General features: G+C 39.4%; 2 protein-coding genes and 1 long non-coding RNA gene across 5 annotated transcripts; 1 reads left to right on the top strand and 2 right to left on the bottom strand.

Annotated features, from left to right (window-relative positions):
• Window positions 1-10367: 10367 nt before the first annotated feature.
• On the bottom strand, window positions 10368-50740 carry LOC128124474 (gastrula zinc finger protein XlCGF17.1-like). Its single transcript, XM_052760789.1, is given in 6 exon segments — window positions 10368-19252; window positions 19255-21822; window positions 24441-24496; window positions 34030-34098; window positions 48710-48875; window positions 50160-50740. Coding segments are annotated over 2 exon segments (840 nt in total). The 5' UTR covers window positions 19822-21822; window positions 24441-24496; window positions 34030-34098; window positions 48710-48875; window positions 50160-50740; the 3' UTR covers window positions 10368-18979.
• A 13854-nt stretch (window positions 50741-64594) lies between these two features.
• On the top strand, window positions 64595-115166 carry LOC128124472 (zinc finger protein 420-like). 3 transcript variants are annotated; one of them, XM_052760786.1, is made up of 6 exons: window positions 64595-64792; window positions 66482-66649; window positions 88350-88435; window positions 90013-90139; window positions 95727-95826; window positions 113778-115166. In XM_052760786.1, coding segments are annotated over exons 2-6 (351 nt in total). In that variant the 5' UTR covers window positions 64595-64792; window positions 66482-66612; the 3' UTR covers window positions 113779-115166. The 3 variants fall into 3 exon arrangements, with proteins under 3 accessions (XP_052616746.1, XP_052616744.1, XP_052616745.1); XM_052760784.1 differs by lacking the exons at window positions 95727-95826; window positions 113778-115166 and adding an exon at window positions 91199-94267; XM_052760785.1 differs by lacking the exons at window positions 64595-64792; window positions 95727-95826; window positions 113778-115166 and adding exons at window positions 64809-64911; window positions 91199-94267.
• Window positions 103281-130875, bottom strand: LOC128124476 (uncharacterized). Its single transcript, XR_008222885.1, has 2 exons — window positions 125188-130875; window positions 103281-114861 (listed from the first exon to the last, which is right to left on the bottom strand). It is a non-coding gene; the product is annotated as an uncharacterized LOC128124476 (long non-coding RNA).
• Between the last annotated feature and the right edge of the window lie 13304 nt (window positions 130876-144179).

The following is a 144179-nucleotide window of genomic DNA, read 5'->3' as shown; positions in this document are numbered from 1 at the left end:
AACCTACTATCTGAGCTTTATTAGGGGAAGAGAGGGACAGAAGAGACCATGACCAGACCAGTGGAATACACATGCAGAAAGAGAAGGCAGGGAACAAAAACAGAAGAAGGGGGAGGTGTCTGTGTCTTGCTTATTATGGATTCCCCTGCACATGGGCTTATGGAGCTACACCACACATGCACATAGATTGCATGATCATGCAATTTATGCAATCATGCAGCACACAGATTACATAGGATGCAAGGCCCCTTGCTTGGCTACTGAACTGCACATGTGCAGTCATGTAGCTGGGGGAGTGGCCAGGAATTCCAACATTCCAGACTCTTTGTTTATTAAAAAACAGGTGAGTGAACAGGAATAGGGGTGCTGTGTCTCCTGAGAACTGCTTTTAGCTGACTTAGTGGGCATCAGTTAACTCTTTGGGAGTAGGGAAGGGGGCTTCTGAGGTAGCCAGGTGTCCTGGGATGTGGGCTGTTGTCTGCTGCCTTGAAGCTGTCCATTATCCCTCTCAGCCTGGGACTCTGGATGCCTGTGTCTGAGAGGGTGCTGGTGAGACAGAGAAAAGCTTAGAAAAAAGAATTATATATTTTTTCCTTTGGGTGGTCCCGCGGTGAGGGAGGGGGTCCCGGGACCAGGAAAGTTTGGCTTACACTTATCTGAAGCAGATCCAACCTGGCCAGGTGGATTCAAGCTAGTTTCTGGAGTTTGGAAGGATTTTTGAACATATTAAGAAGCAGCCATGGGAAATTTAAAGTCTTGGACTGGTGACCATGATATTGTAGTCTTTTAGTACTCTGTTGTATTGGTTAATGTGTGTGTGTGTGTGTGTGTGTGTGTGTGTGTGTGTGTGTGTGTGTATGTGTGTGTGTGTGAGAGAGAGAGAGGTGTGTGTATGTGTGTGTGTGTGTGTGTGTGTGTGTGAGAGAGAGAGAGAGAGAGAGAGAGAGAGAGAGAGAGAGAGAGAGATTTAGAACATGCTTTTAATTTTTACCTGAGATAAGCTTTATCTGAGACAGATTATTTTAAGGCACCTATTTGCTTTAGTAGTTTAGCATCCAGGAGACACAGGTGATCAATTGCTGAGGGCATTTAACAGTAACAGACTGCTATATTAAAGTCTGGTTTTTGCAGAGCCCAGACCCTTTTGGGTCTGGGGCTATAAATACCACTGAACTGTTACTATTCCTCACTGCCTGGGTATACTTCATGGTTCTTGGACTCCAGCTCTATGGTGGTCCTGTAACAATGAGCTGAGTAGTTAATTAGGAGAGGGAATCAGGAAGAGAAAAGCTTGTGGGGTGAGATCTCATTTTTCTGGAATTGGTGACAAGGTAGTGGATCCTGGTGTCTTCTGGAACTTGAGAGAGAGCAGGGTGTAGTTGAATTTCTAAACAGTCTTATTAAATAAGAAACATAGAGCCAAATACAGAGGTAATAGCTAAAGAGATCAGAGAACTAGCAAAGAGTCACGACTGCCTTATCTTACCACCTGCCGCTGTCGCTTCCACAGAGAGAGCTTCTTCCTGTCTTACTTTTTTTTATTGCCTTTCTGCTCTGCCTTCTCATTGGCTCTAAGCCCAGCCACATGACTTCCTTGTCACTGCCTGTCTATACAGACCTCCAGGTTTCTATGGTTGGTACTGGGGTTAAAGGCTCGTGTCACCACGCTTGGTGGTGTCCTTGACTACACAGAGACTCTGACTGCCATGTGACTGGATTAAGGGGCATGTGCTACCACCGCTTAACTTCTGTTTAAGGCTCGCTATGTAACTTCTGGTCCCCAGGCAATCTTTATTTATTAACATACAAATAAAATCACATTTCAGTACAAATAAAATATCACCACAGCAGGGCCTTGTCTGTGTCACTGTGTAGGAGAAGAAGAAGTACTGCTGATGGGCCTGGAGTGAGGCACATGGAGGGAGCAAATGAAATGAAAGCTCCTACTTTAGCTGGAAAACCTCTTCCCATTAGGAACCCCTGAAAGTACAATTAAGTGGTGGGGTCTGGTGAGGTGGGTAAGGCTGTCCCCCTACCCTGACAATAAGGAAACTAGGAGAGGTGGGATCCCAAAACTCCTTCAAGACTGAGGAAGTGGCTTGGTTTCCAAAAGGAAGGAAATGGATTGCCTCATGCTGCATCCTGGGCTCCCTGTGAACCCATGGCCAAGCCTAGGAGGTCTGCTGGAGGTCTTTGTTTGATGTCCCCATGCCACGAGGGGCACAAGGCCAGTCAGCTGACCATTATCCTTCTCGGTGGCAATTCAAACAAGCCTCAGTTGGTGGCCAGAGTGGGGCAGGACATGCACTAGGCCACGTGGCATTTTTTACCACACATTTGAAACAGGGACCGGGAAGCCTCTGTGCAGCCACCTGGATATCGTGTGCCAGCATTTGCCAATTCTGATGACGGGCTTTCTCAGCTCTCCCCTGGTACCTTAAATGCCACAGCTGAGACTTCTGCCTGTGGGATCAGGCACCCTCTCTCCAGATGCTTAAGTTAGGCCTGATGCCGGGAAGCTCTGGGAGACATGAGATGGATCTTGAATTACATTTTTAGGTTATAGTTTACTGGTTTTAGGGCAGCCTTACAGAGGCCCATCAGGAAGCAGGTTATAAACTGATATCTGACTAGAGAGTCATCCAGATTATTATAATTCCAATGTGGGTCCTGACCGTAAACTCATTTGCATGCGTCCTAGCCTGCTTCCAAACCTGTCTGTGTTTCCTAAGTCAGTGTAAGGAGTGAGGGGAGTGAGTGTGGGAGCCTGAGTTGGGCAGTAGTGGCCCGCCTGGTACCAGAGAGCAGAACCGAGGTCAGACAGGCAGAGGTTCTTTGAAATCTCTGGTTCAGATTTCATGTGGGCAGGAAAGAAAGAACCAGAAAGGGAGGGTTCAGAGCTTAGGTAAAAAGCTTGGGGATAAGGTAACTCTTTTCATTTGCCTGTTCACTGGCAGTAGTTAGATAATTCCCGTGAAATATCAGGGTCCAAGGAGCCATTATGCATTCATATTTACTGGTACCTAGAGATATTTAAGGCTTTTCTCAGAGGAGGAGTGGGACCAAGAGAAGGAAGCCTTTATGTCCCATGGCGGCAGCTGAGAGAAGAGAAAAAAATTCAAATAACTAACAGGATACAAGACTCCCATCTCTGGCATCCCCAAGAATAGGGAAAGATCTGTGGACCTGTACAAGTTACCCAACCCTTTGTCAAGAGAGGGGCAAGGGCTGGAGGTGGGAGGGGGGGGAGTGGGGGAGGGCGTGTGTACATGGAGGACCACCCGAGGGTCTGACAGCATTCAATGCTTCATCAAGAGAGAATCAGTCATGGCAAGTGCAACCTGAGTACCACTCAAGGGTCTGACGTGAGAAATATAAATCAAGCTACAGTCATGGGAAATGGTGAGGGATTGGAAAGGGAAAACTCACCAATCTGGGCAGCTGGTGTGCTGTGTGGAGCAGTCCAGAGGCTGGGAAAATGAAAAAGTGGGCAGTCGTAGGTTGAAGAAACCTTGGTACAGGGTTCCAGATGAAGATCACTGGAGAGCCCGGTTTGTATAGCACCAATTTTTTTTTTTTAATCCAGCGCTTTTATTCTGAAAGGAAAGGTCATGAGGCATGACAAAATCCACTATAAGAGCTTTATTAGAAGAAGAGAGGGAAAGAAGGATCATGACCAGGCCTGTGAAGGACACGTGCAGAAAGAGAAGGCAAGGAGAAGAAGGGGGAGGAGTCTGTGTCCCATTTCTTATGGATTTCCCTGCACATGAGCATATGGGCTTACAGAGCTATGCCATGCATGTGTGTATATTGCATGATCATGTTGCACGCAAACTACTCGATCATGCAGTGCACGGATTATATAGGACATGAGGCCCCTTGATTGACGACTGAACTGTGCATAGCAGTCATGTAGCTGGGGGAGTGGCCAGGAATTCCAATAATCATAACCTTGTGTTAGAGGGCTTGGAAGACTCATATAGGATTGGATGTGAGTTATACATAAGGGATGATTCCTATTACTGATTATTTCTTATAACTGAATAAATACTGAAGTTAATTCTACACATCAGGCATAAATTCAGCAGTTTCAATATGTAAGACCACTCTTTCACATACTGAGAGTCAGTAACTATGTTGAAAGCTTCCAAATAACCCATTAATGGAATCAGAATGGCATATAAATCCAATTTTTGGACAGAAATATAAAGACTTTGAACCATGTCACTTAAATTTTCTGATCTGTAACCTGCCTTTCCTTTTTGGTTTGTATCTGTATAAAATGTAGAGGCTCCACATTATGGACTCTTAATGACTTTCAAGGATTATTAGGAGACATTTTCAATTTACAGACCACTATTGGGGTAAAAAATGATGAACTGAGTATTGGTGTTTCACATACAATGTGAGGCAGGATGCACTTAGTTCTCTTTATAAGTTTAATTCCATCATTTTTGGGATATTTGTTGTTAATCTTTCACAAAAAAAAATTACTGTAAGCTCTTTGCCAAGGTTCACTTTCTGCCCATAATTTGTCAATTTCGTCATTAGTTAAAGATACTATAATTTGTTCTGGGTTTATTCCTACTAATTGATGAAGTCTCAATTTTCCTTTTAAAATCAAGTCAGAGATCATTTTGAAATAAGTTTTTAATTTTGTACTCAGTTTATTTGGTAGAAATATCCATTCCTATACACTATCTTCCGTCTACATTAAAATTCCTGTAGGAGAATGCTTAGTGGTTAAAATAACCAAAATGCAATCAAGCTTTGGATCAAAATGATCCATATGTGCATCCTGTATTTTCTTTCCCACCAAAGCCACAAGGACAGAGAGGAAAATTAAAGCTGTATGTGGCTAATATAGCTATGAACTTATGGGGATATGATTTATTACAACAATGAAATACCTAGATTTACATTCCTCCAATATCAGAAAAATAATAAACTAACATGTTTCTGAGAAAAGTATTAGAAGGTATTATAAAGAACAGTCACTGACCATCTAGATTGTAAAAGAACAGGGCACAACAACTGCTGATCAGCATACTGAAGAATCAACCAGCCCTTGCAATGCTCCTGTACTTGTTATTAAAAAGAAATCTGGTAAAAGGAGAATGGTAATAGACCTAAGAGCAATTAACAAAGTAATTCAGCCAATGGGCTCTCTACAATCCAGAATTCCTTTGTCTACTTTATTACCTAAGGGATGGCCTCTTAAAGTTATCGATTTAAAAGACTGTTTCTTCTCAATACTCTCACAAGAAAAAGACAGAGAAAGATTTGCCTTCATGGTGCCTACTTATAATAATTCTCAGCCGGTTAGGAGATATCAATGGAGAGTCCTCCCACAGGGAATGTTAAATAACCCTGTGACAATATTTTGTATGATGGCCATTGGAAGTAATACATAAACAATTTCCTAAGTCTATAATTTATCATTACATGGATGATATTTTACTAGCTGATTCAAATGCAGATAACTTAGAAAGAATGTTTGAAGAAGTAAAGAAAATTTTGTCTTGTTTGGGATTATAAATTGCTCCTGAAAAGATACAAAGAGGAGATTCTATTAATTATTTAGGATATAAAATAGGTCTACAAAAAATTAGACCCCAAAAGGTGCAAATTAGGAGTGACTGATTACAGACTCTTCATGACTTTCAAAGATTATTCAAAGACATCTCCCATTTACAGACTGTTGTTGGGGTAAAAAATGATGAACTAAGTAATTTGGTCAAAACCTTAGAAAGTGACAAGGACTTAAATAATTCAAGAGAATTATCAGCTGAAGTTGAGAGAGAATTGGCCTTGGTGGAAAAGAAAGTACAGGAAAGACATGTGGATCATATGGATACAAAGCTTGATGATTACATTTTAGTTATTTTACCCTAAAATTCTCCTACAGGAATTTTAATGCAGAGGAAAAATATTATATTGGAATGGATATTTCTACCAAATGATCTTATGCAGTTCAATTAAAAAAATAAAGCTGGCTTTGAAATTGGAGAATGGCTCTCTCCTTCTCTAAACCTAAGCATGTTTGTGAAAAGAAAATACAAAATCTCTGTATCATGTCAGAAGCGCCATCTGATATGGGAAGGAGAAAACCAAAATTAAGGGAATATTCTTTTGCCACTTATCTCAATTCTTTGGTTCTATTTTGATTCTTTAAACCTTTTTAAGGTATGAATTTTATATCAAAATTTATAAGATTAATATGTGTATTTTAAAAAAAAAAAAGCTTGATTTAGCTGCCTATACATGTTTTTGTGTTGGAGACTCTATCAGTTTTCTGCAAGGAATCATAACCAGACCTAACAGTGAATTTGAAGTCTCCAGAAAGATGATGGGGCCCCATAACGATGATTCCACATGGACAATAATAATACCACTAAGCTGACAAACATCACCCAAAGATCAGCTTTAGACTACAAACTGCTCAGGACAATTTCAATATGGCTAGCTGAGATGATCCAGCTTCACAGACTATTCGAGCAAGAACTTCAGATAAACCCTTCACTTTCACATTACGCAAAGACTGGACAACAAATGATATAGTGACCTCTCCCAGAACTTGACAATTAACCAAAAATTTTTCTTTTCAGGATTCCCTAAAGATGCCTTTGCCCACAAACAGCAGGAAGCAATTATAAAACACATGATGCCCATATTCCCAAGAGATGGGGCGGGTGGTTTTTGGTTTTTGGTTTTTCTATGGATTTTGTGTTTGGATAATTGTCATTGTTTAGGATGGTTGGTTACAAGTTGTTATTGTTAATAGTCAGGAAAGAGGTTAAACAAAGGAGATTAGATTTAAGGTTCTTGTTTGAAAAAAAAGAAAAAGAAAAAAGAGTATATAGATAAAAGGTAGACTATTGAATCTACTCTGAAAAAAAAAGATATAGAAATGATAGAATAAAGGGTAGATTATTGAATCTACTCTGAAAAGAAAAAAAGAGGATATAGATATAGATTACTGAATCTACTTGTAAAAGGCAACTACTAGTTTAAAATATTTTACATTGGATTAGATTTTTGTATATTGTATACAAATTATTAGCCGGGTGGTGGTGGCGCACACTTTTAATCCCAGCACTCGGGAGGCAGAGGCAGGCGGATCTTTGTGAGTTCGAGGCCAGCCTGGTCTCCAAAGCGAGTTCCAGGAAAGGCGCAAAGCTATACAGAGAAACCCTGTCTCGAAAAAAAAAAAAAAAAAAATATATATATATATATATATATATATATTGATACAAATTTGAGATTAATTTTGTTACTAAATACTATACATATATTTCTAATCTTGTTCAGGATATTGTACCTATACAGTTTATTTAACAATGAAATGCAATTGGCTAATCCTTGAAAGTTATTATTAGCAACTACTTAGGATATAAAGAAATGAAAGTTAGTAGTTATACATTACAATCGAACTTGTAGTCATATTAGTTATGTTTTCAAGGTCATGCAGATATATTTTAGATAGATAGGTCATCTTCAAATCTTTCAGAGACCTACAGACTATGGCATTTAAAATGTTTTAATAACATAGATTTTTTTCTTTCTTTTTTTTTTAATTTTAATCTTTTTTTTATGAGACATGTCTGCTCCTGGCAGCACCAATCTACTTCAGATAAGATATGAGCATTGAAGAACCTCCACATGGAGTTAACTTTCACTGTGGCAAAAATGAGCCACTGGGCAAGAAAATGCCCTCGCATTGACTGCTGACAGTATGCTGTCCAAAATGGACAAGCAGGACAAAAAAAAAAAAAAAAAAAAGAATGCCGATCCTTGCCAAGAAAAGTGTGGTTGCAGCTTTGGCAACAGATGTCCTCTGAGGCCAGGACAACATGACACCATCGATGAAGTGGCTTTGCAATACGGAAAAGGTACAGTACCCTTTCCTTCAAAGGCAGCTGAACAAGCAGTGGGCTGATGGCTCCTGGTGTGCAGTGAAACAGTAGCTGGAACAGTTATTCTTGGAGGAGTAACTAGGCTGATGGAGTCTGGCCTCTCAATGGTACACTGGCATTTAATAAAGGAGATGAAGCCACCCACAAGCCAAGAAGAATGGGAAGCTGAATTCCAAAAACACCAGCAATTGACAGAATGTAAAATTCTGAGTCATGGCAGGACACTGGTGGAATTCAAGTTTTCTGGTAAATAGAATACCTGCACCAAATGTGAGGTTGAGCTGTAGGCCTTGCTGTATATCATGCTTCACAAATGAGTCTGTCAGATATGCTAAGTCTGTAGGTCGATGATGCCCCAACATTGTAGAGAAACCTCAGGTGACTGTCCAGGAACCTGGCTGTTACTGTCATAACTCACATTTTTTGGAAGTCACTTGTATGTACTTCCTGTTTTACTAGGTAATATTATTTCCTTCTCAGGTTTCTGAGGGAGTTGAAGATTAGATAGTCGTAGTTACAGTTTTCCTTGTTAAGAAATTCAGATAAGAAACTCACTAAGAGGTGTTGAGTGTATAAGTTTGAAAAACATCGTAAGATAGTTTTCTGTTGGTGATACAAAATAAGATTGAAAGTGAATTAGGTACATTTTGGACTCACCAAAATAGGATAGATAATGGAATATTTTCTCTGAATTTGTCAAATGCAAATGGATTAGACATTGTTGATGTATTTATTGCATGTATATATTATATATATTTATTGTACTTATTGTATATATTTTTCTTATATTACTTATAACTTTTTTAAATTTTTTTTATTTTTTAGTAGACAAAAAGGGGAAATGTGGTGATATGTTATTTGTGCTGAAATGTCGTGATATTTTATTTGTGCTTTAATAAATAAAGCTTGCCTGGAAATCATAGGAAAAAGCCAGCCACAACACAGAAGTCACGCAATGTTAGCAGATGCCTTTAATCCTATCACTTGGCAGGAAGCATGTCTGTGTATTCAAGGCCACATTGGAAACAGAGCCAGGTGTGGTGGCACATACCTTAAATTCCAAAATTAGTTAACCATGGAGGTATGGAGGTCTGTATAGATAGACAGGAAGTGACAGAGCTGTTGAGAAAGAGGAAGTGATGTAGCTGAACTGAGAGAGCAAATCAGAGGCAGAACAGCAAGGTATATAGACATGGGTAGACAAGAAGTAACACATTTGGAAGCAGCAGAGTTGGTGAGGTAAGGTTGGCTGGTGGCTTTTCCTATTTCCCTGATCTCTGTAAGGCTTTCACCCCTCTATTTGGCTCTGTGTTTTTTATTTTATAAGACCATTTAGAAATTTGTCTACAGCAAACTTGGTAATCTGAGTGGCTTCAGAAACTCCAGAAGCTGCCAACAATCGCAGATGCCAGAACCAGGCATTGACAGTTGAGACCCCCTGTCCTAAAATGCTGAAGCGAGTGAAGTTTCAGCAATGCTTGTTTGAACTAGAGTGTTAACTGCAAAAATATTTTGGCTGTGAAAAATATTTATTCATATTTGGAAGACAGGTACCAAAATTTTTTTTGAACTTTTTTGACTTAAGAAATGGGATGGACAGGAGTGATTTCATTGCAATGGGACAATTTTGAATCTATTTATGCATGCAAATTCTATCAATGGTGATGACTTATGAACTGTTTTATGGAACTGTTTGTGTTAAAAATGGAAATGGTTAAATGGAGAAATTTTTTTTTTTCTACCTAGGCTCAAGATACACTTTTGTCTATGCATGTATGCTTTATTAACTGTGGTGATTTATGGGCCATTTTGTGTTAAAAAATGGAAATGTTTAAATGGAGAAGTTTGAGTTTATTTCTAACTACACTAAAGATTTAGTTTAAAAAATTATAAAGAAATGGAAGGGTTAATATTCCTCTATTTAATTTAGAAAATATTTTCTTGTTACTTGAGTGCATTAATGTTATGTTTTGTATAGTTCTACTAAGAAATTGCTTTTAGCCAGGTGGCGGTGGTGTATGCTTTTAATCCCAGCACTCGGGAGGGAGAGCCAGGTGGATCTCTATGAGTTTGAGACCAGCCTGGTCTACAGAGTGAGTTCCAGGACAGGCACCAAAGCTACACAGAGGAACCCGATCTCGACAAAAGAAAGAGAAAGAAAGGATGGAAGGAAGGAAGGAAGGAAGGAAGGAAGGAAGGAAGGAAGGAAAGAAAAAGAAAGAAAGAAAGAAAGAAAGAAAGAAAGAAAGAAAGAAAGAAAGAAAGAAAGAAAGAAAGAAAGAAAGAAAGAAAGAAAGAAAGAAAGAAATTACTTTTGGGTTTTTGCTAAAGTTTTTAAAGTGGATTTTGACTAAAGTTTTTTTTTTTCCCAAGTACAGATGGTGATTTATTGTGCATACAACTTCTACAGAATGCCTTCATTTGAACATTGATGTATATACAATTACTCACCAGAATGCTGCAGTTTTACAATTCAGCCAGAAATCTGTGGAGAGAGATCATGTTCACCAAGAAATTCACAAATATAGTTTCTACCTTTTCAGCATTTCTAAAAACACTCAGTCGTTTTCTATATAAAGAAGAGATTTCAAAAACCACTCCTTCAGTTTTACCATATTTATCATTATTCTTGGACTTCCACAATTATCATTTGCTAATAAATTCAGACGTATTAAGCCATATTCCTCTCCCAACATGTAAGTAGAAGGAGTTGCTGGAGGCAAAGTGTTTACGGTGGCTTTTGTGAAACCTAAATGTGCAGTGGTGATCCATGCACATCAGAGGCTTGCTCAGTGGAAAAATCACTTTATGCATTGTTTCTATGATAGGTAAACAACCAGTTGAATGGTAAACAGTTTAAATCAGCCAAATACTTCACATTGTATAGACAGAAAAAATAGTGAGGAGACTTCTAAATTCCTTTCTTACTGAAAATTATTTGATCATCTTGTCCTTATAATTTGAATGGCAATTGAAATGATGAGGAAACTTCCACCTTTAGCAGAATAACTTTAAAAAGTACACTATTTATCTCTTGCCACATATCACTTGGTTGCTATGCTATTACGGGAATGACAGCATGACCAGGAATATATAGGTTTATATTTTAGTTCTATTTTCTGTTATTGATAATGTGTTGTTCTGCTTTTTTTTTTTATTTTATAATTTGATTTAGTTTTACATATCAGCCACGGATTCCCCTGTCCTCCCTCCTCCCCAGGGGATTCAGCTCAACCTGGTAGATTCAGTCCAGGCAAGTCCAGTCCCCTCCTCCCAGGATGAGCATAGTGTCCCTGCATAAGCCCCAGGTTCCAAACAGCCAGCTCATGCACTGAAGACAGGTCCTGGTCCCACTGCCTGGGTGCCTCCCAAACAGTTAAAGTTAATCAACTGTCTCACTTATCCAGAGGGCCTGATCCAGTTGGGGGCTCCTCAGCTATTGGTTCCATTTTCTGACATCTTCTTCAATTTCTTTTTTCAGGGACTTAAAGTTCTTGTCATATAGGTCCTTCACTTGCTTAGTTAGAGTTATCCCAAGGTATTTTATATCACTTGTGGCTATTGTAAAGGCTATTGATGTATCTCTGATTTCCTTCTCAGCCTGTTTGTCAATTGTATATAGGAGGACTACTGATTGTTTTTGAGTTGATCTTGTATCTTGCTATGTTGCTGAAGGTGTTTATAAGCTGTATCAGTTCCTTGGTTGACAACAGAAGGAACATTACCAAACTCCTTCTATGAGGCTACAATTACCCTGATTCCTAAACCAAACAAAGATGCAACAAAGAAAGAGAACTTGACTAAAGTTTTTAAGGTATTAGTGGTTATATTGAGAGTATTGCTTTTTAACCTACTGATATCGATGCACCATGGTTTGGTGAAGTTAAGGGAGTAATTCACTTTGATGTGAATACATCAGAAGTTATCATATGTTTTGTTAGCAAGATATTCAAGTGGTCCTATTAAGGGATTGCTTTAAAGTGTAGTTTTGCTAAAGTTATTAAAATGTTAATGGTTCTATTACGAGATTGCTTTTGGATGTAAGTTTGAGAGAATTGTAATTATGTATAGCAATATTTATGTTAGAATTATGTTAACCTGTTGATTTTAATGATGAAGCTAAGGGAGTCTTTAAGTTTCATGCAGTTGCATCTGGAGCTTGACTTTTTTGGTGCAGTTACATCAAGAGTTTATTGATTTAAATAAGGGCTTTGTGCACCTAAGACTTCTATAGACATCTGAGACCCATTCAAAATGGAAATTTCCATCATTATTATCCTCTACTCCTTTACTAGGAGGTCTGACAGCTATGGAGATTGCTGTGAGCTCTTAATGGGGAGCCCTTTAAAACATTAAGAAGGGGAACCTGCTGGAGCCCGCCAAGGTTTCGTAGTAGCTTATCCCAGCAGGACTGCATGAGAAGATGATTGGACCATGAGCTTTGGTACCAGGTGTTTGAAATGGTATACACTTGATTGTATCTAGCAGGGGACAGTCTTTTTGACTCACCTCTTGACATTGTTATAAAAAGCCCTTTTGAATAAAGTTCTGGGCTGGAGGCCCTCCTCAGACTATCCTGCTTCTGTCTTTCCTCTCATCATCTAGGTATCTCTTTCCATCTAAATATTTCCAGTTCTCCCTGCTCAAGAGTAACCTGGTCATAAAAGGGGGCTGGTCCCCCACAGGTAGTAAATGCTAATGTTTTTAACCACTATTGTGGGGGTCTATAAATTAAACTTTCTGCCTCAATCAAATATGCACTGGTTCCTTATGGGACTAATTTCTAAACAGCTCCCAGTGTATGGCAAATCTCCAGTAGCAAAGGCCACTTGCTTGAATAGGCAAGTGGTAAAACAATACAGTTAGAAAGCATTGATTATTTTAAATTCCAAGATCTTTATAAGTGTCCCAATAGTATGACAACCGATTTTGCATACAAGGGATAATGCAAATTCTCTTTTCAATTATTTTTCTGTAAATATTCTGGCAACTGTAAGACTCATAAAAAGTACCCCATTAAGCCCCAGATTATCTAAAACTCACTTATAGGTGGCGTGGTATTCCCAAAACAATTCTGAGAGACTGTGTCATCCTGTTTAGCAGCATAAAAGCTTATCACACCTCTGGTCACTCCAATATGCCTGTTTCACAATGCTGCTTTCCCTTCTATTGTGTTTCCAGTCCCCTATAGCACAATGTACTCACAACTTCCCCACATTGTCTTATAGGGTGTCCTGCAGCTGAAGGGAGTGTTTCTGGCCTAGCAAGATCCTGTCTGAGGCCAGTCTTGTTCTTAAAAATATAGTCCCTGGAATGCCTACCAGGTTCTTGAAATCTGACTCTTACAATGCTCTTCCACGAATGCTGTTGAATTCAAATCCCACAGAGCCTCTGCTTTATTTGCCATTACCCCTCTGATATGGTGATTGTTACTGCCTCACTGACATGCATATGACCCTCTATATCCATGCTGTCTTCCATGCAGGTCCAGCTTCTAGGCTACCTGGACCCATTTTATACAGGCTCACCACATGCTAGACTAGAACTATGTGTACAAATAGTTACAGAATGAAGAAAACAATAGTGTGAACGGTACAATGTGAGATGTCTTTTCATTGTGGACAAGTTTAAAAATGTACCATGATACAGATATCTGTACTGATTTAGGATAATGATTTCAAGATCCCCAAAAAGAGGAGTCCCTATCTCTTGAACACCTGAAATTGGAATCCCCAGAGTTTGTCAGCTGGCTGCAATCTCCAGATTGTTAAGGGCCAATACAGAAACCTAACATTCCATGGTCTCCTGTCTCAGGTCCAACATCCCTGATGTAGCAGCAACTGGTAGAAATTATCTATGATCCTTTTAATTCAACAGCCTGAATTTATTCAAGGTTTTACTAACAATGAGCTCCTGTTTAAATAAACACCAATACTGAGAACACCAAAATGTTCTCAAACAATATTTTCTTGTGGATTGAATATATTTTCGTGTTGAAATCTGTGGGAAAAAAATATATAATGATATGGATTTGTTAAGTGTAATACGCTGAGTTTTCTAAGGTACAAAATTTGAATCTTCCTGATTTTATTATCAATAATCTATTATAATGCTTTAGTGTCAACTAGATACCTTTTCATACCTTCTCAGTATGTCAAACTGATTTCCCAGCACACTTTTGGAGATTTCTAAAACTATAAATGAGCATATGTACACTGCATCTTGTTCATAGATTATCTCATTAAAGTTTCATAGTTACATGACATTTCTATGGAAGGACCTACACATTAAATGAAGCTGAAGATAAAACCTTAGCAAATCCCTTTATTAAGCTTTGTTTCATGTGAATATTCTGGGATTTCTACAATAGTAGTATTGTGCAAATGCCTTTAAAAAAGAACTGAAATTCAACTAATTTCTTGGGGCTTATAGAGTGTCACGGACCTCAAGAATATGAAATAGGGAGTCCAGCTGTGTATAATAAGCTATAACTTGACCAACCAAGGTGTCCTTCAAGAGGGAAGCCATTTATCAAGGGTTATTGGATGTTATTAAGCTTAATATTCAGCTGTTTCTTGTTATGAATTTCTTGTGCTCATATTTCCCTTAGGACTGTGTGTGTGAGCCTCCTCCTCGGGTTAGTACTTGGATAAGGTCAAGTAGGCAGGGTCTTCTGCCTCTGAGCTCCCTACTCCCTTTTTAGCATTTGAATTGGCTATCTGTCTTTTGCAAATATCCCCATTAGCTACATCCAAAGATAGGGCTCCTCCAAACAAAGCATTGAAGGACAATCAAGAAACAGAATAGCTGGCCAGACCACCTGCTATGTGCCTGAAGCCCCTGAACTATGGTAAAATGTCCTTTCAAAGACAACCTGGCTCCTAGGCCAAGTACCTGGCTCCTAGGTGCATAGCTTTGCTTTTTGTGCAAATCAAGTTCAGATCTCCCCACTTCTCACTGCTCCAGAGCAACTTCTTAGAACAAAGGGTTTTCTTTTCACCAGGTTTTTCAATCTTGACTGGCTATCAGTACTCCTCTCCTGCCCTGTCAGAAAACTGGCAGCATAGAAAAATAGCGGCAGTTTTATTTTTAGTGACTTATAGATGTCTTTACCCTATCACCTGTGAGTTTGTACTTTGACTACATTTAGGATAGACTTGTAATGTCTTCACCTAACTACATATGAGGATATATTTCTAGCACATGAATTCCTTTTCTGATTTATTCCTATCTAACTCCACCTTTACTCACTCCCCATTTGGGTTGCAAATGAATTTAACCAGGAAGCTTCTGGTGAGGACCTTGCAATTCTTGTGTGGTATTGTAAACACAGAGTTTGTTGCTGTTTTTGCAGAGATATAGACCGGTCCCTGAGAGGACTGGGGAGAATTATGGTGGCAGACAAATAAACAAGTTGGACAAAAGAGCTCTGTATATCTAGATTCAGTTCCCAGCCATTGGTAGCATCTCTCCTGGACCCCTGGGAAGGAAATTAAGAGGCTGGACCTCAAAATTTCTGTTAATAGAGCAGGGTGATAAGGTGTAGAATGACACAAGGACACCAGGATAGTCTATAGTATATGCCCATGGATAGCATTGTTCTCAAGGTCAATGGAATTTGGCTGAGTCACGCAGTATCAGCATGAGTTCAAAGCTTTTCAGGAACACAGTCCAGATTGGATGATGTCTGTCACCAACAGTTTTGTAGCTGTATTTTCATTTGTCATTTTGTAGACCTTTCTCTCCTCTTTTAATGCAAGGAAGAAAGCAGCCTTCTATCTGAGCCTCCCAAAGCCCTTAAATTCTATGAGTGGAGCCTTTATAACTTAAGCAAGTACCACTATGAATGTAAACCTGGAACATTTCAGTAGAAACAATCTTCCTTTTTTGTAGACTCAAATGCCTTTTCTCTAATACAGTGGCTCCAAATTTCCTAATGCTGCAAGCCTTTAATTGAGTCTCCCAAGCACTCCTGTGGGGGCCCAAATTACTCGGGTCAGAGAATCTGAACTTGCTTTACCCCAGCAGGGCTGCATAATGGGATGATTTTACCACGGGCATGGCTACCAGGTGTTTTGAAGGGTCTACTCTTGCCTGTATGTTGTGCTTTGATCTTGAAAGGGGGAGGTCTTTTGCTTCCCCCCTTGGCATTGTACAAAAAGCCCTTTGGAATACATCTTGAGGTGACTGGGTATTGGCTCAGGGTCCTACTGTAGTTATCCTGTGTCTCTGTCTTTCTTATCATCTTTTTCTATCTTTCTGTCTAATACATCCTCATTCCTCTCCTGTCCCTCCAAGAACCCTTCAAAGAGTGGGAGCTGGACTTCCACACACTCTTATGTGGGTGTATCTTCATGTGGGGAGACCCAGCTAGAGACAACATAGGCACGGTATCTCAGTTCCTAAAACCATTGAATATATATTTTCCTGTACCTTAGGCAACCCATGTGAAAGGGTCTTTTAATCCCAAATGAGTCATGGCCCACAGGCTGACAAATGCTACTCTATTATCAACTTCCTGTTTAGAACAAGTTTGGAGGAACAATTAATGGGTACAGCACCTATTTTATGAGACCTCTTTCCTAGGAAGATGCAACATACATAAGCATCTACTCACCCCAGTAGGAAACTGAAAACAGAATCAAATCCAACTTTTTGAATCAATGAGTTTTATTGGAATTTTTTGTAAGATTATGGGTAAGCAGTTGCTTATTGGAGCATAAGGAACTCAAACAGTTGTTATCATGAAACTCAAAAAACAGCATGTGTTAAAGCTCATGAATAATGCACAAGGCAGACCTGTAAGTATATCTACAAGTTAAAGAGCATCCTATCTTTATGGCTAAATCCTCTTCTAAGGGGCATGACTTCTGAGTTTCTTCATTTGAGTTATGAACACTGAACGCTGTCAGTTTCAGGGGTTTCTTGAAGCTGAAGCTTGAAGCTCTTGAGTGGTGTATTTCCTGCCTTAAGCAGCTTCCATTCAAAATGGATCATTATAGTCTCCAGGAAACTGTTACACAACAGCATATACTTCAGTTTTCTCCATTCTGTATTCATTATCAAGTATTTGAGCTTGAACATGTAAAAAATTTTAATGTAAAGTGTCCTATATTTTCACAATTTCCGTCTGCATTAAACACTTGATGTTCTGAAAGATTTGAACATAACTTAAAGGCTTTCACAAGTTTCTCATGTTCATAATGATTCTCTAGTGTGGATTCTCAAGTGTAGTTAAGAACAGAGTTTGGTTAAATCACATGCCAAATTATATTCAATGAAAACTTGTCTCACCAGTATGAATTTTCAGATGTTTTCTTAGACCTAGGAGGCAAGTAAAGACTTTTCCTCATATGTTACATTTGTAACTTTTCTCTCCTGTGTGAATACTTTGATGTTCTCAAGGTGATTTTGTAGATAAAATGTTTCTTATATTGACTACTATGGTGGTTTAAATAGGTATGGCACCCATGTACTCATGTGATTGAATGCTTTGCCCATATGGAGTGGAACTATTAGGTGTGGCCTTGTTGGAAGAATTGTTTCACCATTGAGGCAGGCACTGAGGTCTCATATATGCTCAAGCCACACCTAATACATAGCTCACTTCCTGCTGCCAGAGGATAAAGATGTAGAACTCTCAGCTCCTTCTCAGGCACCATATCTGCCTCCATGTCACTATGCTTACTGATGTGAGTCTAATAGACAAAAACTTTGAAACTATAAACCAGCCCCAATTAAAAGTTTTCCTTTAAGAGTTGCCATGGTGATAGTATCTCTTCTGAGTAGTTAAATCCAAACTAAAATAACTACATTTGTAAGGTTTCTCTCCTGAATGAATTCTCTAATGTATTCTCAGAAATGCGCAAACAGTAAAGGATTTCTCACATTTGCTACATTTGTAAGGTTTCTCTTTTGTATGAATGCTCTGATGTGTTCATCTTGTTCTTCTGTTGGCTAAGTGGTGGCATCTGACTGTAACCCTGTGACCCTGCATTCAACACCCTGTTGCTCAGGCAATGGCCTGGTGGGATTTCTGGTTCTGCTGGCACAGACTCTGCCACAGCCACCACATGTAGTTTATAACTAAGTCTCCACTGTGGTGGTATTGTGTTTCCCGAAATATTGTGCACCCTAATAAACTTATCTGGGGTCAGAGACAGAACAGCCACAATATTAAACATAGAGGATAGGGAGTGGTAGCACACGCCTTTAATTCCAGCATTTGGGAGGCAGAGCTAGGCAGAAATCCATGTGTTCAAGGATATAGCCAAGCATGGTGACTCACGCATTTAATCCCAGAAAGCGAGCCTTTAATCCCAGGGAGTGATGGTAGAAGGCAGAAAGATATATAAGGCATGAGGACCAGGAACAAGAAGCATTTGGCTGGTTAAGCATTTGGCTGGTTAAGCATTCAGGCTTTTGAGCAGCACGGTTCAGCTGAGAACCATTCGGATATGAGGACACAGAGACTTCCAGTCTGAGGAAACAAGTTCAGTTGAGGAATTGGCAAGGTGAGGAAGCTGTGGCTTGTTTTGCTTCTCTGATTTTCCAGCGTTCACCCCAATAACTGGCCTCAGGTTTGATTTTATTAACAAGAACTTTTAAGATTCCTTCTACACTCCATTGTTGTATTTCCCAATAAAGACTCAGGAATAAGATGTTAGGGTGAAAACTTGCTACTTAAGAGAGGGCAGGAAGCAACCAGCTGACCTTCCTTTTTGGCCAGAGACCCAGCAAGAGAGTGTCTCTCCAACCATTTCAAACCAAAAACACCAAGAAACTCCAAGTCGTTCCCTACTCCTTCCTGTGTGTCTGTTTTCCACACTCCGCCATACTCTTGGTGGCAATTTCATGTCGACTAATTCCAGGCCCCAGCCCCATACACAGTTGATTTTAATACATTGATTTCAGAGGGAGATCAAATATCCCACAACATATTCTGAGATGAGCAATTACTAAAGGATTTCTCATGTTTGCTACATTTCTAAAGTTTCTTAAATGTATATATTCTCTAATGAGTTCCAAGCTTCTCTTTCAATGTAACGGATTTCTAGCATTCACTACATTATGTAATGTTTCTCAGCTGTATGCGTTTTCAGATGTCTTCTAAGAGCTGAGCCCTGTATAAAGAATTTGTCACATTCACTACATTTGTAAGGTTTCTCTCCTGTATGAATTCTGTGATGCATTTTAAGACTGCCTTTCTGGGTAAATAATTTGTCACATTCACTACATTTGCAAGGCTTCTCACCTGTATGAGTTTTGAGATGTTTTCTAAGACCAGAGCCACTCAAAAAGAATTTGTCACATTCACTACATTTGTAAGTCTCCCCTCTGTGTGGATTCTCTGATGAGTTCTAAGATAGAGTTTTGTGGCAAAGGATTTGTCACATTCACCACATTTGTAAGGTTTCTCTCCTGTGTGAATTCTCTGGTGAGTTCTAAGATGGCTTTCTGTGGTGAAGGATTTGTCACATTCACTACATTTGTAATTCTCCCCTCTGTGGATTCTCTGATGTATTCTAAGAGAGGAGCCACATGTAAAGGATTTGCAACATACACTACATTTGTAAGGATCCTCTTCTGTGTGGTTTCTCTGATGAGTTCTAAGATAGCCTTTTGTGACAAAGCATTTGTCACATTCACTACATTTGTAAGGTTTCTCTCCTATGTGGATCCTGTAATGTCTTCCAAAGTGTGATGTATGATAAAAGCAATTACCACCTTTTGTACATTTGTAGGGTTTTTCTTTAAAATGGATTATGTAATGTACTTTGAATTGTGAAAAATACAGAAAGTGTTTACTATATTTTGTACATCTATAGGATTTGTCTCTAGGATGGGCTCTCTGATGTCTAATGAGGCTTGAGTGAGTCTTGAGGCATTTCCACATTTCCTGCATTGATGTGCTTTCTTCCTGCTATCAGTTTGTTTCAATGTGATTTCTGTATTAGAGTCAAAAGATGTATCATACTCCATATTTTTGTGTTCTTTCTTTCCTGTATGAGTTCTTTGATTTTGGCTAATGATAGAACACAAATTTAAACAGTTTCCACAGTCTTTATACTTGCAAAGTTCTTCTCTAGCATTCCCACTTTTGTTTCTGTTGAGGTTTAAGGTTTCAACACAGGCATCTCTGTGGTTAAAAAAGCTGTACTTGGGGCTGGAGAGATGGCTCAGAGGTTAAGAGCACTGACTACTCATCCAGAGGTCCTGAGTTCAATTCCCAGCACCCACATGGTGGATCACAACCATCTGTAATGAGATCTGGTACCCTCTTCTGTATACATAATAAATAAATAAATCTTTAAAAAAAAAAAGCTGCACTTGTAATTTTCTGCAGTATCACTTGTGTCATAAGATCTACATTGGCAGAATTCATGAATCACTTTGCCAAACTCATTATATTTATAAGACTTCTCTTTGATGTTTTCATGATCATGGATCAAATGCTTTGTGTCTTGATGCCAGACCTTCTCATATTTACCACATATGCGATGGTTCTCTGAAAAATTAGTGTAATTAGGGATAATAGCAATTAATGCATGAGTAACAGATTCAATGACTGATGTTTTCTTAGTTTTCTATGACAGATAAGCAGTTAACTTTCAGGTACATAGCTCTTAACAGAGGACTTTTCTGTTACACAGTCATTGAATGGATGCTCATAAAAATCTCCAATCTGATCTATAAGCACAGGAACAATAATAGCCTACTCATTCTTTTTTCCTTTGTATTGAATTTTTTTCATTTATTTGACATCTCAGCTGCAGTTTCCCTTCCCTCCTCTTCTCATGTTTCCTCTCCCCACCTCCCTCGCTCTCTTTATCAACTCCCCCTCTGTTTCTGTTCTGAAAGGGACAGGACTCCCATGGGTGTCAACAAAGCATGGCATATTAAGTTTAGGTAGGACTAAGCTCCTCCCTTTGTATTAAGGCTGGGTGAAGCAGCCCACTATGAGGAATAGTTTCCCAATATGAAGCCAAAGCATTAGGGAAAGGCTCTGATTGCACTGCCAGGATTACCACAAGCAGACCAAACTAAACAACTGCCATACATATGTAGAGGACCTAGGTCAGTGCCATGCATAGCCTTCTCATTCTTATCTAAACACTGTACCTCATAGCTGGTAAGACAAATAGATGTTTGAGTAGTAAAGAACTTTGAGAAAGAAGCTCTGTGAAGGATCATAGGAATAACACTTCCCTATTTCTTATGTTACTGAGACAGAGTACACTGCACAGCTTTGGTCAGCAAGGAACTCATAATATAACCTATGTTGGCAGAGCACTCAACATGTCCTCCCACTTCAGCCTCCACATTAAAATCATGCTGTGCCAGTATCAGACATGGCAACTACATCTCAAAAATAAATACACAAAAACAGCATTCTCAAAACCAACACATCTTTCTCTAAAACCTTTTCTATTGTTTATAATCAGATATAGGTGAAGAGTTTAAAATAGTAGTAAAATTAATATATTCTAATTACTGTAAGTACTGTTATATATTTCCTTGCTTTGAATATTTAATATTCTTTTAACTTTGAAATTTTCTTTATATATTAGATAAGAGGGGTGAAGAGATCATGGAGAATTTCACATTGGTTACTCTTCTATAGAACACAGAAAATGTAAAGGAAGCACCATCAAAAATTTCTATTGGTAACAAGAATTTTCCTCATTTCTGGGATTCTCTAGGTACAGAGAGTTTACGTATACACGAAGTAAGTAACTAAAAAGGATGAATCAGAAATTCTACAAGAAGAGAATTCTTACCCACAAAGAGTAGGTTGTTGTAATTCTCCAACATCACATCCATGTACAAAGCCCTCTGAGCAGTTTAGACATTCCCATTCTTCCTGGGAGATGTCAACATCCACATCCCTGAATGATAACAGACTCTGCCATGGAAAATTACCTATTTACAATGTGATGCTTGACAAATGATTTCTTAGGTGAAAGGGACCTAAAGAATTAGAGACATGTTTGTGATATACATGAGGTATGACAATGTTTAAAGGACGAGAGTTTTCTAGAAGTGCTGCACTGCTACTCTTTCAGAAACAATGTATAGAAGGAATTACTACATTGTTTCCATACATTAGGTCACCTCTTCCATGAATTTTCTGATGTTTTCTAAGACCTGAGTAGCAGATAAAAGATTTGTCACAATCACTATATTTGAAAAATTTGTCTCCAATTTACAGTCTGTCATGTCTTAAAGTCCTTGAAAATGTAGTTAGGTTCCCAGCACACTCATGGCATTACAAAACAGAATTTAATCTCAGATCCATGAGACCCAATGCTCACTGATGAAACTTATAGGCAGGAGTCATACATAGTACATACACATACTTTCAGGCAAATATATGGATATTTATAAAATAAAATTGTACTTTAATTTTAATAAAAGATACTTTCTAAAACATTCAGTCTTTATTTTATTTTCTACCTCTGTGAAAACAGGATGGCATAATATTCTTGCAATCAGCAAACTTTTAGGGAATATACCATACACATTTGAGGTCAAGATGCAGAAATGTACCTTTATGAAATGTGTGTTGATAGCAAACAGAATCCCAGTGTCAAATCTCAGATAGTAAAGTTATAATACTTCAAAATTATACAACTGTTGTTATTGCTTTAATATGGACACTAGATCAACCCTGTCTGAAGCTGGATTCATCTGACTCTACTCTAAAATGCTTAGTTGAGATCCTGAGGGCTAAGTAAAATGCTGCACCCCTTCTAGAACAAAAGGGTATAATATGGAATGTAGAATTCATAGATGAATTAAAGTCAGTTTTTTCTTGAGAGTAAGGAGTGTAAAACCTTTGAATATATCCAATGTTCCAAATAACACACAGAATCAAATTCTTTATGAAGACATTTTTTGAGAAATATTTACAACCATGAAGTAAAGAGAAAAATCATAATTAGACAACATTAATGTTATTTAAATTTTTCTAAAAATTGAAACAAACAATACTGATAATAACAATTTCATGAATTCCATAAAGTGTTTCACTACAGAATAATTTGATATATATGTGTAAACAAATGCCATCTGCGACAGTGCATTCAGATGAAGTAGAAACACTTTCTGTTATAAAAACAAATGTATTAAATACAATGAGAAATATTCTAACTTCACTAATTGTGAATTGAATCAACTGAAAATTGAAATCTCTTCATTTCAACTTTTATTTTTTTCTTCAGTATTTGAGCTCATTCATCTAACTGGGTTCTAGCATAGATAAGTATCATTTGTGATTATTCCTTCATTTTTCAAAACTAGAATACACAGGGTTATATATTGTCACAAGAATGTACCAGAAATGTAAATCTAGAGCCTAAACACATAGCTCAGAGATAAAAGGCACTTGTACCTACAGAGAAACTTAATTTAATTCTCTCTACACACATGACAACTAACTATAGTTTCTGACTTCGGTGCCAAGGGTTTGGTGCTGACATCATGGATCTAAGGGCATAATGCATCATGCAGTATACGTAAAATATGCAGATAGACCCTCATATACTCAAATGAAGTATTATTGTAAAGATACAGAAACACTGACACAACTCTTCAGAACTTGTCCCTGTGTAATACAAACCTTCAGGGAGAGGAAAAACTTAGGCTGAAGAGAGCCTTCTTTCTCCAAAAGAAAAGAAAAGAGTAATCAAGAGGGACATTCATTTATGCTTGAAAATTGAGGGCTTATGTCCAGCAGCAAGTAAATACTCCCTGGAAAATTCTCACTAATATATTCCACCTGATGCCATACAAAGGCGGAGATAGCAAGGATAACCACGGAACTTTAAAAGGAATCTCTACTGAAACAATTACATCTCAGGTGTCAACACACCCATCATCAATGTGTGACATAACATGGCAAGAACAGAAACTAGAATACTGCAACCTTCATCTGCGCATAGGCAGATCAATTTTCTGGCAAGAGCAAGCCACATATTACTTCTGTCATCTGTGCTTTCTAGAATGCTGAAATACTATTAGGGTTCAAGGCAAGCAGTCGCTTCAAATTCTACTTTTCTATAAATTTCTCAGTGATGTCAGTGAAAAGGTCCATGTATTGGAATGTCCACATTCACAAGCCTATTTCTGCAAAACTGACCATTCCAGAATGCCAGCTATGTGGCACATGAGACCTCCCTTCCTCACTAATATAAAAGAACACATGTTCATCCCATGTAGAAAGTGGGCATCAATATATTTCTTTGAGTGTCATTTACAATAGCATCTCTTTTAGAAATTCAAGTCTTCAATCCATGGAAATTCATGGCCTCACAGTATAAAATCGAGTAAAAATATAATTGGACAAGTCTCTGCTATATAGGTGAAAGATTTAAAGACTTAAACTTGAATATAAAAAAAGAAAAACAGGTAAATAAGTCAAAATAAACACTTTCAAAAACATTGCCAGTGGTAGAGGATTAAAATCTTGAATGGTTTCTATAATAAAAGCAGTTTTCAGAGAAATGTGAATAAGACACTGACCTGGGGAGCATTAACCACAGAAGCATTCATTCTTCTTGTTGCTCTTCTTTGAGTTTCTGTCTCAGAAACAGAGAGTGGAATTTTGTTGAAATTTCACATCAAGGTGTCAAAAAACAAAGCTAAAATTAATACAACTCTATTATGGTCAATGCAAAACCACATAAGAAGATCCAAAAACTGAAATGATATCAGAAACCTTGTCAAAGACAGGAGAACATGGAAGGGTATATTTAGAGTGGTGAAAGAAAATCACTATGAACCTTATCATTGCACCCCGAAACATGAGCTCTTAAAATTCATGAAGGAAAGTCATATGAAGTGGGTTATAAAATGACAATGGTCATCCACTCAAGCTGCACTGCAGATCTTAGAGGAAAAGTTTACATAGAAAAATTACAGAGAAATTAGTCATGACAACTCAGGAAATAAGGCATTTTATAAAAGGAGTAGATGATTAGGAGAGCTAGGGTGTACCAGATTATTTCCAACACACAAAACCAGCAAACTACCATTTCCAACTAGAAGGAAGTAAATTACTACCCTAATATTACCCACAATAATATTAAAAAACAAATCATGAATAAAAGCTCCATGCTATGAAAATACCAGTAGAAACAGATATGCTACAAGACAAACTTCAGGAGATTTTAGGATAAACTCCTAAGTGAAACAGGAAGAAATGGAACACAGCTGAGCACAGTAAGGGAAGTTGTGTTACACTGAAGCTAATAGTCCAGTGCAGAGGAAAAAAATGAGCAGCATTAGCAGGAAAACTAACAGGAGAATAAAACAACATGTGCTCTCCAGTCTTATTGCATCTAGTGGCATAAGAGTGTGCCAGGAAAAAAAAATTGAGTAAGAAATGAGTTAAGAAGAAAGGCACCAAATTCCATTTTAATGATGGAATTTAATGATCACACAAAAAACTTTCCATAGTCACCACAGGAAAATGTTAGATTTGCTAACTGCTTCACATATTATAGAAAAGTACAAAACTAACACAGAAAATAATTACTTTATTAATAATAATAATTTGAAAAGTAATTTATAAATTTAAGCCATTCAGGTTGTTTCCAAAAGATCTAGGAATAACATAAAGTAATGATGAATTCACTTCTATGAAGAAAATTTTAAGGCACTCAAGCTAAAACATGAAAAGTAATAATACACAAAGAAATAGACTTCTGCAAACACTGACTGATGAATGAAATGCTGTATATGGTTTGTCTTAGCGAGGGTTTCTATTGCTGCAACGAAACATCACGATCAAAAAGCAAGTCAAGGAGAAAAGAGTTTATTTGGCCCACACCTCCATATTGCTGTTCATCATTGAAGGAATTCAGGACAGGAACATATAAACAAGCCAGACCTGGAGGCAAGGGCTGATGCAGAAGCCATGGAGTAGTATTGCTTACTGGCTTGCTTCCCATAGCTTGCTAAGCCTGCTTTCCCATACAAGTAAGCAGCGCCAGCCCACCATCCCCAACAGAATAGAATGGGTCCTTCCCCATCAATTCCTAATTAAGAATTATGTCACACCTTATGAAGGCATTTTCTCAATTGAGATTCCTTCCTCTCTGATAACTTGTATCAAGCTGACATAAAACTATCCTGCACATGATTACATTATTAAGAGTAGATTGGTGTAATCCAATAAGCAAATACTGACATTTTCCACAAAAGTAGATATAGAAATAGTCATATGGACACAGAAAAATCACCAATATTAAAATTATCCTTAAAAACAGTATTACTTGGGGTATCACAAGACCTGATCATATATTATAATTCAGAGGCACAATAACAAAGACAGTATGGTACTACATTAAAAAAAAAAAAAAAAAAAAAAAAAAAAAAAAAAAAACCTCACAGATTATTGAACAGAACAGAGATCCCAAAAGAAAACACAAGAAGAAAGATAAAGTGAGCCAAATACATAAAAAATGAACCGAAGAAGAGTGAAGCTGCTGTGGGATGGTCTGTATGTCAGGTGTGTTGCTGATTGGTCAATAAATAAAACACTGATTGGCCAGTGGCCAGGCATGAGGAAGTATAGGCGGGACAAGGAGGAGAATAAAGCTGGGAAGTGGAAGGCTGAGTCAGAGACACTGCCAGCCGCCACCATGACAAACAGCATGTGAAGATGCCGGTAAGCCACGAGCCACGTGGCAAGGTATAGATTTATACAAATGGATTAATTTAAGCTATAAGAACAGTTAGCAAGAAGCCTGCCACGGCCATACAGTTTGTAACCAATATAAGTCTCTGTGTTTACTTGGTTGGGTCTGAGTGGCTGTGGGACTGGTGGGTGAGAGAGATTTGTCCTGACTGTGGGCCAGGCAGGAAAACTCAAGCAACAGAAAGCCCTTTGAACATTCAATGCTGGGGAAATGATTACCCATGTGTAGAAAATCCCTATCTCTAACTCTACCCAAAAATCAACACTAACTAGATCAAGGAACTTCCTGGAAAATTTGAAGTGCTGAAAAAGTGCTAGAGGAAAACATGATTATAAATTCTAAATTATTTTGAAATAAGCAAACATACCCTGAAAGAGATTCCAGGAGCAAAGAAATTAACCAGGAAAAATGACAAAGGGATTTCGTGGAGTACAAAGCTGTGCAGATCAGAAAAGTACACAAAGAATGAATGGTAGCTAAGAAAGTGAAATAAATACTTAGGCTTTCTTCACACAAGGGCCTAATATACACACTACACAAAGAGCTGCCTAAAGTAAACATATGATGTTCAAACTATCTATACAAAAGAAATTGGTATGGGAACAATAGCTTTCAATGGAGTTAAGAATAGAGACCATGCTGAGTATTGGAAGATTGGCAGTGGTAATATTTCTTTCTTGGGTCTCTGAAGGAGTTGAAGATTAGTTACAGTTGAAGATTAGTTAGTTATAGTTGAAGATTAGTTAATTATAGTTGAAGATTAGTTAGGATAGAAAGTGAATTAGGCACATTTTGGACTTACCAAAATAGAATAGATAATGGAATTATTTTCTCTGAATTTGTCAAATACAAATGGACTAGACATTTTTTAGGTATTTATTACTTGTATATATGGTATATAGTTATTGTACTTTTGTATATAGTTTTTCTTATGTTAGTTATAACCTTTTTCCTTTTTTTCTTTTTATTAAAATAGAAAAGGGGAAATACGGTGATATTTTAATTGTACTGAAATGTGATTTTATTTGTATATTAAGAAATAAAGTTGCCTGGGGGTCAGAGCTAATAGCAAGCCATAGCAGAAACTGGGCAGTGGTGGTGCACGCCTTTAATCCCAGCTCTTGGGAGGCAAAGCTAGGCGGATCTCTGTGTGGTCAAGAATACAGCCAGCATGGAGACACAAGCCTTTAATCTCAATACCAACCATAGAAGACCTGGAGGTCTGTACAGACAGGCAGTGACGAGGAGGTCACGTGGTTGGGTTTACAACCAATGAGAAGGCAGAACAGAAAGTCTATAAAAAAGACAAACAGACAGGAAGTAGGTCTCTTGCTGAAGAGGACAACAGCAGCAGTGAAGGGTAAGGTTTTTAGCTTTGACCTCTTGGGCTTTCATCTCTGCATTGGCTCTGTGTTTCTTATTTAATAAGACCATTCATCTACATTTGGCAGGTGTAATAAAAGGCAGGTGACAATAGTTACCCTCATGAAATGAAGTTCAGAAGAAAAGCCTCAAAACCATGATGCAGCCTTGAGATAGGAATGCATCATGAATGAATAATTCCATACTGTGTTCTTCATATGGCATCATGAGGTAAGAGTGAAGTTTTAAATGATAGCCTCACAAGCTCACATCTCAGGAAAAGGACGGCTTTCATACTGATAGAAGAAGTCAGAGGAAGATGTTAATTTCTCCAAATAAATAGAAAATTATTTCCAATATAAACACACAGTCACATTCCCTGATTAGTCCCTTCTTGAGGAAAGGTTTGAGGGGCTCTAAAATCTTCCACCAGTGCACATTGCTGTCAGCAGTTGTAGGTTAGTAGAAAATACCTAGGGTTATGGAGTTTGTGATCCCTGGCAAAAGACCACAGCCTCAATCCAATTATACTTAAAAGATTTATTGATTAGATGCTAGCAAGATGAACAATCTCTAAGCCAAATTTGAGACTGCTATGCAGGAAGAGTATGAGGATGGTGTAGTTGGGACTTTCACTGGACCACCAGCTCCCAAATAATGACATGGAGACTAAATACTAATTATGAAAGCTTGGCCTTAGCTTAGGCTTGTTCCCAACTAGCTCTTATAACTTTAATTAACTTGTTGTAGAATGTTTTGATCACACTGTGACACTCCAAGACTGCCAATAAAGTTGTCCTTGAATCAGGGTACAGAGTTACCAATTGGCTGAGCAGAATTAACCATAGAGGTTTTGGTGGACCCAGATTAGGATAAAGAGACACAGGAAGGAATACATAGGGGCTTGGAAAGATTCATGTTCTTTTCCATATGGATAAGCATAGAGAGGCAGGTTCAGCTGATCATTTCTCCGTTGCTCTGTAGATCTATCAGTCTTTTTTTCCCAATATCTGATTCCTGAGTTTTATTGAATAAAACAATAAATGCAATCCCTCATTAACCCATTTATATTAATCTACATTCTGTCATGTGGTTCATTATTTCTCCTCCATACTGAGTTCCTGCTTCCTCTGTGACTTGCTGATGAATTCTGTGTGCTTCAGAATCCTCCCAGAGTTCCTCTCTCTACCTGGAAATCCCACCTCTCCTGCCTAGCTATTGGCTGTACAGATTTTTATTAAACCAATCAAAGCAACACATCTTCACATAGGGTACAAATAAACAGCAACAGGAAGGTTTTTGCAGACATAATTCACCAGCTTCACTGACCCTACATAGCAGAAACCAGAGGACACAGGAATGGAGAATTCATTGTTTTAAAACTGACAGAAGGAGAAGGACCTGATAAGCAGCAATAGAATCAGAACGTGTCCATTCTGAAGGTGTTTCCATGAATGGAATTCACAGCAGCAACATGGAATTCAAGAGCAGTGAGGAGATTAAGGTGAAATGCGCATGAGCAAATGCTGCCAGTGAACAGCACCACATGCAGTCAAGTCTCCTCAGAGAAGAATAAGCATGTCCTTCAGGGACCTTATAGGTCCAACTGCAATCTTCTGTAATCAATGTGATTTGTTTCTCATTAAACTTCAAATGTGAATCACATATAAGAGTTTGTTCAGTGTTACTTAGGGGAAAATTAACTGGCACCCCTTCATTCGACTTCAAATCCTGTTGGGCTATTAGTACTCATTTAGAGAAGAAATTTGACCCTTCTGATTAGTGTGGAGGTTTTGGAGAGTTAGGTACCCAGGGTAGAAATTAATGATAAAGAGACTCAAAGAAGGATACAAGGGGTCAACGCACAGACTTCTTGCAGTAAAAAGACACAAATAGTGACAAACCATTCTTCACTAATCCAAATAAGACAGTAAACTTCCAAAGTCACAGAATTAAATCTGAAAAGAGGTGTAGCATGAATTGTTAGAAGGTCTTATTAATAAAAACAAACCCAGGGCCTGGTATTCTTGGGAATATGGATGTAATTGGATGCCAGATGTAGCAGGAATCTTAACAGGTCTTATTAATAAAAACAAACTCAGAAGCCAGGAATTGGGGTGAATGCTAGAAGATCAGAGAAGCAGAACAAGCCACAGCCACCTCACTCCGCCAATTCCTCAGCTGATCCTGTTTCCTCAGACTAGATGCCTCTGAGTCCTTAGTCAAATCAATCTCAGCTGAGCTGTTGCTCAAAAGTCTGAAAGCTTAACCAGACTCTAGTTCCTGGTTTTCACGCCTTATATACCTTTCTGCTTTCTGACATCACTTCCTGGGATTAAAGGCTCGTGTTGCCATGCCTGGATGTTTCCAGTGTGGTTTTAAACTCACAGAGATCCAAGCGGATCTCTGCCTCTGGAATGCTAGGATTAAAGGTGTGTGTGCCACCATTTTCTGGCCTCTATATCTAGTGGCTGTTCTGTTCTCTGACCCCAGATAAGTTTATTAGGGTGCACAATTTTGGGGGGAACACAATATCACCACAAAAGGGACACTGCAATATATGTCAATGACCTCAATGTTACCTTATGGAGTACCTTGGAAAGTGATACAAAATTAATGAGAATTCAAGAAGAAAAGGATGATTTCCTAGAAACAAGTGAACAATTCAAACTTCTATGTCATAAAACCAGGCCAAGCAATAAGCAAGTGCTGAGACTGATATGGTCAGAGATTCCTCTAACAGTGCCTGAGGACTGGACAGACTCAGCACTGAATTCTTTGAAAGGACACTAGAAAAGGACACCATTTGGAACATGTGGCTATGGTGGGCCTTGCCCTTTTCTCCCATTCCTTCTGCCTTGCTAAAAACCATTAGATTACATCCCCAAAGTTAGCCACCAAGGTCTATTCCTTTATTTGGCCACTTCATCCTCCTGAGGTTTTCTTCCAAGGTCCAGGTATGGAAGCACTGAATCAACAATCAGAAGCCCCCTTTGGTTCACCTAATAAACACGCCCAATTAATATTAAACATCGCATTTCATCATGGGGTTTCCTCTCTTTACCTTTATAAACTGCCATTTGCCTATGTGCCATCTCTACATCCCGTTTATCCAGAGGCAGTCCTATGTCCCTCCAGGACAAATATCCCTGTCCTTTTACCCTTGACCCCTTCCCCTTCTCCCTCATCCTCTATCTTTTTACCACTGCATCCTAGCCCATTCTAACACAGAGTTCTCCTTTTTCTCTTTTGAAGAATTCCACCTGCAAGGTCATTTGCTGCCCTTTTCTGCATGAGTCAAAAAGCAGTCATTTTAATTTTTCTTTCCTGCTTAATAAAAGATTTGTGAAAAAAAAGTTTTTGGGGGTGGTGTGTGCCTAATGTGGGCCCAGTAGGGAGTCCCTGCTGTGCAGGGGTCCCCTTCTTTAGCTAATTTCTTTACAAATGCCTATACTAATTCTCCATAGAAATATATTGCCAAAAATTGAAAAAAAGAAATGACAGACCGTCATCACTAAAAGCTGGCTTTACACTTATACAAATGGCAGATGAGAATGAAAAACATTTGCAAAGGAAAAATCACAGGCAAGTTGCAAGGATCGACATTGATGAAGAGATTCTCTCTAATGGATGTAGAAATGGAACTCAAGTTGATTTCAATCAAGGGATGCAAGAATGCTTCAACACCCACAAGCCAATCAATTCAAGACACAAAATATGTAGAGTCAGTGAGAGATGACACACAACCATGTCAGCATAACCATGAAAGGCCTGTGGAAAGGTATCACATTTGCCCACCATGTAAACACTGAAGAACATGAGAACAGAAGGAACATACCTCACCCTAATGAAGATAACAGCCAGAAAAACCCTGAATCTAATGTCACACAAAACAAAGAAAGCTGCCATCATTCTATTCTAATCAGAAGAGACAAGGGTGTCCACTACCTCCACACTAACTCAACACAGAGCATCAGTGCTTACAAAGAGCAAGAGACAGAGAAAATTTCCAATGTGTCAAATAAGAAAATTCAGAAGGCACAATTTCCCATATTACAAGGAACACAATTCTTTACTTCAAAAACTAAAAATATTCCCAGAGAAAGCTCAGGTCTGATATCCCTCTTAATAAGCTACATGAAAACCCAAGAAAATATCACTTGTGTTTCTACACTCCAACAGAATATGAGGAGAAGTCAGCAGACTACTCAATGTCTAAAACTGTCATAGACACCCTTCTGTAGCATTAAAACTGCCAAAAGTGCTCTGCAGGCTGCTGGGTGAGAAGAATCATCAGTGTCTGTCCCCAGATGCTGATCCCTTCTGCTGCAATACCAACCTGCCAGGCAAGGTATGCCTGTCAGCGTAATAGTGCCAAGACTATTTAGTAGTTAATAGAGGCTTTGGGGTTCAAACTGAAGTCAGCCTACAAACACACAGATGGCACTGGAAACTGGCAAATGGGCAATGACTGGAAAGATCACAGGCCCTGGGAGGGAATCTACTCCTGACATACTGCTACATGTAAAAATGCTGGGACTGCCTTTAAAAGATTCTGCTCACACAAGAGCCTGGTGCTGCTTTCAGCCTGACAGATAACTTGGTTTGCAACAGGAACATGTTACTTCAGAGACTGCTGAGTGCACAGCATGGGAGTGAAAAATCTTTATTTCCATATCCAAGTCTCAAGACTGTAATAGCTGGAGAAAGGGGAGTGACTTATAGAGAAAACATACTGTCACAAATCATTCCATTCACTGATCCTGTGTGTGTGAGCCTTGCACACACACACACACACACACACACACACACACACACACACACGCACACTCACACACACACACACACACAAGAAAGTATGTTTCCTGGATCACAGCTGGGTGCCTGCTTCCCTTGGTTTCCTAAAATAGTGCCATAAAGTGAAGACAGTTTTCTGTGTAACCAAATACTATCTGATTAAATTTTTGGCTAGTTCCAGAGAAGGAAATATGTGAAATACACCAGAACCATGGCCAAGAGCCTACAACTAGAAGGATGACATGGGAGGGAATCCACTCATGACATAACGTTTTGCTACATGGACAAATACTCAAACTGACTTTACCTGGTCCTGTTCACAATATAGTTTGTTACTATTTCAGCCTATATCAGAGAATCTTTGTATGTAATGGGCAATGTTTATTTCAGGGACTCCTAACTGGACACATACAGAGAATGTATGACTTCTGACTGCACAGCCATAGAGGAAATCCATATGACCTGGTTCAAATCCCAGGGAATACAACAGAAGAGAGGACAGATTGTGTTAGCAGAATAGGGAGGTAATCTACGAAACACTCACTACATTGAATACACTTCACAAAAAGTAGTCAGGCGAAAACTAGTTTCCATGGAAGCACAAAAAGTTTGAGTATACAGAGCAGCCCCAGGTACATAAAGCAGAGTTGAGTTATCCGAACTGTGATTCCAGATGATACTGCAGAGCCACACGGCCACTAGAACATGGAAGTGTCAGAAGAGTAGATATACAGCCCTATGCAAGAGAGCAGAAGATCCAGAAACAGCACAACAGTTGTTGTGATTGTGTGTGTTGTGTGACCATGTGATTGTCATCACAATGACGCAAAGGCATCCTTGTCAACCAAAGGTTGACAACCAAAGATGTTGGGAAAAGGATCTATCCAGACAAAAGATATGAATCTGGGTTGATTCTCCCCACTATCCACTGAATCACTGACCTTCGTCTATGCTGGAAGAGTAAACTGATAAAATAGGTAGGTGTAATTAAAACATACACAGAAAACATAAAAATCAAAAGTATGAAGAAATAGCCTACAGAACAGATAAAATGTATTAGGTAGCTTTTCATGGTATGATAGGTTAATAACCAGAATATATCATAAATGAAAGAAAAAACAACAAAAAAATAATAATCACTTCAGTGAGGAAGCAAAATATTTCAGTAGATTGTGCTAAAAAGCAGTTATAATGGCCAATAAGAACACACATAAAATGCTCCACACTCATAGCCATGAAAAAATACTCACCTAATATGCACTAAATCCCCCCTCTGTCAAGTCAGTAGCCACACTGAAGGACTTCTATAACAACAAATCCTGCAGAAAACACAAATAAAGAAATCAGACACATGATATTAGTAGAAATCCAACTTATTGCAGCCACCAGGCAAGTCAATGTAGAGCTCCTTCAACAACCATACAAGCAAAAAAAAAAAATCATGTAAGATTCAACTATATCACACATGGTCCTGTATGAAATGACTAAATATAGTACATTCTTGCAAAAACAAATTACTCACTGATCAATATGTATGTGAATAGAAAAATCAGATGGAAAACAGAAAATACATATATGACAAGAACACTGACACATAGATTTTATGTTCTTATCCAAATATAGGAACACAATTGAAAAGGGACTTTCTCCTAGGCAAGAATTCTAAGCAATTCATTTCAACAGGGGAATGGGGAACTTCTGCAACATAGAAAAAATTATCCTAATTTCATATGAAATTTCGAGAAAGCAGAGTTCAAAAACCTTCAGAAGGGCAAAACAAGATTTCAAAATCTATTAAAATTATACCAATAAGAACACTGAGTGTCGGTTTTCAGAATGATGACAGGTGACATCAATGTAAAGACAATTAAGACAGATATAAAACAATGCAGAGATACTAAGCAATTCTTATCAAAGTTTCTAAAGTATCATGTTAGGAAATGGGAAATGAGAGTATTAAAGGAATACAATCTACAGACACTAACAAAATGTCAAAAGCATGAGACCAGGAAACAAACCTAGAGGCACCAATTTTCCTAATTTTAATTAAAATGAAAGTAATGAAAATCATTTATATTGGTATGAAGACACAAAAGAAATATGAATAGTACAGAGATGTCATTACTCTCATTCACAGTCAGATAAATTATATTTTTCATAGGATTGATTCTTACATACAAAGCCAGTAACATATACAATAAAATAATCTAGAGATTATTTACAGTAGAATACTCTAGAGCAGGAGTTCTCAACCTGTGCATCCTGAGCCCTTGTAGGGTGGAGGTTCAAAAGACCCTTTCACAGGGTTGGCTAAGACCAGAGGAAAACACATTATCTCTAATGGTCTTAGGAACTGAAGCATACATAGCTCCTCTATCCATCTCCATGTGAGTCTGACTACATACGGATATGCCCACATACAAGCCACTTGGAACTAAATATAAATGTTGCAGCATTAAGAAGGTTGAGAACCACTACTCTAGAATCATTTCTAGAGAAACAGAATGTGGCAAAAGCAATCTCATGTCTCATTCGCATGTTCATTATTTTAATTTTTTAAATAAAAAATTTAATAAAAATAATAATAATAAAAAGATTCTGTGTTTCTGCTTATAATTATCAGTGTTTTGTAGCATATATGTTAGTGCTCTGTGTTTGTGCCTGGTGTGAATTAAGGTAAGAAAAAGACATCAGATCTCTGATACTAAAGTCATGGATGGCTGTCAGCCTCTCCGTGTGTACAGGAAACTGGACCCATGTCCTTTTCTAGACAAGCAGGGACATTAACTGCTGACCTCCAATCCATTTCCATTGTCTTTAGAACCTCTCAACACATCTATCTTAATATCTCCAAAATATCTGGTATATTTGGTACTATTTCATTTCTATCCGCCTTGCAGGTATCCAGGTAATGCATAAGCAGTCTGGTTTATCAGTGAAACTGTACCAAAGAAAGAGATTCCTAAGAAAGCTCCTGGATTTCAGTCACAGTATTGTGTTCAATAGAAAAAGAGAAAGCAATGTCAAGGATTCTACAAATGAGTCCCCAGATCTTATGCAGCGTCAGAATACTGAAAACACTTAGGGACCATTTTCAGTTGCCATAACTTGAGTCCCACCATTTCTAATCACAAAACACAAGGGTAGAAATGGAACTGAATGTATAGTACTGACACATTACTATACATCACTGTGTTTCTGAATTTGTCATTGAACAAAAATGGAAGACTAACAACTCCCAAAAAGACAAACATGAAGAACATATCATGCAAATCATTTTTGGAATGCCTTTGATGCTGAGGAGTAACCAGGTCCCATGCTTGAGGAGCTGCAACCACCAGGCTCCACCCTGAGAACATCCTAACTGCCCTAAATGCCAGACACAGGCCCTCCAGATAATGGCAGCCAAGTTTTGCCCTACAGAGGAAAAAGCCCAAGTTCAGGACTTAAAAACCCACCAATTCTCTACCATGGAAAACTCCACTATGGATCTCTCCACCCCCAAGAAGCATTATGTAACTCTTGTCTTCTGCTCAGTTCTCTACTACTTCTTGCCCAAACAGAGGCAGATGTCCTCTTGAGTTTTTCCCTTGGGGAAAAAAATCTTTTATGTGAGGTTTGTTGTGTGGTATGACTGTGGTATTCCTTGATTCCCAACTACCATGATACCTTTCCCTTCAGAGCTGTGACATTTGCATTGGGTAAAACTTCCCCATGGGAACAGAGCTGTAACACTTCCACTGGGGGAACCATTCTCCCTCAGGACTGTTAGATTTCCACAGGGGAAGCCTTTCCACTCAGAGCTGTAATATTTATACTTCTCTCCTCTGAGGATTTCACTTCCCTCGGTGAGATGTGAGATTCATTCACACAAAGCTCACACATTTTTCCCTGGAATCCAAAGGAGAAGCAATGGAGACTAGGAGAAAACTATTCTCATACACAGCAATTCCAGCACATCTAATCTCTGCACAAAGTAGGCTGAGTGGATTCAAGCATTGAGTCCTGAGAGCAGTCCACAGTCCCAGCCCTGACTGTAAACAAATCATGAAATTAAAATTAAAAGGAGGGAGTGTTTGAGCCATCTATGTTCCTGCCCTGCTTTAATCACAGCATGCAGAAGGCAGAGGCAGGCAGATCCCTTGGGGGACCAGGTTGGTGTACATGGTGAGATCTGAGCCAGACATGGCAAAAGAACGATATACTTATTCAACAAAATAAAGCCAAAACCAAAAAGCACCAGGCCAATTTGGTCATGTGATATGGGAAGAGTGCTTATCATGGAACGTGGAATAATTGGAGTCAATTTTTGTCACACAGTTGAGTAATAAGAATTATTTAAAAGATGATCTCTAATTTTGTCCTAAACTATAGTGCATCTTATAACTGTAAAAACAGTATGGCCTGTGCTCTCACAGGATGCATATATATTGCACTTTTCCAGACTATGGTATAATATTAAGCATTAAGCATATTAAAACACATTTCTAAATGTTGTGTTTACGTGTAAGCATGAATAAGTCCTAGATGGAAAATTAACTGGAGAAAAAAAGTGTGCTTAGTAGATGCTAATGGTTACAATCATAGCTTTAAAGCTTGCTGAAATATACTTCCTGGTTCACTAAAACCTGCAGTGGCTCCTCAGGTGACTAATATCTAAGAAGCTCTCTGGGATTGCCCAATCTCCTTGAAGAAAGGACACTTTTGAATAGGCAAGTGGTAAAACAGGGGAGTTGGAATAAATGGATGAGTTTAAATGCCAGGAGCTTTGGAATTGCCACAACAGCGAAAAGAATCATGTGTGCAAAAAATAGAAAATGAAAAATCTCTACCCGATCATGCTTCTATAAATATGCTGGGAATCACAAGATGAAGGCAAAGGTCAGGGGAAGCCACAATTCCCATCATCTAAAATTTACTGACAGGATTAAGATATTCACAGCATAATGTATTTTTATGAGTAATAGCAGAGACACAACCACACCCTTGTTCCCGTTCCTGCCTGTTTCCCAGAACTGAAGCTCCTGTGACTTGGGAAGTTCCTGGGCTGCTGAGATGACAGCTGTGGTCGCCACCCTGCCCAGCTGAATGGTCACTTTCCCAGGGCACCCCATGGATCTCTGCTGCTGTGATAGGAGTTGTTTGTTCATGGCACTGTAGCACTCAGGGCTGTGATGTAATTACAGCACAGACATAGCTGATCTGGTTTCCACATGTGTCACATGGATGTCACTGTAGAACTGATTCCATGGAAGCTGGGACTGCACGCAAAAAAACCTGCACATGATTAACCCAGCTCAAAGCCCAGCAGGGGTGAAAGGGATCATCACACCACTACCTGAGATATGATAGGTAACTCTTGGCCTTTGAAGAGGCAGAGTCAGTCTTCTTCAGAGATGTGGCTCATGTACATACAGCTAGCCTATCATGAACTCAGTACTTTTAAAAAATTGTGAATTTAAAGATGTGAAGAAGCATTATGGGAGTGGGTAATTACAACTGAGGAATAGGAGGTAAATTTGATCAAACACATGATATATACATGAGCAAAATTTGCAAAACAATAAAAAAATCAATACATATCACTGACTTGACATTTATTTCTTCAGCTTGGCCATTTGAAGTCACATATCCAGGCTCCACATTTACTCTCACACTAGCAGTGACACCTCCATAGTCTTTCCTGGAGAACTAAGGACACTTACTTTCTTAGAGTGTCAGCTCATGACAAACAGTGACATAGAAGTGGAGTGACAAAGATACACTGGAAGTCCTGGCAGCAGTAGGTGCTGGTTGTAAAATCATTTGTCCATAGTTATGTAGCTGAGAGCCAACAAGCATAAGAACAAGTCAGTCTGAAATAGTATGTAAAAAGATATCAGAAAAGTTGTGTAGAAATTAATGAGATAGAGACTCAAAGGCAATACAATGAGTCAAGCAACAGATTTCTTTCTGTGAAGACACAAAAGTACAAATGAAGTATTTTTCACCTAACCCAAACTAAAAAAAAAATGAATCCCCAAGTAATAGAACTAGTTGAAAATAGGACACTGCACTGTATGCCAATGACATCAGAGTCACCTTATAGAGTGCTGTGGACGGTCACATGCAAAGATACTGGAACTGAAGAAGAAAAGGATGACCTCATAGAAACAAGTGAACAATTCACCCTTCTAAGTTATAAAACTAGAAAAGGCATTAAGCAAAGATGAAACTGAAGCAGGAAAAAATTCCTCTTAACAGTGTCTGAGGACTGGAAAGATTCAGTATAGAATTCTCCTTTCCTTTAGACAAAACTTACACTAATACCAGAAGGAGAATACTAAATTAAAAAGGAAGAAAATGAACTCTAGAAATTTATTATACAATGCTAGCTTTCCCTCCCCACCCAAACCAGGTGAGACCAAAACAAATAAATGCAAAGAAAAATCACAGACAAATTGCCAGGATGAACATGGACACAGAGGTTGTTTTCTAAATTACACGGAAACAGAATGCAAGCTGATTTAATGCCAAGAATGCAAGACTGTTTCAACCCCTATGAACTGATCAATGTAAGCTACCATATATAGAGCATCAGTAAGAGAAGAATCATAACCATGTCAATAGATCCATGAAAGGCCCATGGCAAAATATCACATTTGCTCCTTATAAAATCTCTGAAGAATGTAAGAACAAAAGGAATATACCTCAGTAAAATAAAGACAATGAGACAAAAATCCTAAGCCTACAAAAGAACAGCTGGAATCATTTTGCTCTAATCAAGACAAAGAAGGATGCCCTTCACAGTCCACACATTGCCTCAGTGGATGTACAGCTGAAGAACACCGAAAGTTTTAAACCTGATAATATAGGACAGTAAGAAAGAAAGAGGACCTCTTAGATAAGAAATAGAATTCTGCACTTTCAAGGTAGAAATTTATTGGAATGACTCACAGGCTGCAGTCCAACAATGGCTAGTTTTGGGTGGAAAGTCCAAGAATCTACTAGCTGCTCAGTCCCAGGAGACTGAGTGTCTCAGCTGGTCTGCTGGGATCTTGAAGAAGGGATGCATGTGTTGACAGAGGTGAGAGCAAGCAGGCAAAGAACACCCCTTCCTTCTTCCATTGTCCTTAAATAGGCTTCCAACAGAAGGTGAAGCCCAGATTAAAGTTGTGCCCACCAGCCTCAAGGTCTGGATTAAAGGCATGTGTCATTCAGCCTCAAGGTCTAGATCACAAGTGTGCCCTCCATTTCTGGATTATAGTTCATTTCACATATAGTCAAGTTGACAACCAAGAATAGCCATCACAGTGCCAAAAACTGCAATGCAGCCTGTGGCAAGGGGCAGTTATCAATGGCCATATCTAGATTTGGATCCTGTATGCTAATAATATCAACCTGCAAGGCAAGGCATGTCCATTGGCCTCACAGTGGCAAGACTATTTTGTGGATAATAGAAGGCCTTCTATTTGATTTGAGGCCATCTCCAAAGAAGGACATACATGCATGTCACAGAAAATCTGGCCAAAAGTCAGGGATGGTGAAGGTCACAGGCTCTAGGCAGAATCCACTACTGACATTTTGTTACATGTACAAATATTCAAACTGCCTTTTGCTGGTTCTGTTCACACCATAACCTGGGGTTGCTTTCAGCCCTGGTGTAAGAAACATTGTTTTCAATGGGCAATGGTTATTTCAGAGACTCATAAATCATTAAATACTGAGAACAATTGACTGTTTCCTGCACAAACTAAAATGGGAATTCCAGATTCCCACATCTAAACTGCAGAGAACATTACAGAAGAAGAGGTAAAAGATTTTAAGCACTAGAGGATGGAGAAGTGACATGTGAAAAACACTCTAGTCATAAGACATGCCCCTTGGAATTATGGACACATTATGGCCTAGCTACCTGGCCTAAACCTGACTAGTTGGTGTCCACATTAAAGGTCCTAAATAATAACAAATGCTAGAGACAATGCAGGAGAAAGAACACAGACACAGTGTCAGTGGGAATCCAGCTCACTGAAGCCACCAGAAAAGACAGTGTGCAGCTTCTTGAACAAACAATAAGAAAGAAAACCTAGAGAAGAATATATAGTCAAGAATATATAAAGGCATGAAATATACTGCAAAGTATCAATGAAATAGAAAAGAATTTAGAAAGAGAAGAAACGTAACAGACAAAAAAAATAACAAAAAGGTATGTGTCTATATTTTCCTCCAGTGATTTCTTGAAATGTATATGGATAATATTCTGCAAAACAAATATAAAAATACTATACAGCTTCAAAAAAAACTAATACCAATATATATATGAACGAGAAAAAGCCAAATCTATCAACATAACAAAACAAAGAATATTAAGAAACGATCAAATAATCCATTTCCATTCTAAAATTTAGAACTGTCTATAAGATGCTGCATTTCTTAATAACCCTGCAGGCATAAGATACAGCCTGTGCAGGGCTCTTGAGCCCATCTTTTCTTTCTTTTCTTTTCTTTCTTTTTTTTTTTCTGACCCATGAACCTTCAGCCTCAGAAGCCTGTAACTGAAAAACAACTTTCAGGTCCAGGTCAAAGGAACATTCTGGAAGACAGAGTAGAAAATGGAAGAGCCAGAGGATGGAGGACATGCAGTAAAAAAAGTTCTGGACCCAAGTATGCCTCTGTGTTTATCTGCAACATATCTCGTGAGACTGAGTCCATCAACGTTTCATCAAGGCTAAGAGAAAGGCCCTCGACATTGGGACCTTAACTGCATGTCCATAGGTAGTTTGTAGCAGTCAATAGGGATGTCTCTTTCAGAAGTGGAGCCATTTAGGGGTTGCCCAGGATCCACTAAGTAACCACCCACCCATGCTCAGATAAATTTAGTTAAACTCAGAGGGTTGTTGCAGGCCGCAGGAATATACCATAAGAACTCAGCTGGTTATGGCAAAGTCACTACCTGGAGGAATCAGGGAATTCCTCCAGAGGAAGCCAAATCCCAAGGAGTTTTCGGTGTTACTTGGCTTGTTATATATCAGCTGTCTTCTGTTATGAAAATCATGTGTGCCTTCATAGTTTTCCCAATTGACTTTTCCCGAAGAAGGGCTAACAGTGTGGACTGATCATTCTCTGTACACACACATTCTAGGTATATGGAGAACAGTCTCAGGAAAGGCTTTCTCTGGAATCAGATATCTCCCTTAGCCACTTTCAAGGACTACAGGAAACACCACCCAGGTGGGCGCCCAATTTCCTAGGATAACAATGATAACAGCCCATGTGCAAGTCTCCTAACTTAAATTCCACAAGGAGACACCGCCTAGGAGAGGTGGACGTTAAGTAATAGCTTTACACAATTTAGCTCGGACCCTCCCTTTATATACGGGGACTTCCAGGGCACAGGGGGGAGAAGAGAAAAGAGAATGGAAGAACTAGATGGGTAAGGACTTGAGAGGAACAAACTGAGATGGGTAAGAACTAGATTGAAGGGCTAGAAGAGAGTACTAGAGGAACGAGATGGAAGATGAGGAAGAGCCAGATGGGGAAGAACAAGATGAGAAAGAGCCAGATGAGAGAGAAGGAGACGGGAGAGGAGCTGATAGGGGAAAGAACTAGATAGATGGGAACCTAGAAGGGACAGAACTAGATGAAGGAATTAAGATAGAACCTAGAGGGGACAGTAGATAAATATAGAGAGAAATCAGGCAAGAAAGGAGCTAGACATGAGAGCAGAATAGAAGCTGTGTAGAGAGAGAACTATCACAGAATAATAAAGTGTATGAACTAAGGAGTTTCATGTACATAGATTCATTTCTTTTCATCGAATTATCAGCTGGTTGTAGATTCTTCCCGGACCCTGGGAGGGGACTATTGAGGGGCTGGACCCCCATAGTCACTGACAGAGGGTCCCACTCAAAAAAAAAAAAAAAAAAAAGACATGAAAGGAACAGAACTGATGATTTCATTTCTGCAACTGTCTTCTGCATTATCTACATAAAAACTACTAATGGGGTCAGGGTCAGGTCCACCATTTCTGCCCTCTCTAGACCAGGCTCTGTAGAGTTCACACCTCAAACATTCACCCTTCCAATCACAGATGCGAAATTCTTTCACCTGTTTAATGCATTGGTCTGCACTTTTGCTCAAAACCACCTGATTGCCTTTACAAGAAACATAATGAAATGAGAGATGCTGACACACTTTCCTGACACTCAGGGCACCTGTTACAGCTGGTCCGTGAGCAGCACTCATCATAGTGGGCACACATCTCATCCAGACACCAATCTCCTGTCTGGAACCTCCATGCTACACATTGTTAGTCATGGACAAAACTCTCAAATAATGTGTAGTAATGTCTCCTTTCTATCTGCTTAGTGTCCACACTCAAGGTCCTCTTGTGACTAATCTTTCAGACAAAGCAGCAGAAAGACCTGAGAGACACAGTGTCAGTGGGATTCCAACTTCCTGCAGTCACAAGGCAAATCAGTGTGCAGCGTCTTTTTTTGTTTGTTTGTTTGGTTGGTTGGTTGGTTTTTTGTTTTTTTGTTTTGTTTTGGTTTGGTTTTTCAAGACAGAGTTTCTCCATGTAGTTTTGGTTCCTGTTCTGGATCTCACTCTGTAGCCCAGGCTGGCCTCGAACTCACAGAGATCCGCCTAGCTCTGCCTCCAGAGTGCTGAGATTAAAGGTGTGTGCCACCGCTGCCCAGCAAGTGTGCAGCTTCTTTAACAATCAAACAAGCAAAGAATTCACATAAGTTTCAACCATCTCACACATGTAGTTCTGTATGAAATTACCTATTATCGTACATTCGTGAATTGATGAATAAATACTCACTGATCAACATACATAAAACAGTAACAGCAAATCAAAGCAAATTACATACATGACATATAAAGAGTAACACTATGGTAGCATGCTCTCATTCAAATACAGGAATGAAATCATTAAGGTTTCCATTTTCCAAAGGTACTAAGCAATTTGTTTATGAACAAAGTAATCCAAAATATATATGAAATTGAGAAAACACAGAGCATTCAAACCCTTTAAAAGATTAAACCAAGATTTTAAAATCAATTAAAATTACTGCAGTAGAAATCATGAAGAAATAAGAGGAAAAAAAAATCAATGAGAAGACAATATAGACAAGTTTAATATTTTGTAGAGATACTAATCAATTCTTATCAGAGTCCTGCTAGTATTTTATCAGGAAATTAAAAAACAGACCACAAAATAAATAGAATATGAAGGACCTACTGAAACCTTCACAGTTAGAAAATCAGGAAACAAACTTTGAGGCAAAAATTGTCCTAATTTCACAGTATGCTTAAATGAAAGTAATGAAATTTGTATAATATTGATAAGAACACAAAAATGAGACACAGATGAAATAAGGACATCATCATACAAATGCAGTCAAATACATTGTATTTTTTCCTATTAGTTATAACATAGAAAGTCAGTAATATGTACAAGAGGATAATCACGAGATGATTTACAGCAGAATATTCCAGAACCATTCTTATAGAAACAGAATGTGGCAAAATGCAGTTTGGTTCCTAGCACCCTTGTGGCACAACACAACAGATTTTAACTCTGGTTCCGTGAGATCCAATGCTCAATTCTGAATTCTACAGGCTAGAGGCACACATATCATATATGCATACAGTCAAGCAAATATAATCACATAAAATAAATGTGAAATGTAATTTTAATAAAAGATAATTTTGGGTGGAGAGTGGTGCCACATGCTTTTAATCTCAGCACTTGGGAGGTATAACACAAATCTTAAAAGGTCTTATTAAATAAAAACTAGGAGCCAGATATAGGGGTAAAAACCTGGGAGATCAGAAGAATAGGAGAAGCCATAAGCTAACCTCACCTCACTGACACCTCAGTCTCCAAAGAGGCCTACTTCCTGTATACCTACACCTATATGCCTTTCTGTTCTGCTATCTCATTTGCTCTCTTCCAGCTACATCACTTCCTCTTCTTGCCCATCTCTGTCACTTCTTGTCTGTCTGTACAGACCTACAGACCTCTATGGTTAGTGCTGTGATTTAAGGCGTGTGCCACCATGCCTGGCTCTGTTCCCAGTGTGGCCTTGAACTCACAGAGATGCAGACAGATCACTGCCTCCCAAATGATAGGATTAAAGGCACGTGCTACCATAGCCTGACTTCTATGTCTAATATAGTGGCTGGCTTTTTCCTCTGATCCTCAGATAAACTTTATTGGGGGACACAGATAAAATATCACCATAGGGAGGCAGAGGCAAGCAGATCTGAGAGAACGACGCCAGCCTGGTCTACATAAAGAGTTCAAGGACAGTCAAGGCTATAGAGAAACGCTGTCTCAAAACAAAACAAAACAAAACAATAAAAGATACTTTCTAAAATAGTCACAGTCTGTATTGAATTTTCTATCTCTATAAATCAAAATGACAATAGTCTCAGAGTCAACAAACGTTTTGAGAATATAAGTTTTGTATCTGAGGTCTAGATGTAGTTTAAGAACTCTGTGTTGATATCAAATAGCACCCCAGTGTCATATCTCAGATGATGAAGTTATGATGAGCAAAACTTTGCTTCCAAATTCTACAACTGTCAGACTTGCTGCAATATTGACACTGGATCAATCCTGTCTGCAGCCGCATCTCACTTGATTCTATTCTAACATTCTCAAAAAATAGAATTTGCAGTGTTATATACTGGCTCCATCATGAAAGTGCACCAGAAATGTAAACCTGGGACCTGGAGAGATGTCTCAAGGGTTAAGGACACTTGTTCCTAAAGAGAAAGGGTCTAATTCTCTCTACACATTAGGCAACCTACAATTTTACCTAACTCCTGTGCCATGGATTTGGTGACTCCATGGCCATCACACACATGCTGTTCACATAAAAACATGCAAATGAACACTCCTATACTTAATTAGTTTTTTAAAGAAATAAATAGAGGTCTGTCCATCAAAACTTCTCTTCAGAATCTCTACCTACAAAAAAACAGGGACAGGAAAAACATGAGGGAGGGGAGCCTTCCTCTTCCAAAGGAGAAAAAAAAGAGAACAGTCATTAAATGGGACATTAGTTAATGCTTAAAAATTGATGGCTTATGCACAGCAACAGGTCAGTATCTCCTGAAAATTCTTACTGCTATAATCCACATGGTACAATATAGAGGTGGGGATAGGACTGCTTACACCCTATCTGAAAATGCTGTCAGCATTTCTCGCTGATAAAAAATACTTAGAATACAGGACTGGAGAGATGGCTCAGTGGTTAAGAGTACTGACTGCTCTTTCAGAGGACCCAGGTTCAAATCCCAACACCCACATAGTGGCTCACGAGTATCTGTAACTACAGTTCCAGAAGACCCAACATCCTTACAAAGGCATAGACACAGGCAAACACCAATGCACATAAAAGTAAAAATAAGTAAACAATCTAAAGGAAAAAAGAAACTTAGGATACATTTCAGTTCATTCTACGTGGCAGATACAGTACATGTATTTATCATGTGTATCCTGCTGTCTTGGAGAAAAGACACATCATGTTTTTCTCTCAATACAGTAAACTTATTATCAGATCCAGTTTTAATCATTCTCATCATCGTCTACAATAAAATGGTCACTGAGGAAAAGATTATCATTCCAAATTAGTTCTTCTTAGAGATGGACTTGTTTCTACTTTAGTAGCTTGCACAACTTTGTGTAAGAATATTGATCCCTTGAAACCCACCTGAACCTATTTAAAAGGTAGAATATTACAATTCAGGTCATAAAATCTGTTTAAAATCTAATGTGAGTGCTAAATTGCTGTAGGAAACATTAATACAGAATCATCAAATTGGAGGCATGGCAGAACCCAGTTGGTGGGTGCCAGGGAGAAGAGAATGTTCAGGAAGGTACAGGGATAAGGTGTATCTTTTCAAGCTTGCTCCTGTGAATTATATCCTCTCTACGATCTGTCTTCTTCCTGCTTTTTCTACTAGCTTCCAACAACCCAATCTCATTATGAGCTAATGTGAGGATTATTCATTGATTATTCACTGATCAGGCTAAAACCTTCAAAGCCCTATCCTCTGTGGAAAGACCTTCCCAGACATACACAGACATGTACCTTACTATTCTTCTAGGCAGTTTTTAGACAATTTTTAAATTAGATTTATTCATTTTACTTTATTTTATTTGGAAATGTTTGGCCTGCATGCATGTATATGCACCACTTGCGTGCATGGTATCCATGGAGGTGAGAAGAGGGGATCAGATCTCCAAGAACTGGAGTTATGGATGGCTATAGACCATGATGTGGATGCTAAGATGGAACCCTGGTCCTCTGCAAGAGCAACAAGTACTTTTAACCTCTGAGCCATCTCTCCAGCCTCAAGATAGTTCTTAATACATTCAAGTTGACAATAAATATTCACTATGACAACTCTGAGGTCTTTCAGTCCCTGGCTGCTACCATTTTCCTCTATGGAAATTAACTTTATACTTTCATGAGAAAGTATACTTTCATGTGTTTAGTCTCTTGGCTTATATAACTATATGTTATATCTTACATTAAATCTGGGTCACAAAAGAAGCATTCATTCTGCATGTGTGGATAACAGATTTTATGTTTACATAATTATAAAACCACAGTATATATACATAAATATATGTCACAGTTATATTTTGTATCATCTCATATCTTGACAGGTACTGGGAATATCAACATATCCAGGACTACGCAGAGAAACCCTGTCTCGAAAAATCAAAAAACAAAAAACAAAAAGGAGACTAGTAAATAAAACACAAAGAAAATGAATGCTAGAAAGTCATCATAAAGAGCTGGCTTTACCTTGACACTCAAAGAAGATGGACCCAAACTAATATGTACAAAGGAAAATCACAGACTACTTGCTGGGAAGGAAACAGACACAGACAGTCTCTCTAAATTATAAGGAAATGGAAGGAAAGCTGAGTTCACACCAAGAGTGCAAGATCTACAAACTAATCAATGTAAGACATCAAATAAGTGGGCTCAGTGAGAGAAGAAAAAAGACTATGTCAACAGATACATAAAATATGACATTTGCTTAGTATAAAGCTCTCCAGAATGTGAGAACAGGAGAAACATACCTCAGCATAATGAACATGAAGAGACACAAAGCTAAACCAAACAGGACAAAAGCAGAACAATTTGAATTTTTCCACTTGAATCAGGACTAATTCAACACAGTGCATCAGTGTGTACACAATCAAGAAAGACAGAAACTTAAAGAGGACAACATAGGAGAGTCAGAAAGCAATTGGACCATCTTGGGAAAGGTCACATCAGACCACTCACACTGTCTACAGATATCTGGGACTCCCTGGTCATAGCATTCATACTGTCAAAAACAGGTATGCAGGCTGGGTAAGGAGGTGGAGCTATCAATGGCCATATCCAGATTTGGATCCTATGTACAATAATCCCAATCTGTCAGGCAAGGCATGCCCACGGGTGTCATAGGAGGAAGACTCTTCTATGGGTACCAGGTTTTCTGGTTCACTATGAGGCCAGCTCCACAGAAGGAAATACATGGATGGACGGGGAACCTCGCCAAAAGCAATGATAACAAAGGTCACAGGTCCTAGGCAGGGAGCCTCTACTGATATTTGCTACATGTACAATACTCAACCTGCCTTTAAATAGCTCAGTTCACTCTCATATCTGGGGTGCTGCTTTCAGCCTGGGTGAAAGAAACTTTGGTTTCAATGGGCAACAGGTATTTCAGAGACTCATAACTCATCAAATACTGAAACAATTGACTGCTCTCTACACAGCCAACGATGGCAAATTCAGTATCACATCTAAGATTATCTCAGTGAAATTTTCCATAATCATTAATGAAACAGAATCTACCAAAACCAACTTCCTGTTTCAACTATCACTTGAGACCTACCCCACCCCTTCCTCAATCCTTCTACCATACCTGGATCCTTTGCTACTGTCTCCTCTCTCTTCACCATGCAGGGCTCTTTGTTCTGATTCACAGGTGAGCAGGACTCACTGAGCAATGTGAGACTTGCATATGGGGAAGGGAATCTTCAGAAAGTACTTGGAACTTTCCATGGAACAAAAATGAAAGAAGAAAACACCTGGCAAAGGATAAACATGAAGAGAGAAAATATCACGAAAAACGTCTCTTTATCTCTGAGGATCTCACTTTATGGGATGTGAAACCTCATTCACACACACCTCACACACATGCAGAGTGGTCTGTCCAAGAACCCTGAGGGGAAGCAAGGGAGACTGTAAGAAAAAAGAGTTTTCTAAAGCCAGGCAGTGGTGGCGCACGCCTTTAATCCCAGCACTTGGGAGGCAAAGGCAGGCGGATTTCTGTGAGTTCGAGGCCAGCCTGGTCTCCAAAGTGAGTTCCAGAAAAGGCGCAAAACTACACAGAGAAACCTTGTCTCTAAAAACTAAAAAAAAAAAAAAAAAAAAGAGTTTTCTATCTATAAAAATAGTGTGACCTGATAACATCTTCTCACAGCATGTATACTGGGCTTGCCTGGACCTTGTCAGGGGGCAAAAAACTCATGAGAAATGGCTAACTGAAGTGCCCATTAACATATCAAAGAGGACTTTTTTTTTTGCTATGTGCTCTTGGCCTCTAGGCTCCAGGTTCCTCTCTTGGCCTCCACCTCTCTCCGGTCTTCTCTTCATTTCTCTCTCTCCTCTCATGGACCAGTTCATTCTGGGCCCTTCCAGATGCCTCTGGCTATTTTCTCCCTCATACCTACAATAAACCTTCTCCTCAACCACATTTAAAGTAGTCGTGTCCTCATTTATCATTCAGACCTAAGGTGTAATATCAACAACTAAGCACATGAAGACACATTTCGGAATTCTGTGTTTACAACAGACTGCATACATCTCAGATGGAAAATTAATGGCGAGTAAAACTTCGCTTAGTAAATGTTAATATTTACAATCATAACTGTGGTGCTTTGTAACGTACATTTTCTGATTCAATCAAGTCTACAAAGGTTCCTCATATGACTAATATCTACAAAGCTCTCTAGGGAAGCCAGTTCCTCAGGCCACAAGCCACTCTATTGTAGAGGCAAGTAGTGCAGCAGGGGTATTAAGAAACGATGGATGAATTACAATTCTAGGAGCGTTGGAACTGGTACAGTATCAAAGAAACCCCGTTTGCAAACTACAGACACTGCAGATGCTCTACGAGATTATATGGTGAAAACATTCTGGCAACCATAAAAGAAAAAATCACGATACACCCCACTTCATAGGATCTCAACCTTACCGACAACGGAACGATATCCACAACAGAATTTTGAAAGCTGTGTCCTTCTGAGCAGCCTCCGCGAGCACACCCCGGTCCCTCCCCTCCCGTGTCCCAGCCCCGCAGCTCCTCTGACCTGGGAGGTTCCAGGGCCGCCGGGCTGCGGTTCCCGCCACTGCGCTGCTGACTGGTGACTTTCCCAGGCCGCCCCGCGCGGAGACTGCGGCTCCGGGGAGGTTTCAGGTCCCAGCGACACCCCGCCGGGTCCTTCTCATGCAGTTCGGAACAAAACGGCTACACGAGTCTAACAAAGAACGTTGGAAATCGCTGTCCCTTCAGCATGGTTCCCAGAAGCGGCTCTGCCGGGCGCCGCCCAATGCATGGCTGCTTCCGGTTACATTCTTCCTCCAGCAAGCCAACATCCGGCTCTTATTCTTCCTTCCTTTCTCCCCCCCCCCCCCCTTTTTAAAAATTTATTTATTTTTATTTTAGATGCATTGGCGTTTTGCCTGCATGTATGGTTGTGTGAGGGTGTCAGATCTTGGAGTCAGAGACAGCTGTGAGCTGCCATGTGCTTGCTGGAATTTGAACCTGGGTCCTCTGGGAGAGCAGCCAGTGCTCTTCACCACTGAGCAATCTTCATGTTTTGTTATCGAAGTGTACCCCACTGTTTATTTTCTACTAAAGACCAATGATCAGGCAGGTGTCGCGCCCCATTGGAGACCCGTCCCTCCCACTCGGTCTCAGGCCGCCTTCCACACAGCTCCAGCTGTCAGGCTGCCCTGGACCCGCTCTGCACAGCCTCCCCACATGCTCGCTGCCAGCCTAGACCAGAACTGGATCTAGGAGGACGCTGCCTCCCGGGCTCTGACCCTGTGTTCTGACCCCTTCAGATACAGGTTATCCCGCCTAAGTTCTCATCTTGGAATACAAGCTTCCTGGGTTAAAACACACAGCAAAAGAAAACCAACACCCTAAATTCTGTTACTAAAGCCCCATCCCCAAAACAAATTAAAACTAAGATAAAACACCCTTGGCTCAAAACAAACCATATCTGTATCCCCTAAGGAAAGAAAGTTAAATGATATCCAATATACAGAACTCAAAAACCAGAGTCATGTCCAAAATGGTCAAAACATGTAAAGCATGTGAATCAACTCAAAGAAGATTGGAACAAAATGATCCGTGGACAAGAAAACACTAGCAAATGCCTGAAGGATGCAAACACATTGTAGGGTATGAATATTAAATTCAATAAGTACTTAAGAAACACCGAAAAAAATCCAATGTGAAATGAAACAGGAAATGAAAAATGCAATAACCCTAATAATAACTCAAAGAGATCAAGCAGGTAGGAGACAGAATATCAGCCTTGAAGACAAGGTAGAGGAGCTGGATGGCTCAAAGAAAATCATGAATTAAAATAAAAATGTTCTATGCAAGTAGCACCAGTTCAAGTTAAAAGTGAAGTTCCATCTGTATATTCTACACTTATGTGAAATATTCTAAATTTTTGAAACAGTAACTCATTCTGGAGAGATTTCCTGGAAAGCTGGATAATCATTACCATCACTATACAAATGAAGTGACACTAAACAGTCGTCTTTACTCTTCCCTCACAGAACTCCACTACTGCCACTCAAATATCCAGAATTACACTATTAGCAACGTTGACTTGGCGGAAGACAATTCAGTTACTCAGAGTTTAGAAAGGAAATAGGTATCTCAGGAAGTCAGTGGTCAGTCAGACCTTTAACAGCCCAGGGCTGAAGTCATGCTGTGCTGTGAGATGGGGATGTTGTGCTTGTGCTAACACGGAAACAAGTTTGTCTTCTGGGAAGGATTCTGAAGGTACTTTTATGGAAAACACAGAAAATTCCTTTTGAAAACTCAGGGGTGAATGTAGAAGCTTGTGGCTGTTCAAGATGCATAAAATAAGCCATTGAAATGGGCACAGCCTTAAACAGCTCAGTTACACTATCCCATCAATGCTCTGGGCATACTGAGGAAGGGGCAGTGGGGAGGAAATAAGAAAACATGGGGAACGGCCAGGACATGTCATGCTCTAGACTCCACACAGCTGTTGTAATCAGTAACCCACAGCAACTGTACTCACCTACACTGGGCTCAGTCAAGGCCAGCCCTGGACACAATCCGTCTAGGAGGGGGAGAGGCTCACAGGGCCCCTCCCTTATAGCTCTCAACTGTGGCTATGGAGAGATTTTAGGAGAAGGGGAATCACTGTCTTTACTTGTGTCTCTTCTGCTAAGCCCAACAGGCTCCAAAACATAGCTCCAAACCCACATCCTCACAGATGGCCCTGGTTAATCTCCGTGGGTCAAAAGCAAAATGAGTAGAAATGAACATGAGAGAGAGAGATGGGGTTAGAGAGGGAAGGAGACAGAGAGAAGGATGTGTATGGGCCAGGACTGTATGGAGTAAGGGATCAGAGTGTGTACTAATCAAGGTATATCACATGAAATGACAAAAAGATAAAAATAAAAGTTAAAGTTTTTCAATTTTCCTCTTTATCTGGTTTGGTATCAGGTAATATTAACTTCATAAAGAATCTGGAAGTCTTGACTCCATTTTACATCAGGGAATACTTTAAGTGGATTCAGGATCAATTATCCTCTGAAATTCTGACATAATTCTGGAGTGAATTAATCTGCTTCTTGGGTTTTCTTTTTAATCAAGGTGCATTTATTTCTTCTTCATTGTTGTTGCTGCTTATAAACCTGTCGATTCACTTCATGTTGGTGTAATTTGGTGTGTGATATGAATCAGAATATTTGATCATTTCTTTTGGCTTTTTCTAATTTAGTTCCATGAAAGCTTTAAGGTCAGTAGGTATCAGGTATGTTTGTACACTCATGTCTCCTGATTAGGCTGTGCAGTTAGCTTGGGTACTCCTCAAGTCATGTTGACAAAGAGTTCTGTATACTTAGGTATCAGGTAGATGCAGACTAAATCTCCTTAAAGATTCCATTTCACCCTGTTAGAATGACCATTGCCAGGATAAATAACAAATTCTGAGGTGAATGTTGGAAAATGACACTGTTATACACTGCTTGTTGATGCATAAACTAGAGCAGCCACTTTAGAAAGCATTCTATATTATTCCCAAAACCCTAGAAATAGAACTATCATATATGCTATATTGATTAGCCCTTTATCCATTGATGCACTTCTGATTGCTGCCTACAGTTCTCTGTATGAACCCATGTCCATCTGCATAGGCTGAGGAAAAGAGACTGTAGAATTACTCCAGTCCTATTAGAAATTCTCACTAAGAAATACATTTGTCACGATTATGAGGATCAGGTTTCTCTGGTGTGTTCTGAGGTTTAAACTGTGCTGTCATGATCATGAAAAGTAAATAAGCATCCCAGGTCTGCCTGGAGGTGTGCACACAGGAAAACCAACGCAAAGATAGGGGTCTGTCCTTAAAGCACAGGGTTTGGAGCCCATGGACACTCTTCAGATGACAAGACTGCTTGCTTCACTTTGTGATAAGTTCTATTGTTTCTCTCCATATGGAAAAACAATGATGTCACTAGCTAATAGATTCTGCATATGTGCATGGACTAAACACATTAGTGATTAACTCCACATCACAAATAATCCTAGCTGAGTCAAGGGAAAAATGAGAGCATTTTCCCTTGCACCCATTAAATAAGAACAAGGCCAGATGTGAATTCTCTACTTGAAGTTCCCTGTCTCTTCCATTCCCTAGTTCTCTGTTCCATGAGTGTGAGTCTGTGTCTGCCTGAAAGTTGTCTTGTGAATCTACCCTGTGTGTCTGTTTGCGCTCTCTCTCTCTCTCTCTCTCTCTCTCTCTCTCTCTCTCTCTCTCTCTCTCTCTCTCTCTCTCTCTCTCTGTGTGTGTGTCTGTCTGTCTGTCTCTCTCTCTCTCTCTCTGTGTACTCTGTATGTGTCTGTCCATAAAAAAGTGTTTTTCTCTGTCTTTATTAAACAGCATAAAAAGCATCACATGTGGTAGCGATGAAAAATCCTTAACAGATGTTAAATCCCTTGGATCTGGAATATGGATGGCTACAAGCCACCACATGAGTTGATGAACTGACTTCCAATCCTCTGCAAGAGCATAAAGTGTTCTTTGTTACTGGGCCATCTCTCCAAGCACCAGGTAACATTTTCAAAACGGAATTTTAAAGGTTTGCGTATTCTCAATATATGACATTCCCAGAAAAAAAAAATAGACATTACAGTGATCTTGAATGTATTTACTGGAGAAGCAGCCATTTCTCCCTGGTGTTCTGCTCTGAGATTGTGTCTTCTTGCCTTTTCAAATCAAAGTGTCCAAAATGCTCATATAAACTACATTGATATTAACAAGAAATACTAGAGACAAAACAAGAGCAATAACATACACCCACAGTATTAGTAGAAGTCCAACTTACCGCACCCACAATGCAACTCAGCATGGAGCTCCTTAAAAAATAAAACAAATTAAAAATGAGACTGGGTGTGAGAGACAGGACCAGGTAGAGCTCTGTGTGTTGGAGCCCATCCTGGTTTACATGAAGAGATGTAGGTCAGCCAGGGCTAAAAAGTGAAAATAAAATTGAAGCATATATTTCCCACAAAACATTCATTCAAATATGACACAACACACTGAGAGTGAAGGATTTTAAATGACAAAAAGATTTGCTCTGGAAATTTATTTCAGAGGAACACTACATTTAATAGTAAACTTTTCACACTTCAGCACTGGGACTGTCACTGTGTCAAAGCACCAGGGACAGCTGCGTGACCACACAGAGCCTCGGTGAGGAAGATGACCCCCGTGGCCTCAGACAGGGAAAAGCCCAGGACAGAACAGGAGAAGGGCTGCTTCTTGGGAGATGGTTTCCTGGCATAGCCAATAACCAAGCTGTCAACACCACATCAATGCCAACCCCTGATCCCTGATGCAGCCGTACCAACTGTGGCAGCCCAAGTACCAATACACTGTGCTGTGCTGTGAGTATCCCAGGAGGACACAGTGGCCTGGAAATCCCATCTGACCTGCTGGACAAGGGAAATGTGGGGGGTGGGAGGTGTGTTGAGATGGGGCCTGTGGTCAACAAAGAAGCCAGGGAGTCACCAGCCTGTTTAGATCACTGGCAAGGAGAGGATTAGAACTGGAGAAATAAGCACTATCTAGCTGGTCTGCATTACTTCAATCTAGCCCTTATCAATTTAGCCCTTATCACTCTGGATCTTAAGGACACCAAATGTTCAGTGTGAAAGGAGGTTTTAAAAGAAACATCACGAATGTGGATAGCAATAAATAAGATGGGCAGCCACAATTTTGGAAGGTAACAGACAATCCAATACAAAACTCTCAAAACACACAAAGAAAGAATACTGACCAAGGATAAAAATGTAGCATTTGCTAGAAGGCTATATTATCAGCGTGGGTTCATTTTACTCAACAGTTTCCAAACACATGACACAATCACTAGTAGAATAGTAGGGAGAAAATAGACAGAAATGCTGGGAAACTTCAATGTCTAACACTTAGTTACAGATAATGAAATCCAACAGAATATTAGTGAGAAAGAAAACCAAGAACAGCACAGAAAACGAATAATGCCCCACAGTCTAGAGAATCATCCACACAACAGGAGAAGATGCCCAGTCTTCCCCAACTCCAAGGAGCATTCTCCAGTGTGGAAAAAGACTGAGAAAGAGAACAAATTTTCAAACCTAGCAAAGATAAATGCTGGAATATTTTATTTTCTTATGTAACTCGACTGCAAATATCAACAACAGAAAGAAAGTAAAATACATAAATGACCAGTGAAAACTGGTGCATTACTAGCATGTTTATATCCAAACATGAGACAATATAGAAGGTGAATATTCCATTACACTCAGGCAAAGGATGACATTAAAACAGAACTAGAATTAAGCTCCTTTAATGTTAGGAATGGGTCTGAGCATCTCAAAATAATGGCAAGGTAAAAAATCTTGCTTCTGTGGGAGCAAGCATAGCTGTGCCAAGTCCAGCATGAAAACAGATTCAGCAAGGGTCTGACCAGGACTTCATTCTTAACTGGAAAGGGGCTAGTGTTTGACTGGTCAGAGTTCATCCCACATACTTTTGACAATGGCTAAGATAAAACAACGCAGTTGACAACGTGGACACAATTTTGTTCACCAAATGAAACCGTTATTTAACATTTTGACCTCAAAAGTGTTGTTGACCCTTGAGAAATTTGAAATAATCCCAAGAAGCTTATTTACATTTTGAAATGGAATTGTGTCTTATTTCAACCTTTGTCAGAAAAGACAACAAATTCTGTTTGCATTTCTCACACTTATTTGTACATTTCAGAATGTCTGGTGAATTCCATGAATGGTGGTGCATGTCTTTAATCCCAGCACTCTGGAGACAGAGGCAGATGGCTCTCTGTCAGTCAAGACCAGACTGGTCTACATAGTGAATTCCAGGCCAGCCAGGGATAGTCAATGAGACCCTACCTCAGAAAAGTATGTATGAGGGCTGGAGAGGTTGCTCAATGGTTAAAATGCTGGCTGCTCTTTCAGAGGACACAGGTTCTATTCCCAGCACCCACATGGCAGCTCACAACCATCTGTAAATCCAGTCCAGGGGAAACATTGACCTTTTCTGGTTTCCGTGAGTACTCTATGCAGGGGGTCCAAAGACATCCATGCAGATAAACACCCAACACATAAAATAAAAATAAATAATAATTTTATAAAAAGCCCAGTGGAACCATCTGGGATGATGTTTTCACTTTCTGATTTACGCATAGGAGGAGAAAAAGAAGTATATTTTATTTATCTGGGTTTAGCAGAGGAACCTGAGCTCAATACAGCCTTGGTTTTACAGTGAGTAATCTAACACACTGCTGCCTGCTACGTTGATCTTTAATGTTACTAATTGTTTGTTCTGTTGTTTTGGTGGTCAAACCCAGGGACCCACAAAACTAGGTCAGTGCTTTATGACCCATTTACCTCACTAGTCCTGTTAGCAATTGTGAAGTCTTTGCTCACAAATACCATCTGCCTGCCTCCTGTATCTACAGTGGAAGCACCAGTCTATATATCCCTATAATAAGGAGAAAGTAGAGCACAAACAGAGAAGGCAGACAACCATCCCTGTATAATCCCCATATAATGAGGCAACAGAGTGGAAATGGGAAAGCTTCCAGGAGGATGGAGCTGATATTGGAACAGGCAAACTCCTGTTCTGCAAGAATGGAGTGGGGCCAGGCTGGAGAGATTGCTGAGAGGTTAAGAGCACTTGAGGCTCTTACCCAAGCACCTAGATTTAATTCACAGCACCCACATGGTGATTCATAGCTGCTTGTGACTTGAGATGTAGGGATCCAACGCCTTCTTCTGACCTCCAGATATACCAGGGATGAATGTGGTTCACAAACATAGAGACATAAAAAATGCACATAAAAATTTGAAAATGAAGGGAATAGGAAGAATTATTGAGGTAAGTGAAGTAAGAGAAGGGACAAGGAACTCAGGAGAGAGAATTCTACTTATTTTCAGCTCTCTCTCTTTCCTTTCCTTCCAGGCTGGCCTCTCACTCCTTACAGAAATCAGAAAGCCACATCTGACGAGACAGTACCATGCTTAAGGAGTTTACGTAGATCTGGAATAAGGAACCAAGAATGCTTGTTAGCACAGCAGGCTGCCTATAATCCAGAGAAAGAGGATGCCAGAGCAAACTGAATTGCAAGACTACCTGTGTCAGCAAGCTCTGAGTTTGATTTAGGACCCACCTTCTGCTGGTTTGAATGAGAATGCTGCTCCCCCTACTTTTCTTTTCTGGGCACATTTAATAAACTTGTATTTTGAGGGAGTGGTTAAAGAAAATAAGATGAAATCAGAATAGATTTTCTGACTTAATTAGGGGTGCACCGTACTGTACAATACTCCTTGTCTTTTAGATGAACTCCTTTCTGAAGAAGACTCACTCAATAATCCTGTTGGAGAAGGAGTGAATATGACCAGAAAGAAATACTGCAGGCAGATTATGACATTTTCCACATTTGGAATTTCCCACATGGTCCTGGACTTAAGGTGAAAATAGGAAAGTTTAACCAATATCTTCTACATGGTGAACAGCTCTATTTATCTGAAGACATGATATCATGAGTGGGTCACAGAAGTGGACAGGTGGGTCTCAACTAACAGTACTGATTTACACTACCCAGCTGTAACCACTGTAAGTGGGGCCATTTGTGCTTCTTCACTCACTGAACTGAAACAGATTATCAAGTAATAATTTCTGCTCTCCTAGAACTATTGTAGTAGAAATCATAGCTGTAAAATGCATTTGGGGTCCCCAACATTTCATTTGCAGATCTCTGGAAAATGAGTTCCTTTTTCATTTCCTCTTTTTTAGTAGGCAATTTTTATTTATTATTTGAGAATTCTAAATGTGTATACAGCAATATTCTCTTTGTACCATTCTGATTACTGCACAGTGGTTTTCTTCTCTACTGCTGAATCTCTCATTCAGATGTTAAAAAGATTGAGAGTAATTGTAAGTAAGGTGTTGAAGAAGAGAAAAAGCATGCAGGTCACTAAGTGATATTACAAAATGTTGTTCAAGCATTTTTACCAAGAAGTCATAAATTGCTAAGGTCTCTAAACATACATTAACGTTTTCATGGCCCACCTTAGATAATTTATGAATTATAATCTTGGGTTTACTTAAACTTAGCCATTTTATCATTTATGTGCATGAGTGATTTGCCTGCATAAGTATGGATGCACCACATGACTTTCTCACATCTGTGAATATCAGAAGAGGAATTCTTCAATCCCTGGAAATGGAGACAGCTTTGACCTCATTCTGTAGATGCTGTGAATGAAACCCACATCCTCTTCAAGAACATCAAATGCTACTGACCACTGAGCCATTACTCCAGCCCCCAACCCTAACCCATAGAGAAATTGGTCAGCAGATGACTCTTCCTTTGTCCTCTTCCATCTTGCACAGCTCCTTTAAACAAACAAGGAGTTGTTAAGCTTCTTTATCTGAGTGAAAAAGTATAGCTTGTAATATACATTTGCCTTTCAGGAGTGCCACAAATTAAATACTGTGTTTGTGTTTCTCTGGGAATGTTAAGGTGTGTTTCTAATGTGTCTGGTTTTATAGTTTTCGTTCAATATCACCTGGCTTCAAACTTGTGTGTTGAAGTTTAAAGTCTTTAGCTTCAGGAAAACCTGCAGTTTAATCTGAAATGATGACTCAGGTTGCTCAGATAGAAGGAAATCAATCACGACTATCATATTCTCAGAGTGAGAGGGAGAATCATTTTCAGAAAACAGGACTCAATGGGCTGAAATTTAGATCAAGCCTGCCCAAACAGGCCCCATTTCAACATTACCAAACCATCCACTGGAAGAAAATGGAGGTCTGAAGAAACCCTGTGTGTGCTCCACTCCCAGTACACGCCTACCCCAATGCAGAAACAAAGAGGCACACGAGAATATCAATGTAACATGACTCAAAATGCTGTAGTCATGTTCTTAGGTGAGAGTAAACTCAATCATACTAAACAAAGAATTTGAAGAACACTTATTAGAATGTACCATAAAATCAAAAATCAAAGGGCACCAGTCACTTCCTGAGGGAATTCAGTGAAATCTCAACCACTTCCACATAATAAGGAATGTATTTATGATGTGAAAGAAACTCAATGAAGATAACAAAATAACGTAAAATGAAGTGATGACACATACCTTTAATCCTGGCTTCTGGGTCTGTCGCTGATTTGTTTTGATTCCCATCTTTGAGTTTTTGTAACTTTTTGTTTTTGTTTTTGTTTCTTTTTTTCAAAGAGAAAGAAAAACATAATGTTTAGTACATGGGGAGTTGTAGACTATTTGGAGTACTTGGGAGGATATGAAATTACTCAAAATACATGGTATGAAAAATACTCAATAAAAGGTAGTAAAAGGAAATAAATTCAAGTTATTAAAGAAAGATATTGAAGATTTTAGAAGATGGAAATATGTCTCATGCTCATGGATTTGTGGGAATAATATAGGAAAAATGACCATCTTAATGAAAATAAACAATAGATTAAAATCCCCATCAAAATCCCAACATAATTCTTCATACACACACACACACACACACACACACACACACACACACACACACACACACACACACACACACATTTGCTTCTGGTGTTTTGAGATAGGTTTTTCTCTTTGTTGTCCTGGTTATCCTGGAACTCACTTTGTGGACCAGGCCAGTCATGAATCCAAAGATCTGCCTGCCTCTGTTTCCAGAATGCTGGAATTAGAGGCATGCACCCCTTCTGCCAGACATTTTCACAGATCCTAACGGAACAATTTTTAGCTTTATATGATAACACAAAAAAGCCAGGATAGCCCAAACAAACCTGAATAACAAAAGAACTGTGGGATGTTACACTACAAAGCTATAGCAATAAAAACCAGCATAGTATTGGGGGGGGAACCCGACAAATTAATCAATGGCATAGTTAGTGGGCTAAAAATCAGCTAAAGAATGAAATATTGCTGGACTCCTTGCTCCAGGGTTTTAGCCCCAAATCAGATGGTTTCAGTGATATGGCACAAAGGGAGTCAGAATGAAGTGCTTTGGAGCTTGCAGAAGACAGAAAGAAAGTGTGCTACAAAATTCTGTAAATGACACACATCCTCCAAACTGTGCTGTGTCAGTGAATGACATTGAACTCATGGTTAGATCCTTATGATTCATTGTCTGGGAAACATTTATGTATTTATTTATTTATTTACTTATTTACTTATTTACTTATTTATTTATTTATTTATTTTTGTGTGTGCTGCTTTTTTTTTTTTTTAAGATTTATTTTATTATGTATACAGTGCTCAGCCTGAACATATGCCTGCAGGTCAGAAGAGGGCGCCAGATCTCAATACAGATGGCTGTGAGCCACTATGTGGTTGCTGGGAATTGAACTCAGGACCTCTGGAAGAACAGCCAGTGTTCTTAACCGCTGAGCCATCTCTCCAGCCCCAACATTTATTCTCTACACAAAAATGTAGTGATTTATTAGAAAAAAAGTCACAAATGACCATACACTGCATGGAATGCCTTTTCCAAAATCCCACATTGTATGCTGTAGTTTTAATCAGGGAAGGCTGGTGTTCTAATCCAATCATGACCCAGAATTCCCATATTTCAACTGCTTAGTCTCTCCTTATGCAAATTGTGTGGGTTTGGCTCCCATTTTTCACAAAAGAAAACCAGTACATGACTGTAATTCCAGGTCTGAAAAAGGGTGTCCACAGTCAGCTCACGGATGTTCAGGAATGGTCTCATGCAATTGAGCCTTGCTTAGGAATAATTTTGGACACACAAATCAGTCTATAGAGAACTTATTCATGTAAACACTGTTTAGAACATAAAAATGTTTATTTCCGAATAAGTTGATAAAAACTCCCCTTTGTATTTTCATGTTAATGGGCCATCATGAACTTCATTAATTTTTAAAATATAGCATTTTCTATTTTCCCCTTTTATTAAAAACAGATACTTTTCTCATTGAATAAATCCTGATAAACGTTTCTCCTCCCTCTACTCTTCCCAGTTCCTGTCCACCTTGCCTCCCATCCAGATGAACTCCTGTTAGAAAACAACAGGTTTCTAAAAGGCAGCAGCAAAGCATAATGAAACAAATTATAATAAGCTAAAATAAAGCCACCACTTCAAAGTTGGACACTGAAATAAACCACAACAATAGAGCTCCAAGAGAAGGCACAGGAATTAGAAAGCCACTGGTTCACAATGTTAGGAATCCCATAAAAACACTAAACTGAGAGATACAATACAGCAGCTGACCTGGTGAACACCCACCTTGGCCCTGTGCTTGGGCCTTCATTATCTGTGAGTTCATATGATCTTTGCTCAGTTTGTTTGGAGATCTTGTTTTTTTCTGGTGTCGTCCATCCCCTCTGTCTCTTACGGTCCTCCTGCCTCCTATTCTGTGGGTTACCTGGGCTCTGAGATGTGGGATTTGCAGGAGACAATCCATTTAGAGCTGTGTGTTCCAAGGTCTCTCTCTGCTTAATGTCTGGCTATGAGCCTCTGTATTTGTTCCCATATGCTGCAGGAGGAAGCGTCTTTGATGGTGACTGAATAAGGGATACATTGATGAGTATAGCAATATACCATTAGGAGTCACTTTGTTGTTGTTGTTGTTTAGACCAGTAGTATTTTGGTTTTATCATAGTCTCTGGATATCTAGTCTCTGGTTCTTGGTTACTGGAGCAGTGTCAGGTATGGATTCAGGAAATTTAAAAGAAATGATCACTTTTCCTGATTCATACCACACACCAAAATTACACCAACACGAACTAATTCTAGAGGTTTATAAGTAGCAACAACAATGAAGAAGAAATAAATGCACCCTGATTAAAAAGAAAACCCTAGAAGCACATTGAATCCTCACAGAATTATGTCAGATATCAGAGAATAGCTGATACTGAAGCTACTTAAAGTATTCCTTGATGTAAAACGAAGGCAAGGATTCCAGATTCAGTATGAAGTTAAAATTACCTGATATCAAACCAGATAAAGTGCAAAAATGAAAAATTTTAACTTTAATTGTTAACTTTTTGCCATTTCACATGATGTACCTTGCTTATTACACACTCTGATCCCTTACTCCCTGCAGTCCTGGCCCATACACATCCTTCTCTCTGTCTCCCTCCCTCTCTATCCCCATCTTTCTCTCTCCCTCATTCCATAACTCTCTCTCATGTTCATTTCTACTCATTTTGCTTTTGACCCACGGAGATTAACCAGGGCCATCTGTGAGAATGTGGGTTTGGAGCTATGTTTTGGAGCCTGTTGGGCTTAGCAGAAGAGACACAAGTAAAGACAGTGATTCCCCTTCTCCTAAAATCTCTCCATAGCCACAGTTGAGAGCTAAAGGGTGGGGCCCTGTGAGCCTCTCCCCCTCCTAGACGGATTGTGTCCAGGGCTGGCCTTGACTGAGCCCAGTGCAGGTGAGTACAGTTGCTCTGGGTTACTGATTACAACAGCTGTGTGGAGTCTAGAGCATGACATGTCCTGGGTGTTCCCCATGTTTTCTTATTTCCTTCCCACTGCCCCTTCCTCAGTATGCCCAGAGCATTGATGGGATAGTGTAACTGAGCTGTTTAAGGCTGTGCCCATTTCAATGGCTTATTTTATGCATCTTGAACAGTCATAAGCTTCTACATTCAACCCTGAGTTTTCAAAAGGAATTTTCTGTGTTTTCCATAAAAGTACCTTCAGTATCCTTTCCAGAAGACAAACTTGTTTCTGTGTTAGCACAAGCACAACATCTCCATCTCATGGCACAGCATGACTTCAGCCCTGGGCTGTTAAAGGTCTGACTGACCACTGACTTCCTGAGATACCTATTTCCTTTCTAAACTCTGAGTAACTGAATTGTCTTCCCCCAAGTCAACGCTGCTAATAGTGTAATTCTGGATGTTTGAGTGGTAAGAGTGGAGTTCTGTGAGGGAAGAGTAAAGATGGCTTTTTAGTGTCACTTCATATGCATAGTGATGGAAATGATTTTCCAGATTCCCAGGAAATCTCTCCAGAATGAGTTACTGTTTCAAAAATTTAGAATATTTCAAATAAGTGTAGAATATACAGATGGAACTTCACTTTTAACTTGAACTGGTGCTACTTGCATAGAACATTTTTATTTTAATTAATTATTTTCTTAGAGCCATCCAGCTCCTCTACCTTGTCTTCAAGGCTGATATTCTGTCTCCTACCTGCTTGATCTCTTTGAGTTATTATTAGGGTTATTGCATTTTTCATTTCCTGTTTCATTTCACATTGGATTTTTTTCGGTGTTTCTTAAGTACTTATTGAACTTAATATTCATACCCTACAATGTCTTTGCATCCTTCAGGCATTTGCTAGTGTTTTCTTGTCCACGGATCATTTTGTTCCAATCTTCTTTGAGTTGATTCACATGCTTTACATGTTTTGACCATTTTGGACATGACTCTGGTTTTTGAGTTCTGTATATTGGATATCATTTAACTTTCTTTCCTTAGGGGATACAGATATGGTTTGTTTTGAGCCAAGGGTGTTTTATCTTAGTTTTAATTTGTTTTGGGGATGGGGCTTTAGTAACAGAATTTAGGGTTTTGGTTTTCTTTTGCTGTGTGTTTTAACCCAGGAGGCTTGTATTCCAAGGTGAGAACTTAGGCGGGATAACCTGTATCTGAAGGGGTCAGAGCACAGGGTCAGAGCCCGGGGGGCAGCGTCCTCCTAGATCCAGTTCTGGTCCAGGCTGGCAGCGAGCATGTGGGGAGGCTGTGCAGAGCAGGTCCAGGGCAGCCTGACAGCTGGAGCTGTGTGGAAGGCGGCCTGAGACAGAGTGGGAGGGACGGGTCCCCAATGGGCGGGAACACCTGCCTGATCATTGGCCTTTAGGAGAAAAGAAACAGCGGGGTGCACTTCGATAACAAAGTAAGAAAAAGACCGGGAGGTTGGCCTTTTGGAGGAAGTACGTAAGCGGAAGTAGGGTGTATTGGGCGGGGCTAGGGACAGGAAATTTCACCGTTCCCTGATGGACTCCTGGAACTGAGTTTTCTGGAACTACGTGAGGAAGACCCGCCGGGTATTCGGAACCTGAAATCTCCGCGGAGCCGCAGTGGCCGCGCGGGGCGGCCTGGGAAAGTCACCAGTCAGCAGCGCAGTGGCGGGAACCGCAGCCCGGCGGCCCTGGAACCTCCCAGGTCAGAGGAGCTGCGGGGCTGGGACACGGGAGGGGAGGGACCGGGGGTGCGAGCAGTTTCTCTGCTGTTCATAAGGAAGTCGGCTCCGAAATTCTGCTGTGGATGTCTTTCCGTTGTCGGTAAGGTCGAGATCCTATGAAGTGGGGTGTGTCGTGATTTTTTCTTTTATGGTTGCCAGAATGTTTTCTCCATATAATCTCGTAGAGCATCTGCAGTGTCTGTAGTTTGCAAACAGGTTTTCTTGATACTGTACCAGTTACAAAGCTCCAAGAATTGAAATTCACCTGTGCTTTTCTAACTCCCGTGTTGTGATTTTACACGTGCTTATTACACGTGTTGGCGGGTGGTTCTGACGGGTAGATCCAAGGTGCCCCAAGGCTGGTGAAAGACAGAGAGGCCATGCAGACAGTGCTCAGTGACGAGGTTTTTTTTTTTTTTTTTTTTTTTTGTGGGGAGGGAGAGAAAGAGGGAAAGACAGAGATGGAGGGTAGGGCGAGGGGTTGGAGAGGTGCGCACCTCCAGTGAGGAAAGCAGAGGAGAAGGGACGGAAATGGGCAAAGTTCTGCCTTAAGAATAGCCTTTTATGTCAGAGCATAGGGTGTAGCCAAAGTGCGGGATCAGAATATTCACACCCTGGTGCACTACTTGCGTATTAGAGTAGCTTTTGGCCCGAGGAATAGGCTTCCCCAGAGAGCTTTGTAGATATTAGTCATATGAGGAACCTTTGTGAATTTGATTGAATCAGAAAATATGTTATAAAGCACCACAGTTATAGTTATAAATATTAACATTTACTGAGCAAAGTTTTACTCGCCATTAATTTTCCTGAGATGTATGCACTCTGTTGTAAACACAGAATTCAGAAATGGTGTCTTCAAGTGTTTAGTTGTTGATATTACACCTTAGGTCCGAATGAAAAATGAGGACAGACTGCTACAAGATGTAGTTGAGGAGAAGGTTTATTATAGGTATGAGGGAGAAAATAGCCAGAGGCATCTGGAAGGGCCCATAATGAACTGGTCCATGAGAGGGGAGAGAGAAATGAAGAGAAGACAGGAGAGGTGGAGGCCAAGGAACCTGGAGCCTAGAGGCCAAAAGAGCACCTAGCAAAAAAAAAAAAAGTCTGCTTTGATATGTTAATGGGCACTTCACTTAGCCACTTGTCATGAGTTTTTTGCCCTCTGATAAGGTCCAGGCAAGCCCAGTATACATTCTGTGAGAAGACCACACTATTTTTATAGATAGAAAATTTATTAAGATTAACACAAAATTAGAAGGTGCCTTTTGAATAATTATGTTGAGACACCTACATCAGAAAAATGTCTCCTTGTTCTAGAAATGCAGTCTACCCATGCACATGTGACAAACTGTTGTATTTTATGTCATGGTTTGTTGACATTCAGTGCTGTGACTGTGGACTTCTTGTAGGAGGAGTGGGAATGCCTAGACCCTGCTCTCAGGGCTTTTTTTCATAGATCTCATCTTGGAGAAGTGCAACAGTCTGGTTCTGAGGGTCAGAGTAATTTTCTTGCAATCTCCCTTGCTCCCCCTCAGGGTTCTTGGACAGACCACTCTGCATGTGTGTGAGGTGTGTGTGAATGAGGTTTCACATCCCATAAAGTGAGATCCTCAGAGAAAAAGAGCCATTTTTCATGATATTTTCTCTCCTTCATGTTTATCCTTTGACAGGTGTTACCTTCTTTTGTTTTTGTTCTATGAAAAGTTCCAAGTGGTTTTTTTGAAGAATCCCTTTCCCATATACAAGTATCACATTGCTCAGTCAGTCCTGCTCACCTGTGGAGCAGAACAAAGAGCCCTGGATGATGAAGAGAGAGGAGACAGTAGCAAAGGATCCAGGTATGTCAGAAGGATTGAGGAAGGGGTGGGGTAGATGTCAAATGATAGTTAGGAACAGGATGTGAAATTGGGTTTTGGAAGATTCTATTTCGTTAATGATTTTGGAAAATTTCACTGAAAAAAGAAATACTAGGTGTTGTAACGTGAATTTCCCATTATTGGCTATATAGTAAGCAGTTGATTGTTCTCAGTATTTGAAAAATTATGAGTCTCTGACATGACTGTTGCCCATTGAAAACAATGTTTCTTTGACCAGGCTGAAAGCAGCACCCTGGATATGGGTATGAACTGAGCCATTTAAAGGCAGGTTGAGTTATTTGTACATGTAGCCAATATTAGCAGTGTATGCCTGCCAAACCCTTGTGACCTTCCTTATCGTTGGCTCTTGGCCAGGTTCCCAGTCCATCCATGTATTTCTTTCTGTGGAGCTTGCCTTATATTGAGCCAGAAAACCTTATAGTTCATAGAAGAAGAGTCTTGCCTCTCTGACACCTGTGGGTATGCCTTTCTTGACAGATTGGGATTATTGCACACAGGATCCAAATCTGATTATGGCCATTGATACCTCTGCCCCATGCCCCATCCTGCATGGTAATTTTTGACAATATGAATGCTATGACAAGGGAGTTTAAGATATCTGTAGACAGTGTGAGTGGTCTGATCTGAGCTTTCTCAAGAAGGTACACTTGCTTTCTGACTCTCCTGTATTGTCCTCTCTAAATTTTTCTCTCTCTTTCTTGAGTTTATACACACTGATTCATTGTGTTGAATTAGTCCTGATTCAAGTGGAATAAGTCAAGTTGTTCTTTTGTACTGTTTGGTTTACCTTTGTGTCTCTTCGTCCTTATTATGCTGAGGTATGTTTCTCCTGTTCTCACATTCTTTTTTTTTTTTTAATTTATTTTAATTTATTTTGCAATACAATTCAGTTCTACATATCGGTCACGGATTCCCTTGTTCTCCCCTCCCGTCTCCCTCACCTTCCCCCCAACGCCCCCCCCCCCCCATTCCCATCTCCTCCAGGGCAAAGCCTTCCCCACAGACTGAGGTCAACCTGGTAGACTCAGTCCAGGTAGGTCTAGTCCCCTCCTCCCAGGCCGAGCCAAACAATCCTGCATAGGCCCCAGGTTTCAAACAGCCAACTCATGCAATGAGCACAAGATCTGGTCCCACTGCCTGGATGCCTCCCAAACAGATCAAGCCAATCAACTGTCTCACCCATTCGGAGGGCCTGATCCAGTGTGGACCCCTCAGCCATTGGTTCATAGTTCATGTGTTTCCATTCATTTGGCTATTTGTCCCTGTGCTTTATCCAACCTTGGTCTCAACAATTCTCGCTCATATAAACCCTCCTCATTCTCGTTAATTGGACTCCCAGAGATCCACCCAGGGCCTAGTCATGGATCTCTGCATCCAGATCCCTCAGTAGTTGGATGAGGTTTCTAGCACAACAATTAGGGTGTTTGGCCATCCCATCACCAGAGTAGGTCAGTTCGGGCTGTCTCTCGACCATTGCCGGAAGTCTGTTGTGTGGGTATCTTTGTGGATTTCTGTGGGCCTCTCTAGCACTTTGCTTCTTCCTGTTCTCATGTGGTCTTCATTTACCATGGTCTCCTATTCCTTGTTCTCCCTCTCTGTTGTTGATCCAGCTGGGATCTCCCGCTCCCCCAAGCTCTCTTTCCCTCGACCCTCGCCTTTCATTACCCCCACTCATGTCCAGGCTGTTCATGTAGATCTCATTCCATTTCTCTGTCATTGGGCGATCCCTGTGTCTTTCTTGGGGTCCTGTTTTCCGGGTAGCCTCCCTGGTGATGTGAGTAGCAGACAATTCATCCTTGTTTCATGTCTAGTATCCTGCTATGAGTGAGTACATACCATGTTTGTCTTTCTGAGTCTGGGTTACCTCACTCAGGATGATTTTTTCTAGATCCATCCATTTGTCTGCAAACCTCATGATGCCATTGTTTTTTTCTGCCGAGTAGTATTCCATTGTGTATATGTACCACATTTTGTTTATCCATTCTTCAGTTGAAGGGCATCTGGGTTGTTTCCATGTTCTGGCTATTACAAACAATGCTGATATGAACATAGCTGAACAAGTGCTCTTATGGTGTGGTTGAGCATTTCTTGGGTATATGCCCAAGAGTGGTATAGCTGGATCTTGGGGGAGATTGATTCCCAATTTTCTAAGAAAGCGCCATATTGATTTCCAAAGTGGTTGTACAAGCTTGCATTCCCACCAGCAGTGGAGGAGAGTTCCCCTAGCTCCACATCCTCTCCAGCATAAGGTGTCTTCAGTGTTTTTGATCTTAGCCATTCTGACAGGCGTAAGGTGGTATCTCAGAGTTGTTTTGATTTGCATTTCCCTGATGATTAGGGATGATGAGCAATTCCTTAAATGTCTTTCGGCCATTTGAGTTTCCTCTGTTGAGAATTCTCTGTTTAGTTCTATAGCCCATTTCTTAATTGGACTGTTGGGCATTTTGATGTCTAATTTCTTGAGTTCCTTATATATTCTGGATATCAGTCCTCTGTCAGATGTGGGGTTGGTGAAGATCTTTTCCCATTCTGTAGGCTGTCGCTTTGCCTTGTTGACCGTATCCTTTGCTCTACAAAAGCTTCTCAGTTTCAAAAGGTCCCATTGATTGATTGTTTCTCTCAGAGTCTGTGCTACTGGTGTTCTATTTAGGAAGTAGTCTCCAATGCCAATGCGTTCAAGACTACTTCCTACTTTCTCTTCTAGCAGGTTCAGAGTAGCTGGATTTATGTTGAGGTCCTTGATCCACTTGGACTTAAGTTTTGTGCACGGTGATAGATATGGATCTATTTGCAGCCTTCTACATGTTGATATCCAGTTTTGCCAGCACCATTTGTTGAAGATGCTTTCTTTTTTCCATTGTGCACTTTTGGCTTCTTTGTCAAAAATTATATGTTCATAGGTGTGCGGATTAATGTCAGGGTCTTCAATTTGATTCCATTGGTCCACATGTCGGTTTCTATGCCAGTACCAAGCTGTTTTTATTACTGTAGCTCTATAGTAGAGCTTGAAGTCAGGGATCGTGATGCCTCCAGAAGTTGTGTTATTGTACAGGATTCCTTTGGCTATCCTGGGCTTTTTGTTTTTCCATAAGAATTTGAATATTATTCTTTCCAGGTCTGTGAAGAATTGTGTTGGTATTTTGATGGGGATTGCATTGAATCTGTAGATTGCTTTTGGTAAGATTGCCATTTTTACACTGTTAGTCCTGCCTATCCATGAGCATGGGAGATCTTTCCATTTTCTGACATCTTCTTCAATTTCTTTTTTCAGGGACTTAAAGTTCTTGTCATATAGGTCCTTCACTTGCTTGGTTAGTGTTACCCCAAGGTATTTTATGTCATTTGTGGCTATAGTAAAGGGTGATGTATCTCTGATTTCCTTCTCCACTTCTTTGTCCATTGTATATAGGAGGGCTACTGATTTTTTTGAGTTGATCTTGTATCCTGCTATGTTGCTGAAGGTGTTTATAAGCTGTATCAGTTCCTTGGTGGAATCTTTGGGGTCGCTCAAGTATACTATCATGTCATCTGCAAATAGGGAAAGCTTGACTTCTTCCTTTCCAATTTGTATCCCCTTAATCTCCTTATGTTGTCTTATTGCTCTGGCTAGAACTTCAAGTACTATATTGAATAAGTATGGGGAGAGTGGACAGCCTTGCCTCGTTCCTGATTTTAGTGGAATTGCTTTGAGTTTCTCTCCATTTAATTTGATGTTGGCTGTTGGCTTGCTGTATATTGCCTTTATTATGTTTAGGTATGTTCCCTGTATTCCTGATCGCTCTAATACCTTTATCATGAAGGGGTGTTGGATTTTGTCAAATGCCTTTTCTGCATCCAGTGAGATGATCATATGGTTTTTTTCTTTGAGTTTGTTTATATGGTGTATTATATTGACGGACTTTCGTATGTTGAACCACCCTTGCATCCCTGGAATGAATCCTACTTGATCATGGTGGATAATTGTTTTGATGTGTTCTTGGAGTCTGTTTGCCAGTATTTTATTGAGTATTTTTGCATCAATGTTCATGAGGGAGATCGGTCTGTAGTTCTCTTTCTTTGTTGTATCCTTGTTTGGTTTAGGAATTAGGGTAATTGTAGCCTCGTAGAAGGAGTTTGGTAATGTTCCTTCTGTTTCTATTGTGTGGAACAATTTAGAGAGTATTGGTATTACCTCTTCTTTGAAGATCTGGTAGAATTCTGCGCTGAAACCATCTGGTCCTGGGCTTTTTTTGGTTGGGAGACTTTTAATGACTGTTTCTATTTCGTTAGGGGTTATTGGACTATTTAAATAGTTTATCTGGTCTTGATTTAACTTAGGTATGTGGTACCTATCCAGAAAGTTATCCATTTCTTTTAGGTTTTCCAGTTTTGTCGAATAGAGGTTTTTGAAGTATGACCTGATGATTCTCTGGATTTCCTCAATGTCTGTTGTTATGTCCCCCTTTTCATTTCTGATTTTGTTGATTTGGATGCTCTCTCTCTGTCTTTTGGTTAGTTTGGATAAGGGCTTGTCTATCTTGTTGATTTTCTCAAAGAACCAACTCTTTGTTTCATTAATTTTTTGTATTGTTCTCTTTGTTTCTATTTTATTGATTTCAGCTCTCACTTTGATAATTTCCTGGCGTCTATTTTTCCTGGGAGACTGTGCTTCTTCTTGTTCTAGAGCTTTCAGGTATGCTGTTAAGTCTCTAGTGTGAGATTTCTCCAACTTCTTTATGTGGGCATTTAGTGCTATGAATTTCCCTCTTAGTACTGCTTTCATAGTGTCCCATAAATTTGGATATGTGGTGTCTTCATTTTCATTGATCTCTAGGAAGTCTTTAATTTCTTTCTTTATTTCTTCCTTAACCCATTGGTGATTCAGTTGGGTATTATTCAGTTTCCATGAGATTGCAGGTTTTCTGTAGTTTTTGTTGTTGTTGAAATCCAACTTTAGACCATGGTGGTCTGATAGAACACAGGAGGTTATTCCAATTGTTTTGTATCTGTTTAGATTTGTTTTGTGGCCAAGTATGTAGTCAATTTTAGAGAAGGTTCCATGGGGTGCTGAGAAGAAGGTATATTCTTTTTTGTTAGGATGGAATGTTCTGTAGATATCGATTAAGTCCATTTGAGTCATGACATCAGTTAAGTCCTTTATTTCTCTGTTAAGTTTCAATTTGGGAGATCTGTCCAGTGGTGAAAGTGGGGTGTTGAGGTCTCCCACTATTAATGTGTGGGGTTTTATATGTGATTTAAGCTTTAGTAATGTTTCTTTTACATATGTGGGTGCCCTTGTGTTTGGGGCATAAATATTCAGAATTGAGACTTCATCTTGGTGGATCTTTCCTGTGATGAGTATGTAATGCCCTTCTTGATCTCTTTTGATTGATTTTAGTTTGAAGTCTATTTTGCTGGATATCAGGATGGCTACACCCGCTTGTTTCTTAAGACCGTTTGATTGGAAAGTCTTTTCCCAGCCTTTTATTTTTAGGTAGTGTCTATCTTTGAATTTGAGATGTGTTTCTTGTATGCAGCAGAAAGATGGGTCCTGCTTTCGTATCCATTCTGTAAGCCTATGTCTTTTTATAGGTGAATTAAGGCCATTGATATTGAGGGAAATTAATGACCAGTGATTGTTCATTCCTGTTATTTTTTGGTGGTGATGTGTGGGTACTTCTATACGTTGGGGTTTACTGCTGTGGCTTTATCTGTTGCCTGTGTTTTCGAGGGTGTATCTGACTTCCTTAGATTGGAATTTTCCTTCTAGTGCTTTCTGTAGGGCTGGGTTTGTGGATAAGTATTGTTTAAATCTGGCTTTGTCATGGAATGTCTTGTTCACTCCATCTATGGTGATTGAAAGTTTTGCTGGGTATATTAGTCTAGGTTGACATCCATGGTCTCTTAGTGTCTGCATTACATCTGTCCAGGTTCTTCTGGCTTTCAAAGTCTCCATTGAGAAATCGGGTGTTATTCTGATGGGTTTGCCTTTATATGTCACTTGGCCTTTTTCCTTTGCTGCTCTTAATATTCTTTCTTTATTCTGTACGTTTAGTTGTTTAACTATTATGTGGCGAGGGGACTTTTTTGGGGGGTCTAGTCTGTTTGGTGTTCTATAAGCTTCTTGTATCTTCATAGGCATTTCCTTCTTTAAGTTGGGAAAGTTTTCTTCTATGATCTTGTTGAATATATTTTCTGTGCCCTTGAGTTGGTATTCTTCTCCTTCTTCGACCCCTATTATTCTTAGGTTTGGTCTTTTCATGGTGTCCCAAATTTCTTGGACATTTTGGTTCATGACTTTGTTGGCTTTAGTGTTTTCTTTGACTGATGAATGTATTTCTTCTACTGTATCTTCAACGCTAGAGATCCTCTCTTCCATCTCTTGCATTCTGTTGATTATACTTGCATCTGAAGTTCCCAATCGTTTTCTCAGATTTTCTATTTCCAGCATTCCCTCTGTTTGTGTCTTCTTCATTTTTTCTATTTCCCTTTTCAGGTCTTGGACTGTTTCCTTCATTTGTTTCATTGATTTTTCTTGATTTTCTCTCAGTATTTTATTGTTTTCTTCCAGGACTTTATTGATTTCTTCTAATTTGTTTGCCCTTTCCTCTAGTTGTTTACAGCGTTCTTCACATTTTTTTGTCTTTTCCTCTACACAAGCCTCTAGCTTCTTCATGATGTCATTCATAAGGCTGTTTTCTTCTGCTTCTTCCAATTTCTGATGTTCAGGTCTAGGTGTTGGAGGCGGGCTAGGGCCTGGTGATGCTGTATTGCTATTCATTTTGTTGTATATGTTTCTGCCTTGACGTCTGCCCATCTCCTTGTGGTTCGTTCTTGGCCTTATCCGCACACTTGGTTCAGACAGACCAGTGTTCCAAAAGGGAAGTCCGGAGCAAGATGGGAGCTGGGGGCCGGCCTCTAAGTCTCAGGAAGAGGCTTGGGGCTCAGGCGGATGGGCGTGGGGGCAGGGCGTGGAGACTGCAGGGCCTGCCAGGGGTCTTGGAGAAGGGGATCCTTCCCGGTGGGGCTAGCAGGGAACCTGCCCGGTGGCCAGAACCTGGGGCCAAGTTGGGCAGGTCTTCCCTGGAGTGGCTGGTGCCCAGGGATGGGGTCCGGGGCAAGGAAGGGTACTCACCAGTTTTCCAAAAGGGAAGTCCGGAGCAAGATGGGAGCTGGGGGCCGGCCTCTAAGTCTCAGGAAGAGGCTTGGGGCTCAGGCGGATGGGCGTGGGGGCAGGGCGTGGAGACTGCAGGGCCTGCCAGGGGTCTTGGAGAAGGGGATCCTTCCCGGTGGGGCTAGCAGGGAACCTGCCCGGTGGCCAGAACCAGTTTTCCAAAAGGGAAGTCCGGAGCAAGATGGGAGCTGGGGGCCAGCCTCTAAGTCTCAGGAAGAGCTTCTCACATTCTTGAGAGCTTTATACTAAGCCAATGTCATATTTTACCACTGGGCTTTTATGTATCTGTTGAAGTAGTTATTTTTCTTCTTTCACTGAGTCCACATATTTGGTATTTTTCATTGATTGATTTGTAGGTCTTGCATTCTTGTTGTGAACTCAGCTTTCCTTCCATTTCCTTGTAATTTAGAGAGAATATCTGTGTCTGTATCGATCCCATCAACTGTTCTGTTTTTTTTTCCCCCAACATGTTACTTTGGGCTCATCTTCTTTGGGTGTCAAGGTAGAGCCAGCTCTTTATGATGACTTTCTAGTATTCATTTTCCTTGTGTTTTATTTACTAGTCTCCTTTTGGCATTAGCATAAGGTTTGTCTAGAGGAAAGGAGAATTCTGTGCTGAATCTGTCCTATCCTCAGACACTGTTAGAAGAGACTTACTGCTTCAGTCTCAGCTCTGCTTAATATGTGTTTTACTTTTTTGTAACAAAGGAGGTCGATATTCACTTGTTTCTTAGGAATTCGTCACTTCTTCAGTTCTGATTGATTTTTGTATGACTTTCCACAACACTGCATAAGGTCACACTGACATTATTGTCATACATTTCAGTGTTCCCTTTCCAGCTCCGGCTCTAATACATATGGATTCCCTTTTTTAGTTTTGATTAGGTGAACAATGCTTTGCCAGTACTATAGTCTCTTCACGGAAACAAATCTGCCATATTGAATCACTGAATTATCTTTTGATTCTCTATTTCATTAATTTCTACATAACCTTACTAACATCTTTCTGCATACTATTTCAGATTGACTTGTTCTGCTTGTAAGCCTTCAGGCACATAATTATGGACAAATGTCTTTTATAACCAGTGCCTCTTGTTGCCAAAAATTTCTCAATGTGGCTTTATCACCCCACTTCTGTGTGATTGTCTTTTATGAGCTGGCATGTACCCCAAAACTGAAAAAGAATCCTCTGTGTTCCATGAATTCTGTCTCACTGTTTATTGGTTTAAGCTTCCACAGTAGCTAATTAAGGAACAATAAACCGAGTGCTAGAGAGGTGGCTCAACTGTTAAGGACACTTGTTGCTTTTGCAGTTTCCAGGTTCAGTTCCATGTATCTTCCCTGCAATTTACTCCCTTCTGGAACTCAGAAGGTGCCCTTTGGCCCTCTTCTGGCTGCTACAGGTTCTGCAACATGAGGTGCACAGACCTGCATGCAGGCAAAGACACCCATGCAAATAACATAAATAAACCTTAAAAAAGAAAGTAAATTGATCAGGAGGTATTACAAAAGGACTTAAAATAACAGTCTAGGGAAGAACTTGGAGGTGTTACTATTTGTGAGAGTAAATGTGGAGCCTGGATACGTGCTGGGATTGCTGACGCCTCACATCAAGTCAGGAATGATCCCTGTGTAGGATAAATAAATAAAGTTGTTTGTGTTTACAGACAGATTTTATTGTAGGTTATGTAGTTAGTAGCAGTAACTTTGGAAAGGATCTGCTATTATTGTGGAAGAATTTATAACATCAGAAAATGCTGTCACGCAGCATTCCATCAACAGAGAAGTCTGTGATGGAAGGAAAGTGAATTGTATCAAACACAGTTTTCTTATTCTAAGATGTCAGCACAGGCCCCAGATCTCTATTCTAACTAATCAGTTTGTTGTGATGTAGAAAAGTCATATTCCCACTCCAAATAGTTCATGATCACAAAAAAGACTCTGCATTTGCATTAGTGAAATAAGTTGGATTAAGACTGTGTATTGTCACACGAAACAAATTCTTCCATGTTCCTATGTGAAGTGCCCTGAAACCAAACAAACACATTGAGTAACATTGTCACTGAGACACTCCAGTGCTGTGGTTTGCATTTGATCTTCTAAGGTCCTGAAGGTCATGCATGTTGCTCTCTGAGGAGAGTTGGCCGCACGTGGTGCACTTCATTGGAGCGGTTGATGTTGCTGCATTTCACTTTCATCTCCACACAGCCATCAAATTCTATGTTGCTGCTGTGAATTTCTCTGACCTTCTCTTGGAACCACCTTCAGAGAGGGCATATCCCCATTCTGTTGCTGCTTATCAGATCGTCCCCCATTTGTTATTTAAAGGTAATGAATTCTCCGTGTGTCCTCTGGTTTCTCCAAGGTAGGAGTAGTGGAGATGTTGAGTGATGTCCCTTTCCTTCCTCAAAGCTGAGGATTTCTCTCCTATTTCCTTGTATTGTAGCTTTCAGAGCTCTATTTTGTTGTCTTTGTATTTTTTTTTTAAGGCTATTTTATTTTGGTTTTTCAAGATAGGGTTTTTTGTGTAGTCTTGGCTGTCCTGGGACTCACCCTGTAGACTGGGCTGGCTTTGAACTCACAGGGATCTGCCTGCCTCTGCCTCCCGAGTGCTGGGATTAAGGGTGTGCACCACTAGAGTCAGACTGTCTTTGTATTGCTTTAATGCTCCTTTTATACTGTGAATTTCCTCACTTCATTTACTTGTTATTCTTCCTTATCTCATTGAGTATCTTCTAAATTTCTCAAGGAATTTATAAATACCTGTATTTGATTTCTGGAGATTTTTTTTAGTTCTTTTTATTTATCTTTGTTTTTGAAAATTCTGTTGACTTTTGTTTGTATTTGTGCACGATGCCTATGGAGCCCTGAGGTAGTCACCAAATCCATGGCACAGGAGTTAGGCAAAATCATAAGTTACCCCTAGGTTCACATTTCTGGTGTGCTTTCATGATGGAGCCAGTATATAACACTGCACATTCTATTTTTTGAATGTTAGAATAGAATCAAGTGAGATGCGGCTGCAGACAGGATTGATCCAGTGTCAGTATTGCAGCAAGTCTGACAGTTGTAGAATTTGGAAGCAAAGTTTTGCTCATCATAACTTCACCATGTGAGATATGACACTGGGGTGCTATTTGATATCAACACAGAGTTCTTAAACTACATCTAGACTTCAGATGTACATCTGAATATTCCCTAAACGTTTGTTGACTCTGAGGCTATTGTCATTTCGATTTATAGAAATAGAAAATTCAATACAGACTGTGACTATTTTAGAAAGTATCTTTTATTATTTTGTTTTGTTTTGAAACAGGGTTTCTCCTAGAACTCTTTCTGTAGGCCAGGCTGGCCTTGTACTCACAGAGATCTGCCTGCCTATGCCTCTTGAGTGCTGGGAATAAAAGCATGCTTCACCACTGTCCAGCAGAGAGTATCTTTTATTAAAATTATGTTTCACATTTATTTTATGTGAGTATATTTGCATATGTGATATGTATGCCTCCTGCCTGTAGAGTTTAGAATTGAGCATTGGATTCCATGGAACTAGCATTAAAATCTGTTATGTAGTTTCATGAGGGTGCAAGGAACCAAACTGAGTTTTGCCACATTCTGTTTCTATAGGAATGGTTCTCGAATATTCTGCTGTAAATCATCTCATGATTATCCTATTGTACACATTACTGACTTTCTATGTTATAACTAATAGGAGAAAATACAGTGTATCTGACTGTGCATATGATGATGTCCTTATTTCATCTGTGTCACATTTTTGTGTTCATATCAATATTATATAAATTTCATTAGTTTCATTTACACATACTGTGAAATAAGGACAATTTTTGCCTCAAAGTTTGTTTCCTGATTTCCTAACTGTGATGGTTTCAGTAGGTTCTTCATATTCTGTTCATTTTGTGGTCTGTTTACTCATTTCCTGATAAAATGCTAGCAGGACTCTGATAAGAATTTCTTAGTATCTCTGCAGAGTATTAAACTGTCAGTATTGTCTTCTAATTGATTTTTCCTGTTGTTTCTCAATGCTTTCTGAAGCAGCAGAAATTTAGTTTTTGTTTGACCTATGGATTTTTTTTTTTTTTTTTGATTGAGTGAGCCAGCTCCTTAGCCTTGTACTGAATGAAACTCTAATGCTTGTCTTATACTTGCTGTATCCTGGTGGACAGGCTCTCCATTGAGTTTTATTAGGCTTACAGAGTTGTTCATTTCTTGTTTAGGGGTTCCTTAGATTTCTATCTCTCGATTGCAGTGTTCACGTCCTGCCTCATCCTTATTTTTTCCTGTGCCATTTGCTGGAGTTCTTTTGCTCTTCGGTCTGCTTGTTCCTGTCCTCTTTGAGTTCAGGTTCTTGTTTCCTCTTTATGTCCCTTGACTTTGTGGAAATGACTTTGAATTGTATTTTGAGTTTTGTATCTTGAATTTCATTCAAACTGCATTCCTTAGGGAGCACTGGTATTGCATTGGTGAACTACTGGTCAAGGATTTCTCACATTCACCGCATGTGTAAAGCTTCTCTCATGTATGCATTGGTCGGATGTATCCTAAGATGTTGATTCTGGATAAATTCTTTGCAACATTTACTACATTTGTAAGTGTTCTCTCCTGTATGAATATTCTGATGCTTTCTAATACCTGAGCAGCAAATGAAGGACTTGTTATAATCAGTAAATTTGTGAGTTTCTCTCCAGCTTGGATTCTTTAATGTCTTTTCAGGTCTGATGAATGATTACAGTACTTTCCACATTCTGTACATTTGTCAGGATTTTTCAATAATGCATCTTGTTATGTACTTTGAATTGTGACAGATGTGGAAAAGGCTTACTATATTCTGTACACTTATAAGATTTCTCCTCTGTATGAGTTCCTTTCTGTGTACTGAAGTTTATCTTGGAACATTTCTACATTTCTGGCATTGCTGTGGTTTCTTTCCTCTGTGGTTTCGTTTCAGTGTGTGTTTCTTTTTAGAGTCAAAATATTGATCATTCTCTGTACTTTTGTGTTCTTCCTTTCTTGTGTAGATTCTGAGGATTTGACTAAGGCTAGAACACAAATTTAAACATTTTACACAGTCTTTATATTTGAAAAGTTCTTCTCTAATGTTCCCACTTTCATGACTGTTTAGGTTTGATTTTCAGAGATAGAAGCATCTCTGTGGTTTCCAAATCCGTACTTGCTGGAGTTTTCTGCAATGTCACTTGTGTTGTAAAGTGTACACTGGGAGGATTCATGAATCATTTTGCCAAGTTCATTGCAGTTGTAAGACTTCTCTTGGATATTCACATGCTGATGCATAATATACTTTGCACTATGATCCAGGACCTTCTTCTATTTAACACACATGTGATTGTTGTCTGGAAAATTAGCGCAGTTAAGGATCATAGGGATTGATGCATAAGTAACAGATTTAATAACTGCTGTTTCCTTAAGAAAAGTAAGCTAGCAATTCTTAGGGATAGAGTTCTCATCAGAGGCCCTTTGTGTTTCATTCTCCTTAAATGTAAGCTCAGAAGAACCTCCGTTCAACCCTAAAGGAACGGTGATAAACTTCTCATTCTTAGCTAAACTGCACATCTTGCAGAAAGTCAGTTAAGTAACTGAGCAATAATGAATTCTGAGAAAGGAGCTCTCTGAAGGATCATATGAAAGAAAATTTCTCTGTTTTCTTGTTGTGTGTGCTTTTGAGACACAGTCATTATATATAGCATTGGTCAGCAAAGAACTGTGTAACTAGTCTAGGTTGTCATGGAACTCACCAAATCCTCTTGCTTCAGCCTCTCTAGTGCTATGATTAAAACCATGCTGTCCCAGGACTAAATACAGAGACCATATCTCAAAAAATAACTAAACAAAACAATAATGTACTCACAAGCAAAAGTTCTTCACTAATCTAAAAGCTCTCCATTTTTAAAATTAGAAATAGAATAATCCAATAGTAAAAAAGAACATTCCAATTACTATGTATACTGCAATGCACTTTCTTGCTCTGAATATTCAATTTTCTTTGTAGTTCTCATTAAAATCTAGATAAGAAGGCTGGAGAGATCAGGCAGTATACAGCATTGGTTATTCTTCCAGAGAACACAGAAAATGTAAAGGAAGAACCATGGAAAGGTCATGTTTCAGTGAAGCAGGAAATTTGAAGGATTGTCCTGCCTTGTATTGGCAAAGTTCATCAGTTGCTTTTTCCTCTGTGTCCTTCAGAATATGGAGCAGACTCTTCTGTGAAGCAGGAATTTTGAAGGATGATCCTGCCTTGTTTTAGCAAAGTTCAACAGTATTTTTCCTGTGTGTTTTGCATGTCTAGTCTACACAGCACATTGCCAGCAGTCAAAGGCAAGAACAGTTTATTTGTCCAGTGGCTAACCTTGCAACCATGAAAGCAAACTCAACAAGGAGTTTCTTAGATGCCTATCATCTCTGAAGTAAATTGGTACTGCCAGGAGCACATGTATCTTATTGTCATGAAAAACCTTAGGTTAACAAAACATTTTAAATGCCATATTCTGTAGGTCTTTGAAGTGTTTCAAGATTATGTATCTATCTAAAATATAAACTATGAAAAAAATATAATTTATTAGACTGTGCATGTCTATAGTGACATCCACATCCAGTGCTCATCTCATTTGTGTTTTCATATAAATATAAATGGTTTTCTTCACTTAAGTTTTAGCATGTTATAAAGTTAGGAAAATAGGTACCACTAGGTTTATATCCAGATCTTCTACCTTTGATATTTTTGGTAGATTCTTCAGATTCTATTCCTTTAATGGTCACTTTTCCCATTTCCTAAAATGATGTCATCAGGACTTCGATAAGAATTGCTTAGAGTTTTAAATTGTGTAGTGTTTTCCACTGAGTTTTAAATTTGTCTTACTTATCATCCTATTGATGTCACCTATTGATATTCTTTAAGCAATACAGTTGTTTTTATTGCATTTATTTTAATAGCTTTTGAAACGTTGTTTTGCTCTTTTGAAAGTTTTTGAACTCTGTGCTATCTCAAAATTTCATATTAACTTAGCATTATTTTTCCTATTTTGCAAAAATTCCCCATTCCTGTTTAAATGAATTGCTTAAAATTCTTATCTAACATAAAGTCCCTTTTCAATTTAGTTTCCATATTTTAGTGAGAACATGAAAGCTATGTGTCATTGTTCACATGCAATATGTGTATTTTGCTTTTTTTATTCACATGCATGTTTGTCAGTGAGTAGTTCAATTTTGCAAGAATGTACTATAGTTATTTCTTATAGAACCACGTGTTTAGTGTAGTTAAATCTTATGAGAATTTTTGCTTATGTGATTGTTGAAGAAGCTGTATGCTGACCTGTGTGGTGGCTGCAGTAAGTTGGATTCCTACAGACACAGTGCCTCTGAGTTCTTTTTTGTGTATTTTCTCCAGAATTTGTCATTATAGAGTAATTTGAATGTGAACATTGACTTGGCAGAGAAGGGGTGTAGTGCATATTAGGTGTACATATTTTTAAAAGATTGATTTTCTTATTTCATTTTTTTTTATTTTTTTCTCATATATTACAACCTTACCATAGTTTCCCCTTCCTCCAGTTTTCCCAGTCCCACACCACCTGCCCTTTCCCCCATATTTACTTTTCCATTTCCTTAAAAAAAAAAAAAAAAAGATAACAGGCTTCCAAGGGATATCAACCAAATGTAGCTTATCAAGTTAAAATAAGACTAGGCATAAACTCTCCTATCAAAGCTGCAGAATGCAAACCAGTAGGAGGAAATGTGTCCCAAGAGAAGGCAAAAGAGTTAGAGATACCCCCTCAAGTTATATCCCACAAGAACAACCAAACTGCACAACCGTAACATATGCATAAGACCTAGCTCAGTTCTTAAAAACAATGACATCATGACATTTGCAGCTAAATAGTTGGAACTAGAAAAATTCAGCCCAAGATAGAGATATCCCACAAGAACACCAAACTTCACAACTATAACATGTGCATAGGACCTAGCTCAGACCCATACAGGGTCAGTGACTTTTGCTTCAGTCTCTGTGATCCCCTATGAGCTGTGCTTTGTTGATTCTATGGGCTTTGTTCTACTGTGTCCTTGACACCCCTTCCACCCCCGGGCTCCTAAAATCTTTCCTTCCTCTTTTGCAGAGGTTCCCTACCTCCACCTAATGTTTGGCTGTGGGTCTGTCAGTTTCCAGCAGTTGCTGTATGCCATCTGTCTAGTGACAGGCTAGGCACCAATCAATGAGTAAAGCAGAATGTGATAAATGAGTAAAGCCGAATGTCATTGGGAACCATGTCACAAACTAACTTATTTGTTTGTTTGTTTGTTTGCTTGCTTGTTCATTCATTTATTTATTTATGCCAGTTGTATTTGGTTCAATTTGAGGTCTCTGGGCTATCCTGCCTCTGGTTCCCAGCCATGCAGGCAGTGTCAGATATGGGCCCCCACTCATGACATTGGCCTCCAGTTGGACCAGTCATTGGTTGGACTCCCACAAGTTTTTGTACCACCATTGCCCTAGCACATCTTGCCGGTAGGATAGATTGTAGGTTGGTGGTTTCTCGATTACTAGGAGTCTTCGATAGGATCACTCTTGTAGGTTCCAGGGCGTTTCCATTGTACTAGGTTTTCACATTGCCCACAAATCCCCCCCTTATTCCAGTCATCTCTCACAGTACTTATTTTCCCCCACCCCCACCTGATCCTTCTTGTTCACCTCCCCACCTGTCCCTAGTTCACCTGAAAAATCTATTTTCCCTTTCCTGGGAGATCCATGTGTTCCCCCTTTGATCCCCCTTTGAGGCCTCTCTGGGTCTGTGGATTGTAGAATGATTATCCTTTACTTAACAGCCAGTGCCTACTAATAAGTGAATACATACCATGTTTGTCTTTCTGGGTCTGGGTTACCTCACTCAGGATGATTTTTTTTCTAGTTCCAACTATTTACCTGCAAATTTCATGATGGCATTGTTTTTAAGAACTGAGCAATTGCCGGTGGTTGTGTTGCATGCTTTTAATCCTAGCACTCGGGAGGCAGAGGCCGGCAGATCTTTGAGTTAGAGGCAGCCTGATCTACAGAGTAAGTTCCAGGACAGGCCTCAAAGCTACACAGAAAAACCCTGTCTTGAAAAACAAAAACAAAACAAAATAAACAAACAAACAAACAAAAAAACCAAGGAGAGAGAGAGAGAGAAAAGAACAGAACCACATTCAATAGCTTGCTGCACTGATGCAGTAAGCCAGATCAAGCTGATTTGAAAAAAAAGTTAACAGGTTTATTTGAGCAAAGTGACTCCCAGGCAGGTTCTCTCGTGCCCACAAACAAAAGCAGGGAAACTTTAGGTTGTAGACAAGGGGTGATGATGTGTCCACCACAAGCTGAGTTTCACCCAAGTATGCTTGAGAAGTGAGCACATTAGGCAGGGACTTTGCTGGCTATCAGCCTCGGGAGTAAGCTGTAGTAGCAGCCAAGAATTCAGAACTGGGCTTTTTGGCACCTTTCCTTTGTTCAGAGACTCTGAGTGGGTATGGTTTGGAGAGAAAGAGACAGGAATGGGGCTTTCTTGATCATTCAGGGGTAAGCTGAAGGTTCCAACTGAACACTCTATGCTTATTAACTGAACTCTTGCCCTTAATGGCCTCAGGCTCTGGATCTGTATTGTATGCTTTTCATCCTTGGGGTCAGGTGTACCCAGTTGGTAAATTCCTGTGTGCAGGCAGAATCATCATGCTATATGGTTTCATGGTGGTAGATAATTTTTCAAAGAATTATTTTGTTTGTAGAGACTGCCATAGCATACCTTTTTTTGTCCTTCTCCAAAGCGCACACAAATTTTCATAAAGGAAGAGGCATAAGGAAACTCCCAAAACACGTTGTTGAGAATCATCAAAAATGAAAGTAAAAAAGTGCTGGAGAATTAGGGTTGCATTGCTTTAATGGAGCAACTTTGTCAAGCAGCAGTGATTGCCATGTCATCTATGCCATACTATCATAACATATGAAATAATACCTTGACTTCTTTCTTTTCAAGTTGTTTCTCCATGATCTATTTCAGTTGTTTTATCGATACACCTAGAACATCAAGTCCTATTTTGAACTGATATGGAGGGAATGGACAGCCTTGTCTAATTCCTGATTTTAGTGTAATTGCTTTGAGTTTCTCTTCATCTTATTGCCTTTATGTTTAGGTAGGTCTCTTGTATCTCTAATTCTCCAATACTTTTGTCATGAAGGGGCATTAGATTTTGTCAAAGAATTTTTAAGTATCTAATGATAATGTCATGAATTTTTGTTTTTGTTTTTCCCTTTCAGTTAGTTTATCTGGTGGGTTGATTACATTGACAGAGTTTCATATGTTGAACCATCCCTGCATTTCTGCATTGGAGCCAACTTGATTATGGTGGATGATCTTTTTAATGTGTTCTTAGATTTGGTTTGCAAGTATTTTTTGTATCTATATTCCTGTGGAAAATTGGTTTGTAATTTTCTTTCATTGTTGACTCTTTGTGTGGTTTCAGTTTAATGGCAACTGTGGTCTCATAAAATGAATTTGGCACTGTTCTGTTTCTATTTTGTGGAGCAATGAGAGGATTATTTGTATTAGCACTTCTTTGAGTGTCTGAGAGAGTTCAGTGCTAAAACCATATGGCCCTGGGCTTTTTGGTTGGGAGACTTTTAATGATTGTGTCTATTCCCTTTGGGGTTATAGGTTTATTTAAATTGTAGGTCCAGATTTAACTTTGGTACGTGGTATCTATTGAGAAAACCACCCATTTCTTCTAGTTTCTAATTATTGGACTACAAGTTTTTAAACAATGACTCAATGATTCTTTGGATTTCCTTTGTCCTGTTGATATGTCCCCCTTCTCGTTTTTGATTTTGTTAATTTGGACATAATTTCTACATCTTTTAGTTAGTGTGCTTAGGGGTTTGTCTATCTTTTTGATTTTCCTACAGAACCAATGTTAGCATTCTGAATATTCCCTTGGGGCTGCCCAGTATCCTGATGTCATTTTACATAAAAGACTCCTTTGAGAAAAACTCCTCCCTTCCTGTCTTCCTCTCTTCCTCCTCTCTTTCTCAACATGATGTAGTGCACACCTCTGCTTTCCATTTTCCCTCTCTTTCTCTCTCACTCCATCTCTCGATTCCCTTTCCCCTCCTCCTCTAATAATAAAACTCTCCACGTGGATGGCATGTGTGCATCGTGTGAGTAGCATGCCACTGCCGCCTGCATGGCCTGTTTCCCTCACCCCTGGGGTACCCTGACCCAACCTGCGAAGATCTCTCCTGCAACGTATCATTAACAGCCAACTCTTTGTTTCATTGATTCTTTGTAATGTTTTCCTTGTTTTTATCTTATTGATTTCAGTCTTCACTTTGTTTTCTGCTATCTACTCCTTTTGTGTGAACTTGCTTCCTTTTGTTCTAGAGCTTTTAGGTGTGCTGTCAAGTTGCTGGTATGAGATTTCTCCAATTTCTTTATATAGTCACTTAGTGCTATGAACTTCCTTCTTAGCACCACTTTCATTGTGTCCTATAAGTTTTGGTATAAAGTATGCCATGGAGTCCAGCTCCAAGACTATACACACAGGGTTTGTAGAATAAACCATAGTGTACTGAAGACTAATTTGGGACTTTTTTTTTTTTATCTTAGGGGTAATAATAGAATAAATTCACACACGAACTGTAGCCAGATGGTTTCTCTGGTCCCGCCCGGGCTGCAGCTGCTCAGACCCAAGTTAACACACAGAGGCTTATATTATTTTCCAACTATGGCCATAGCAGGCTTCTTGCTATCTAGCTCTTATATCTTAAATTAATCCATTTCTATTAATCTATGTTTTGCCACATGTTCCATGGCTTTACCGGTCTGCTGGCATCTCTCTCCACCTTCTTCCTGTCTCTCTTCCTGTTTATCCCTTGGATTTCCACCTGCTTCTAAGCTGCCTTGCCATAGAGCAATGAAGTTTTATTTATCAACCAATGTTTTATTTATCAACACATATTCACAGCATACAGAAAGGCATTCCACATCTATGAACTGTTTGGGTCATGCTCTTTTACTTTTCGTCAGCTTTTTCTTCACAGTTTATATACACATTTAACAGAAAGTTTAGTCAGTAAAAATGGTTACTGAAAACTCTTCTCAGTGTCACAAAGCATTCCTTGTATAAGTGATAAGAGCTTGCCTGCTATTGATAGTGGGTGGCTGCAGCTGTGGGTATAAAGGGGGTGGTTTCTGCCTCTACACTGTATTCCTAAGGAGATAAGCCTAAGGAATTACAAGGGGAGAAGGCTAAACTATTGAGAGAAGTAAAGAACTCGTGTACTCTGCATTTCTTAAGTGTATTTAACATTATAGGCTAACATGTGGCAGAACTGTCAGTTTCTCCCTTCACAGCTTCCAGCAGGAGAGAACAGGAGAGAGCCATATGCAAATAACCGATGGACAGAGTGGTGTCTATGGGTAACCATGGCAACCTGTGTAAATCAGAAGGGGAAACGAGTAGCATTGATCGCGTCAGTGCTTTTGCCAAAGGCTGGCTGGCAGACAAAAAACATGTCAGATTTAAAAATACATTTTCTATCCTGCAGCCAGAGCAGGGAGGAAACCTTGTAACTTTTTTGTTCAGTGCTATGAAGCCAGCCATCTCCCTGTAATTCTGGCCATCTATGTAGCTTTTCTCACTGTAACTAGGCATAAAGCTATTTTTCTCTGGACATGGTTAGTCGGTTAACAGCTTTTTCCTGTTAATCATGTAAATATCAGGACTTAAACATAGACATGTAGTTAACTGAGCCTGATATCTTGTATCATACAAAGTGTTAATTGCTAAAGGGTCAGAACAGATGAACACTGTGAGTCTCATTATCAGCTGCCATTGTTGGAAGCACAGGGCAATTCAGTATCTCATGGACCTTGATTTAACAAAGCCAGATACTTTGTAATTTTGTCCTTACATCTAACTGTGAAAATCCTGTTTGTGATCTATCCACAGAGACTCTTGGTCTGGCCAAATTGCCCTGTCAGTAAGCTAATTATAGAGAACAGGTTTCTAAGTTTCTTACCATTATGTGTAACAAACATTGGACTACGAGAGCTTGTTTTATTTACCAGAAATACACAGGGTAGGGAGAAGTGTGTATGATCACATCATCATTAAAAAGGACCTTTGTGCCTTTCTTTCGTACCTATTCCTCCTTAATTAATTTTTGTTTTTGTTTTTTTCATTTAAAAAAATATTTATTTGCATGAGTGTTTTGTGTGCACATAAGTCTGTGCACCAGGTGCCAGAAGAGGGTGACAGGTCCCCTGGAACTAGAGCTACAGATAGTTGTGAGCTCTCATGTGGGTGCTGGGGGTGTCAACTGAGGTCCTATGGAAGAGCAATAACAAGTGCTGTTGTTTGTTTGTTTTCCACACAGGGTCTCTCTATGTAGCCCTGGCTATCCTGGAACTCTCTGTGTAGACCAGGCTAGCCTGGAACTCACAGAGATCTGCCTACTTCTGCTCCCAAGTACAGGGATTAAGGATGTGTGCCACCATGCCTCGCTAATAAGAGCTTAACTGTGAGCTATCTCTCCAGCCCCAGGTTTCATATTTTAATTGCTTTTTTATTTTAAAACTAAATTACAATCTAAATTGGTTTTTAAAGAGTGCCTTACATTTTTACAATGATGATGATGTTTTTTGTTGTTGTTGTTATTCACATTTCTCTAGCTCACTCTTATGGTACTTGAATCAATAAGACTGGGGAGAATGCATCTTCTTCTCCTTATAGTTTTCCTGCAAATACTGTTCTTCTTTTCTCTTTACTCTTGATCTTGTTGTGACAGACCTGCCCATTACTATATTGAGCTGTATTCCATTTCTTCCTGTTTTCTTTAGAAGTTTATCATAAAATCTGTTGAAGTTTGTCTATTGACATTTCAGTTTTTACTGGAATTTTCTTATCAGAGGGATTTGGTATTATGTAAATTCATTCATTCCTTTATTCTTTCTTTCTAGTATTCTTAGTGGTAAGATTGCTAGTATTAATTTATCTCCTTTTAGGTAGAAATTATAGTTTACTGGTTTTGTGTGTCGGATATAGTCTAGTTCTTCACAGCTCTCCATTTGTTGATTTCTCATGTAAGATGCTTTAATTGCTGTGTCATCATGGCTAATTCCACTCTAATTTTTCTGTGTATACATTGCCTCTGATTGTGATCTGCAGTGCTGCTTAGGTGCATGACCTTTGTTATTTCATAAACTTCCTTCATGTGCCCTTGCTTCTCCATTAATTTTAGGAACTGATATTTTTGGGTGCAATGATAAGGTTCATAGCCATTTTCTTTCTCCACGCTTAATTATATCCTTCTATACTCTCCTGTCTATAGAAATGTTGAAAAGATTTCTGGTATCATTTTGATTTTGGGGTCTTTTTATGTGGTTTTGCATTGTTCATAAAACAGTTGTATTAATTTTAGCTTTGTATTTTTGATACCTTGATGTGAAATTTCAGCAAGAATTCCAGATTTTGTTCCAGAGATAGAAACTCAGAGAAGAGTAACAAGAAGAATGAATGCTTCTCTGATAAATGCTCCTGAGGTCAGTGTCATCTTTACATCTTTTGAATTTTTTTTTTTTTAATTATTGAAACCATTTAAGACTTTAATTCTCTACCTCTGGTAATGTTATTTAAAGTATTTGTTTTCTATGATTTATCTTCTTTTTTTCCCTCTGGTAATCAAGAGTAAGTCTGTAGATCTTTCACATACATAGCACAGCCCTTTTTCCTTATATTTTCACTCCATGTTTTACTTTGAGGATATAAATTTTCATAGACTAAAGACCTGCCATTATGAAAGAGAATATATTGCAAATTATACTCAAAGACTATATTGATGGCCAGTGTTTACATAGGATAGACTGTGTCCTTTTGTATCAACATGGACATGCAAATACATGGACTTTTTTGATGACATCACTAAGCAACTTATGGAAAAGTACAATTAGAAGAGATTCACTGTCTTGAATCCCAGTAGTAAATATATCAGCAACTTAGAGAATATGGATAATGGAAGGAATAAGTGCCTTGCTTCTTCCATAAAATTGATGTGTCTGTGATCACATGCAAAATGTAGTATCCTAGTTTACACCTTTTATATCTTGGTTTTAGAAAGGCATTGTAACTATGCCTCACGATCTCAATGGACCATGTTAGAATATAGTATGATGTGGCCCAGCTACAGATAGGATCAATACAGTGTCTGTAGTTGTAGAATTTGGAAGCACAGTTCAGTTTTGCTCATCATAAGTTAATCATCTGAGATTTACCCTGGGAATCCTATTTGATCTTAATACATGCTTCATAAAGCTAAATTCCTGCATATAGACCTCACATGTATGTTATATTCCCTAAAATTTTGCTGATTGTGATACTATTAATGTCATCTTCTTTTCACAGAGATAGAAAATACAGTATTGACTATGACCATTTTACTCTTATACTATAATTAAACTTCAGTTTTATTTTATGTTTGTGGGTATAATTGAACATATGAGTGTGTGCTATGTATGTATAGTTCAGAAGTGAGTATGGGATCCCATGGAATTGTGGTTAAAATCTGCTGTGTAGTGCCACCAGGGTGATAGGAAACAAACTACATTTTAAAGGACTTAAAGTCATTACAGAATATGAAAGCAGAGACTATTTTCAGATATAGTGATTGACACATCTTTTATCTGCTGCTTAGATCTTAGAAAACATCAGCAAATTCATGAAGGATAGAGACCTAAAGAATGGAAACCATGCTGGGTTGTAGTGGTGCACACCTTTAATCCCAGCACTTGGGAGGCAGAGGCAAGCGGATCTCTGTGAGTTTGAGGCCAGCCTGGGCTACAGAGTGAGTTCTTGGACAGGCGCCAAAGCTACACAGAGAAACCCTGTCTTGAAAAACCAAAAAGAATGGAAACCATGTAATAAGTCTTTCATTACATTGTCTTTGGAAGAGAAGCAGTGAATAACCTCTAACACATTTCTGCAGCCATGCTAGAAAACTTTGTCTTTGAACAACTGCCATTCCTCATCTATGTCACAGAAGTGTCTCTAATTCTTTAAGCTCTTTTACCTAAGAATGCATGTTGTACAGCAGCAATGGTATATAGGTATTTTTCTATTGCAGAGTCTGTTAACATTCAGGGATGTGGCTGTGGATCTCTCGAAGGAGGAATGGGAATGTCTAGATTGTGCTCAGAGGGCTTTGTACATGGATGTAATGTTGGAGAATTACAACAATCTAGTGTTTGTAGGTAAGAATGCTCTTCTCTAGAATTCCTGATTTAATATTTATTTACAGACTTTGTTTATATGTAATCTCTCTGACCTTTCTAGACACTCCCAGAAATAAGGAAAACTCTGGTTATCAACATAGCTTTTTCATGGTGCCTTCTTTACATTTTTCTCTGTTCTATAGATGCATAAACAATGCTATATTCTGTGTGATCTCTCCATTCCTCCTGCCTAGTTTTTAAAGAAAACTTAAAAGTTCAAAGACAATTGAATATTCAGAACGTGGAAATATATTGCAGTACAAACAATAATTGGAATATTGTAATTGTACTATTAGATTTAATTATAAATCAATTTCTGATATTTATAGTTAAGGAGCTTTTAAGTAAAAATTGACCTCTTAAGCCGGACGGTGGTGGCACACTCATTTAATCCCAGCACTCGGGAGGCAGAGCCAGGCGGATCTCTGTGAGTTCCAGGCCAGCCTGGGCTACCAAGTGAGTTCCAGGAAAGGCGCAAAGCTACACAGTGAAACCCTGTCTCAAAAAACAAACAAACAAACAAAATGGACCTCTTTATAGTTTCCATGGGTTTTTGTTTGTTTTGTTCATTCAGTTTTTGAGATATGTTCTCTATGTTTAGCCCCGAGAAAGCATGATTTGAATCCTAGCTGTATTAATTCAGAAGCAAAAAAGATACGTTGTGCTCTATCCCTACCCAGATTATATAATGCGTTCCTAGCTGACCAAAGCTATCCAGTGTGGCTGTGTCTCAAAAACATATACAGGAAAATAGATAAACATTATTCATTTGATCCTTCAGGGTACTCCTCTAATTATTGCTTTATCACAGTTTAGATAAGAAGGAGAAAGCCACAGTTGGTCCTTTAGGTTTGATCTGGGTCAGACAGGTGTTCTGAGCATCCATTTTAATGATGTGAGATGGAATAGACATCTGGTGAGAGCTCTATTCCTGAGAATTGGAAGTTTATATGTGATAGAAAACTTAAGGCAAATCAGTCATTAAATCTTTTACTCATGCTTTAATTCCTGTTTTCCCTCATTGTGGCAATTTTCCAGGTCAAAATCAAAGAGTCCACACAGGAGAGAAAGAACACAAAAACACAGAGTTTGATAAATCTTTTGAGTCTCAACATAAACTCACACTGAAACGAACCAATAGTGGAAAGAAACCATACCAAAGCCGGAAATGTGGAAACTGCTTCAAGACAGACTCAAGCCTTAGTAGACATCAGAGAGCTCATACTAGACAGAAACCCTATAAATGTACAAAATGTAGTAAATCCTTTACACGTTTATCACAACTCGAAGTACATTGCAAATTCCATTGTGGTGAAAAATCCTACAAACGTACAGACTATCCTAAGTGTTTTTACCAGAAATCAGAATTTAAAAGACATTTGCATCAGAAAATTTGTACTGGAAAGAAACCTTATGGATCTGGTGAATATGATAAATCCTTTACCCAGAAAATGAATCTTAGAACTCATCAGAGAAATCATACTGGACGGAAGCCTTATAAATGCAATGAATGTGACAAATCTTTTATCAGGATATTCAGTCTTAGAATTCATCAGAGAAGTCATACAGGAGAAAACCCTTACAAATGTAGTGAATGTGACAAATCCTTTACTCGGAAAGACAATCTTAGAACTCATCAAAGAGTGCATACAGGAGAAACACCTTACAAATGCAGTGAATGTGATAAATCCTTTACCCAAAGAGGCAATTTTAGTACTCATCAGAGACTGCATACAAGAGAGAAACTTTACAAATGTATTGAATGTGACAAATTTTTTACTGCCGCCTCGCATCTTAGAACTCATCAGAGAATTCATACAGGAGAGAAACCTTACAAATGCAGTGAATGTGATAAATCCTTTACCCAAAGAGGCAGTCTTAATACTCATCAGCGAATGCATACAGGAGAGAAACCTTACAAATGTATTGAATGTGATAAATCCTTCACCCATAGAGGCAGTCTATGTACTCATCAGAGATTGCATACAAGAGAGAAACTTTACAAATGTATTGAATGTGACAAATTTTTTACCACTGCCTCATCTCTTAGAACTCATCAGAGAATTCATACAGGAGAGAAACCTTACAAATGCAGTGAATGTGATAAATCCTTTACCCAAAGAGGCAGTCTTAGTAATCATCAGAGAATGCATACAGGAGAGAAACCTTACAAATGTATTGAATGTGATAAATCCTTTAACCATAGAGGCAGTCTATGTACTCATCAGAGACTGCATACAGGAGAGAAACCTTACAAATGTATTGAATGTGACAAATCCTTTACTACTGCCTCATCTCTTAGAACTCATCAGAGGATTCATACTGGAGAGAAACCTTACAAATGCAGTGATTGTGATAAATCCTTTACCCAAAGAGGCAGTCTTAGTAATCATCAGAGAATTCATACAGGAGAGAAACCTTACAAATGTATTGAATGTGGTAAATCTTTTACCCATAGAGTCAGTCTTAGCACTCATCAGAGACTGCATACAGGAGAGAAACCTTACAAATGTATTGAATGTGATAAATCCTTTACCCAAAGAGGCAGTCTTAGTACTCATCAGAGAATGCATACAGGAGAGAAACCTTACAAATGTATTGAATATGATAAATCTTTTACCCATAGAGGCAGTCTTAGTACTCAGAGACTGAATACAAGAGAGAATTTATAAATTTATTGAATGTGGTAAATCCTTTACCCAAAGAGGTAGTCTTAGTACTCATCAGAGAATGCATACAGGAGAGAAACCTTACAAATGTATTGAATGTGACAAATCCTTTACCAATGCCTCGAATCTTAGAACTCATCAGAGAATTAATATAGGAGAGAAACCTTACAAATGCAGTGAATGTGATAAATCCTTTACCCAAAGAGGCAGTCTTAGTACTCATCAGAGAGTGCATACAGGAGAGAACCTTAAAAATGCAGTAATTCTGAAATCTTTTATTCATAGAGGCATTCATAGTACTCATCAAAGAATGCATATAGGAGAGAAACCTTTAAAATGCAGTGAATGTGACAAATCCTTTATCAATAAAGGCTATCTTAGAAATCATCAGAGAATTCATGCAAGTGAGAAACCTTACAAATGCAGTGAATGTGACAAATCCTTATCCAAAAGGGTCATCTTAGAGTTCATTAGAGAATTCATACAGGAAAGAATCCTTATAAATCTAATGAATGTTACAAATCCTTCAGCAAGAAAGGCTATCTTAGACCTCAGCAGAGAATCTATACAGGAGAGAAACCTTACCAATGTAGTGAATTTGACAGACCCCAGTTGCTCAGACATAGAAAACATCAGAGAATCCATAAAAGAGAGAAACCCTACATATATATTGGATGTGAAAAATCTTTTACATATGTCCCCATCTCTTAGAAGAAATTAGAGTGTTTATACACAAAGAAACCTTACAATATATTATATGCAAGAAATCTTTGCCACATAATCATCCTGAGAACATATCTAAGTATTTATACAAGAGAGAAAGTTTACTATGTACTATATATGAAGAAAAGCCTTTACTGTCTCTCAAGTCTAATTATGAACATAAGAAAGTTATGAAAGCTTTTCAGTAACGTTCAAATCTTAGAATACATCCAGAATTTATACTGAGGAAAATTCTGAAGATGTTTTGTTTAAATGTAGGGAAATTTTCATTACAACTTTTTGTAGTTATGCAAACTTACATGCTTCATAATGAAGATAAAACACAGAAACCTGGAGAATATGCTGTTATGTAGCAGTTTCTTTGAGACTGAAGGCATGTGTCTTTATAGGAACTAAGTCAAAAATATACACCTCAAAAAAAATCTTCAAGAAATCCCTGAAACTGACAGGATTCAGTATGCTTAAATCAAATGAAGAAACTCAGATCCTAGTCTTTGAATAGGATTTGTCAAAATGATCCACCAAGATAGGATGTTTTTTAAGTAGTACATATGCTTACAGATGTGCAGTGTGCTCCTGTTATTCTGTATGTATATGCTGTATCACATGCTGGGTTAGAACTTCATGATAACAACTATTTTTGATTTCCTGTGCTCAGTAAGCAACTACTTCCCGATATTCGTTGTATTAACCCTAATAAAGCTCATTGATTCAACAGGGTGGACGTGGTTCTCTTTTCAGTTCCCTGTTGAGTGAGTAGTTGCACATGTATGTTGCATCTCCCCAGTAAAAGTGTCTCACTAAACATGTGCTTAAGCAATTGTTTCCCCAAACTTGCTGTACAACAGAAAATAGATATCAGAAAGCATTTGAGTTAGTAAAGTAGGTTAGATTGTATTTGCTCATTGCTCTAGATTCAGTACCATAATAGTACTTTGTTAAGTTAAAAGTGCTCCACACAGATAGAATATAAAGCCTTGGGGTGTTGTATGACATATTTGTGTGTTCTGACAAATAAAGCTTACCTGGAGATCAAATGGTGGAGTTAGCCACTAGTTACCCATAAGAGTCTGGCAGTGGAGGCTCATACCTTTAATCCTAGCACTTGGGATCATTACTTTAATCTCAGCTCTAGGGAGGTAGAGACAGGAATGTAAAGTAAGTGGAAACAGGATCCTTCCTCCCCTTTTAAGTCAGAAGATTTGGAGAGGTAAGAAGTGAATATGGATGCTTTGATTCTCCGATTTTTCAGCTTTCGTCCTAATATCTGTCTCTGGGTTTTTGTTATTAAGACTAATTAGTTTCACCGCTACATGGAGAGCCTAAGAGAAAAGGCTGTTGTCTTCCTTGAATTCAAGGAGGATTGAGATATAGGACTATAAAAGAACAAATAAAATACAGCTACAAACTGGATAAATAAAAATCATCCAAACTGGGCTCTTTCCTTACATGACTCTGAACTTCCAACATGATTCAACCAAACTCCAGTCACCCTCAAAATAAGGCTACCAGTGGCCTAATAATATACAACATTGTGGTGTTCTCCTGTCCTACTGTACCTTAAAATTCCATTCTACATGCCCCAAGGAATAAACTGAATTTCATTTCTTTTTGTTAAATCATTTAATCAATGCTAATATTATATATATCCCTGAAAATTAATCATGAAACATAAATCACTAAGAAAGCATTACAAAGGACTCATTTTTCAGCTTAATGTCAGGGATCGGTCAGTCTGTATAAATCATGGAACTATGAAGATTTTAAGAGAAAAACCTATGAACTAGACACAATATCCATGCTTGTGTTACCTTACATATTCCCCAAAAAATTTGCTGAAAGATTATGTAAACATACTGAAAAGTGTTGAAAAATATTTATTCTTAGTCCAAAGCATTGTATTCATACTAAAAATAGGAAGGCTCAGCCGGGCGGTGGTGGCGCACGCCTTTAATCCCAGCACTCGGGAGGCAGAGCCAGGCGGATCTCTGTGAGTTCGAGGCCAGCCTGGTCTCCAAAGCGAGTTCCAGGAAAGGCGCAAAGCTACACAGAGAAACCCTGTCTCGAAAAACCAAAAAAAAAAAAAAAAAATAGGAAGGCTCAGAGATTTTAGACCTTAGACAAGCAGGATTTTACAGTGTACAAAACCATACCATTACCTAATTTTTTCACAGATTTTAATACAAGAAGCAAGTCTCATTCAACTCATGAGAGAGTACTGTTTGGAAACATTTTGCCTTTCAGTGTTGGAGTTTGTGGACACATGAGCTCATGGTTAGTATAATCTTGGTTAAACTTGGGCTGTTGGTTTCAAATGGTCATAGACATTTTGTATCAAAGCTGCTGCAACGGGTGTTGAACCTGAGAAAGGAGACAGTGGAAAGTTAGACTTCTGTACTGGCCCTTAGCAATATGAACAGTGCAATCAGGTGGATCGACTTTGGGGATTTCAGTTCAGGTGGTCAATGGATCGAGGCCCCTCTGATGACCTTGAGATCCTTACTCTAATTCAGCATAGAATTTATGGTGTTGTGGCAAATTTGTAAGATTGTGTGCAATGAAAAGACAGGTCACCTTTTAATCATCACAATACTTTCTTCATTTTTGACAGTTTATGCACTCCATTCTTATATATTATGGCAGGAAGCATGTGACAAATAGGTATACATTAAGTCCAGAGTACCCTGAATGCTTGATTTGTGTGGAAAAGAGCATGGACAAGATGGAACAGATGAATATTAGTGGGACAAGGTCAGTTACATTATCAGAAGAGTGATGGCAATTGAAACCGGCTCTATTGGATGGGAAAATTCATACTCATTTCTGGAAGCCCCTAGATATATCCAGATTACAGGAGCCTGAATGCAATTCCCAGAGGGACTACTGTGGGCTACATTTTTGGGAACCATACAGGACTCAGACAGGATCTTGCAGAAATAGGAAACCTCTCTTCAGCTGCAGGACACCCTGTGGGACAACCTGGAGAAGTCATGAGTCAACTGTTCCTTGAGGGGAACAGAAGCTCAGTAGAGCTGCAGCGCTGGGAAATATGCAGGTTGGACTGAAACAGGAGTGCAGTCTGTCCCTGTTGTTGAGTAGGAGGACACTCCCTTTCAACATTCTGTTGTGGGTACCCAGACATGCCAGTAAACTGTAGATCATATGACCTGGGACTTACTGGGATTACTTTATTTATATTATGGGTACCAGAATATTTACAGAAGGATAATCTGTAGAAGGATTTCCATTATGTCTTGTTTGCAAACATGGTTCTCATGGTATTATAGCAATTACAAAACTGGAATTTAAACAATGCTTTCTACCTCCCCTGTTGTATCACTAGCCTTTTTGAACAAGTGGCCTTTGTCCCTGGATTAGGCATCCACTGTGAGTTTATTAGAGATTAGTACCACGAGGAACCAGTGAAGACTAGTTGAATCTGACAGTATAATTTGCTAAGTCCCATAATAATGAAAATATTGCTATTTATTGAGCAAATATTTACTCCATATTAATTTTCCATCTGGACCATATGTGATCTAGAATATAAATGCTGCATTCCAAAATGTGTCTTCATTTTCTAAATTCTTAATATGACACCTTAGAATGTGGAAAAGCAAGGCAAACTATATTTACAGTTAACACACGTACTATAGATTAGGAGAGAATTGGAAATCATTTTTAAAATAATCCTGTTCACTCAACTATATAATGAAATTTGACTAATTTTCTGTTCTCTCTTTGGTCCAACAAGAGTGCTCTTTCCATGGATGAATGGCTAAATTGTCTTGGTGTTGTTTGGTTTAAGCTTTGTTTTGTTGAGTAAATATTTCAGTCTATTGTCCCGACTGTCTGAGAACTCACTATGTAGATCAAAGCCTAGACTCCTTAATGCTAGGATTAAATACTGCACCAACACATCTGGCTCAGACAACCTCTTCATCATAGGATTTGAAGATATTCTGTTTTATGGTTTTATACTTCATTCAGGACTATTGACAATGCTTAGGCCCTAATCACAAAGAAAGTGCTTTCTTTAAATGATGAATCCATTTCCTCTGTTGTATCTTCAACACCTGAGGGTCTCCTCTTCATCTCTTGTAATCTGTTGGTTATGCTTGCCTCTATAGTTCCTGTTCTTTTACCTTCATGTTCCATTTCCAGAATTCCCTTGATTTGTGTTTTCCTTATTGCCTGCCTTTCAATTTTCAAGTCTTGAACTGTTTCTTTCACCAGTTTCATCTTTTCTTGGTTCTATTTAAGGAATTTATTGATTTCTTCTAGTTTTTTGTTTGTCTTTTCCTCCATTTCTTTAAGGAACTTTTTCATTTTCTTTTTAAGGGCCTCTGTCTTCATGAAGTTATTTTGAAGGTCTTTTTCTTCTACTTCATCTGTGGTGTGATATTCAGGTCTTGCTGTTGCAGAATCACTAGACTCTGGTGGTGCCATGTTGCTCTTTATGTTGTTGAATATATTCTTAACACTGCCGTTTACCCATCTGAGTTTGGGATAATTATAGGAACAGGTGTTAATTCTTGTGATTTGTTGGATGGGTCTTTTGTTTTTTTAATATCTATATTTATTGTCTTTTGCCCTGAGTGGCCAAGGGCTCTGGTGATTGGCTGATTGTCAGGTCATGTAGAGTTGTCTCACCTGTGGTTTTTGGGGCATTGGGTTCCTTGATACAGTGTATCATCCAGTTCTTCTGGCTATTTTAGGCTTTATTTGTGCCAATGGTATCTGTTCTTCCAACTGTTTTGTGTTGTGCCTGTGCCTGTGGAGTCTTTTCTTCCAACTGGAATAGGTTTTGACTAACCCTGACCTTCCAACTGGTGTGGGTGTTGCTTGTGCTTATAGGATCAGCTTATGGTATTTGAGAGGGCTGTTAATAGGTAGGCTGTAACACGAATTCCTAAACACTCTTATTAATAAAAAACCCAGAGGTAGATATTGGGGTGAAAGCTGAAAGATCAGAAAAACAGAACAAACCAGCCATGTTCTTACCCTCTACGAAATCCTCAGTCTAAAGAGAGTGAGTTCCTGTTTCCTCACGTCTTACATACCTTTCTCTGCCCAGACATCATTTCCTGGGATTAAAGGCATGTGTGCTTCCCAGTACTGGGATTAAAGGTATGTGCCACCACTGCCTGGCTTTGTTTCCAGTGTGGCCTTGAACTCACAGAGATCCAGATGGATCTTTGCTTCCTGAGTGATAGGATTAAGGGTGTGTGCCACCACTATCTGGCCTCTATGTCTAATCTAGTGGCTGACTCTGTCCTCTAATCCCCAGGCAAGTTTATTAGGGTACACTATATATCACCACTGTTGGCTGTTCTTCCAATTGGTACAGGCGGGGTACTTGTGCCTCTAGGGACTCTTCTTCCAAATGGTGGAGGTGGTACTTGTTCCTATAGGGACTTTTCTTCCCATTGGTGCTGGTGATGCTTGTGCCTCTAGGGGCTACTGATTTTGTGGGGTATGGATGGCCAGTGGGATGATGGGTTCTGTTCATCTGGGCAGCAGACTAGTTCTTGTAGGTTAGAGGGTCCAATGGATGGTGGTGGTAGTGTAACAGTCTGCCCACAGGATCTTACCTGCTGACTGCTGGGACTGAGATGGGAAGGTCAGGTGGATGGCATATGTCCTAGGGCTTAGGGCCTAGGGATTGGGGCAGTTAAGCTGGGAGACCAGCCGTCACTCACCTCTTCTTTTGGTGAAGGTGATGCTTGTGCCTTTAGGGGCTGCTGATTTTGTGGGGCATGGTTGGCCAAAGGTGGATGAAAGATTGCCTAGGTTTGGGCAGTGTAGTAGGTCTTGTATGTTACTGAGTCCAATGGGTGGTGGTGGTGTAGCATCTTGCCTGGAGTACTTTACCCGTAGCCCTGCTGCTCCACTCTCACAGTTTTGCTGTAGATATGTTACCATTATTGCTAAGGTTCTGATCTTAGGAACTGGGCCTTTTCCTGATTTTTTTTTCATTCATCTTCTGGTTGACAGAATATTCTCTTAAACATAATATAGCAACATTTTATATATAGATATATACCTATATATAGATATATATATTCATGTTTCAAACAGTATTCTCTTTCCTTTTTTGGACACAAAAATTTTTTGATGTCAGTTACTTCTTCCTTTCCAACTTCCATGTTTTACTACTTAGATCTGTGAGTACTAATCCTAAAAAGCTTCTTGGTTATTGATCACCTAAAGGTTGACTGAAGATGTGATCTGTGATCTGCAACTAAATTATTTTTTCAAGCTCCACAGATATAGGTATAATCATTAAAATTTACTATGTAAAATACTACTAGTAATTTTCCCTCTCAGTTTGTATTGATTCTCCTGCAGGCTTTATAGCAGGCAGGGAAAAAATGATCCACGAAAAGACAAGAATGAAACTTGGCTCAGCCCAATTTTATTGTAACTGATACTGGACCAAGATTTCCAGAGCCTGACCCAGATCATTTTCCTTTAGTCATATTTAAGCACAGCACAATTTTTGGAAAATAAAAGTTTTCAGATAATAATGAACTCAGTCCCAAGTGCACAATAATTTAAGACATGTTTACATTGCAATTTCTTACAAAGTATATATGGCACTTTCACAAGAATGGATACTGTTGACTCAGAGATAGTGCCCAAGATTTAGGGTCTAGGGAATTTCCTTGAGGTAAACATAATGTGTAGCTAGAGTTTTCCTGCCTGGCCCACAGTCAGGACAAATCTCTCTCACCTGCCAGTCCCACAGCCACTCAGACCCAACCAAGCAAACACAGAGACTCATATTGGTTACAAACTGTATGGCCGTGGCAGGCTTCTTGCTAACTGTTCTTACAGCTTAAATTAATCCATTTCCATTAATCTATACCTTGCCACATGGCTCGTGACTTACTAGCATCTTCACATGCTGTTTGTCATCTTGGCGGCTGGCAGTGTCTCTCTGACTCAGCCTTCCACTTCCCAGCTTTATTCTCCTCCTTGTCCCGCCTATACTTCCTGCCTAGCCAATGGCCAATCAGTGTTTTATTTATTGACTAATCAGCAACACATTTGCCATACAGAACATCCCACAGCAATAATGCCTGTGGGTGGTAGGATTGGCCTGGCCCTAAGATAACATAGAAGTCACTTAGGCTTTTATGGCCTAAAAACAATGCTCAAGATTACAAAAAATGGTCTTGGATAATTGTTCCTTGATCCTAATGTCTCCCTCAGGGGAGGGGGTGAGAAGGCATAGCATCAACAACACACATATCAGGACTCAGTTGAAGGCACACAGCAGACTCATTCAATGATGGGGAAGGGCTTATATACCCTCTTCCTGGTAGCCAAGCATATCCCAGTCTGGCGGCATTGCGTGGTCATCTGTCATTGACTGGGCATGATCAGGAAGTTTGTCAGCAACCAAGAACTCTGACAGAGCCTGTTGTTAGGCCCTCAGGCAGATTCCAGGTTGGCTCATAAGGAAGTACATTATGTGCATGCCTTGGGAACTGGTTTGAGCCATTTTCCTTGAACCTATAGGCCTAATTCATATCCACCCTTTCATTTTATTATGTGGGTGCTCAGTGGGAGTTGGAGTTTTATGCTCCAGCCTTGTTGACCCTGCCTAAGGGGGCTCACCAACTGGACTGTGCCTATCTTAGGTTGGCTTGCCAAACAAGCTCTTATCTATCCTTGACTATCAGGCCTCGAAGATCATCCCTGGGTAGTCAACCCAGGTGGGGTTGGTAAGTCAGTAGCCTTATGAATTTCAGAAAGCCAGGCATGCATAAAATCCTGTGGAGAGCTATTAGTTGGATGTCTAAGAGATAGTAACACCTGTAGAGTCACCTTAGTGGCTATCCATTGTTGCCAGATGTGCTGTAGGAGACACTTAAAAAAGAGAAAGATTAAAAGCACCACCCAGCCAATCAAAACATAGGTAAAAATGCAGGAGGGATCAAACAGCCTTTTTATATCATGCCAAACCTTTTCAAAAAATACTCAAAAGGCCATAACGTCTGTACTTATCTGATTTAATTGGAAAATTTTGTATGTTAGCTGTCCACAGTGGGAAGTCTTATGGGCCTGTGCAGGCTGTGAGGGTTGTAAGATGCCTGGTGACATGGGAGAGTAGTCACCTCCTGAAGCAGGTGGGTACTGGTACAGATTGCCCCAAGAATACCTTTTTGGAGGCAAGCTGCCCACAGTGGTGGTAGAGTTGAGGGGGCAGTACCACATGACTTAATGACAGCTACGTTCCCTTGACAGACTTCGAGGGGCCCAAACTGACTGTCTCGTCATCATCAGATACTGTAGAGATATCTGACATGGACATGGTAGGAGTGATGTAAAGATTACCCATCTTTTAGAGGGAAACAGCAAGCAAACAGCAGTCAGAGACAAGATGACCATCAACAGTTCTGAAAAATTGTATTGAACCCTTATGTCTTGTGCTTAGTATGTGACTTCTGTGTTTTTTTAGGCCACAACCATAAAGTATCTCTGGATCAGAAATGGTGTTTGGTTGCCGAGCCTTGGTTCCACCTCCTGGGGTGTCATTCCTTATGTGGAGGTGCATGGTGAACCAAGACAAAAAAATGTGTCTTCTTAATGGCACATGTAGACGAACATGACAGACATCACAAAAGGAAAGAAATATGGGTCCCAACACTTACCTGCTGAAGGAACCAAAAGAACATAACACTGAGGGGCCTTTCACCAAAACACACCATCTTGGGGGCTCTGTCAAGTACCATGATTTACAAGAGGGAGATGACCAGAATCTGCACTGGGAAAGAGAAAGTAACAGAAGCCCCATGTTGGGTGCCAGTTTTTGCTCGATCCTAACTGCTCCCTTGCGGGAGGGAATGAGAAGGCAACATAGACACTGGGACTCATTTGAAGGCAAATAGCAGGCTTGTTTACTCAATAATAGAGAAGGCCTTAAATTCTCTCCCCCCAGCACCCAAGCTAGGTCCTAATCTGGTCGCATTGCATGGTCATCCCTCATTGGCTGGGCATAATCAGGAACTCTGGCAGTGACCAGTAACTCTGATGGTACCTTTTGCTAGGCTCTCAGGCATACTTCAGGTTGGCTCATAAGAAAGTATGTTATATGTGTGCCTTGGCAACTGTATTGAGCCAATTTCCCTATGGGCTTGTGCTACTACAGATAAGTAAAAACAAATTCTGGGAGATAAGGCAGAGCCTGTCTCATAAGATGCCAAAGGATAACCAAGTTTTAAAATAACATCCCTAGTGTTCCAGGAAGAGCAGTTTTGTACCTCATTCCATTGAAGAAGTAAGCTGCATGTTGACTTTTCATGGGTTCTCCAGTGCTTTTCTGTGTGCACCAGGCTCTATGCTCTCTACATCTCCCCGTTTCTAAGTTTTTAAAGAAATAATAGCAGCCATAATAGAGGCCCTGGTTGAATGTATTGACAATGGCTAGTATAATCAATACAGGCAAACATAAGAGAATTATAAGAGTAACTAACAGAGGACCAAGGAAAGGATAAAAGTTTCTTAGCCACGAGGGGCTCATAAAAGTTACTTGAGAGATATTATGTATATCCTTGTACAAAGTTTTAATTTGACCATCAATAGTACAAGAAAAATCTGATACATTAAACCAACATATGCCAGATAATTGTTGACAACCAAGATTATGCTTGAGGAACAAATAATCTATAGCTCTATATTGTAATACTGTGGTCCTCAGTATTACAATATACTGTCTCTCTCTCTTTTTTTTTAAGTTTATTTATTATGCATACAGTGCTCTGCCTGCATGTATCCCTGCAGGCCAGAAGAGGGCACCAGATCTCATTACAGATGGTTGTGAGTCACCATGTGGTTGCTGGGAATTGAACTCAGGACCTTTGGAATAGCAGCCAATGCTCTTAACCTCTGAGCCATCTCTCCAGCCCTCAACCGTCTCTTAGTTGATTTTTTACTAATATTTTTGCAGTTATATTAGTAGTTTTAGTAATTATACAGGCCAATTTAGATACTTTTCTTTGTGTTCCAATAATTGATTCTGAAATAGGCAATAAAAGAGCTGAAGTGGCTTCAATAATTACAGGATCTAATGAATGTAAAGAATCATCACTATTTTTAAAGATTGTTCTCCCAGTTCTATTGATGAGTTGTAGGGATTTACTGATTAAAATGAGTGAAATATGCCCTATTCCTTATAAGCCTTTATATCTCACAGGAAGGGCAGTATAAGTTATTTTCACAAAAAATGGTCCATCCTAAAGGCAGTTGTTTACCAGAGGTACAATAAGGATGGATGTATGTACATTCAAAGCATAAACAGCTTGATAGAAAAAACGCCATTGACAGTATTATCAGGGGCAGCCTTGTGAATATGGATGCCAGTGGATTCATTATTATTCCCTGTTAGTTGTGAATAATGTTTCTGAGTGACTCCTATGTCATACATGTTTCTTTTCAAATCTCACGAATATATTGGTCTCCTTTGATATAAAAAAGATTGTTCTTGTTGACTTCTATGTGCCGGATGAAGCCACAGGTTATTTTCTAGACCATTGGCAATCGATAGCATTATTTTAGGTACAATTATACCAACTTTGATAAGCAGTACATGAGGCATTCCCTTTTTTGTGTTTCTACAACTATAGTTCCCATTGTCAAAGTTTTCTAAAGAATATTTGATTATGCTGAAATCTGTATTTTTGTGTTTGGATTGATCTGTTAGTTTATTCAACCAAAATATCCCCCATTTGTTTGATTAAATATTTTTACCCCATCTTTTATCCAGACAATTGGTCCTACAGGATAAAATAATCCTTGGCATAACAAAACAATATGCTGTCTCCTATCACATTTGTGGCTTTCACCCCCTCTGACCATAGGTATATTGATTCTGCATTGGCAAGCCAAGAATTAATATACAATATAGTCAGTAGATATAACAGCATTATTTTTAGGTTACCATATTGTGCCCTTGTTTTCCCAGTCTCAGCTTGATGAATTAGGTATTTGATCTTTTCCAAGTTATCAGTTACTCTTTTTCTTTTTCAATAGGGCTTCTCCTATTGATGGATTTGTCATTTGCCTTTAGATGTTTCATTTGTCCTGTGGTTTTTAGATGTCCTAGTTGGTTGCTTCACATCAGAAGCCATCTGGTACTTTTTTGTTTTTGTTTTTATTACTTACATTGTCAGTGTCTGATCATTTCTCAGACTAAGGATAAGTATAAAATTAAAAGACAAAGTCTATTTAATTAACAATGGACATTATATTTTAAAAGATTTAAACTTAAGGCTATAAGATTTGAGATCTTTAAAATTTAGAGCAATTTTAATTTAAGACTTTTATTAGGTAACAGGATATTTAGAAGTGCCTGAGCAATAATCACAGAGAATCCTGAAGGATAAAACAATTGAGTTTTTCCTTGTAACCATGAAATTTCAAATCCAATTGATATTGTAAATGAAAATTAAAATGTCTGAGTAATAATTAATTATTACAGTTCCACAGAGGAAGAAGGCTTTAGTTTTTAGAACATTTTGTAGGCAGTGTTATGTAACAGATTTGCAGGCTATGCCAAAATAATTTTAGGGAAAATTTTTTTAAGTAATTTAATTTTATTTACTGTAATTTTGGTTTAACTCCCTTTGGCCTTCACAGAAATTTGAGAAACATATCATTGTATTTGTATTTTTTGGCAATCATATTACCCAGAAGAAAGATTTAAAAAACCTTCGGATTTTAATTTACTCTTATTTTTCTTTTTGAATTTATTGTAAGCCTGTGTACATTGTTATTTTTTAATTTATGTTATGTTGTACAAAAATATACATTTAAAAATCAAGCTTTAGTAATAAAAGACAAAAATATTCTTACTTTCCTAGTGTTGTAAGTGTATTATTTAGTGGATGTGTAAGTGAATAATAGAACCATCTATTAAATGAATCTTAGTTTAAGCAAACTTTGTTTTTAGTTATGTGTTTTCAGCTCAACCTTGATAACATGCATAGATGGTCAAAGATTTTTTTTCAAATGAGTCATATTTTTATTTATTATGACTACAATCTTAGTTTTGAGCACTTTAAATTTTTTTATTTATAAGGTGATTGACCATTAATTTTAATGCCTTAATAATCTTTAACTGTTTACAACAAATTAGTAGTACAAAAAGTTTCAGATTTTACAATTTTAGACATACATCTCTAAGTATTTTTTGTTAACCTGAGTATACCTTCATAACCTGCTGTGGGATGGTCTTTCTCTATGCTGTGAATGTGTTGCTACTGTTGCTTAATAAAAAAGCTGCTCTGGCCTATGGCAAGACAGGTTATAGCCAGGTGGGAAATCCAAATGATACAGAGAGAAGGAAGGTAGAGTCAGGAGAGACATTGAGCAAGATGTCTTGAAACAGGTAAAGCCACGAGACCCAAGGCAATACTTATATTAGTAGAAATTGGTTAATTTAAGATAAAATAGCTAGTAAGCAATAAGCCTGAGCCACAGACTAATTAGTTTGTAGTATAAGCCACTGTGTATTTACGGGACCAAGCAACTGTGGGACTTAGAAATTCTTCTGACTGTCATGCATTGACCACATAGAACTGAGAAAGCTTAAAAAAGATTCTGAATGCACAGTAATGGAGCCACACTGGTCTTCCTAAGTCTCAGAGTCTCATGCTAGTAGGAGTGCAGAGATACGTCTCTGGACAGCTGTCTGCGAGACGGAGCTGGCTACCAGCCACCATGAGTTATGCAGCATGTTGGATTTCTGCAGTCTTTCCTATGGGCCATGGTAATAAGTGTCTTCACTCAGCTGCTGACTGTAAGATTGAGAACACAGCTGTAGGCTTAAAAACACAGCTACATGCTACTTAATACTGCTTCCCAGAATCAGGGTGGTAAGTGCAACTCATTAGTATGTATGCGGTATTGAAAAGCCAAGCAGAGAAGTGCCAGTCGCCAAAGCCATGCTTTCTTCCCAGCGATGCAGCTTAGCAATTTAAAAACTCACCTGCTCAGAAAAAGATTACAGATACACGATAGTCAGATGGAAAAAAAGAAAACAGGTTACAAGATGGTTAAATATATATGTAGGCTTGAGAGAGAAAAGCAAAAGGATAAAGAAAGTCCTTTAAAAAATAGAGTTTAAAGAAATGTAACAAATCCTACAACGTCTTATTATTAAAAAACCTGGAGCCCGATATTTGGGTGAAATGTTGAGAAATCAGAAAAGCAGGAAGAAGCCAGCCATGTTCTTACCTGCTTGGAGATCCTTTACCAAAGAGACCTACTTCCTGTATACCCATGCCTATATGCCTCTCTGTTCTGCCATCTCATTTTCTCTCTGTCCAGCTACATCACTTCCTCTTCCTGCCCAGCTCTGTCACTTCCTGTCTGTCTGTACAGACTTCCAGACCTTTATGGTTAACTAGTGTTGGAATTTATGGCATGTGCCACCATGCCTGGCTCTGTTCTCAGTGTGGCCTTGAACTCACAGAGATCCACACGAATTGGTGCCTCCTGGGTGATAGGATTAAAGGCATGAGCTACTACTTTGTGACCTCTATGTTTACTATAATGGCTGGCTTTTTTCTTTGATTCTCAGATAAACTTTATTGGGGGACACAGATAAAATATCACCACATTTTCCCCTTTTTTGTCTAAATTAAAAAATGTTATAACTAATATAAGAAAAACTATATATAATAAGTACAATAACTGTACACAATATATATAAGCAATAAATATATCAACAATGTGTAGTCCATTTGCATTTGACAAATTCAGTGAAAATATTACATTATCTATCCTATTTTGCTGAGTCCAAAATGTACCCAATTCACTTTCTATCCTACTTCGTATTACCAACAGAAAACAATCTTGTAATGTCTTTAAAGTTTATACACTTTACACCTCTTAGTGAGTTTCTTTTACGAATTGTTAACAAGGAAACCTATAACTATAACTATCTAATCTTCAACTCCCTCAGAGACCCAAGAAGGAAATAATATTACCTAGTAAAGCAGGAAGTGCAAACAAGCAACTTCCAAAAAATGTGAGTTATGACAGAAAACAGCCATCTACCTGGACAGTCACCCGAGGTTTCTCTGCAATATTGGGGCATCATCTTTGGCCTACTGGCTTATCATATCTGACAGACTCATCTGTGAAGTAGGATTTTCTAAAGAGCCTTCCTACCTTGTCTTGGCAAGGATTGGCAGTCATTTGTTTTGTATCCTGCTTGTCCATTTTAGATAGCATACTGTCAGCAGTCAATGTGAGGGCACTTTCTTGCCCAGTAGCTAACTTGCCACAATGAAAGTTAACTCCATGTGACGTTTCTTCAATGCCTATCATTTCCTCTGAAGTAGATTGGTGCTGCCAGGAGCAGACATGTCTCATAGTCATAAAACAAAGAAAAAAAGTATATGTTATTAAAACATCTTAAATGCAGATCTCTGAAGTGTTTGAAGATGACCTATCTAAAATATATTTCTGCTTAGTCTTGAAAACATACCTAATATGACTACAAGTTCGATTTTAGTGACTAAATACTACCTTACATTTCTTTATATCCAAAATATTTGGTAATAATAACTTTCAAGGACTGGCAAATTGCATTACATTTTTTTTTTTTGGTTTTTCAAGACAGGGTTTCTCTGTGTAGCTTTGCGCCTTTCCTGGATCTCACTCTGTAGACCAGGATGGCCTCGAACTCACAGAGATCCGCCTACCTCTGCCTCCCGAGTGCTGGGATTAAAGGCGTGTGCCACCACCGCCCGGCAGCATTACATTTTTAAAGGAACTGTATAGGTACAATATCTTGAACAAGATTAGAAATATACATGCAGTATTTCCTAACAAAATCAATCTCAAATTGGTATCAATATACATAATTTGTATGCAATATACAAGAATCCAATTCAATGTAAAATATTTAAAACTAATAGTTGCCTTCAAAAAGTAGATTCAGCTGGGCAGTGGTGGCGCACACCTTTAATCCTAGCACTCGGGAGGCAGAGGCAGGCAGATCTTTGTGAGTTCGAGGCCAGCCTGATCTACAGAGCGAGATCCAGGAAAGGCGTAAAGCTACACAGGGAAACCTTGTCTCGAAAAAAAAAAAGTAGATTCAATAATCTACTTTTTTATCTATATCATATCTATATCCTCTTTTTTCAGAGTAGATTCAATAATATACCTTTATTCTATCATTTCTATATCTTTTTTCAGAGTAGATTCAATAATAGACCTCTTATCTATATCCTCTTTTTACTTTTTCTTTTTTTCAAACAAGAACCTTAAATCTAATCTCCTTTGTTTAGTCTTTTTCCTCACCATTAACAATAACAACCTGTCCTAAACAATGACAATTATCCAAAACTGAAAGACCAAAAACCACCATTCTTGGGAATGTGGGTGTTGTGTTTTTAAAATTACTTCCTGCTGTTTTGGGGTGGAGGCATCTTTAGGGGACCCTGAAAAGAAAAAATTTTGGTTAATTCTTAAGTCCTGGGAGAGGTAGCTGTATCATTTGTTGCCCAGTCTCAGCATAATGCAGAAGTGCAGGGCTTATCTCAAGTCCTCGCTCCAGTAATCTGTGAGGCTGGATCGTCTCAGCTAGCCATCTTGAAACTGTCCTGTGTAGTTTGTAGTCCAATCTTTGGGTGATGTTTTTCCGCTTAGTGGTATTACCATCATCCTGATGGAATCGCTGTTGTGGGGCCCCATCATCTTTTTGGAGGCTTCAAATTTGCTGTTAGGTGTGGTCATGATTCCCTGCAGGAAACTAATAGAGACTGAAACACACAAAAAAGTACAGGCAGCTAGATGAAGCCTTTTTTTTTAAGAATTAATTAGTACTCTATATACCCATTAATATCATGAAAAAGTTGAAATATATATATAAATCTCATAAATTTTGATATAAAATTCATACCTTAAGAAAAGTTTTAAAGAATCAAAATAAAACCAAAGAGTTATGAGGTTAGTGCAATAGAATAGTCCCTTAATTTTGGTTTTCTTCTATCCCACATCAGATGGCGCTTCTGACATGATACAGAGATTTTGTATTTTCTTTTAACAAGCATGCTTAGGTTTAGAGAAGGAGAGAGCCATTCTCCAGTTCCAAAGCCAGCTTTATTTTTTAATTGAACTGGAACTACATAAAGACCATATGTGCTAAATGTCTGTAGAGAAGAGCAGAAACAAACATTTAGGAAGATTATGAAATTTTATATGATATGCCATTAGGCCAATTTACTCTTTCTCCTTGGACATTTTTTCTGGATGATATGTACTTTTTTTTCAGATGTCTCATTTGTCCAGGGCTTCAGATTGCTTAGCCTTCATTCTCCTGAAAGACAAAACCAAAAACCCTTCTCCAAGCCTAGCTTTGGGGAGGTTCCCTTTTAGCAAGTTATATCTGATTATATGAAAAGCATTTATTAGTGGTATAATTTAATTTTAATTGGATGGTCATGCTGGTTGATGAACTATCACCTCTTCTAATTAAGAGGTCTCTCATTCAAATTGAAACTTTATCAGTTTTGATGGTATCCATAGATTTCCTTCTCCTGAAGAAACAAAAGCAAAACCTCGTCCCCCAGTGTAGTACATATCCTGGTTTCCATTGTGAGGTGAGCACATCTTTAAAATATATAGGCTGATTTAATTCTGTAGTTTTTTTCTATTATCCAGTGTCTCTTCACAGCTATTGTTCCTTTCTCAGCATTGAGACAATTCAAAGTTGATAGAGCATTATGTAATCTATTTCTGGGGGTTTTTGTTACCCCTTTCAGTTTATTTAGCATATCCTTTAAAGTTCAATTTGATCTTTCTATGACTGCTTGGCCTCTAGTATTATGTGGTATACCTGTAATATGCTTTATATTGTAATAAGGAAAAAACTATTTCATTTTACCAGAGACATATGCTAGAGCATTGTTAGTTTTAATTTGTGCAGGTATACCTATGATGGCCATAACTTCTAGCAAATGTGTGATTTTCAGAATCAGCCTTTTCTGAACTCAAAGCAGTTGCCCGTTGAAATCCTGAATAGGTAACAATGGTGTGGTGTATATATTTCAATTTTCCAAATTCTGCAAAGTGAAACACATCCATCTGCCAGATTTCATTGCTTTGAGTACCCTTTGGGTCACATCCTGCTGGTAATGGAGTCTGATTGTAAAAAGAACAAGTAGGACATTTCCTTATAATTTCTTTGGCTTATTGCCAGATTATGGAAAAATCCTTTTTTATACCCTTACTATTGACATGGTTTTTTTATGAAATTCTGAGACCTCCAGCACATTTACTTTACTCTAAAACAAGCAACTGTTAACCTCAAAATACTTTACATTGATGTGGATTTTGCATTATTAATACATATTTAAGGTCAATTTTTTATATGTATATTTCTACTCTTGTTTATGTTATTATGCTTATGCAACTCAGTTAAAATTGTATTGTATCATATAATGCAGATTAGTAGTCATCTATGATAATCAAACTTCCAGTCATGTTACTTAAGTTTTCTAGGTATACAAAGATATATTTCAAGTAGGTAGGTAATCTTTAAACACTTCAAAGACCTACAAAATTTGGCATTTAAAGTGTTTTAAGAACTTAGACTTTTCTGGACAATGAGACATGTCTGCTCCTGGCAGCAAGAGGATGATGGCCATCAAAGAACCTTGTTTATGGAGCTTCCTTACAATGTGGAAAAGATTAGTCACTTGGGTAAGAAACTGCTCTTGGCTGGACTACCTTACAGTATGTTGTATAAACTGGACATGCAAGACCCATAGGATAGTGACTACTGAACTTTGCCAAAACAAGGTGGGATGGTCCTTCATGTTCCTGCTTTGCAGACAAATCTGCCATACATTTTGCAGGACACAGAGGAAAGTGACTGACAAACTTTGCCATTAGGTAGAACAGTCCTTCACATTTCCTGATTCACTGAAAATTATGCCAGAGACTCTAGGCCTGTAGGCTGAAGCTACATTACCAACATTACAAAGGAACTTTCTCTGGATTCCCATACTTAATTATAAGCAGCCTGCCATGCTAACATGCATTCCTGGTTCCTTATTCCAGATCTCCTTAAGTTCCTTAAGCATGGCACTATCTCCCCAGGCTGGACCTTCTGATTTCTGGAAGGAGTAAGAGGCCAGACTGGAATGAAAGAGAGATGGGAATAAGTAGGTTTTCCTTCCCAGAACAACTTGTTTCTTCTCTTTCTTCACTTTCTTCAATAATTACCCCCTTTCCCTTCATTTAAAAACTTTTAAGGTGTATTTTTTGTCTGTATGTTTATGCACCACATGCATGCCTGGTGCACCTGGAGGGCAAAAGAAGGCATTGGATCCCTAGACCTGAAGTCATGAGCAGCTGTGAGCCACCATGTGGGTGCTGTGAATTGAACCTAGGTCCTTGATTAAGAGCCACAAGTACTCTTAAACACTGAGCAATCTCTTCAGCCTGGCCCCATTCCTTACGTGAAGAACAGGAATTTTCCTGTTTAAATGTCATTTCCATTTTCCTCAGAGCTTTCCCCATTTCCACTCTGTAGCCTCATTATATGGGATTATACAGGGAGGGTTGTCTGCCTTCTTTGTGTGTACTCCACTTTCTCCTGATTACAAGGACACATAGGCTGGTGCTTCCACTGTAGATTTAGGAGGCAGACAGAAGGTTTGTGAGCAAAAACTTAACAGTTGCTAGCAAGAATAATGAGGTACATGGTTTGTAAAGCACTGGCCTAGTATGTATGGACCCTTGGGGTTGACCCCCCCATACTACAGAACAAACAATTAGTAACATTAAAAACTGAGGTAGCCTCAAAATCCAGGGATACCACTCTTGGGCATATACCCAAGGGATGCACAATCATACCACAAGGACACTTGCTCAGCTATGTTCATATTAGCATTATTCATAATAACCAGAATCCGGAAATAACGTAGATGCCCCTCAACCAAAGAATGGATAAAGAAAATGTGGAACATATACACAATGAAGTACTACTCAGCATTAAAAAGAATGACATCATGAAATTTGCAAGCAAATGGATTGGACCAGAAAATATCATCTTGAGCGTGTTAACCCAGACTCAGAAAGACAAATATGGTATGTACTCACTCATAAATGGATACTAGATATAAAGCAAAGGATATCCAGACTACAACCCCCAGCTCCAGAGAAGCTAGCTAACAAGGAAGACCAAAAGGGGGATGAATTGAATGCCCTGGGAAGGGGAAATAGTTGAGATCTCCATGAGTAAACTGGGGATGCAGCGAGGTGGGGGGAATGGAGGGTTGGGGTTGGGGGATCAGAACATAAGGGAACAGGATGGTTGAGCTGGAACTGGGACGGAGTGGGAGAGCAATGAAAGAGATACCTTGACAGAGGGAGACATCATGGGGATAGGGAGAAACCTGTTGTTAGGGAAGTTCCAAGGAATCCATAAGGATGACCCCAGCTTAGACTACTAGCAATAGTGGAGAAGGTGCCTCAGCTGGCTTACCCTGGTAATCAAATCTGTGATGCCCTAACTCTCATCATATAGCCTTCACCCAGTAACTTATGGAAGCAGATGCAGAGATCCACAGCCAAGCACCAGGCCGAGCTCCAGGAGTCCAGTCGAAGAGAGTAAAGAGGGATTCTATGATCAAGGGGCATCAAGATTATGATGGGGGAAACTTATGTAGATAACCAAACCAAGCTTGTGGGAACTCAAGAAATTTATATCAACAGCTGTGGATCTTCCATGGGACTTGACAAGGTCCTCTATATAAGCGAGACAGTTGTGTAGCTTGATCTGCGTAAGGCGCCCCCTGGCAGTAGAATCAGGATCCATCCCTGGTGCATGAGCTGGCTTTTTGGAGCCCATTACCTATGGTGGGACACCTTGCACAGCCTTGATGCAGGAGGGAAGGACTTGGACCTGCCTCAAAAGAATGTACCAGGCTCTGTTGACTCCCCATGGGATGCCTTACCTTTTAGGAGAAGGGAATGGAGGGTGGGTTTGGGGGAGAAAGCTGAGGGGTGTGGGAAGAGGAAAGAAAGGGGGATCTGTGGTTGGTATGTAAAATGAATAAAAAAATTTCTTAATTAAAAAAATTGAGGTAGCAGGCAGCAGTGTGTTAGACTAGTCACTGTAAAACCAAGGCTGCATTGAGCTCAGCTTCATCTGTTAAATCCAAATAAATAAAATATACTTCTTTTTCTTTTTACAGATATGATAAAGGAAGTGATAACATCACCAGAGATGGTTCCACTAGGCTGTTTATACAATGATTTATTTATTTTTATTTTATGCATTTGGGTGTTTCTGAGTTTTTTTGCAAGTAACATCTTTGGACCATTTGTCCATTTGCATGCAGTGCTTAGAGACATCAGAAAAGTGCAACAGATCCCCTGGACTTGACTAAGAGATGACTGTGACTTGCCCTGTGGGTGCTAGGAATAGAACTGAGGTCCTCTGAAAGAACAGCCACTACTTTAACCACTGAGACACCTCTCCAATCCTCAGACATTTATTTTTTCTGAGGCAGGGTCTCACTGAGTATTCCTGTCTGCCTTGGAATACACTATGCAGGCTGATCTTGACTGTGAAAGATCCACCTGCCTCTGCCTCCAGAGTGCTGGATTTAAAGGCATGCACCACCACTCCTGGAATTCACCAGACAGTTTGAAATATACAAATATGCATGGGAAATGTAAACAGAAGGTACTGTCTTTTATGCCAAAAGGTGAAATAATACACAATTCCATTTAAAAAAAATTAAAGAAGCTAATTGGGAGAATTTAAAATTTCTCCAGGGTCAACAACACTTCTGAACTCAAAATATTCAAGAAGGGTTTCATTTAGTGCTCAAAATTTTGTTTGGGTTGTCAACTGCATTGTGTTAACTTAGCCATTGTCATAAGTATGTGAGGTGAGCTCTGACCACTGAAAGAGTAGCCCCTTTTCTTTTAGGAATGAAGTCCTAATGGGACTCTTGCCGAATGTGTTTGCATGGTGGATTTCTCACAGCTATGCTTGCTTCCAGACAAGAAAAATTTTTTACCTTGCCATTTTTGAGACACTCAGATCTGTTTCTAACATTTAAACAGCTCAGTTTTCTAGTTCTGTTTTTATGTCTTCCTTTGCCTGAGTGTAATGGTATACTCACCTTTTATATTGTCTTATGTTTGAATATAAACATGCTAGTATTGCACCAGTTTTCACTGGTCATTTATGTATTTTATTTTCTTTTTGATGTTGTTATTTGCATTCCAGTTAGGTAAGAAAATAAAAATTTCAAGCATTGATCTTTGCTAGGCTTGAGAACTTGTTCTCTTTCAAAGTCTTTTCCACACTGGAGAATGCTCCTTGGAGTTAGGGAAGACTGGGCATCTTCTGCTGTTGTATGGATGATTCTCTGTAGGGTCGCTGGGCATTATTCATTTTCTATGTTGTTCATGGTCTTGTTTCTAATTAATATTAGATTGAATTATTTGTCACTAAATATTGAATGTTAAAGTATCTCAGCATTTCTGTCTATTTTCTCCCCACCATTCTATCAGTGATTGTGTCAATTTCTAAGAAATTGTTGAATAAAATGAACCCATGCTGACAAATAGCCTTCTAGCAAACAGTACATTTTATCATTGGTCAGTATTCTTCTTTTTGTGTTTTAAGAGTTTTGTGTTGGATTGTCTGTTACCTTTCAAAACTGTGGCTGCCCATCTTCTTTATCGCTATCCACATTCATGGTGTATCTTTTAAAAGATTTCTTCTCTTACAGCATTTGGTGTCCTTAAGATCTGAAGTGAGAAGAGCTAAATCTTTGAGACTAAAGTAACGCAGACCATGAAGGTAGTACTTATTTCTCTACTTTTGATTCTCTCCTTTACCAGCCATCTTATCAGACCCCTGTCCTCCTGGCTTCTTTGTTGACCAGAGGTCACACATAAACACCCCCGCTGCAGTGGTTCCCTTCTCCAGCATGTCAGTTTATTAGTATTTAGCTGACACAGTTGGTATGGTTGGATCAGGGACCAGGGGCTGGCACTGATTTGTACTTTGGCAGCTTAGTTATTGGCTATGCCAGGAAATCATCTCCCAAGGATCAGCCCTTCTTCTGTTCTGTCTTGGATTTTTCCCTGTCTGAGACCATGTGAGTCATCTCTTTGATGGTCAAGATAATCATCATCTTCCTCACTGAGGCTCTGTGTGGTCCTGCAGCTATCCCTGGTGCTTTGACTCAGTGACAGTCCCAGTGCTGAAGTGTGCAAAGTTTACTATTAAATATAATGTTCTTCTAAGTACCTCCCCCCAAGATATTTGCAAGCCATATTTTCTGTCATTTAAATTCATTCAGTCTACTGTTTTGTGTCAGATTTGAAGTGAATAGTTCGTGGGAAATATCTACTTTAATTTCATTTTCCCAGTGTATCCCTGACTGATCTGCAATTCTTCATGCACACCAGGATGGCCTCCAACTAATAGAACTCCACCTGGCACTGTCTCTCCAGGGCTGGGATTAAGGTGAGCACCATCACACCCAGCCTCATTTTTCATTTGTTTTCTTTTCAAGGAGCTCCATGTTGACTTGCATTGTGGGTGCAATAAATTGGATTCCTACTAACACTATGTGTATATGTTCTTGCTCTTTTTTTGTCCCAAGTATTTGTTGCTAATATTAATGTAATTTACATGAGCATTTTTGACACCCTGATTTGAAAGGGCAAGAGGTCCAGTCATTGTTTCTGAGACACAGTCTCAGAGCAGAGCAACAGGGGAAATGGCTGCTTCTCCACTAAATATATTTGAGATTAGTTTCATTTTTTTCTTTTTTTCTGGGAATGTCATATATTGAGACTATGCAAACTTCTAAAACTCTGGCTTTGAAAATATTACCTGGGGCCTGGAGAGATGGCTCAGAATTTAAGAGCACTTTATGCTCTTGGAGAGGACCAGGATTCATTTCATAGCACCCAAGTGGTGGATCATAACCATCTATAATTCCAGTTCTACAAGGTTTAGTGTATGTTTAGGATTTCTCATTCCTGTCCCACATGATGCTTTCTATGCTGTTCAGTAAACACAGAGAAAAATACTTTGTTATTGACAGACAGGCACATACAGAGTACATAGACAGACAGACGACACACACACAGATAGCATACAGACACACAGGGATAGATTCACAAGACAGCCTTCAGAGAAGCACAGATTTAGACACATGGAAGAGACACCCAGAGGATGGAAGGGACAGGGAGCTTCAAGTTTAGAATTCAGATCTGGACTTGTTCTTAGTTCAGTGGCTCCAAGGAAAAATGCTTTTATTTCTTTACTTGACTCCACTAGGATTAATTATTTGTGACATGGAGTTAGTCACTAATGTGTTTAGTCTATGCACATATGCAGAATCTATTATATAGTGACATTGCTTTTCCATATGAAGAGAAACAATAGAACTCACCACAATGTGAAACAAGCAGTGCTGTCATGTGAAAGGTGCCCATGGGCTCAGAACAAACCCTGTGCTTTAAAAACAGATCCCTATCTCTTATATTTTTGGTTGTGAGCCTAGCCTTTAACAGCTGAGCTATCCCTCCAGCCCAAGATCCCTATCTCTAGAGGCATTTGTATTTCTGTGTGCTCACCTCCCTGCAGAGCTGGGATGCCTGTTTACCTGCTATGATCATGACAGCACAGCTTAAACCTCAGAACACACCAGAGAAACCTGGTCCTGATTAAAATCATGATAAATCTATTTCCTAGTTAGAAACTCTAAAGGGGCTTGTGTAATTCTGGAGTTTCTTCCTCAGCCTATGCAGATGGGCATGGGTGTACACAGAGAATTGTAGGCAACAATCATAAAAGAATCAATGGATAAAGGGATAAACAATATAGTATGTAGGATAGTTCTATTTCTACTATTTTTGAGAATAATATAGAATCCTTTCCAAAATGGCTGCTCTAGTTTACATGCCAAGAAGGAGTGTATAACAGTGTTCCTTTCCTCACATTCATGTCAGAATTTGTTATTTATCTTGGTGATGGCCATTATAACTGGGGTGAGATAGAAACTTTAAGGAGGTTTAGTCTGCATCTCCCTGATATCTATGTATACAGGATTCTTTGTGAACATGACTTGAGGAGTCCCCAAGCGAAATGCACAGCCTAATCAGGAATCATGAATGTACAAGCATATCTGATGCCTGCTGACTTTAAAGCCTTCATGGAACTAAATTAGGAAAAGCTAAAAGAAATGATCAAATATTCTGATTCATAGTGCACACCAGAATTACACCAACATGAACTAATTTGAGAGGTTTATAAGCAGCAACAACAATGAAGCAGCAATAAATGTACCTTGATTAAAAAGAAAACCATAGAAGCAAATTGATTCATCACAGAATTATTTCAGAATTTCAGAGAATAACTGATACTGAAGCTACTTATAATATTCCGTGATGTAAAATGAAGGCAAGGCTTTCCAATTGTTTATGAAGTTAATATTACCTGATATCAAAGAAGATAAAGTGGCAGAATGATTTTTTTTTACTTTTATTATCTTTTTTTGTCATTTCACATGATAGACATTGTTTATTGCACATTCTTATCCCTTACTCCCTACAATCCTGGCCCATACATACCCTTCTCTCTGTCTCCCTATTTCCCTGCCCCTCTCTCATGTTCATTTCTATTCATTTTGTTTCTGACCCACCAAGATTAGCCAGGGCTGTCTGTGAGCATGTGGGTTTGGAGCTATATGTTGGAGCCTGGTGGGCTCAACAGAAGACACAGAACTAAAGACAGTGATTCCCTTCTCCTAAAGTCTCTCCATAGCCACAGTTGAGAGCTAAAGGGAGGGGCCCTGTGAGCCTCTGCCCTCCTAGACTGATTGTGTCCAGGGCTGCCTTGACTGAGCCCAGTGCAGGTGAGTACAGTTGCTCTGCGTTACTGATTATGAGTTTGTGGTATGTGGAGAATGGCATGTCATGGTCCTTCCCCCTCTCCTCCTTCTTATTTCCTTCCTACCATCTCTTCCTTGATATTCCCTGAGCCATAGATGGCATGTTGTTACTGACTTGTGTAGGGCTGTGGCCATTTACATTGCTTATTTTCTGCATCTTGGACAGATACAAGCTTCTCCACTCACCAAGGAGTTTTCGAAAGGAATTTTCTGTGTTTTCCACAAAAGCACATTCAGCCTGCTTCCCAGAAGGGAAACTTGTTTCTGATTTAGTACAACCACAGCATCACCAGCTGACAGCAGAGCATGGATTCAGCACTAGGCTGTTAGCAATGGGCTGGCTGACCACTGACTTCCTGAGACACCTATTTCCTTTCTAAATCCTGAGTCCCTGAAATGTCTTCCCCCAAGTCAACGTTCCCAATAGTGTAATTCTGAATGTTTGAGTGGCAAGAGTGGAGGTCTGTGAGGGAAGGATAAAGTTGACTTTTTAGTGTCACTTCATTTGCATAGTGATGGTAATCATTATCCAGCTTTCTAATAAAGTTCTCCAGAGTGAGTTACTGTCTCAAAAATTAGAATATTTCAAAGAAGTATAGAACATACAGATGGAACATGACTTTTACTTTTAACTAGTGCTACTTGCATGGTGCATTTTTGTTTCAATTCATTATTTTCTTTGACTGAGGCATCCAGCTCCTCTACCTTGTCTTCAAGCCTGATATTCTGTTTCCTACCTGATTGAACTCTGAGTTATTATTAGGCTTACTGCATTTTTCATTTCTTGCTTCATTTCAGTTTCAGAGGTTTTTTTTTTTTTTTGGTGTTTCTAACTACTTATTGAATGACTTTTCATATCCTACAGTGTCTTCATTGGTAAGCTTTTTTGCATCCCAATAAACATCTCCACCAATGCAGCAATCCAAATTAGACCAAATCAGACTGAATCAGAAAAAGCCCTGGTTTAATGTGTAAAGCCTTCTTGGGTGATTCTCCAGCCCTCCAGAGAGGAGACGAGGATGAGAGACCAGAAAACTACATGTTTATTTTCTGGGATGCAGCTTAAATACCCTGTGGGAGTGGTCTTAGTCCTCTTTTGGGGAGGGACTGTGTTTGGCAGGCTTTGAGGGGTGAGTTTGGGGAGGGGAGTTGAGGTGGATCTTCCACCAGAACATTCCAGACTCTTTAGGTATATGAATGCTAGGGTGCCAGGGCTGAGGTGGAGCTCCCACCAAACATTCCAGACTCTTTGGGTATATGGATGCCAGGGTGCCAGGGGCTGAGGTGGAGCTCCCACCAAACATTCCAGACTCTTTGGGTATATGGATGCCAGGGTGCCATGGGACGATGTGGGGAAGTGTGGAGTCAGGAGTTGGTGGGCTCATATTCAGCAGGAGGTGTGAGTGGAGGAGCATCTGGATAACTGTCATCCTGGAGACCTCAGGCATCTATTTCTTAAGGAAACAGAGAAGGCAAGTTTCTAGGAAAAAAATAGATTATTAACATCTGCCCTAGTTGTACTGCAAAGATGAATGCACAGAGCAAAAGAGCAGATAGTTCCTTCATTGGGACACTTTGGAAAACCAGAGGGTGGAGGGTTCCAGCTGCTGGACTGACCATGTATCCTGAATTGGTGCCCGCTTGAGCCTGGAGAGACGGTACCAGCATGGATGTCCCAGGAGCTTGGCAGCTGAGGAGGTGGTAAAGATCACAGTCTAAGGTCCTGTTTATCAGGGCTCAAGAGACTTAGAAGCTAGCTGTTTGAGGAATACTCTGTCCTCTGGGGAGAGTGGGACAGGCACAGGGGCAGTTGGGTCTGTTGATGTTGGGGCAGGGAGATGGCTGTCAGCATGTGAATGGAGAAGGGGCCTCAGAAGAGAGGTAGGAGAGGTACCCCACCAGTGAGGGAGTTTGGGCCAGGAGGTGGTGATTGAGGAGGAAGGGCCTTTCATAAAGGAGCTTAAAAGGGCTCAAGCCTATAGGAGAGCATGGGGTGGCCCAGGGTGGGTAAGGGCAATGGGGAGAACTCAGGCCTGATAACCTGAGTTCAATGGAGAGCTTGGTGAGCTGTTGTTTGATGAATCCATTGGCCTTCTCAACCTTTCCCTAGGATTGTGGGTGACAGGGAATGTGGAGCTTCTAGGAGATGTTGAAAGCATCCGACACTGGATGCTCCATGACCCCGGAAGTGAAGGCTGGCCCATTGTCCATTTGTATAGTCTGTGGCAAGCCAAATCTAGGAATAATGTGTTCTAGTAGTATTTGGGCCACCACATCTGCTGTTACCCTGGAGACGGAAAGCTTCTATCCATCCTGTAAAGGTGTCAACCATAGTTAGGAGGTAACAGAGTTTTTTATGTGCAGGCGTGTGAGTGAAATCCACCTGCCAATCCTCACCTGGTTGGTGTCCTCGAAGCTGGTGCAGAGGCTGACATCTGGAGAGTGACCTGTAGATTGGCCTTGGAACTTGTCTGGCAGGACAAAAGAACAAACACCAAGAACATATGCAAAGCACATTTTGTAAGCCCATTGATGCTTAGGTGGCCAGAGCCCACCCCCGAGGAGCTGCAACCACCAGGCTCCACCTTGAGAACACTCTAACTGCCCTTAATGCTAGACACAGCCCCTCTAGATAATGGCACTAAGCTCTGCCCTGCAGAGTAAAAAGCTGAAGCTCAGGACTTAAAAACCCACCAATTCTCCAACATGGAGAGCTCCACTGTGGAATGCTATGCCCCTGAGAAATGTTATATAACTCCTGTCTTTTCCTCAGTTCTCTATGGCTTCTCACCAAAGCACAGGCAGACACTCTCTTGAGTTTTTCCCTTGCAATAAATCTCTTATGTCAGGTCTGTCGTGCTATGTGACTGTGGTTTTCCTTGGTTCCCAACTATCAGGATACCTTTCCTTTCAGAGCTGTGACACTTGCATTAGGCAAACCTTCCCCATGGAAGCAGAGCTGTAACACTTGCATTGAGGAAAGTTTCCCCCTCTGAGCTGTAACACTTCCACTGAAGAAGCCTTTTCACTCAGAGCTATAATATTTTTACTTTTCTCCTCTGAGGATTTCACTTCCCTCTGTGAGATGTGAGGCTCATTCACACACAGCTCACATACTTGCAGAGTACTTTCCCCTGGAATCCTAAGGAGGAGCACTGGAGACCGGAAGAAAACTATTCTCACACACAAATATCAGACTGCTACAATTCTGGCACATCCAATCTCTGTACAAAGCCAGCTGAGGGGTTCAAGCATTGCTCTCCTTCTGAGAGCAGACCACAGTCATAGCCCTGTCAACAAATCATGAAATTAAAAACAAGGGCTGGGCAGTGGTGGCACATGCCTTTAATCCCAGCACTTGGGAGGCAGAGATAGGCAGATCTCTGTGAGTTTGAGACCAACCTGGTCTACAAAGTGAGTTCCAGAACAGGCTCCAAAACTACAGAGAAACCCTGTCTCAAAAAAACAAAAAAAAAAAAAAAAAAAGAAAAGAAAATTTAAAACCAAAAGAAGTGAGTGTTTGAGCCATCTGTGTTCCTGCACTGCTTTAATCCCAGCACTCAGAAGGTAGAGGCAGGCAGATCCCTTGGGGGACCAGATTGGTGTACATGGTGAGATCTGAGCCAGACATGGCAAAAGAATGATATACACATTCAACAAAATAAAGCCAAAACCAAAAAGCACCAGGCCAATTTGGTCATGTGATATGGGAAGAGTGTTTTTCTTGGAACATGGAGACAAAATACAATGGAGTCAATTTTTAATCATACAGCTGAGTGATAACAATTATTTGTGAGATGTTTTCTAACTTGTCCTGACCTACAGTGCATCTTACAACTGTAAAAGCAGTGTGGCCTGATATCCTCTGGTAGCATACATACATACTGTACTTTTCCTGATGCTAGGCTATAATATATGAAATATATGAAGTAGGTATACATATATGAAAACACATTTCAGAATGCTGTATTTGCATCTTAGCATGCATAACTGTCAGATGGAAGATTACCTGGAGAAAATAGTTAGCTTAGTGTTTACAACTATAGCCATAAAGCTTGCTAAAATATGCTTCCTGATTCAATAAAAAGCTGCAGTGGCTCTTTATATGACTTATATCAAAAACCTCTCTGGGAATGCCTAGATGCCTCAGGGAAAAGCCACCCTCTTGAACTGGCAAATGGTAAAACAGGGGAGTTAGAATAAATGAATGAATTTAAATTCCAATTGCCACAATAGCAAAGAGAACTGTTTGCAGACAATATATAATGCAAATTCTCTACCAGATCATGCTTCTGTAAATATCCTGGCAATTATAAGATGATTTGAAAACATCAGAATAAGCTCATATGATCTAAAATTTACTGACAGGATTAAGAAATCCATAGCAGATATCAGACTCCATGCAGCAGCAGAGACCTGATCGCACCCTTTGTCCTGTTCCTGCCTGTTACCCAGTATTGCAGCTCCTCTGACCTGGGAAGCTCCAAGGTTGCCTGGGTGCCTGCTGTGGTTCCCACCACTGCACAGCTGAACAGTGACTTTCCCCAGGATGCCCCATGGACCCCTGCTGCTGTGATACTGTTTGTTCATGTCACCATGGCACTGTAGTGATGTAATTACAGAACAGGAACAGCTGATCTGGTTCCCATATCTGTCACATGAATGTCACTGCAGAAATGATTCCATGGAGCTGAAGCTCCATACCAAAAAAAAACCAAACAAACAAAACCTGCTCAAGACTAACCAAGCTCAAAGCCCAACAAGGGTGAAATGGCTCATCATGCCACTATCTGAGATATGATAGGCAACTCTTAGCCTTGGAAGAGGCAGAGTCAGTTTTCTCAGAGATGTGCCTCATGCACATACAGCTAACCTACCATGAACTCAGTACATTTTTAAATAAATATGAATATGCAGATGTGAGAAAGCACTATGAGAGTGGGTAATTAGAACTGAGGAACAGGGAGTGAATGTGATCAAACATGATATATACTTGAATGAAATTCCCAAAACACTAAAAACCAATATGTATCATTGACTTGACATTACTTTCTTCCATTTGGCCACTTCAAATACATATCCAGGCTTTACACTTACTCTCACATTAGCAGTGACACCTCCATGTTCTTTCCTGTCCTGTTATCTTGAATCCTTATGTAATACCTCTAGATCATTTACTGTTTCTTTCCTAAGATTTATGCATTTTAATTTTATGTGTATGGATGTTTGCCTACAGGTAGGTCTGTGCACCTTGTGCATGAAGTGCCTGGAGCGCCATTAGAGGGCAACAGATATGTTGGGACCTAAGTTAAGTTACCATCCATCTACATGGAACTGGAAGTGGAAACTGCCAGAACAATAAGTGCTCTTAACTGCTGAGCCACCTCTGCAGCACTTGGTTTATTATTCCTTAAGTAGCTATAGTGGGAGAGCTGGCTCCATGGTCTAAGAGTGAGAAAGCTGTCCCTGACCCCACCAGCTATAAAACTTGGGACTGCAGGCCCTGCACCTCACCAGGGCAGCACAATAGAGCCAACACTGTTGGTGGAGGTATGGGTGAGCCAGCCCTGAAGTAATGAACAAGAGAGGGCTGTTTTGAGGCAGCATGGATGGGGGAGAGTTGCCCTCCCCTGCTGCCCTTTAACTCTTGGGACAGGTGGGAGAGCTGGCCCTGTGGTCAAAAGATCTGGGGGAGAGCCTTCCCTGACCCACATCAGCTGCAACACTTGGGAAAACAGGCCCTGCACCTCACCAGGGCAGCACAATAGAGCCAACCCTGTTAGCTCAGGTTTGGCCAAGCCAGCCCCAAAGTTGAGCATGGGAGAACTGTCCCCATCAGCCATCTGTCTTGTAGCAGCATGGGAAGGGAAGAGGTGCCCTCTACCTCTCCCACCCTCGTCTATCAATACCTGAGGCAGATGGGAGAGCTGGCTCTGTAATCAGAAGAATGAGAGAGCTTTCCCTAACTCCCATCAGCTACAACACTCAGGAGAGCAGGCCCTACACCTTGCCTTGGCAACACAATGGAGCCAATCTTGTTGGACGGGGTGTGGGTGAGCCATCCCTGGAGTTATAAATGTGGAAGAGCTGTTCCCACTCTCATCTTGCATGTGGCAGTATGGGTGGGTGGGAGATGCCCCCCTTAACCCTTGCCCTTTACCACCTGCACCAGACAAGAGCTGACCCTCCTCCTTACCAGCAGCAGCACACGGGAAATGGACCCTGCCCCTCACCTAGGCAGCAGAGCAGAGCTGCCCAGTGGTCGGAGGTGAGGGAGACTCAGTCCCAATGTTATGGGCAAAGGAGAACTGTCCCCATTACTATTCAGATATGTGATAGCATGGGCAGAGGAGAGATGCCCTCCTCCTTACTTCCCAGTCATCACTGCCTGAGACCGGTAGAAGAGCTAGTCCTGGGATCATAAGAACAGGAAGGCTTTCACTACCGATCACCAGATGCAGAACTCAGAAGAGTGGCCCCTGCACTTCACTTGGGAAAAACAATAGAGCTGGCCCTAATGTAGGGGTGGGAGAGGTGACCTTAAGGGCATGAAAGCAAGAGAACCAGCCCCGAACTCATTAATTGCTGCAAGAGGTGGATTAACTGGGGCAGTTCTGGAGAACTCACCCTCGTGGTGAGGAAAGGATACAGCTGGGTAGCTCAACCCTACAGCCACCCAGGCCCAGAACCAGAACTATGATTTGGCCCAACATAACACCTACACTATCAGTGATCTGCTGGAGAATGTGACAGGACCTCACCACCTCACCTGTAGACCCAAAGTTGCAGGATCTCCACAACACAGGGCAACAACAGGATACCCAAGAAGAGTCCTAGTGAGGGTCCAGCATTGATACTGTAGTAGAAACTAGAGGCCTCGAACCATACCAATGGTTATTTGCAATGAACACTTACAAATAAAGATATATGGACAAAGACCTTTACTGAGTGACTCACTGTGTCACACTGCAGCTTTCATAATGAGATTTTAAATTTTTCCTTTTTTCTCTTAAATTTTCTTTTATTGGGGGATAGAAGGGCACAGGGGACATGCAAGGAGACTGGGAAATGAATGACATGAAGATACATGATGTAAAAGATATATAGAATAAATAAAAGAAAGTAAAGATAGATTTATGTATTTTAACTTTAATTGTATGGGTATTTTCCTTCAGGTAGGTCTGTGTACCTAATGCATGAAGTAGCTGCAGTGGCCACAAGAGGGCACTAGATCCTTTGGACCTGAATTAAGTCACCTTGCATGTAGAGGGACCTGAACCTGAAAACTGCAAGAGCAACAAGTGCTCTTAACTGATGAGCCACCTCTGCAACACTCGGTTTATTTTTCCTTAATTAGCTATTGTGGAGACTTAAATCAATGAACAGTGGGCCAGGATTCATGAAGTACTGAGGATAATTTGTTAGAATGTCAGGGTGATTGGCAGCTCATGAATAACAATGATACAGAAGTGAGGTGACAAAGATACACTGAGAAGTTTTGTCAGCAATAGACTCTGGTTATAAAAGACATTTGCCCATAGCTATGTGGCCGAGGGCTTACAAGCTAAAGAACAGTCCATCTGAAACAGTATATAGAAAGATACTAGAAAGGTTGTGTAGAAATTAATGAAATAGAGACCAGATGACAATGCGATGAATCAAGGCAATAGACTTGTTTCTGTGAAATGAAAAAAGTATGGATGAAGCATTTTTCACCTAATCCAAACTAAAAGAATGAATCCCCAAGTAACAGACCTAGAGTTGAAAAGAGGACATTGCAGTGTATGCCAATGACATCAGAGTTACCTTATGGAGTACTGTGGATGGTCACATGCAAAGAAATTAGAAGTGAAGAAGAAAAGGTCAAGCTTTTAGAAACAAGCAAACAATTCACCCTTCTAATTTATAAAACTAGAAAAGGCATTCAGTAGTGCTGAGACTGAAGCAGTCAGAGTTTCCTCTAACAGTGTCTGAGGACTGGACAGATTCAGCACAGAATTCTCCTTTTCTTTAGAAAAACCTTATACTAATACAACAAGAAGAACATTGCATACATAATACACAAAGAACTGGAATGCTAGAAAGTCATCATACAAAGCTAGTGTTACCTCAACACCTGAAGCAGGTAATCCAAACAAATATAGGCAAAGGAAAATCACAGACAAGTTGTCAGGATGGACAGAGACATGGAGATTGTCTCTAAGCTACATGGAAACAGAATGCAAGCTGATTTAATGGCAAGAATGCAAGACTGTTTCAACACCTATGAATTAATCAATGTAAGACAGCAAACATGTAGAGTGGGTAAGAGAAACAACAGGATGATGTCAATAGATCCATAAAAGACTTGGGCCTAAATATCACATTTGCTCACTATAAAAGCTCTGAAGAATGTGAGAACAAAAGGAATATATCTCAGCATAATAAAGACAATGGGACACAATCCTAAACCTGACACTACAAAAAGACAGCTGGAACCATTTCGCTCTAATCAGCACAGAGAAGGGAGTCCTCCACAGTCAACACATTGCATCGGTGGGTACAGTTCAGACACAGAAAATTTTAAAGGTGATAATATAGGACAGTAATAAAGAAAGGGGATATCTTAGATAAGAAATAGAATTTTATAACTTAAAGGTAGAAATACCCATGAAAAACTAAGATCAAATAGGACTCTTAAACAGCTACCTAATACACATACAACATCACTGTTTTGGTTTTTTTTTTAACATACCAACAAGAGGATGCAGAGAAGTCAGCAGACCACTCACAGTGTCTAAAAATATCTTGGACTCCCTGGTGGTAGCATTTATAGTGTCAAAACTGCTATGCAGGCTCGAGAAGGGGCAGAGTTATCAATGGCCATACCCAGATTTGGATCCTGTGTGCTATAATCACAACCTGCCAGGCAAGAAATGTCCACTGGTGTCATAGTAGCAAAACTATTTTTTATGTAACAGAAGGCCTTCTGATTTGATTTGAAGCAGGCTCCATAGAGGAAATACATGCATGGCACAGATAACCTGGCCAGAAGCCTATGATGGTGAAGGTCACAGGCCCTAAAGAGAATCCACTACTGATATTCTGCTACATGTACAAATATTCCAACTGCCTTTTACTGACTCTGATCACACCACAGCCTGGTATTGCTTTCAGCCTGGGTCTAAGAAACTCTGTTTTCAATGGACAACAGTTATTTCAGAGAGTCATAACTCCTCAAATACTGAGAACAATTAAATGCCTACAGAACAGGCTATGATGGGAATTCCATATTTCTGCATCTAAATTGCAGATAACATTACAGAAGGGGAGGTGAAAGATTTTAAGAGCTGGAGGATGGGGAGGTGACATGTGAAAAACTCTCCTGCCATACAACATGACCATCAGAATTATCAAAATATTACAGCCTGGCTACCTGGCTAAAACCTGCCCAAAATCATACATGAAATATGAGGACAACTGGGAAGACAACAATCTACCCAGGGATGGGACAGAGGGTGACAAGAGGAAAACTGTGCAATCACTGAATATCAACATTTATTAATAATAAAAACTGAACAAAATTTATACAAATAGAACTTATAAGGAGATATCAATGTCTATTTGGAGGTAGAACTTTTTTTTCATGTACATAACCAAGCAATTAGAGAGGATTTATACTATCTGGTTTTACTTCAATTTAATTAATCCAAACTAAACTATAAACAATCAAAAAATAGTTTGAAAAAAGGATTTAAAAAAATCTAACCAAGCACAAGAGACACAAGTGAAATAGAAACTTGAATTCACTGAAGGAATGGAGGATGACACTGGAAGATGGGAAAAACAGGCATGAATGTGGAACAGAATGCATTATTGTGAAAACGACAGTGTTAAAAGATTCATATGATTAACTCAAAATGCATGTCAATCAAGGTAACAATGATTTACTTCACAGGTACAGTCAGGAGACGCCTACAAATTTACATTATTTACAAATTACGAAATTACAAAGACCCTAAGAGTGCAGAGCAAAGCTTGAATCATCCCAGCTGTGATTTCAGAAGACACTGCAGACTCACGGGAACAACAGCACCATGGCGACGGCAGAAGAACAGACACCTAAGCAATAAGAGCCACAGATCCAGAACCAATCCAACCTGCGGTGACCGAATGAATTTCACCAAAACGCCAAAAACTTATGTTACACAATAGAAAGTCTCGTAAACTAGTGTTGTAGGGAAAAGTAAATATCCACATATAAAAGAGTGAAAAGCAATGAATTGGTGAAATTTGACTGTGTGCAATTGGAAAATTGCATACAAAAGGTAGTAACTGAAAGTATGAAGAAACTGCCTACACTTTCATAGTACATGCATAAATACCCAAATTTTACCAAGAAGTTTAAAAAATGCAAAGCAAGTAATACTATAATCAAGAAATAAACCAAAAAGGTGACAATGCACAAAAGCTTTGACATAGCCTAAATGTAAATAGCACATGCTCCACATGTTTACTGAAGAAAATGTGTACACTAGTGTACACTGAGATCTCTCTAGCCAGTCAGTATCCACACTCAAGGTGTTAAACAATAACAAACACTAGAGACAATGCAAAAGGAAGACACAGACACAGTGTCATTGTGAATCAAACTCACTGAAGCCACCAGGAAAGTCAGTGTACAGCTTTGTGAAAAACCAAACAAGAAAAAGAGAAAACCTAGAGAAGATACTACTCACATTTATAAAGAAATGAAATAAACTGCAAACTATCAATGAAATAGATATGCAGAAAGAGGAAAAACAATACAGAAAATAACAAATTAGTATATGTTTATATTTTCCTTCAGTGATTTATCAAAATGATATGTATAATATGCCTCAAACCTAACATGAAATAGGATAATCCTAAAATCAAAATATATAGCTCTTATATATATTATAATAATATATACTACCACTAAAATCAAAATATATACTTTGTATACAAGTATTTACTTCAAATATAGAGATACAAAGTGCTAAGTGTGAAGAAATTTTTCTTAAAGATTTTCTGTAAAGAGGATTGGTCATGATTATGGTAGGTAACAGGAAAAGCCGAATCTATAAATATACAAAACAAAAACTTCCAGCTACAAAAGATTATTAACAAATGATCAAATGGTCCATTTCCAGAAAGATATGTGATCAACATGGATGTATTTCACAAGTTTCCAAATACATGAAGCAATCAATGACAGAATTGTATGAAGCAAATAGACAATAATACAGGGAAGCTTTGATGTCCACATTGAGCAAGATGACCTTGAACAGTGCAGAAAACCAATAATGCCTACCAGCCCTACAGAGAATGATCCACTCAACATCAGAAGACACCCAGTTTCACAAACTGCAATAAGTATTCTCCAGTGTGGCCCTGTCTTAAAAATAGAACAAGTGTTCAAACCTAGTAAAGATCAATGTTTAAAGTGTCTTCTCCAAGAACCAAGAATGCTGACATCAACAGTAAATAGAACAGAGAAGAATACAAAAAAGACCTGTGAACATTGACTCTCTGATAGCATGTTCTCATTCAAACATGCAAAGAAATAGAAAATGATGATTATGTTCTGTAAAGATTCTAAATACTTTGTACCAATATCTTACAGGCAGTTTTTTTCTGTAAATGGAGAAAATCAGGAGTTCCTAAGATATATAAAATTGTGAGAAACCACAAAGACTTCAAAAATAGTGAGAGAAGGATCAAACCCAGTGGTAATTTCAAAATATATAAAAATTGTAGTGATGCAAATGGTGGAGTGTTGAAGACAGACAATGGGATATCAAAGGGAAGACAATGTAAATGGAGTTTAGTACTTGGCAGAGATATTAAGCAAATCTTCTCAAAATTCTGCTGGCATTATTTTAGAAAATAAAGAAATTAACCCTAAAAGGCACAGAACCTTATGGAACTACAAGATGCTTCAAAAACTCTGTGCTCAGGACCAACAAAAACACTTAAATGGTTCTAATGAAACACCATATTAAATTATAGTAATGAAACCACTTAATATTGGTATAAAAACACAACCAGCAATGTGAATGGAAGAGGGACAGCATCACTCACACGGAAAACCAAATAAAATTAAGTTTGTCTATGAGTATTAATTCTTATATACAGAGTCTTCAAGCACTTACAATAAGAGAATCCTGAGATTATTCTCAGTAGATTTCTCTAAAATAATTTCTAATGAAATAGAATGTGGGAAAACCAACTTCATGTCCTCTTTCTACTGTCACTTGAACCCTTCCCCATGTCTTCACCCCCTCCTCAAACCCTCTAACACACCTGAATCCTTTGCTACTGTCTCCTCTCTCTTCACCATCCCAAGCTCTTTGTTCTGATTCACAGGTAAGCAGGACTAACTGACCTTGTGAGACTGCATAGGAGAAAGAGATTCTTCAGAAATCACCTGGAACTTTTCAAAGAGCAAAAACTAAAGGTGCTAACACCTGCCAAGAGGAAAAAAACAGGAAAGAGAAAATATCAGGAAAAATGTCTCTTTTTCTAAGGATTTCATTTTACCCTGTGAGGTGTGAGACTCATTCACACACAGCTCACACACATGCAGAGTAATTTTCCCAGGAACCCTGAGCAGAAACAAGGGAGACTCCTGAAAACTATTCTCACCCTTAGAATCCAGACTGCTGCAGTTCTCCAACAGGAGATCTCTGCCAAAAGCCCAGTGAGCAGGGTTGAGGCATTCCCACTCCTCCTACAAGAAGTCCACAGTCACAGCACTGAATATCAACAAACCCTGAAATAAAAAAAAATAAAAACAGTTTGGTCACATGCGCATGGGCAGAATGCTTTTCTTCAAGGAAAGAGACATTTTTCTGATACAGATGAGTGATCATAAATATTCAAAAGATGCTTTAATATTCAAAAGATGCTTTATAATTTTGTTTAAAGTGCGTTTGCTAACTATAAAGCAATTTGGCCTGATATACGCTCACAGCATGCATACTGCACTTGCCTAAGGTGTGACATAAGGACACAGCATATGAAGACACATTTCTGAATGCTATATTTACATCCTCTAGAAAGCATATGTCTCAGATGGAAAATTAATGGGGAGCAAAAGGTTTGCCTAATGCTTAGAAGCATATCTCTAGCATTGTATAAAACATTTTCTGTTTAATCATTTCTCACTGGTTCCTCATGTGATTACTATCTACAAAGCTCTCTAGGAATGCCTAGATTCAGGGGCAAGGCCCATTCTGAGAGGCAGGTAAGGGCTTGCCTGGACCTAAGGTGTGACATAAGAACACAGCATATGAAGACACATTTCTGAATGCTGTATTTACAGCCCAGACTGCATATATCCCACATGGAAAATTAATGCGGAGGAGAAGGTTTACAACCATATCTGTAGCACTCCATAAAATATATTTGCTAATTCAATCATATCTGCACGGGTTCCTTATGTGATTACTATCTACAAAGCTGTCTGAGGATGCCTACTATCAGAGGCTGTTGTGCCCAGATCGCGACCCCCAGAGAGACCACCAAAGATGAGCATGCTGGAATGCAAAAGCAAGGTTTAATTCTGGATATCCAAAAGCAATACAAGCCTAGGCAGGGACTTCATCCAATATATCCAACGCAATGGAGGCTGGAGGAAGTGCCCGCCTGTCTGCAAGCTCAGTTTTTAAAGGGAAAAATCACAAGGTTACTGTTGGACCCCAAAGTTTAGGGTCTCAACTGGGCACCCCAAGAACCCAGACTCCAGTCCAGTTGATGCAACAGCACGAGGATTTTATTGGCTTCTGTACAGAAAAGCAAAATCTGCTCCCAAGAGCAAGAGATGCAACTTACTGCAGCCCCATAAGGGCTTTTAAAGGAAAAACCCACAAAAGCCATAAGATTACAATTCCCATACAATTTCGTTTCACAAGATCATGGTCTGGTCACAGAGTGATCACAGAGGGGGTACAGTTACGTCAGTGAGCACATTCCCCCCCCCCCCCGAAACCTCAAGGGGGCGTATCAGGACGGGAGTGGAGTTTACACAAAGGTCACAGCCCTTCCTGGAACACTTGCAACTATCCCAGTCACAGTTGAGCACATCTCTTAACAGAAATCTTTTTACATTGTTACATTGTGGCAGGGGTGATTGAGTAGTGGCTGAGTCAGGTTGCCCTTGGAACTAGTTTTCTTTTTAGTTCCGTATTCTCCTGGGGCTTGGGGGTGTAAGCCTGAAGGGTTAGGGTCTTTCAGTTACATCATTTAGGGGTGCTAGTATGGGTAGGCTCGCTTCTAGGGGCTTTCTAGAAATCATGGCTTAATCTTCTAAGGGAGTGGTTACCCACCACCATTTCTCATTGGCTGCCCTCAGGGGACATTTCTGTGGTCAGTTACCCTGGAAAAAAGGGAGAGGACATTCCATAGTCCGGCAGTCATTACCTCATGACTACCTTGTGACTCTGTACTTTTACACTTCCTGGTTTCTGGAATCTGAACTGACTGGTTTCAGCAACTAATGGCCTATTCCTAAAAGGAGAAATCTTAGGCCTTAATTTTAGGGTGAAAGCATTTTGGTCTTATTTCTAAGATGGCTCATTTTGGTCTAACAAAGGCAAAGGCTGCTCTCTTGATTAGGCAAGTGGTAAAACGGGGGAGTTAGAAAGCATGGATGAGTTTAATTTCCGGGAGCTTTGTAATTGACCCAATAACAAAGAGAACCCTGTTTGCAAACAAGAGATAATGCAAATGCTCTATGAGATTATTTCATGAATTATTTTAAAACAATATCTGGGAACAGTAAGATAAGTGAACAAAACAAGATACGACCCACTTCATAGGACCTCAAACAAAGAAAAGATATCCACCACAGAATTTTGAGAGCTGTGTCCTTCTGAGTAGCCTCATCAAATAGTGGTGACTTTCCCAGGCCCCCAACCCACCCCCGCAGCAACACAGGCTCTGGAGTTTTCAGGTCCTGAAGACCAGTTCCGGATCACGGGGCTCTTGGTGTCGACAGAGAATGGTGCAATTTCCTGTCCCTTCAGCTCCTCCTGCCCTTCCCAATGCACCTCCGCTTCTGGTTACCTGTTTCCTCTAAACCCGCTTACCGCGGACTCTTTTTCTTATTTAGTTTCTCAAGTCCTGTGATGGCTTCCCCCCACCTCCCTAAACTCCTCTGTGTAACAGGTATCTCCACCCCATATGGACCCGTCCTTCCCACTCGGTCTCAGGCTGCCTTCCACACAGCTCCAGCTGTCAGGCTGCCCTGGACCCGCTCTGCGCAACCTCCCCACATGCTTGCTGCCAGCCTAGACCAGAACTGGATCGAGGAGGACGATGCACCCCACTATCTGACCCCTACCGTGGGTTCTGACCCCTTCAGGCACAAGTTATCCTGCCTAACTTCTCATTTTGGGATACCAGCCTCCTGGGTTAATTACACACAGCAAAAGACAACCAACACTCTAAATTCTGATGCTCAGGTACCATTCCCAAAACAAATAAAAATTAAGATAAAACGTTCTTGGCTCAAAGCATAAACCATATCTGTATCCCCCAAGGAGGGAATGTTAAATGATATCCAATATACAGAACTCAAAAACCAGAGTCATATTCAAGGTGGTCAAAATATAGAAATCATGTGAAGCAACTCAGATAGGAACAAAATGATTCATGGGCAAGAAAACACTAGCAAATGCCTGAAGGATATGAAGACACTGTAGGATATGAAAAGCGAATTCAATAAGTAGTTAGAAACACACACACACACACACACACACACACACACACACACACACACACACACACACACACACACTGAAATGAAACCAGAAATGAAAAATGCAATAAGCCTCATAACTCAAAGAGATCAATCAGGTAGGGAACAGAAGACAAGGTGGAGGAGCTGGATGGCTCAGTCAAGTAACTAGTGCAAGTAGCTAGTACAAAATAACTAGTGCCAGTAGCTCTAGTTAAAGGTAAAAGCGAAGTTCCAGCTGTATGTTCTGTTCTACACTTATTTGAAATAGTCTAAACTTTTGAGACAGTATCTCACTCTGGAGAGCTTTACTGGAAAACTGGATAATCATTTTCATCACTCTGCAAATGAAGTAACACTAAAAAGCCATCTTTATCCTTCCCTCATAGAACTCCACTACTGCCAGTCAGATATCCAGATTACATGATTACCGACGTTGACTTGGGGCAAGACAATTCAGTAACTCAGAGTTTAGAAAGGAAATAGGTGTCTCAGAAAGTCAGTGGTCAGTCAGCCCATCGCTAACAGCCTAGTTTTGAATCCATCCTGTGCTGTCAGCTGGTGATGCTGTCAGATGGTGATGCTGTGGTTGTACTAAGTCAGAAACAAGTTTGTCTTCCGGGAAGCATGCTGAATGTGCTTTTATGGAAAACACAGAAAATTCCTGTTGAAAACTCAGGGGTGAATGTAGTAGCTTATTCAGGTTTGTTTGGGCTATCCTGGCTTTTGTGTTTCCATATGAAGCTGAAAATTGTCCCTTTAAGATCTGTGAAGGTGCCTGGCAGTGGTAGTGCATGCCTTTAATCCCAGCACTCTAGAAGTAGAGGCATGTAGATCTCTGAGTTCAAGCTAGCCTGGTCTACAAAGTGAGTTCTCTTGTATAATATTAGGGAGAGCAGCCTTAATGTTATACATCCCAGGGGCTCAGGAGAGAGAACTACTAATGGCGAGGACTATTTTCAGGAAATAGTATCTCAGCACACCGAGTTCTATAGTCCACTTGCTTTAATTCCTCTGGCATAACATCCTTTATACACAGCTTCAGTTCTGTTCTTATGTCTAGCTCCTTTCTTTCCTGATTTCTCTCTATATTTATCTACTGCTCCCTCTAAGTTCTATCTTAATTCTCTCATCTTAACTCTGCCTCATCTAGGTCCTTTTCATCTTGTTCTTACCCAGCTAGTACTTCCCCATCTGGCTCTTCCTCATCTTCCATCTCATTCCTCTAGTACTCTCGTCTAGCTCTTCGATCTAGTTCTTCCCCATCTCAGTCTGTTCCTCGCAAGTTCTTACCTGTCTAGTTCTTTCATTCTCTTTTCTCTTCTCTGTCCCCCGTGCCCTGGAAGTCCTGGTATATAATGCCAGGCTTCCAGGGTCAAACGGTGATAAGAATCACACTGAGAGACAATAACCGTTAATTATCATTTGCAACCCCAAAGGGAAGTGACCAATGGGGAAATGAATTAACTAAAGGCTAAATTCGGGTAATATCTAAGAAGAGGGCTCTTATGTGCCCAACTATAGTCTTAAACGTGATTAGTAGAAAATGTTAAGAATCTATAAGTTGCTAGGTCAACGGGAGAAAATAAAACTGTCTCCTTTTTTTCTGTGGCTCCTATCTGCCCAAGCTATCTGCCAGTTTTTCTGCAGGGTAGGGGAAAGTGTGCTCAGTCCCTAGACAACCTGTGTACAGCTAGATGCCTCTGATGATAGTTAAAGGGAGATCTGGAACTAGAGATAAGGTTTGGGAAAGAAGGAAGTAAAGCTTAATTGGCACATCCACCAGGCCTTCTCAAACAGGTAGCCTGGATGCTTAAATCTGTTATTAGAGAGTACAGAAGTAAGAATTTCTGATAAGGTACTTTCCTCAATCTGGGGATGGACCTGGCCAAATGCTGCCAATGATGATAATCACAGGGAGGCTTGAACTGGAGTTCTGGCTGAGCATAGCTGTCAGCATAGAAAGTTATCTTACTATTCCTAGAAGTGGTTAGGAAAGGAGTTAAAGGTCTATAAAGTTAGTAGGGATGTAAGAAAAGGAGGGTCTGAGCTAAATTGTGTAAAGCTATTACTTAACATCCACCTGACCTAGGCGGTGCCTCTTTGTGGAATTTACCTTAAATCAGGAGACTTTCATGTGGGCTGCTATCACTGTTAGTCCTTGAGAGTGGCTAAAGGAGATATCTGATTCCAGAAAAAGCCTTTCCTGAGGCTGTTCTCCAAATACCTGGAATGTATATGTCCAGAGAGTGATCAGTCCACACTGTTAGCCCTTCTTAGGGAAAAGTCAATTGGGAAAACTATGAAGGCACACATGATTTTCATAACAGAAAACAGCTGATATATGACAAGTCAAGTAATACCAAAAGCTCCTTGGAATTTGGCTTCCTCTGGAGGAAATCCTTGATCCCTCCAGGTAGTGACTTTGCCATAACCAGCTGAGTTCTTATGATATATTCCTGTGGACTACAGCAGAGTTCCAGGATAGCCAGGGCTATAAAGAGAAACCCTGTCTTGAAACACCAGAAGCAAACAAAACAAAACAAAAAACCCATGAAGAATTACGTTGGGGTTTTAATGGGGACTGAAATCTGTTGTTTGCTTTCATTAGGATGGTCATGTTTCCTATATTATTCCAACCAATCTGTGAGCACGAAACATGTTCCCATCTTCTGAAATCTTAAATTTCTTTCTTTAATGATTTGAACTTATTTTTCTCTTATTACCTTTTGTTGAAATATTTTTCACACAACATATCTTGATAAATTTTATATCCTCCCAAACATTCCAAATAGCCCACAACTCCCTATGCATTAAGCATTATGTTTTCCTCTCTCTTTAAAAAAAGAAACAAAATAAAACAATAAACAAAAAAATTACAAAACCTCAAAGATGAAAATCAAAACAAAACAAAAAAACCAATAAGCCAGGATTAAAGGTATGTGTCACCACTTCATTTTTCATTATTTTGTTATCTTTATTGAATTTCTGTCACATCATAAATATGTTCCATTTAAATCCATCATTGCTGGTAGTTTTAGTTCAGCTGATTGGTGAAATTGACAACTTTATTCAGGGGTACAGGAAGAAGAGGCCCAGCCAGGACCAGGATGTGCAGAATGGGAGAGAGATACATCATATCTATGAGACTGCTCTACCTACTTTGGCTTCATAGGCAAGGGCAGGGTGTGGTCACAGGAGGTGCATACTGGCTGACAGCACACAGTTGTTAAGGACCATATAGCTAAATTTGGAGAGGTAGATTTGGCCTCTCTGATTCTGCATACCCCACAAAGGGTATCTGCCATCCAGCATAGATGGCCATGTGTTCACTGATAATACGAATCAGAAGGTGACAAGTCATCCTGACTTTTTCATTTTTTTCTTTTCACATATATGTATAGGCAGTGTTCATTAATGTGTGTATACAGGTTTACCTCTGTACAGGCATATGTTTGGAGGGAACATGTACATGTGTCCATGTGGGTAGAAGCACAAAGATGTTCTTTCTTTTACATAGGATCTGTCTTAGTTACTTTTCAATTGCATGGCAAGAAACCATGATCAAGGCATCAATAACAGAAAGTATTTAACTTGGGGGTTTAGGTTTCCAGAGGGTTAGAGTTTATGATCATCATGGCAGGGAACATGGTAGCAGGCAGACAGGCCTGAAGCTGGAGTAGTCATTGAAATCTTCCATCTGATCCATAGGCATAAGACAGAGGGAGAGTTAATTGGGAATGGTGCAAGCTTTTCAAACCCCAAAGCCTACCTTCAGTGACAAACCTTCTCCAACAAGGCCATATCTCCTATTCTTCCAAAATTGTTCAGCCTAATGTGGAACAAAGACACAAATACATGAGAGTAAGTGTGTGTGTGTGTGTGTGTGTGTGTGTGTGTGTGTGTGTGTGTGTGTGTGTGTGTGTGTGTGTGTGTCGGGGGGCAGCATTCTCATTCAAACCAGGAGAGGGTCCTAAATCAAACTTAGAGCTTGCTGATGCAGGTAGACTTACAATTCAGTTTGTTCTGGCCTTCTCTTTCTCTGGGTTCCCAAACTTAACTACAAGCAGCCTGCCATGCTAACATGCATTCTTGGTTCCTTATTCCAGATCTCCATAACTCCTTATGCATGGCCCTGTCTTCCAAGGTTTGGCTTTCTGATTTCTGGAAGGAGTGAGAGGCCACCCTAGAAGGAAAGCAAAGAGAGAGATGGGAATAAGTAGGTTTACCTCCTGAATTCCTTGCCCCTTCTCTTACTTGCCTCAATAATTCTTCCCATTCCCTTCATTTCTAAAATTTTTATGTATTTTTTGTCTGTCTGTCTGTTTATGCATCACATGCATGCCTGGTACACCTGGAATCAGAAGACAGCATTGGATCCCTGGATCTTGAGTCACAAGCAGCTGTGAGCTACCATGTGGGTGCTATGAATTGAACCCAGGTCCTTGGTTAAGAGCCTCAAGTTCTCTTAACCACTAAGCAGTCTCTCTAGCCTGGCCCTACCTACTTCTTAGACAGATAAATTTACAAGGCAAATCTTTCTGTTATTTAAATTCCTTCACTTTCAGTATTTTGTTTCAGATTTGAAGAGAATGTTTTGTGGGAAATATATGCTTTAATTTTATTTTCAGTTTTTAGCCCTGGCTGGCCTACATCTCTTTATGCACAACAGGATGGCCTTTAACACACAGAGCTCTACCTGGTCCTGCCTCTCACATCCAGCCTCATTTTTAATTTGTTTGTTTTATTTTTCAAGAAGCTCCATGCTGAGTTGCATGATGGGTGTGGTAAGTTGGATTGCTACTAATACTGTGGGTGTATGTTATTGGTCTTGTTCTGTCTCTAGTATCTTTTGTTAATATCAATGTAGTTTATATGTGCATTTTTTACACTTTCATTTGAAAAGGCAAGAAGAGGTCCAGTCATTCTTTCTAAGACACAATCTCAGAGCAGAGAAACAGGGAGAAATGTCTGCTTCTCCAGTAAATATATACAATGTCTATTTTTTTTTCTGGGATTGTCATATATTGAGCTTATGCAAACCTTTAAAATTCCTGTTTTAAAAATGTTACCTGGGGGCTGAAGGGATGGCTCAGTAACAAGAATACTTTATGCTTTTGCAGAGGACCAGAAGTCAGTTCATCACACTCACGTGTTGACTTGTAGCCAGCCATAATTCCAGGTCCATGGGGTTTAATATTGATGAAATTATTAAGGCCACTCCACATAGTTAAAAGGAGATTTATTTAATGGCGTAACTTACAAGTTAAGGGATAGGTAGGTCGCAGGGTCTGGGGAAGGTGTATCGCAGTCCAGCGGTGTTCTCTGGAGCTCTGCTTGGCCCACCTTCACCGTCCAAGGTCCCAGAACCGAGTGAGTGCGCCGCCCATCCAGATCTCAGGTCTCCAGGTGCCTCCGTTGGTCCCGCCTGGTAGGCGTGACAGTTGCCGAAGTCTCAATGGGGGTTGGAACTTCCAGATCAAAGCTGGAATGGCTACCCACCACATCTCCCCCTTTTTGTCTAAATAAGAGGGTTCTAACCTAATACAAGACTATATACAAAGGAATGGTTATCAAATATTGTCCAGGAATAATGAGGGATAATGACCTAGATAAGATGGAACTACAACCAATGCAAACAATATCAAGCAAGAAACACATACTAAAATCCAGAGAAGTATAGAGCATAGGTAAATGGCATGCTACAAAGATCATTCCAAAAGGTGTCCTATCCTAAAGAACCTGAATCTAATACTTAATATGTTCTATCTACTAAGTTGTAACTATAACTGCTAGTCTTCAATCCCATCAAAGACCTGAGAAGGAATATAATGGTACCTGAGAAATGGTAGATGGATGCAAGCAACTTTTGGGAATCTTGAGAGAGTAGACCGAGACAGCTGGCAGCCTGGACAGTCACATAATGTTTCTCAGCATTGTTGGTGCATTCAAATTGGCTACAGGCCTAAAGTATCTGACAGACCATTTTAGAAGCAGGAATTCTGAAAGACCATCTTACCCTGTCTTGGCAGAGTACAGTGGTCGCTTTCCTTGTGTCCCGCTTGTCCAGAAAGGACAGCATTGCATTTGAACTGTCAGCCGTCAAGGCAAGGGCAGTTCTTTGCCCAGTAGGCCATTTTGTGCCAAGAAGACAAACTTCCAAATGGAAATGTCTTAGAAGCCCAACATTCTCTCGGGATCAAATTGGTGCAGCCAGGAGCAATTGTGTCTCATGTCAACAGAATTCTAAGTTATTTAAATGCCATTTTCTCTAGGTCTATGAAGTGTTTGAAGATTACCTGTCCATCTGATCTATGTATCTGTAAATCTGGATAACCTAACTAATGTAACTATAGAGATGACAAGCATAGGTGACTATAAATCTATAAGTCTTATCTACCGAAATAACCTAAGGACTAAGGCTTCACGTAAACATGGTAAACAGTCTATAAGCAAGTGTATGGTAAAGAACGATGACTTCAAAATTGTGACAATACACAAGATGTTATAACAGAGGTAGGAGTATATAGTGCGATATGCAATATGACAATAATCTTAAATATATATCAATATTTATAACAGAGGTAGGAGTATGTAGTGTGATATGCAATATGACAATAATCTTAAATATATATCAATATACCGAATATCCTAGACAGAAGTAGAACATACATACAGTTTGACAGATATAAATTTACATTTGTATCAATATACAAATATTTCAAACAAGAGTAGAAATATATGTACATTATAACAAATATAGTTCTGTACTTGTATCAATATACAAATTATCTTAAACAGGAATATAAAAATAGTTTACATTTGTATCAATATATAAGAATCTATAACAGTGCAAATTACAGTACAAATTATTTAAGGCTGCTATTTTACTAAATTTGTTTACTAGTATACACAATAATCTACCATAATATCTTATACCTATCCATTCCATTTCTGCTTTTCCCTTTTTTTTTAGACTACTGAGTTTAATATTTTCTTCCACCCCCAACCCTATAACCATCATCCATAGCCCTGAGAATTATGAAACCTAAGGGAGAAGGGGCGTCATTTTCTTAGAATTGCTTCCTGCTGTTTAGGGGGTAATGTTATCTCTGTTGGGTACTGTGAGAAAGCTCAGATAGTTAAATCTCAGTTAGACTAACTGTAGGTTCTGCAGCAAGTCTTAGAGTAATGGGTAAGATTGTCTGAAATTCTGGTAAGAAGTGTAGTATGATGATGATTACCATGGCATCATTCTGGATTGTGTAGAGTTGGTGTTGGGGCCCTATCTTCCTTCTGGAGACTTCTGAGATTGCTATTAGAAAAACTTATTTGTTATCAAAATGGAAGATTTGGATTTAAAGAGGACATAGCATGTAAGAAAGGATTCTGAGAAATCAAGAGTAAGGATGGAGAGAATTAGAATCTAGAAGACAATGGTCCCTTTTTATTGGTTTCCTTCTGTCCCACACCAGAGGGCTCTTCTGATATGGGACTGAAGAATCTCTCAAACTTTTCTTTTAGCAATGTGCTTGAGTTTAGAGAAGGAGTGAGCCAATTCCATCTCCAAAGCCAGCTTGGCTTATAATTGAATTGGAACCACAACTTTTCTAGATTGATAGAAAGATAGATGTTAGACAGTGAGATTTTACCGTGTGTAGATTGGTACCAATAGATTCTTTCTTTCTGCTGTAAACATCCAGATATCCAAGGCCTTATGATTTTTGGAAGATGGGTATTTCCATTATCCTGGAAAGACAACAACAGAACCCTACCCCAACCTTTGATTGTTAAATTTTTCTTACAACTTGTAAAGATGTCACATTGGTGGATGATCTTTATTTTTTTAAAGATTTATTTATTTATTATTATGTATACAGTGTTCTGTCTGCACATATCCCTGCAGGCCAGAAGAGGGCGCCAGATCTCATTACAGATGGTTGTGAGCCACCATGTGGTGGCTGGGAATTGAACTCAGGACCATTGGAAGAGCAAGCAGTGCTCTTAACCTCTGAGCTATCTCTCCAGCCCCCGGTGGATGATCTTTTACTTCTCCTCATCAAGGGTTTTTTCCTGTTCAAATCGAATTTTTATTAATTTTGTTGGTATCCATAGCTTTTCTTCTCCTGCAGACACAAAGGCAAAACCCTCCCCCAACGTAGAACATATCCAGGTTTCCATTCTGAGGTCAGCACATTCTTGAAATAAAACGGTTGGTTTAGCTCAGGAGTTTTGTCTGTCGGTCAATGTCTCTCCGCAGCTGTTGTTCCTTTCTCATCAACATTGAGAAAATTCAAGGTTAATAAAGTACTATGCAATCTGTTTCTAGGAGTCATTGTTACCTGTTGCTGTTTATTTAGCATATCCTTTAAAGTTCGATTGGATCTTTCTATGACTGCTTGGCCTGTGGGATTGTGTGGTATACCTGTAACATGCTTTATATTGTAATAAGCAAAGAATTGTCTCATTTTATTGGAGACATATGCTGGGGCATTGTCTGTCTTAATTTGTACAGGTATTCCCATGATGGCCATAACTTCTAATAGGTATGTAATCACAGAATCAGCCTTTTCAGAACTCATAGGAGTTGCCCATTGAAATCCTGAATAGGTGTCAATGGTATGATGTACATACTTTAATCTTCCAAATTCTGCAAAATGAAACATATCCATCTGCCAAATTTCATTTCTTTGTATACCTTTTGGATTGCTCCCTGCAGGTAATGGAATTTGGTTATAGATGGAACAATTAGGACATTTTTTCACAATATCCTTAGTCTGTTGCCAAGTGATGGAGAAATCCTTCTTCAAACCTTTGCTATTTACATGGTATTTCTTATGAAATTCTGAAGCTTCTAGCACATTACCTATTAGTAACTGATCAATCTCATCATTACCTTGTGCTAGAGGTCCTGGCAGACCTGTATGGGATCTGATATGTGTTATATATATAGGATGTTCCCTTTTTCTGATAATTTCCTGCAATTGTATGAATAATGAAGTTAATTATGTATTATCAGGAATAAATTCAGCAGTTTCAATATGTAAAACAACTCTCTCTGCATATTGAGAGTCAGTGACTATATTGAGGAGTTCTGTGAAGTCCATCAGTACCATAAGAATGGCATACAGTTCTGCCTTTTGTACAGAGCTGTATGGACTTTGTACCACTTTACTTAAGTCTCTGGATTTATATCCTGCTTTCCCTGATTTATTTGCATCAGTATAGAATGTGAGGACTCCAGAAATTGGCTTTTGTCGTACAATGTGAGGGAGGACCCATTCGGTCTTATTTATGAATTCTATTCTCTTGCTTTTGGGATAGTGGTTGTTAATCTCTCCCAAAAAGTTACTGCAGGCTCTCTGCCAGTATTCATTATCTTTCCATAGTCATGAAATTTCTTCATTAGTTAAAGGTACTACAACTTCTGCTGGGTCCATTCCTGTCAACTGACGAAGTCTTAGTTTACCTTTTTGAATCAAATCAGCGATCTTTTCTATATAAGTCTTTAATTTCTTATTTGGTTTACATGGTAGGAATATCCATTCCAATATAATATCTTCCCTCTGCATCAAAATACCTGTTGGGGAATGTCTGGAGGGGAATATGACAAGAATGCATTTAAGTTCTGGATCCACATGATCCACATGTGCTTCTCGAATTGTCTTTTCTACTAGAGCCAATTCCTTCTCAGCTTCGGCTGATAATTCTCTTGGACTATTTAATTCTTTGTCCCCTTCTAGAGTATTAGCCAAATTTTTTAGTCCATCTTTGGGTATTCCCATGATACCCAGTAAGTTGGAAATGCTTCCTAATAACTTTTGAAAATCATTAAGTGTCTTCAATCGATCTCTCCTTAGTTGTACCTTTTGGGGTCTAATTTTTTGTAGCTCTATCTTATATCCTAAGTAATTAATAGAATCTCC

This window comes from Peromyscus californicus, unplaced genomic scaffold (assembly GCF_007827085.1).
Source record: "Peromyscus californicus insignis strain IS unplaced genomic scaffold, ASM782708v3 Scaffold_4__1_contigs__length_199733344, whole genome shotgun sequence".
NCBI classification, from domain to species: Eukaryota; Metazoa; Chordata; class Mammalia; order Rodentia; family Cricetidae; genus Peromyscus; species Peromyscus californicus.
The sequence above is the reverse complement of the archived record's forward strand: the minus strand, read 5'-3'. Positions and strand labels throughout refer to the sequence as shown.

Bases quoted from the DNA above. Each gene is read 5' to 3' on its own strand.
- LOC128124472 (XM_052760784.1), top strand. From the start codon at position 66,613: ATGATGAAGAGAGAGGAGACAGTAGCAAAGGATCCAG. The intron at 88,436-90,012 runs GTCAGTGTCATC...TTTCTATTGCAG, and splicing joins CTCTGATAAATGCTCCTGAG to AGTCTGTTAACATTCAGGGA. The intron at 90,140-91,198 runs GTAAGAATGCTC...GCAATTTTCCAG, and splicing joins CAACAATCTAGTGTTTGTAG to GTCAAAATCAAAGAGTCCAC.